Consider the following 125,353-nt stretch of genomic DNA (forward strand, 5'->3'; position numbering starts at 1 on the left):
TCTGGCACTGTTGAGCGATGCAACGATGAGACAGGTTGAAGAAGGCTCCTGACCCAAAACATCACCTCTCATTTTCTCTGCAGATGCTGCCTGATCCGCTGAGTTCCTCCAGCACTTTGTTCTATCTTTGATAAAAACCACCCCTGGGCACACAGAGACCACACCGACCATCGATCACCCACTCACACTAGTTGTCACAGCGAGAGAATCCTACAGCATAGAAACAGGCCCTTCGGCCAACTCGCCCATGCTGACCAAGATGCCCCCATCTACACTAATCCAACCTGCCCACGCCTGGTCCCTATACCTCCAAACCTTTCCCATCCACGTTCTATGTGATCCCACTCTCTCATCTACTCCCTGCACACTCGGGGCAATTTACGGAGGCGAATTAACCTACAAACCCGCACGTCTTTGGAATGTGAGAGTACACCGGTACATCGGAACAACCGGAGATGATCCTCGGACTATCTTTGATCGGACTTTGCTGGCTTTACCGTACACTAAACGTCATGCCCTTATCCTGTATCTATACATTGTAAATGGCTCAATTGTAATCATGTATTGTCTTTCCGCTGACTTGATAGCACGCAACAAAAGCTTTTCACTGTACCTCGGTACACGTGACAATAAACTAAACTAACCTGAACTGAAACCCACAGGGTCATAGGGAGAACGTGCAAACTCCACACGGATAGCACCCAAGATCAGGATCGAACCAGGGTCTCTGGCGCTGAGAGTTAGCGGCTCTACCTGCAGTGCCACGGTGATGGATTTGACGACATTTATGCCTCACGGTGAATAGACATTTCCCATTCATTGTCATTGCATTGACGGTGATGGATTTGTTACCCCGAGCAGAGGTGGTCAACAGGAACTTGCGTTAGTAACTTCACCAATATTAATCATGACTTGTCATCCTTTCAAAGCCAACCTGCAAACTACCTCTGCAAACATTTCATTCAGGGGAAGTCTTGCAGTAATTTACTGCAGTGGCGTGCATAAGGGCCATTGTTACGTGAGGCGGTAAGTGCCACAAACCTTTGTACCAACAACTACAGTGAAGCCTGAGGTAGTATAAGCAGAAGAAGCCGCATCTATAGACAGAATCGAGCTGCTATCAAGATGCTAAAATGGTAAGATTTCAGATTTTTCTTCATTAATCGCAAAGTTTATTAAGGTAACAATACGTCATATTAAAAATATTTCATAACAAATTTACCGATGTATCTGCTACTGAAAGGTATGGTGCTAAATTGGATGAGATAATGTTTCGAGTTGGAAGCCTTCTTCAGATTTAATACCTGCCTTCTTGAATTTGACCACATTTGCTCAGCTAAAACTATGAAATGTATTATTGAATTGCATTAAGGGCCTGTCTCACGATGCGAGTTCGCCCAAGAGCTCTCCCGAGTTTAAAAAAGAATCAAACTCGTGGTACTTCATCACGAGTATTTTTTTACTCTGCGTTTTCCTGCCGTTCGCATTATGAGCCACTACGGGACATCCACGAGCTCCGATGTACCCGCTACATACATTCCACGTACTTACCACAAGGTTGATTTTTTTTTTTTAACTCGGGAGAACTCTTGGGTAAACTGGCATCGTGGGACAGGACCTTTCAGAGTTTCATTCTTATTGCATAAAGTGGCAACTGGCTAAAAATGTTTTTCCTTTTATCCTGTATCTGTGCACTGTGGACGGGTTGATTGTAATCACGTATAGTCTTTCTGCTGGATGGCACGCAACAAAAAAGCTTTTCACTGTTCCTCGGTACATGTGACAATAAACTAAACTAAACTAAAATATGCTGTATGGTAAATCTTGTCTTTACCCGTATGTGTTTACCTATTTAACTAGCACTGCCGGCTAGTTCCTCCTCACACATATACCTGAAAAACGTTCTTCCCCCACCACCTCCACGATGCCCCACCTCGATTTGCACCTATTTCTCCCCTCTCCCCCCCCCCCCCCCCCCCCCCCCCCCCCCCCCCCCCCCCCCCCCCCCCCCCTCCCCCTCCCCTCCCCCCCCCCCCCCCCCCCTCCCCCTCCTCTCCCCCTCTCCCACTCCCCCTGAGATACCCGCTGAGATACTCCAGCACTTTGTGTCATTTTATTTTTACTAAAACTCAGATCTTTTTCCTGTTCGCAGTTGCAGGACTTCGGTGGAGAAGCAGCTGGGCTCCGTGAAAAGTGAGTATGTGTTCGTGTCCACTGGAGTTTGACGTGTCACTAAAACCCACACTGTTCACATGCCAACGTGGGCAAATTCTTCAGCCTTTCAGAAAAGACGGCATGGTGGCACAGTAGTAGAGTTGCTGCCTTACAGCAACAGAGACCCTGGTCTGATCCTAACTACAGGTGCTGTCTGTACGGAGTTTGTACGTTCTCCCCATGACCGGTGTGAGTTTTCTCCGGGATCACCGGTTTCCTCCCGCACTTCAAAGGCGTACAGGCTTGCAGGCTCATTGTCTTGGTATAATTGTGAATTGTTCCTAGTGTGTGTAGGAGCCCCAGAACAGAAGTATCCTGAACTAATTCAGCTGCCACCATCATCTATTGCGACTAGTGATGGCTCCCACTGATTGTTTCCAGATGAAGTGTGTGTAGGATAGTGTTAGTGTGCTGGGATCGCTGGTTGGCAAAGATCATGGATTAATGATTGCAGAGAAAGAAAAAAAATGTACTTTTTAATTTATTTCCGTGATCCCGGTATAAAGAGAGCACTGCAAATAATTTAGAAAGGGGGAGCGAGGAACTGCAGATGCTGCTTTACAAAAAAAGACACAAAGTGCTGGAGTGTTGGGCCTGCTGCTTTACGATCGCGGAGCTGTGGTTTGCGGAGCTTCTAGCCGCGGGCGGCGCTGACTCAAACACCGCGGAGCCCTGGGACCCTTTACGGGGGGTCGCCAATGTTGGAGCTCCATCCAGCGCGGCCTGTGGACTTTGGGAGCCGCGGTCTCCGGTAGGAAGCGGCTCATTCTGAAACTCCAAGCCGCTGAGAGTGTTCTCCGTTCCAGCGTGGGAGTTCCGATCATCCCGGCGAGAGAGCCTGAACATCGGGCCGCCCGTAGCGGGGACTGCGGAGGGCTCAAAGGCCCAGACGGATGACGTTTCGAGTCGGGAACCTTTTTAAGTGAATTGGAATGTTCATTTGACTCTTCTGGGAATTCAGGGAATCATTTCTGACAACTCTTTTGTACGAGGTCAAACTAAGCAAACTGTGTGAAACGAGGAACAACAGGTGCTGGTTCGCAAAAAAAGTCACTTGACTCGCTGGAGTTTAGAAGGTTGAGGGGGAACCTCATTGAAACTTACAGAATAATGAAAGGCATAGATAGAGTGGATATGGAAAGGATGTTTCCACTGGTGGGAGAGTCTAGGACCAGAGGTCATAGCCTCAGAATTAAAGGGCGCTCTTTTACAAAGGAGGTAAGGAGGAACTTTGTTAGTCAGAGGGTGGTGAATCTGTGGAACTCATCGCCACAGAGGCTGTGGAGGTCAAGTCAGTGGATATATTTAAGGTAGAGGTTAGGCAGATTCTTGATTTGAACAAGTGTAAAGGGTTATGGGGAAAAGGCAGGATAATGGGATTAGGAGGAGGGAATCAGCTATGATTGAATGGCGGAGTAGATGCGATGGGCCGAGTGGCCTAATTCTACTCCTATAACTCATGAAGTTGTGACACAAACTTGAAGAAGGGTCCGGACCTGAAACATCACCTATCCATGTTCTCCAGAGATGCCGCCTAACCCGCTGAGTTACACCAACACTCTTAGTCTAGTTTAGTCTAAGTTAGAGGTACAACGCAGATACAGGCCCTATATAGACCACAGAGTCCGCGCTGACCAGACTTCCCCGTACACACTAGCATTATCCCACACACTGGGGACAATTTACAATTTTACGGAAGCCAATTACCCTACAAACCTGTACGTCTTTGGAGTGCGGGAGGAAACCGGAGCACCCGGAGAAAACCCACGTGGTCACGGAGAGAACGTACAAACTCCATACAGACAGCACCCGTAGTCAGGATCGAACCCGGGTCTCTGGCGCTGTAAGGCAGCAACTCTACCGCTGCGCCACCGTGCCGCACCACTCTGTGTGCTAGACTTTATTTTAGATTAGTATACTCCAGCACTTTTGTAACCACACAGAAATGATTGTGTCAGACCTGAGCTCGCACGGTATGCCGTAAAGGTAGGTCGTTGGCCTTTCAGTGTTAAAATCTCCAGGGATCCTGATGGGATATTGTGTGGCTAATCAAGTGGCACTGAAAGGGACAGTTGCACGAGATTGTACACTGCGAGGATATAATGGTGACAAAACCAATAATGTTTGACATTAAACCAAGGAAAATTGTACGTGTACTGAAATGGAAGAAAGATGTCTAAAGAAGTGCCGCCTTCAGGCATGGTTCTGACATGTTCAAATAAACAAAATGCAACAGCAGAGACAGGATGAAGTTTGCCTACTACATTTATGCCGTTTCTACAGCTCTTGAATTAAGTGCAATTTAAACATGAGTCATGTATACAAGGAAGCGATGTTCCTTCACCCCGAACTAATGCGAAACAATGTATGGTTACAGCGAATAGGAAGCATTTCTTAAATCTTATTCAATTGTTAGAACCTTTTGAGTCACAAATTGGCTGTGAAATTGTGGTCACCAAGTTCAGATGCGTGGGTTTGCTTGAGAACTTCCAATTGGATATCTGACGTTTACCTACATATTTATAATGAATGTCATGCAATTTGCAAGGTTAAGCTTTGGAAAAGACACTGGTGGAGTTGGATTCATGGGGAGGTTGGTCTTGGAGGGGAGGATGCTCCACATACTGTGACAATACAGCTCACCCCCCTCCATGACACACTGGTCAACCTGAGGAGCACCATCAGCATGAGACTCGTTTCCATCAAGATACAGCACAGAACGTTACAACTGATCCTTCTTCCCTGTGGCTATCAAACTGTACAACTCATCCCCCTTCTGTTATGGGATCGTAGAGTCATAGAGTGATGCAGTGTGGAAACAGGCCCCTTGGCCCAACTTGCCCACCCCGGCCAACAATGTCCCAGCTACACTAGTCCCACCTGCCTGTGCTTGGTCCACAACCCTCCAAACCTGTCCTACTCATGTACCTGTTTCTTAAACGATGGGATAGTCCCAGCCTCAACTACCTCCTCTGGCAGCTTGTTCCATACATCCACCACCCTTTGTGTGAAAATATCCCTATGGTTAGTTAATGCCAGGACTACCAAATGTAGACTTTAGAGATACAGCATAACAACAGGCCCTTCAGCCTCACTACGGGTTCTGTCTGTAGGGAGTTTGTACGTTTTCTCTGTGACTGCGTGGGTTTTCCCCGGGTGCTCCGGTTTCCTCCCACACTCCAATAACGTGCAGCTTTGTGGTTTGATCGGCTTGGTGTGTGTGTGTGTGTGTGTGTAATTGTCCCTAGTGTGTGTAGGATAGTGTTAATGTGCGGGGATCGCTGGTCGGCGTGGACTCGGTGGGCCGAAGGGCCTGTTTCCCCGCTGTGTCTCCAAAGTCTAAAGTAATTTTATCATAAATGAATGAAGGCAGAGACAGCATGAATAGACAATACATTTACATGTGGACCAGGTGATGTTAGACTTTAAAACAAACTTTAAATATTACGACTTCACGCTGCGATTGTAAAACCCACACCCTTAAGTATCTGCAATGCTGTTGCTAAGCAGACACATCACACAACACTCCTTTCCAATTAGGATCACATTCTGAAGACATAGTTCAACGTATGGGAAAGCTTAAAGGAACACTACAACTAGGTCAGGGCTTAATGCAGTGTCGAGCCAACATAAGTGCTGTGCTTTATTACACTTGTTATTACATTGGCTCGAAGGGCCGAATGGCCTACTCCTGCACCTATTGTCTATAAGGTAAATGTAGGAAATCTCTTGAATTAAATTGAAATAAAACGCAATGTAACGCGCACCTCCAGATTCAGGGACAGTTTCTTCCCAGCTGTTATCAGGCAACTGAACCATCCTACCACAACCAGAAAGCAGTCCTGAACTACTATCCGAGACCCTCGGACTATCATCGAACAGACTTTGCCGGCTTTACCTTGCACTAAACGTTATTCCCTTATCATGCATCTGTACACTTTAAATGGCTCGATTGTAATCATGTTTTGATTTTCCGCTGACTGGTTAGCACGCAACAAAAGCTTTTCACTGTACCTCAGTACACCTGACGATAAACTGAACTAAAGTAAAAGACCAACAGTCCCCCCCCCCCCCAGCGAGTCACCTCACCTGTGTACACCTAATACCTGCCACACTTTGTCCTGTCTCTCCTCTCTCCCAGTTTTCCTTCCTCCCCCACAGCTACAATCAGTCCGAAGAAGTGTCCTACCCGAAACTTCACCTATCCATGTACTCCAGAGAAACTGCCTGACCCGCTGAGTGCAGCAGCATCTATGGAGCTAAGGAAATAGGCAACGTTTCGGGCCAAAATCCTTCTGGAAATAGGCAACGTTTCGGGCCGAAACCCGTAAGGGTTTCGGCCCGAAACGTTGCCTATTTCCTTAGCTCCACAGATGCTGCCTGACCCGCTGAGTTACTCCAGCACTCTGTGAAACGTCACCTATCCATGTTCTCCAGACATGCTGCCTGACCCTCTGAGTTACTCCAGCACTCTGTGAAACGTCACCTATCCATGTTCTCCACAGATGCTGCCTGACCCGCTGAGTTACTCCAGCGCTCTGTGAAACGTCACCTATCCATGTTCTCCTGACATGCTGCCTGACCCTCTGAGTTACTCCAGCACTCTGTGTCCTTTAGTTTAGATTATTGTCGTGTCTACCAAGGTACAGTGAAAACGCTTTTATTTACGTCCTAACCAGTCGGAGAAAACTGTTGTAGGATTTTGGAAAAGTGTCCATAACCCATTATCTTCAGCAGTGGTGTTATCTGTAATTCAGTGTTTTCTGTGTCCGGTTTGCTAGTCAGCAATTGTTAGTCAGAAAATAAAATATTTTAGAAGAACTGGCGATCTTAGTTTACAAGAAGGACTGGAGTAACTCAGCGGGTCAGGCAGCATCTCTGGAGAACACAGATAGGTGATGCTTTATGCGGTTGCCAGAGGTTGCAGGTGGTTGCCAGAGGTTGCAGGTAGTGGAAGCAGGTAGGGAGACTGACAAAAACCTCCGGGAACCGCACGGAAACCTTTTGGTGGGGCGCAAAGTCCCCAGAGGTTTCCGTTCAGGTTTCCTAAGTGGGACAGGGGCATTAGATGTTACCTGAACTGATATTACTGTTGTGTAGGAAGGAACTGTGTAGTTGCTGGTTTAAACCGAAGATAGACCCAAAAAGTTGGAGTACCTCAGCGGGTCAGGCAGCATCTCTGGAGAAAAGGAAAAGGTGGTGTTTCGGGTTGAGACCCTTCTCCAGACAATATTATTGTTACTGTTTTGAAAAACACTTTAAATTTCCATGGGAGAATTTCCATATAGTCATATCTCAGTAAGTCAGATCATTCATAAATGATAAATTCTGTAATTAATTTAATGGAGATAAAAATGTACACAACATTAAAAAACTGTGTGTTCTTGATTATTTGCAGCGTTAAGAAAGTGCACAGAATTAGAGAAATCTGTTGCCACCATAGCGATAGTATTTAGTAATCACACTGCTGCAGATGGCAAACTCAGCAAAGGCCAGGCTAAAGATTTACTTTCAACCCATTTTCAGAGTTTCATAAAGGTAAGAAAATCCTAATGTTAAATGAATTGTTTCATATATAAAATAATGGGAACTAAGGCAGACCCAGCGTGGGGGGAACTGTCGTGAGGAGGGGGGGGGGGAGAGAACAAAAGGGGAACTGGCACGGGGATACTTTGTAACTTTGTCGGTGTCCTTTATGTAGCCACTATTTGCATACCTTGGGCACGCAAGAATTTCACTGCGACTTGTCACACGTGACAATAAAGTGGCCGATTAGGAAAGGGGGAGATGCAGCGAGACCTGGGTGTCATGGTACACCAGTCATTAAAAGTAGGCATGCAGGTGCAGCAGGCAGTGAAGAAGGCGAATGGTATGTTAGCATTCATAGCAAAGGGATTTGAGTATAGGAGCAGGGAGGTTCTACTGCAGTTGTACAGGGTCTTGGTGAGACCACACCTGGAGTATTGCGTACAGTTTTGGTCTCCTAATCTGAGGAAAGACATTCTTGCCATAGAGGGAGTACAGAGCAGGTTCACCAGACTGATTCCTGGGATGTCAGGACTTTCGTATGAAGAAAGACTGGATAGACTCGGCTTGTACTCGCTAGAATTTAGAAGATTGAGGGGGGATCTTATAGAAACTTACAAAATACTTAAGGGGTTGGACAGGCTAGATGCAGGAAGATTGTTCCCGATGTTGGGGAAGTCCAGAACAAGGGGTTACAGTTTAATGATAAGGGGGAAATCTTTTAGGACCGAGATGAGGAAAACATTTTTCACACAGAGAGTGGTGAATCTCTGGAATTCTCCGCCACAGAAGGTAGTTGAGGCCAGTTCATCGGCTATATTTACAAGGGAGTTAGATGCGGCCCTTGTGGCTAAAGGGATCAGGGGGGTATGGAGAGAAGGCAGGTACAGGATACTGAATTGGATGATCATATTGAATGGCGGTGCAGGCTCGAATGGCCGAATGGCCTACTCCTGCACCTATTTTCTATGTTTGACTTGACTTGCTGAGGCCCTTGTGCCTCCATGTTATTGTTTGACTACCTCCAGTGTACAGAGGAAGTCTGCATTCTCGTGACGTCAGAAAGAATGCTAAAACGTACCCCAGTCATTTCTCTCTCCCTATGATACGATATGATACAATCCAGAACCAGGGGCCACAGTTTCAGAATAAGGGGTAGGCCATTTAGGACTGGGATGAAGAAAAACCTTTTCATCCAGAGAGTTGTGAATCTGTGGAATTCTCTGCCACAGAAGGCAGTGGAGGCCAATTCACTGGATGTTTTCAAGAGAGAGTTAGATATAGTTCTTGGGGCTAACAGAATCAAAGGATATTGGTGAAAAGGCGGGAACCTCTGTACTGTACTGATTGTGGATGATCAGCCATGATCATATTGAATGGCGGTGCTGGCTCGATGGGCCGAATGGCCTACTCCTGCATCTTTTTTTCTATGTTTCTATGATGCGATAGAACTTTATTGATCCCAGGAGGGAGGTTGACCTGCCAAGCATGTACTGGGGTTCATTTCTCTTCAATCAAAACTGGTCATCCATTCACAAGTCTCGGAGGTCTCATTTCCTTCCTATGAGATCATTAACTAACTATTTGCATTGCAATCACAAAGTGAATATTGTTTAACTAGAGGAGTAAAATAAAATCTACCATATAAATATTCATCAAACAGTTTTAACGCATGAGAGATGATGCATAGCTAGATCAATCACTACTCACAATTTTGTATGAATTATATATTGTGTAAACATTTCATGGCAGAGACCTGGAGTTAGGGTGGCACGGGTGATGCAGCGGTAGAGTTGCTGCCTTACAGCACCAGAGACCCGGGTTTGATCCTGACTATGGGTGCTGTCTGTACGGAGTTTGCATGTACTCTCCGTGACCACGTGGGTTTCGCTGGTCGCCGGGTCTCTGGCGCTGTAAGCTAGCGGTGCAGCGGGTGGAGCTGCTGCCTCACAGCGCCAGAGACCTGTGTTCGATCCTGACCTCAGGTGCTGTCTGTGTGTGGAGTTTGCACCTTCTCCCTGTGACTGCGTGGGTTTCCTCCAGGTGCTCTGGATTCCCCCCACATCCCAAAGACGTTTGTGTGTAGGTTAATTGGCCCTCTCTAAATCGCCCTTGGTGCATAGGGTTTGGTAGGAGAGCATAGAACTAGTGTAAATGGGTGATCGATGATCAGAAGATAGACACAAAATGCTGGAGTAACTCAACGGGTCAGAGAGTATGGTAGGTACACAAAAAAGCTGGAGAAACTCAGCGGGTGCAGCAGCATCTATGGAGCGAAGGAAATAGGCAACGTTTTGGGCCGAAACCCTTCTTCAGACTGATCGGGGGCGGGGACAAGAAAGGACAAAGGAGGAGGAGCCCGAAGGCTGGGGGATGGGAGGAGACAGCAGGGGGACTGAGGAAGGGGAGGAGACAGCAAGGACTAACAAAATTGGGAGAATTCGATGTTCATGCCCCCAGGATGCAGACTCCCCAAACGGAATATGAGGTGCTGTTCCTCAGAGAGTATCTCTGGAGTAAAGGAACAGGTGACGTTTCGGGTCGAGACAGTTTTTCCATGGACTTGGTGGGCTGAAGGGCCTGTTGCCATGTTATATCTTTCAATCAATCATTTAAAAAATCAATTTGTGTGAGATCACTGTACGCAGCATTACAATGGCGAGGCACTTAATAGAGTCGTTTATATATGGTAATGTACTTAGACAAGGCCCGCTGCTGCCAAAGGCACTACATAAATTAATTATTTTTGATGTCATTTTAAAATAGACCAAGAAAGAACAGTTGAAGGTGAGCAAAAATGCTGGAGAAACTCAGCGGGTGAGGCAGCATTTATGGAGCGAAGGAATAGGTGACGTTTCGGGTCGAGACCCTTCTTCAGACTGATGTGGGGGGGGTGGTGGGGGCGGGAAGAAGAAAGGAAGAGGCGGAGACAGTGGGCTGTGGGAGAGCTGGGAAGGGGAGGGGAAAGAGGGAGAAAGCAAGGACTACCTGAAATTGGAGAAGTCAATGAATGTCACCTATTACTTCGCTCCATAGACGCTGCCCCACCCGCTGAGTTTCTCCAGCATTTTTATCTACCTTCGGTTTTTCCAGCATCTGCAGTTCCTTCTTAAAGAAAGAACAGTCAGTGTTGTTATTTTGTTTGTAATGATGCAAATACAAGATACAAAGAATTTATTAGCCAAGTATGTAAGAACATCCAAGGAATTTGATTTGCATACAGTCATACCATAAAAACAACAGGACACACAACTACTTAAGAATTAACCTGAACATCCACCAGAGTATAATCTTCCCTCCTTTTCTCCCGTGGTTGGGGCAGTCAAACCATCCACAGTCGGGCGATCGAAGATCTCATGATCGGGGGAGTCGAAGCTCCCGCCGTTGGAGCTCCCGAAGTCGGTCCCTGACCAAGAGACCACGAGCTTCACGATGTTACGTCCACAGGCTCCGGCCGTTGAAGCTGCCAGACGATACCCAGCAAGAGGCCGCCAGCTCCTCGATGTTAGGCTGCGGTGCGGACGGAGATACGATACAGAAAGAGATTAAGTTTCTCGCCCCCCCACCTCCCCCCCACCCTCCACATAATACAAAACTAAAGATACACTAATGGAATACACTTAGGAAACCTGAACGGAAACCTCTGGAGACTTTGTGCCCCACCCAAGGTTTCCGTGCGGTTCCCGGAGCTTTTTCTCAGTCTCCCTACCTGCTCCCACTACCTGCAACCTCCGGCAACCACCGCACGGAAACCTTGGGTGGGGCGCAAAGTCTCCAGAGGTTTCCGTTCAGGTTTCCTATGTGGGACACGGGGCATAAAACATACATTTAACAACAGACTAAAAGCAACAAAAGACTAGAAGGACGAGAGACCGTTTTAGCGAGCGTGCCATCTTGCGGCACCTCCCGCTTTTCACAATCGTCTTCACGTAATGAACTTTTCAAAGCAATTACAAGACTGAAAATCGAGAAAGAATCCAATTATAATGTCTCTCAACTATTTTTTGTCCAAAAAACCTCAGCATAAATCAATTATCATCCATCTTTCTAATGGTATCATTAATGAGATTCACCCAAAAGTCACGCAATGGAAAATTGGCAATTCTTACAATGAATTAATGATTAACCCGTATAAAATATGTTTTTTTCATCCTTTCTTTTACCGAGAAGCATCCACTGTTTTACCAAGCAGCCGGCTCAGATTTTGGTTTCAATTTCGTGATGTGAATTTACTTGTTAACAATCTTAGACAACATTTGAGCACAGCTCAAAGCACTGTTCTTAGAGACATACATCCCAGTGGTGCATCGGTAGAGTTGCTGCCTTACAATGCCAGAGACCCGGGTTTGATCCCGACTACGGGTGCTGTCTGCACAGAGTTTGTATGTTCTCCCCGTGACCTGCGTGGTTTTTCTCTGAGATCTTCGGTTTCCTTCCACACTCCTAAGCAGGTTTGTAGGATATTTGGCTTGGTAATGATCCCTGGTGTGTGTAGGTGAGTGTTAATAGACAATAAACAATAGACAATAGGTGCAGGAGTAGGCCATTCGGCCCTTCGAGCCAACACCGCCATTCAATGTGATCATGGCTGATCATCCCCGATCAGTACCCCGTTCCTGCCTTCTCACCATATCCCCTGACTCTGCTATTTTTAAGAGCCCTATCTAGCTCTCTCTTGAAAGTATCCAGAGAACCTGCCTCCACCGCCTTCTGAGGCAGAGAATTTCACAGACTCGCAACTCTCGTGTGAAAAAGTGTGCGGGGGTCGCTGGTCGGTACGGACTCAGTGGGCCGAAGGGCCTGTTTCCGCACTAAATCTCTAAACTAAACTAAACTAAACTAAATAGGCCACAACCTACCTAATCATTTCCAACCATTATACGCAGGCAGGTGGGACTAGTGTAGCTGGGACATTTTTGGCCGGTGTGGGCGTTGGGTCGTAGGGCCTGTTTCCATACTTTATCACTCTATGACCCTATGCTGGGTTACACCAAAGATAGATACTATTATTATTATAGTTATTATCTAAATGGTGGCCGACTAGGAAAAGGGGAGATGCAGCGAGACCTGGGTGTCATGGTACACCAGTCATTGAAAGTAGGCATGCAGGTGCAGCAGGCAGTGAAGAAAGCGAATGGTATGTTAGCTTTCATAGCAAAAGGATTTGAGTATAGGAGCAGGGAGGTTCTACTTCAGTTGTCCAGGGGCGTGGTTAGACGACATCTGGAGTATTGCGTACAGTATTTGTCTCCAAATCTGAGGAAGGAGATTATTGCCCTAGAGGGAGTGCAGAGAAGGTTCACCAGACTGATTCCTGGGATGTCAGGACTGTCTTATGAAGAAAGACTGGATAGACTTGGTTTATACTCTCTAGAATTTAGGAGATTGAGAGGGGATCTTATAGAAACATACAAAATTCTTAAGGGGTTGGACAGGATAGATGCAGGAAGATTGCTCCCGATGTTGGGGAAGTCCATGACAAGGGGTCACAGCTTAAGGATAAGGGGGAAATCCTTTAAAACCGCGATGAGAATAACGTGTTTCACACAGAGAGTGGTGAATCTCTGGAACTCTCTGCCGCAGAGGGTAGTCGAGGCCAGTTCATTGGCTATATTTAAGAGGGAGTTAGATGTGGCCCTTGTGGCTAAAGGGGTCAGAAGGTATGGAGAGAAGGCAGGTACGGGATACTGAGTTGGATGATCAGCCATGATCATATTGAATGGCGGTGCAGGCTCGAAGGGCCGAATGGCCTACTCCTGCACCTAATTTCTATGTTTCTATGTTTCTATGATACAATGCACATTTGGTCTGCGGCCTTTTGCCAACCCAAGCATTTGTTGAGATATTTCTTAAATGATGTGAGAGACTCTGTCTCCTTCCCGCACTCAGGGAGAGTGTTCCAAGGAAAGACACAAAGTGCTGGAGTAACCCAGCAGGTCAGGCAGCATCTCTGGAGAACATGGATCGGCAACGTTTCATGTTCGTCTCAAGAAGGGCCCCCGACCCAAAACGTCACCTATCCCTTTTCTCCAGAGATGATGCCTGAGCCGCTGAGTTGGTCCAGCATTTTGCGTTTGGCCTAAGCATTATCTGGCGGTAGTCATTGTCGATAATACTCTGTGGGTGAGTTGGCTGGTAGTGCAATGTTGATGTGCAGGCAAGGCCTTGGATGAATTATATATGTACAGTGATTACTGGGCCAAATCCAATTTATCTTCATCTGAATGAGAACATCCGAAGGTGATGTTTGTTATATTCAATTTCGTAAGTGCAAACATATTTTTGAATGAACTTTAAAAGACAAATTCCACTCACCCCCATGTTAAATTTTATTTGTCATAATTGATGGCCCAGGTTCGTCTTTAACTCACGACAACAAATGGATCATTGCAGAGGTGAGAGGTCAGGGAATGGCCTGATGAATGCCTGCCGCATGCAGCGTGTATGTGAAGGAATTGTCAGGAGAGCAGGAACATGAACTAGAGACGGATTAAAACATCGGCAAATCAAAATATCATTTAAAAACCGTCTGAAGCATTTGAGATTAATGTTTAAGGTCACAGGGAAAAATGTACAAACTCCGTGGTCAGTCATACCTGGGACAAGATCACACCTGGCTCTGTAATGCCCCCGTCCCACTTAGGAAACCTGAACGGAAACCTCTGGAGACTTTGCGCCCCACCCAAGGTTTCCGTGCGGTTCCCGGAGGTTGCAGGCAGTTGCCGGAGGTTGCAGGCAGTGGAAGCAGGTAGGGAGACTGACAAAAACCTCCGGGAACCGCACGGAAACAATTGGTGGGGCATAAAGTCTCCAGAGGTTTCCGTTCAGGTTTCCTAAGTGGGACAGGGGCATTAGGCAACAACTCTACCACTGCCCTTTAATGGTATTAAGATCTAGAAACATAGAAACATAGAAAATAGGTGCAGGAGGAGGCCATTCGGCCCTTCGAGCCAACGCCGCCAGTCATTGCGATCATGGCTGATCGTCCCCAGTCCTTTTATAATTTTATATGTTTCTATATCTAACATTCAAGATCTAAGATGCAATCTAAGATGCAGAAGAATCTTCTTTTTCTAAAGTGCAGTGAGGCAGGTTTTCAGACTCCTGAGCCTTTTTTTCACTGAGGATAGGAGTGAAATGGGAGCATTGGCAGAGTGGTGTGGGTCCATGCTGAGGCTGGCTGCCTTTCTGAAGCTGCACCTCCTGTAGATTCCTTCGACGGTGGGGAGGTCGGTACCTCTGATGGACGGGGCAATGTCTACCCCTCTCTGTAATATCCTTGTTCCTGGGTGTTTGCGTTACCGAACCAGGCCCTGATGCAAGCAGTCAATATACTCACGGCCATACACCACTAGAAGTTCAATAGAGTATTCGTTGACATTCAGGATCCCCTCAATCTTCTTAGGAAGTAGTTTAGTTTAGTTTAGTTTGTTGTCACGTGTACCGAGGTACAGCCGACAACATTTTTCTCGCGAGCTAACAAGTCAGCGGAGAGATTAAGCACACTAACAAAGATAGCCAAAATTGCAGGAGAAACTCAGCGGGTGCGGCAGCATCTATGGAGCGAAGGAAATAGGCAACGTTTCGGGACGAAACGTTGCCTATTTCCTTCGCTCCATAAATGCTGCCGCACCCGCTGAGTTTCTCCAGCAATTTTAGCTACCTTCGATTTTCCAGCATCTGCAGTTCCTTCTACAACACATTAACAATCCAGCCATTCACTGTGTACAGATACAGGATGAAGGGATTAACATTGGGTGCAAGGTAAAACCCCAGTAGAGTCCAATCAAAGATAGTCCGAGGATCTTCTTTGGGGTAATGTGAGGGGGAAGTTCTTTACTCAGAGAGTGGTAGCGGTGTGGAATGAGCTTCCAGTGGAAGTGGTGAATTCAGATTCAGATTCAGATTCAATTTTAATTGTCATTGTCAGTGTACAGTACAGAGACAACAAAATGCATTTCGTTGGAGGCAGGTTCATTGGTATCATTTAAAAATAAATTGGATAGGCATATGGATGAGAAGGGAATGGAGGGTTATGGTATGAGTGCAGGCAGGTGGGACTAAGGGGAAAAAAAGTTGTTCGGCACGGACTTGTAGGGCCGAGATGGCCTGTTTCCGTGCTGTAATTGTTATATGTTTATATGGTTATATGGTCTTCCTACGAGGTGGATGGACTGCCTGCGAGGTGGCTAGCTGGTGACACGATGGTTCAGTTGCCGGAAGAGGCACCAAGTGTAAATCTGGTCGCCGAGGCTGCTGTAAATGTGCAATACATCCTCAGCAGAGGGTGATAAAGTAGAGATAGGCACAAAATGCTGGAGTAACGCAGCCAGTCAGGCAGCATCTCTGGAGAAAAGGAATAGGTGACTTTTCAGTTTGAGACCCTTCTTCAGACAGTAACAGATAAAATGGAACTGCAAATAGAAATTACAGAAATGTGAAATGCCTGATTCTATTTTTTTTTTTTTCTTTAGGGCCAAGAACTGAAACCAAAATACAAAGAAATTCTGTCTGATCTTGAAGAAGGCAAAGACGCCAGGCTGGGCTTTGAAGATTTCATGATTCTTTTGACAAGTCTAACCATCATGTCAGATCAGATGCATGAGATACGATCTGTAACAGTGAAACAATGACATAACTTTCATTCAAATAGTTTACCTTTAACTCCAGATGATAGTTCAGTTTAGTTTAGTTTAGAGATACAGCGTGGAAACAGGCCCTTCGGCCCACTGAGTCCGCACCAGCCAGCGATCCGTGCACCTTAACACTATCCTACGGACACTAGAGACAATTTACACTTATGCCCCTGTCCCACTTAAGAAACCTGAACGGAAACCCGTGGAGGCTTTGCGCCCCACCCAAGGTTTCCGTGCGGTTCCCGGAGGTTCCCAGAGGTTTTTGTCAGTCTCCCTACCTGCTTCCACTACCTGCAACCTCCAGCAACCACCTGCAACCTCCGGGAACCGCACGGAAACCTTGGGTGGGGCGCAAAGTCTCCAGAGGTTTCCGTTCATGTTTCCTAAGTGGGACAGGGGCATTACACCAAGCCAATTAACTTACAAACTGTACGTCTTTGGAGTGTGGAAGGAAACTGAAGATCTCGGAGGAAACCCACACAGGTCCTGGGGAGAACGTACATACTCCATATAGACAGCACCCGTAGTCAGGATCGAACCCGGGTCTATAAGCTGTAAGCACTGTAAGGCAGCAACTAAACCTCTGCGCCACCGTGCCACACATGTTATGGTTATGTAAAGACCTCATCAGGTTGAATCGATGAGACTGCAGTTTTCAGTAACTATTTTTGTGTCATTTTGTGCCTGACTTTTTTTTCAAAGACACAAGTTTAAAAACTTTGCTTTTTAATAAAATTAGCATTATTTAAGCATGTATTCGAGCACATTGGATTCCAAATATAAAAATAGAATCGAAACACTGTTAAGAATAAATAATCTAGCAGCGCATGCATGAAGATGTAACAGAAAGAACATTTTATTTGAAAGAAAGTTCAATGGATAGATCGCAATCCATTAAACCCTAACTCGAATAGTACCAGAGAGGAGAAGCGCGCACCACCAGACTCCGGAACAGCCTCACCCCCTCTGTTATCAGGCTTCTGAAAGGTTCTTCCATTAGCTGGGGTGCTGTCCAATTCACCTCTATCCCATTGCAGACATTGGTCTTTGTCTCTGGAACTGATGCACCACCAACCATGCTGAGAACTGGATCCTGCATCAGTGTTTAATGTTTTATGCATCATTCCTAACTGTCACTGTATGTCATGTTGCCACTTGCGGGCGGAGCACCAAGGCAAATTCCTTGTATGTGAATACTTGGCCAATAAATTCATTCATTCACTCTGTATCTTCTCCTTTGCTCCATCCATTGTACTTGAGTTTGACTTGATTGAACCAGTGGATGAGATATCTGATCGGTTTGGATAGCATGCAAAGCAAATCCTTTCCCTGTACCTCAGCACACGTGACGATAATAAACCTAAACCACAACCTAACTTTAAACCTTATTGACAAAGACAATCTCAAATGCGCACTGCCTGCTTTCCCCTTTGCTCTATCTATTGTACATTGAGTGTGGCTTGATTGTATAGTATTAACCGATCTGATTGATCCGTACCATGGTACACATGACAATAATAAACCTGATCCTAAACCAAAACCTGAACTAAACGGGTTTGATGTAGCCACAATTTAGTTTAGTTTAGAGATACAGGCCCTTTGGCCCATTGTGCCCGCGCCGACCAGCGATCACCGCATACTAACACTATCCTACACACACTAGGGACAGTTTACATATATACCAAGCCAATTAACCTACAAACCTGTACACCTTTTGAGTGTGGGAGGAAACCGAAGTTCTTGGAGAAAACCCACGCAGGTGACGGGGAGAACGTACAAACTCCGTAGTCAGAATCGAACCCGGGTCTCTGGCGCTGTAAGGCAGCAACTCTACCGCTGCGCCACCGTGCCATCTATTTATTGCAGAACATCACTTTAGGAAAGTATTGCACAGTTTTAGAAGTCTGAACTTTTCGACCATATGCCCGACGTGCGCCTGGGTTAAAGAGTCTTATAATTAGCTGTGAAGATGTTGAAAACCCAGTCTCCGTGTTACAGCAGGATAATGATCACCAGTCCGGCTTGGCGGCTGGAATACTTAAAGTAAAATATAAAATAGTACCAGCAGTCCTGTCCCCCAAACCTTACATTCAATATATTATTCATGAACGTACATATCGCAATAACTGCAAACCGAAAAATCCCCAGAAAATATCCAAAATATAAAAACATAGACACATAGAAAATAGGTGCAGGAGGAGGCCCTTCGAGCCAGCACCGCCATTCAATGTGATCATGGCTGATCATCCACAATCATTACCCCATTCCTGCCTTCTCCCCATATCCCCTTGATTCCGCCAGCCCTGTCCCACTTTCACAACCTAATTCACGACCTCTGCCGAGTTTGCCCTTGACTCATACTCGCAGCATGGTCGTCATCAGGTCGTGGGAGGTTGTAGGAGGTCATGGGGAGGTCGTAGGCAGGTCGTGATGCTAGTCGTAGGTACTCCTGGCATCAAGTCAGTCGGGGCGTTTTTCTAGCCTGATGAAAAATGTCCACGAGTAAAAAAGGTCGTGAATTAGGTCGTGAAAGTGGGACAGGCCCTTTACTCTCTTTTGAAAGCAGCCAGTGAGTTGGCCTCCACTGCGTTGGCCTCCACTGCCCTCTGAGGCAGAGAATTCCACAGACTCACAACTCTCTGAGAGAAAAAGTTTTTCCTCGTCTCAGTTCTAAATGGCCTACCCCTTATTCTTAAACTGTGGCCCCTGGTTCTGTACTCCCCCAACATCGGAACATGTTTCCTGCATCTAGCTTGTCCAATCCCTTCATAATTTGATATGTTTCTATAAGATATCCTCTCATCCTTCTAAATTCCAGTGTATACAAGCCTAGTCGTTCCATTCTATCAACATATGACAGTCCCACCATCCCGGGAATTAACCTGGTGAACCCACGCTGCACTCCCTCAATAGCAAGAATGTCCTTCCTCAAATTAGGAGACCAAAAGCGCCCCACGATACTCCTGGTGTGGTCTCACCAGGGCCCTGTACAACTGCAGAAGGACCTCTTTGCTCCTATACTCAACTCCTCTCATTATGAAGGCCAACATGCCATTAGGTTTCTTCACTGCCTGCTGTACCTGCATGTTTAATGTACAGCGGGTCTGGCAGCATCTGTGGAGAGAGACATGGTTCAGGTTTCACGTCAGTAATCTCTCACTGCCAGATCATTGTTTTCTAATTTGCTTTCTTGCAAGTCCCAAAAATTGTGTTATGTTGGAAACTGCAGGCATTAACTTGGTAGCTGCCGGTTTTGTAACAGAACGATTCCAGTAGCTGGTTAATCTGCTGTTTGATGCCCAAATAACCCAGTAACTGTGAGGAAACTACAGCCACAGGACACCTGTATTACATCTGAAATCTGTAGTCTTAAAGAAAACCTGGTGTGGCAGTGCAGCGGTAGAGTTGCTGCCTTACAGCGCCAGAGACCCAGGTTCAATCCTGACTACGGGTGCTGTCTGTACGGAGTTTGCATGTTATCCCTGGGACCGTGTGGGTTTCTCCGGGTGCTATAGTTTCCTCCCCATCATCCCTCGAGTGCAGGACAGCGCTAGTGTGCAGGGTGACCGTTGGTCAGCGTGGACGCAGTGGGACGAAGATTCTGTTTCCACGTCGTATTGCTAAAACTAAACTCGGTATACGTGGCAAAAAATAAACCAAATACCAAATCCCAACACCAAAGTTGGGCCCAAACTATCTTAAGTTCTGTGTAGACAATAGACAATAGGTGCAGGAGTAGGCCATTTGGCCCTTCGAGCCAGCCCCGCCATTCAATGTGATCATGGCTGATCATCCCCAATCAGTACCCCGTTCCTGCCTTCTTCCCATATCCCCTGACTCCGCTATCTTTAAGAGCCCGATCTAGCTCTCCCATGAAAGTATCCAGACAACCTGCCTCCACCGCCCTCTGAAATGTCCTTAGAAGAAGGGTTTCGGCCCGAAACGTTGCCTATTTCCTTCACTCCGTAGATGGTGCTGCACCTGCTGAGTTTCTCCAGCGCTTTTGTCTACATTCGAGGTGTCCTTAGATCTCCACCGTCCTTTGAGTTCTGTCCACGTGGTTGACTTATTAATACACATGCAAGCCTACCTAGCCTTTCTTCATACAACAAAGCCCGAATGGCATGTGTGTGCGTTACTGTGCAAACTTTCATTGCAGACAGCTGCATTGAACCTCCAGCACAGCATCCACTTCAAGTCTCCTCCAATTATTCTGTCAACAAAAAGAGCATTGCAGCATTAAAACCTTCATTAACGAACACGGCTGCCAAAACAGGAGGTGCCGCCTTTTGTTCAACTACGCACCAGCAAACTATACTACAGGCTTCCAACAGCTCACCATAGTTATTAAGAGAAAACAAATAACATGAATGTACTTCGTTGAAATCTGTTTCCTGGTGATAAATGGCAGTATCCGAACATTGACTTTCAAAATATCATCATTTATATCTGTTGTTTGCTTGAGCCTCGTGATGTAATCAAAAGTATCCAAACGCACACTCATGATCAAATGTTGCAGGAATATTTGCAGTTTGCACACGTTAAACTAATGCCATGGTCAATGACATGCTGTCATGGTTCTTCCTGCTTTGGAAAGTCAAGAGTGACTTGGGGGAGGAGTGAACATTGTTGAGGAACCAAAGGAAATTACGAGAACAGAGCTTCGTCTCTTCTTCTTGCGTACGGCGTGCACAGCCTAAAGTTGGAGGACAACTTGTTCTATTTGATCTTGTTTGATTGTGCACACTTGGTTGATTGCATTCGTCGAAACAGGGTGGACCAGGTGAAGGTAGTGAACAGATCCCAAGGTCATAAGTGATAGGAACCAAGCCAATTAACCTGCAAACCTCCACGTCTTTGGAGTGCGGGAGGAAACCGAAGTTCTCTGAGAAAACCCACGCAGGTCACGGGGAGAACGTACAAACTCCGTACAGACCGACACCCGCAGCCAGGATCGAACCCGGGTCTCTGGCGCTGTAACTGCTGTAAGGCAGCAATTGTGGATCATTGTGGATGATCAGCCATGATCACAGTGCTGGCTCAAAGGGCCAAATGGCCTACTCCTGCACGTATTGTCTATTGTCTAACTTCACCGCTGCACCACCTTGCCGCCTTTAATGGCGTGAACTTGCATTCAGAGCGGAGGGAAGTCTCGCATTCAAAGATTTTCCTTGGAGTGTAGGAGGCTGAGGGGTGATCTTATGGAGGTGTACAAAATCTTGAGGGGAATTGATAGAGTGAGTCTTTTACCTGGGCAATCAAGAATGAGAAGACATAGATTTACAGTGAGAGAGGAAAGATTTAATATTAACCTGAGGGGGAACTTTTTTGACCCAGAGGGTGGAGAGTATATGGAACGATCTGCCAGAGGAGGTAATTGATATAGGTTGGATATATTCAAGAGAGAGATAGATAGAGCTCTTAGGGCTAACAGAATCAAGGGATTATGAGGAGAAAGCAGGAACGGGGTACTGATTGTGGATGATCATCCATGATCACATTGAATGGCGGCACTGGCTCGAAGGGCCGAATGGTCTACTCCTGCACCTATTTTCTATATGTTTCTGTTTCTGAGGCAGGGTTGGGAGGGAGAGATAGATGAGCCATGATTGAATTGCGGTGTAGACTTGATGGGCCGAATGGCCTAATTCTGCTGCTATCACTTATGAAACTATGAATGATCTTCCATCAGAACTAGGGAGATGTTTCAGGCAAGACAATGCAGGAAAACGTTTAGGTGGGAGATAGGAAAGTACAGAGAGAAACGGTGTTCTGGAGTAGAGAGGTTTAAGTGAAAAACAGGCTGTGGTGGATGTGAAAAAGGTGATACATAACTGACAAGAATCTATTAAATGCTGTTATAGTATCTGACTAAATGTTCGTTTCATCCGCTCATTCCATATCCCCACCTCCCTGTGTGAAAATGCAATAGGAACACATTTGATTTCTGTTAAATTCTACAGTGTTGCGTTTATTTTATTTATGTGGCTGTAGGTAACTCAAACTTCACTACACGTGACAATAAACGTAACTTGAACTTGAACTTGAACTTTGGTTCATATTAAATCTTTACCCTCTCATCTTAAACCCATGGCTTCTAGCCCTGTTTTAAAATAGGTATGAACAGCACTGGGTATGACACTATTCATGTATAGACGCAGAGAATGTGCGCAGAGTTTAGGCACACCTTTTGTTTAGGTTCAGTTTAGAATAGAATATAGAATAGTTTCTTTATTGTCATTGTAACATGGGCCATGTACAACGAAATTTAAAATGTCAGCCAGTCAGTGCAGCATTCAAACATTTCTAAAGCTAACGAAACATCCACGGTAAAATAATAAAGATAAGCAAATAAATAAAAATCACAGACAAAGCACGCATACACACCCAACCCTCCATCCTTCTGTCGATTTCACCGTTACCACAGTCCCTTAGTCTGTATCGCCCCTGCATTCCTTGGCGGCCACATTTAGTACTTTTATAGCAGTGGGGTAAAAACTGTTTTTTAGTCTATTTGTCCTTGTCCTTGTGGATCTGTACCGTCTGCCTGACGGCAACAGTTCAAACAGGGAGTGTCCGGGGTGGGAGATGTCCTTTATTATATTCTGGGTTTTTTTATTGCAGCGGGAACTGTGTAGGTCCTCCAAGGTAAGGAGAGGGCAGCCGACAATCCTCTGGGCGTTGTCCAGTTCAGTTCAGAGATACAGCGCGGAGACATTTCCTTTAGCCCACCGAGTCCACGCTGACCAGCGATCACCCCACGCACTAGTCCTATCCCACACACACTAGGGACAATTTACAGAAGCCAATTAACTGACAAACCTGCACGCCTTTGGAATGTGGGAGCAAAAACCGGAGCAGCTGGAGAAAAACCCACACGGTCACATGGGAGAACGTGCAAACTCCGTACAGACAGCACCCATGGGCAGGGTCTCTGTCGCCATAAGGCAGCAACTCTACCGCTGTGCCACCATGTGTTTATGTTTTGTATATTATTTGTATATTCTTAATAAAATTAATATTTGAAATAAATAGGGATCTTAATTAATAGTTTATGGCCAGAAATAAAGTGATTGGATGACCCTCAGTAGATTACAAAGTCTACAATTAATACTGACCTTTCAAACTATTTCTATACACGTTTTGCACCCTGTGAATTTGTGTCACCTAAATAAATACCTTGTTAAATACCAATTAAGCCATTTGCTAAGATTGCCCTGCCTGTGATAATGAGGTTAATTTCAACTGTTCCCTCCAGATTTAAAATTATTTTTGTTTTTTTTTATTAACTGCGACTATTTGCTTCACGCCAGGTGGACGATTTACAATTGACTCCATTATTTTTTTGAGGCAGCCCTTGGCCATAATTACATCCTAATGATTCAACACAGAATGCAAAGCTGCTGAATGATTAAACATCAACGGGAACTATTATTGGAGATAAGATCTGATGAAGTGACTGCAAGCTGCCATTTCCTGCGTGACTTTGTCGTATGTAGTTTAGTTTAGTTTAGAGATACAGCGCGGAAACAGGCCCTTCGGCCCACCGGGTCCGCGCCGCACAGCGATCCCCGCACATTAACACTATCCTACACCCACCAGGGACAATGTTTTCCATTTACCAAGCCCATTAACCTACAAACCTGTACGTGGGAGGAAACCGAAGATCTCGGAGAAAACCCACGCAGGTCACGGGGAGAATGCACAAATTCCGTACAGACAGCACTTGTAGTCGGGATTGAACCCGGGTCTCCGGTGCTGCCTTCGCTGTAAGGCAGTAACTCTACTGCTGTGCCACCGTGACCGCCCCTGTTAAATGTTGTAGTAGAAATAGACAAAAATACTGCAGGTTCACACTCAGTTACGTGGCTTTGATTTGGTGCAACTGTAATCGGCACGGTGGTGCAGCGGTAAACTGCTACCTCACAGCACCAGAGACCCGGTTGGTTCTTAAACAAGGATTTGAGTATAGGAGCAGGGAGGTTCTACTGCAGTTGTACAGGGTCTTGGTGAGACCACACCTGGAGTATTGCGTACAGTTTTGGTCTCCTAATCTGAGGAAAGACATTCTTGCCATAGAGGGAGTGCAGAGAAGGTTTCACCAGACTGATTCCTGGGATGTCAGGACTTTCATATGAAGAAAGACTGGATAGACTCGGTTTGTACTCGCTAGAATTTAGAAGATTGAGGGGGGGACCTTATAGAAACTTACAAAATTCTTAAGGGGTTGGACAGGCTAGATGCAGGAAGATTGTTCCCGATGTTGGGGAAGTCCAGAACAAGGAGTCACAGTTTAAGGATAAGGGGGAAATATTTTAGGACCGAGATGAGGAAAACTTTTTTCACACAGAGAGTGGTGAATCTCTGGAATTCTCTGCTGCAGAAGGTAGTTGAGGCCAGTTCATTGGCTATATTTAAGAGGGAGTTAGATGTGGCCCTTGTGGCTAAAGGGATCAGGGTGTATGGAGAGAAGGCAGGAACAGGATACTGAGTTGGATGATCAGCCATGATCATATTAAATGGCGGTGCAGGCTCGAAGGGCTGAATGGCCTACTACTGCACCTATTTTCTATGTTTCTATGTTTCTTGACCACGGGTGCTGTCTGTACGGAGTTTGTACGTTCTCTTGGTGACCTGCGTGGGTTTTCTTCATGATCTACGGTTTCCTCCCACACTCCGAAGACGTACAGGTTTGTAGGTTAATTGGCTTGGTATAAATGTAAATTGTCCCTAGTGTGGGATGGAAGATTGCAACCTTCACGTGGCCTGCCCTGTTTCAACGAATGCAGTGGACCCGGCGTGTACAATCAATAATGTATGATTTTTTTCTCGGGCAGAGGTCGGAAGAAGGGTTCAGATCCAGTCCCGCTACAGATGTTTGCCCAACCCGTTGAGTTACTACAACATTTTGTGTTTCACCCATTTTTTTCTCTTCGTTTCACTCACTTCAGGAGTTGAGTTCTAACAAGAAGGGGGTTGGAAATCGATGCAGATGTTGGAGTCAGAACTTGACTGACTTATCCCTGAGCTCTCTTGCTTCACTGTTTCAACCCAGGGTATCCTTGGTGTTTCATTAAACAAAATGATGTCAAAGTTTGCACATTTCAATGGTTTGAATTGAATGATTGAAAGATACAAGGTGGAAACAGGCCCTTCAGCCCACAGAGTCCGCGCCAACCATCGATCACCAGTTCACACTAGTTCTATGTTATCCTTCTTTCCATTCACTTCCTACATTTACTTACTTAGACTTAGTTCCTTCCACACTGTTGAGTGCATTGGGCAGCAAGCTTTCGCCATTCAGTTCGGTCATTTCCACCCTCGTTAGGCTTGCGTCCCGGGCTTCCAAATCCTTCTGGAATGTTCGCCTCCATGTGAGTTTTGGTCGGCCTCTTTTCCTTCTTCCGTCAGGTTGCCACGTCATTGCTATCTTCGATGCATGTTCTGGTGACATTCTGAGTACATGTACATGTCCTGCAAATTTTACCCTACGTCCCTCTATGTCCTGGCTGAGAGGCTTTGTTGCAGTTTCGCGGTAGATCTCCTCGTTTGTGGTGTGGTCTCTGCAGCTGGTCTTCAGGATCTTCCTCAAGCGGCGTTGTTGGATTCATCCCATTTATTTTTCATCTTCACATTGATTTTCCATGTCTCATTGGCATGGAGGGCTGTAGGGAGGACTACGGACTGGAAGAGCTTGACTTTTAGCACCTTGGATATCCCACCACTAGACCATATTGGCTGCATTCGTCTGAAGACTGATGCAGCTTTACCAATTCGGGAGTTGTTGTCGACCTCTACATCTCCATCTACTGTGAACATGCTGCTATGATGGGTAAATATGGTGGCGTTTTCCACCGGTTCCCCATTGATTGTCAGTTGGTCTATTGGCTGCTGGTCTCCAGTCTGCATGGTCTTAGTCTTCTGGCAGCTGATCTTTAATCCACCCTTCCTACAAACTAGGGGCAATTTACTGAGGGCCAGTTAACCTATAAACCCGCACGTCTTTGGGATGTAGTTGGGAACAGGAGCACTTGGACTAAACCCACGCGGTCACGGGGAGAACGTACAGCTCCCGAGGTCAGGATGCTACCCGGGTCTCTGGTGCTGTGAGGCAGCAACTCTACCAGCTGGTGCTAAGCCTGGTGCTAAGCTTGCACTCGCCATCATTTGTTGTGGAGTAAAACCAAAGACACTCACACCACGAACAGACTGTAATGGGAATAGCTCCATCTTTTCAGAAACAAGGTTTGAAGCATCGACCAAGGTGGAAAATTACTTTGCAGATGAAGAGTTTACAGTGAAGGACAATGAGGTTTTTACCCTCTAAATAAGGAGATATTAAAACGGCCATTGTTGATCGAAATGGCATCAAGGAATACAAACATGGCTGTGTCAATGCCTGTCTTATTATTTGTCTGTGTCATCATTTATATTTCTGGCAACTAAATCTGAACCTCAGGAGATCTCAATCTATGATTTATAGAATGGTATTTTAACAGGATCTAAGCATCTTATATTTATAGTTCTGCCACATGCCAAGAGGAACTGCAGATGCTGTGATTTTACACAAAGAACACAAAGTGCTGGAGTAACTCAGTGGGTCAGGCAGCATCTCTGGAGAAAATGGATAGGCAACGTTTTGGGTCGGGACTCTTCTTTAGGTAAGTAAATGCATCCAACTCCAGCAAGGATTTAAACCAAATCTGCGTCTTTTACCCAGAGTAGTATATATGGAACAGACTGCCACTGGAGGCAAATGGAACAAACTGCCACAAAACTGCCATTGGCTCAAAGGGCCAAATGGCCTACTCCTGCACCTATTGTCTATTGCCTATTGGAGGTAGCTGAGTCAGGTAGTATAACAACATTTAAAAGACTTGTAGGAAAGAACTGCAGATGCTGGTTTAAATCGAAGAAAGACACACAAAAAAGCTGGAGTAACTCAGCGGGACAGGCAGCATCTCTGGAGCGAAGGAATTGGTGACGTTTCGGGTCGAGACCCTTCTTCAGACTGAACGTCACCCATTCCTCTCTCCAGTGATGCTGCCTATCCTGCCCAGTTACTCCAGCATTTTGTGTCTATCTAACATTTAACAGACATTTGGACAGGTATGTGTATAGAAAAGGTTTAAAGGGATATGGGCCAAACATGGGCAGGTGGTTCTAGCATACATAGATAGAAACATTAAAAATAGGTACAGGAGGAGGCCATTCGGCCCTTCGAGCCAGCACCGCCATTCATTGTGATCATGGCTGATCGTCCCCTATCAATACCCCGTGCCTGCCTTCTCCCTAAATCCCTTGACTCCACTAGCCCCTAGAGCTCTATCTAACTCTCTCTTAATGACATGACTTCAGAATTATGGGACAGAAGTTTAGGGGTAATATGAGGGGGAACTTCTTTACGCAGAGAGTGGTGGCGGTGTGGATTGAGCTCCCAGTGGAAGTGGTGGAGGCAGGTTCATTGGTATCATTTAAAAATAAATTGGATAGGCATATGGATGAGAAGGGAATGGAGGGTTATGGTATGAGTGCAGGCAGGTGGGACTAAGGGGAAAAAAAATTTGTTCGGCATGGACTTGTAGGGCCGAGATGGCCTGTTTCCGTGCTGTAATTGTTATATGGTTATATGGTTATATGGTTAAATCCATCCAGTGACTTGGCCTCCACTGCCCTCTGTGGCAGGGAATTCCACAAATTCACAACTCTCTGGGAGAAAAAGTTTGTTATCACCTCAGTCAAGGAGCATCTTGGTTGGCATGGACAAGTTGGGCCGAAGGGCCTGTTTCCTTGCTGAATGACTCTAAGACGATGACTCTACAGGTTATGACTTGATGGAACGATAGCATGGATTGTATAAATGGCCCACTAATTTGGTTAAATTAAGGAGTGACAAGAAAATTGCTTTATTATTTATTCATTAAAGCTATCATTATCTCCATTGCCCTGTGAAACACTTTAAATATTAAATTTTTGATTAATTGCAAAGCAGCCGTCGACATTACAGCAAAATTGTGGTTTTATAATATATTTAAAGATTGAATGTTAACATTTTATATAATCTCTGTATATTTTGGTTGCATATTAGACACAAATCAGTGATTTTAATCACATTTCAAAATCCAAACATTTTTAATTAAAAAATATAAAATTCTAGCACATTCTGAATGTTTGTTGCCTTTGAAAATTACAGTATTAAATTATGAGAGGAATAGATAAGGTGGACAGTCAGAACCTTTTTCATCAGGATGAAAAAAATCACACCTCCATAGATGCTGCCTCACCCGCTGAGTTCCTCCATCCAGCATTGTTGCCTACCTTCGATTTTTCCAGCATCTGCAGTTCTTTCTGAAACATGCTAGAGGGCGTACCTTTAAGGTGAGAGGAGCAAAGCTTGAAGGAGGTGTGTGGGGCAGGGTGGTGGGTGCCTGGAACGCGCTGCTGGGGGAGGTGGTGGAGGCAGATCCGATAGTGGCGTTTTAGAGGCTTTTGGACGGGCACCTGGATATGCAGGGGATGGAGGGATATGGATTGTGTGTAGGCAGATAAGAAATGATCTCGGCTCAGTCCTGTTCAGCACAGTCATTGTCGGCTGAAGGGCCTGTTCTCATGCTAGGAAGGAACTGCAGTTGCTGGTTTGCACCCAAGATAGACACAAAGTAACTCAGCGGGGCAGGCAACACCTCTGGAAAAAAGGGATAGATGATGTTGCAGGGTGAGTCACCTCTGCAGACTCATTTGTCTGAAGAAGGGTCTCTACCTGAAACGTCACCTATCCCTTTTCTCTGGAGATGCTGCCCGTCCTGCTGAGTTACTCCAGCATGTTGTGCCTGCCTGTGCTGTATTGTTCTATGCTCTACATTCTGATGGCAAATTGTTCACCAAACTCTCAAACAAGCATTCAAATGTTGATTCAGTACAAAGAAACACACTGATTTGTAACGCCCCTTGTCACTCTGTGTAATCATTTCTCTTTACTTTGGCGAAGGGGGTTTTACAGGCTGGACAATCTCCGCCGGTGCTGTGTTGTCTTTTATCGCCTCTGGTCCTTTGTCTTCCTTCCATTTCCTGGCCCCCGTCGCGGTGTTGAACTTGTACAACCTCCCGGTCACTGAAGAAGACAAGCAAAGGTAATCTGGACTAAGCAAAATGCCAAAGTTCATTGCAACACTGGAATAAACATGTGTAAGAGGAACCGCAGATGCTGGTTTACACCGAAGATAGACACAAGATGTTGGAGTAAAGGGCCTGTCCCACTGTACGAGGTAATTCAAGAGCTCTCCCGAGTTAAAAAAATCGAACTCGTGGTAGAATATACGTAGCGGGTACGTCGGAGTTCAGGACGTCTCTTAGCGGCTCGTAACGCTAACGGCAGGTACTCGCGAAACGCGCTAAGCTCGTGAAGCTCGTGAAGATTTTTCAACATGTTGAAAAATGTCCATGACAGCCCCGAGTGGCCATTACCGTAATTCTCCAAGTTCGAATCAGGGGAAACTCGGGAGAACTCTTGAATTCGCTGGTACAGTGGGACAGCCCCATAACTGAGGGTCCCGACCCGAGTCGTCAACTCTTCCTTTTCTCCAGAGATGCTGCCTTTCCCGTTGCGTTTCTCCAGCAGTTTGTGTCTATCCAAGTAAAATACTGTATGGCTGAATATGGCAAGCCTAACTAACAGTGATGGATGTAAACGCAAGGAACTGCAGATGCTGGGATCATGAGCAAAACACACAACATTGTCAGAAGAATTGCCCATTTCTGGGCAGAGAATGGATAGGCGATGTTTCAGCTCCTTGGTTTTTAAAATCTAGCATTACTTTAAACTTTACTTCGGAGATACAGTGCAGAAACAGGCCCTTCGTCACACGACCAGCGACCACCCCCTACTCCAGCACTAGCACTATCCTACACACTAGGGACAATTCTTCAGACAAAATACATTGGGACAGGTACACGGATAGGAAGGCTTCAGAGGGTTATGGGCCAAACGAGGGCAGGTGGGACCAGTGTGCATCTCGGTCAGCATGGTCAAGTTGGGCCGAAGGGCCTGCTTCCATATTGACTGACCCTATGACTATGATTACATTAATAACAAGTATTTTATACGGAATTACCTGGATCAACAGCTTGCCCATCGAAAACAGCGTCGTACTTAGTCACTTCCTGGGAAGAGTGAACATAAGTCAAGTTAATTGCATTTAATCAAATTTAAAAAGCTGATAATATTTACTTTGCTTGTGTGACCTTTTAGTCTGCAGTTCTTTCCAATCTCTATAATAACCTTAAAATAATTGGGAGCTCACATCCTCTGTGCGGGCTGTTGTGATCAGTAGTTAGCAGCCGATGGAGGCATTGCTAATGCTAGAGGAGAGTTGACAAGATAACAATCTCTTCTCCACACTGACACCATAAAGATAGTAGTTTAGAAAGTCATTTATGCGTTTTAGCTCCGTTAGTCCAAGTCTGCCAGGTAACCTTGCTGCCGACTCCCTTTACCAATGGTGCAGGAAGGAACGGCAGGTGCTGGTTTACTCCAAAGATGCTGGGGTAACTCAGCGGGTCAGGCAGCATCTCTGGAGAAATTGATGTTTCAGTTCAATAGACAATAGACAATAGTGTTCAAGAAGGAATTGCAGATGCTGGAAGATCGAAGGTACACAAAAATGCTGGAGAAACTCAGCGGGTGCAGCAGCATCTATGGAGCGAAGGAAATAGGCAACGTTTCGGGCCAAAACCCTTCTTCAGATGGGGGGTGGGGGGAGAAGGAAGGAAAAAGGGAGGAGGAGGAGCCCGAGGGCGGGGGGATGGGAGGAGACAATAGACAATAGGTGCAGGAGTAGGCCATTCGACCCTTCGAGCCATTCAATGTGATCATGGCTGATCATCCCCAATCAGTACCACATCCCTGCCTTCTCCCCAAAGCTCCTTTCTTTTCTTTTCTTTTAAAATCTTTTCATTAATTTTTTTTAAATTAATTTTTTATTAATTTTTTTTCCCTGCACTTCCATGTGTCTATCCAAAAGCCTCTTAAACGCCACCCTCGTGTCTGCCTCCACCACCACCCATGGCAGAGCGATCCAGGCCCACGGCACTCTCTGTGTTAAAAAAAACTTGCCCCGCACATCTCCATTAACCTTTGCCCCTCTCACGATATAGCTACGCCCTCTAGTGTTAGACATTGCTACCCCGGGAAAAACGTTCTGACTGTCTACCCTATCTGTGCCTCTCATAGAAACATAGAAAGATAGAAAAATAAGTGCAGGAGGAGGCCATTCAGCCCTTCGAGCCAGCACCGCCATTCATTGTGATCATGGCTGATTGTCCTCAATCAATAACCCGTGCCTGGCTTCTCCCCATATCCTTTGACTCCACTAGCCCCCTAGAGCTCTATCTAACTCTCTCTGAAATCCATCCAGTGACTTGGCCTCCACTGCCCTCTGTGGCAGGGAATTCCATAAATTCACAACGATCTGGGTGAAAAAGTTTTTTCTCACCTCAGTCTTAAATGACCTCCCCTTTATTCTAAGACTGTGGCTTCTGGTTCTGGAACCAGGGACTACAGGCTTTCATGATTGTATCTACTTCCATCAAGTCTTCCCTCAAAGTGCGACACTCCGGAGACACCAATCCCGCCTCTCCCGAGAGTTGAAACCCTCTAATCGGGGCAGCAATCTGGTCATGTGCTATTTGGTTTCCTACACTCTCTCTACATTTGCTCTATCCTGGATGGGGCAACGAAAATCTTCCATCAGACGAAATACATTTGGACAGGTAGATGGACAGGAAAGATTCAGAGGGTTATGGGCCAAACGAGGGCAGGTGGGACTAGTGTAGATGAGGCATTTTGGTCAGCATGAGCAAGTTGGGTCGAAGGGTCGACATTCTGCGCAGTTGGTAAACTTAACACTTACCGTCACCACTTCCACCTTTCTTTTAGGTTCTAAGGAAATGAAAAAAAAAAGAAAAAACTTGTCAAAACCAAGGTCATTTAAGAAGGAACTGCAGATGCTGGAAAAATTGAAGGTTGACAAAAATGCTGGAGAAACTCAGCGGGTGAGGCAGCATCTATGGAGCGAAGGAATAGGTGACGTTTCGGGTCGAGACCCTTCGGGTCTCAACCCGAAACGTCACCTATTCCTTCGCTCCATAGATGCTGCCTCACCCGCTGAGTTTCTCCAGCACTTTTGTCTATCTTCAGTAAATAGGATTTACCATATAACCATAAATCAATTACAGCACGGAAACAGGCCATCTCGGCCCTACAAGTCCGTGCCGAACAACTTTTTTCCCTTAGTCCCACCTGCCTGCACTCATACCATAACCCTCCATTCCCTTCTCATCCATATGCCTATCCAATTTATTTTTAAATGTTACCAACGAACCTGCCTCCACCACTTCCACTGGAAGCTCATTCCACACCGCTACCACTCTCTGAGTAAAGAAGTTCCCCCTCATGTTACCCCTAAACTTAAGTCCCTTAATTCTGAAGTCATGTCCTCTTGTTTGAATCTTCCCTAGTCTCAAAGGGAAAAGCTTGTCCACGTCAACTCTGTCTATCCCTCTCATCATTTTAAAGACCTCTATCAAGTCCCCCCTTAACCTTCTGTGCTCCAGAGAATAAAGACCTAACTTATTCAACCTTTCTCTGTAACTTAGTTGTTGAAACCCAGGCAACATTCTAGTAAATCTCCTCTGTACTCTCTCTTGCAGGATTACTTGCATAAATAACATCTGGGTTTTATTTATCATAAAAGATACACACCTGGCGCGTAAATCTTCACTCTGTAAAAGTAACAGACAGGAAGGTAATTAAAAGGGATAGTTTCGGTTTTGGTTTACAGTAACAGCATAGAAACAGGCCCTTCAGCCCATCGAGTCTACGCTAACTATCAATCGCCCGTTCCCACTTTCCCATCCACTCCCCGCTCACTAGGGGACAATTTATAGAGGACCATTAACCTGCAAACCCGCAGGTTTTTTCCCCCAGCTGTTATCAGGCAACTGAACCATCCTATCAATTAGCCAACAGTCCTGAGCTATCTATCTTCTACCTCATTGGAGACCATCAGACTATCTTTAAGAAAGAACTGCAGATGCTGGGAAAATCGAAGGTCGACAAAAATTGCTGGAGGAACTCAGCGGATGAGGCCGCATCTATGGAGAGAAGGAATAGGCGAGGTTTCGGGTTAAGGCATCTGAAAATGGGTCTCGGCCAGAAATGTTGCTATTCCTTCCCTCCATAGATGCTGCCTCACCCGCTGAATTCCTCCAGCATTTTTGTCTACCTCAGACTATCTTTAATCAGATTTTACTGGACTTTATCTTGCACTAAACGTTATACCCTTTATCGTGGACAGCTCCACTGTAATTGTGTACATTCTTTCTGCTGACTGGTTAGCACGCAACAAAAGCTTTTCACTGTACCTCGGTACACGTGGCAATAAACTAAACTAGACTAACTAACTATGCTGGATCTAAGATATCCCACTTTCTCATCCACTCCCTACACACTCGGGGCAACTTACAGAGGGCCGATTAACCGACAAATGTTGCGATGCGTGAAGAAGCCAGAGCACCCGGAGGAAACACATGCGGTCACAGGGAGATCATGCAAACTCCGCACAGACAGGTCGGGATCGAACCCGGGCTCTGTGGCATTGTGGGGTCTGTGGCTGCCCGGCATCTGACAATGTTGTTGGAAGACAAATACGAAGAGACAGTGAAAGATGCAGGGACGGGTGTCAGGGGTTACGGGGAGAAGGCAGGGAGAGATAGATCAGCCATGATTGAATGGCGGAGTAGACTTAAAGGGCCGAATGGCCTAATTCTGCTTCTATCACTTATGATCTTATGAACATGATCAGCTTCCATCCCCTCTGCTGTAAGTGGCCACTTTCACCACAGTGTCTGCTGATTAAGATGGTTACACAGTGGAGCGGACACTGGCTAGCGTCCACAAGTTAACCAAAGACAGTTAAAAACTGTCCCTTGATGGCTTCACGAAGCGGAAATGTTAATACATCTATAAGTGAAACACAGTCCTTATATTAACACAACGCACAATGCAACAGCTATGAAATGATTTCAATGGAATGAATTTTAAAGGACTCACCTCTTTGGGGGTGGTGGTGGAGGAGGCTTGGGCTTTTTGGCGCATGCTTTTCGGCAACATTGGATGCACTTAGTGCGGGTCAGGATAAGATAGAGCACCAAGGCCAAGAGGATAGCCAGCATGATCACCAGCAGTGTGATGATGAATGGAACATACCAGTCTGTCCCATTGTAACTATTCACCGCATTCTCAACTATAATCAGTCCTTTTCTTTTCTGTTTAAAGAAGGCGAGACATTCATTATGCAGGAAGGAACTGCAGATGCTGGTTTACACCGAAGATCGACACAAAACAAGTTGGGACCTCCAGCACTTTGTGCTTGGCTGAAGATTCCAGCATCTGGGATTATTTCATAAATTCATAAATCATAGGCGCAGTTAGCCCATTAAGTCTACTCCCCCATTCAATCGTGGCTAATCTATCTTTCCCTCTTAACCACATTCTCCTGCCTTCTCCACATAACCTCTGACACCCGTACAAATCAAGAATCTGTCAATCTCCGCCTTAAAAATATCCACCGACTTGTCTGTGGCAAAGAATTCCACAGATTCACCATCCTCTGACTAAAGAAATTCCTCCTCATCTCCTTTCTAAAGGAAGGTCCCTTTATTCTGAGGCTGTGACCTCTGGTCCTAGACTTTCCCACTAGTGGAAACTATCGGCAATTAGTCACCCTGCACTAGGTTTCTAGAGTCTGACACCAATACCATGGCTTGTTGTAGAGTCATGGAGCTATGCATCATGGAAGCAGACCCTTCAGCCCTACTCATCCAAGCTGACCAAGTTGTCTAGCCGAGCTCCGCCCACTTACCTGTACCCTATCCTTTTAAACATTTCCTACACATGTACCTGCCCAAGTGTCTGTTACATGTTGTAAATGTACGCAGCTCTTGCATGTCCACCAGCAGCTTGTTCCATATACAAGCCACTCTCTTCATGAAAAATATATCCCTCAGATCCCTTTTAAATCTTTTGTTTTAGACCCCCCCCCCCTTAGCCTGGGGAAAAGACTGCATGCTTCACCTCATCATTGCCCTTCTGGGTTTTATAAACCTCGATAAGGTCATCCCTCAGCCTCCTGTACTCCAGGGAAAAAAATCATGGCCTATCCAGCCTCTCCTTATAATTCAATCCCTCCAGATTCTTGTGTTGTGCTGTGTTTGTACACTGTCTAGTTCAATGCCATCCTTCCTACAGTAGCGTGACCAGAACTGTACATGGCACTCGGTACATGGCCTGGCCAATGTACCAGCCATCCCAACTCCTGTACCCAATGCCCTGAGCAACGAAGGCAAATGTGCCAAATGCCCTCTCACAACCCTGCCACCCATTTCATGGAACAATGTACCTGAACCCCTAGATCTCCCTGTTCTACAACACACCCCTAGGCCAATAGACAATAGACAATAGGTGCAGGAGTAGGCCTTTCGGCCCTTCGAGCCAACACCGCCATTCACTGTGATCATCACTGATCATCCTCAATCAGTACTGCCTTCTCCCCATATCCCTTGACTCCGCTATCTTTTAGAGCTCTATCGAACTCACTCTTGAAAGCATCCAGAGAAACGGCCTCCGCTGTCTTCTGAGGCAGAGAATTCCACAGATTCACAACTCTCTGGGTGAAAAGGTTTTTCCTCATCTCTGTTCTAAATGGCCTACCTCTTACTCTTAAACTGTGGCCCCTGGTTCTGGACTCCCCCAACATCGGGGACATGTTTCCTGCATCTAGCATGTCCAAGCCCTTAATAATCTTGTGTGTTTCAATATTATAATTTCCTGTGTAAGTCCTGCCCTGGTTTGACTTAACAAAACACCACACAGACATCCATCTGAATTGAACTAGTAATAACACACATTGCAATGACAAAGCAAAGGGGAACTAATCTGTTTAAGAAGGAACTGCAGATGCTAGAAAATCGAAGGTAGACAAAAATGCTGGAGAAACTCAGCAGGTGAGACAGCATGTATTGAGCTAATCTGGGTTATTTTACAAAATAAGCCACTTACGTAATAGGATGTTGTTGTAGGCGCTGTTGTTCTGGTCTCAACCACAGTAATGTCAATTAGCACTGTTCCTGTCCTTGGTTTGACTTTATTAATATTGTCATCGATAATATTGACGATGAGGTGGTACCGGTGTTGAATGTCTGCTTGTCCCACAAAGTCAAAAGGAGCCGTGACGATCAGTTTAGGGGTGTTAGATCCTCGGACAGGGTCAAAACCAAAATGGTTGTTCACATTTCCTGCACGAAAAATGGTCCGCAATAAAATATCGCGGTTTCAAAACAAAATGACAGATTGAAATGTAGCGAATAGTGAAAGGCCTGGATAGAGTGTTGACGTGGAGAGGATGTTTCCACTAGTGGAGAGTCTAGGACCAGATCCCACAGCCTTAGAATAAAAGGATGTTCCTTTAGGAAGGAGATGAGGAGGAATTTCTTCAGTCAGAGGGTGGTGAATCTGTGGAATTCATTGCCACAGAAGGCTGTGGAGGCCACAAGTCAATGGATATTATCAAGGTAGAGATTGGTAAATTCTTCATTAGCACGGGTGTCAGGGGTTACGGGGAGAAGGCAGTAGAATGGGGTTGAGAGGGAAAGATAGATCAGCCATGATTGAGTGGCGGAGTAGACTTAATGGTTGAATGGCCTAATTCTGATCCTATGACTTATGAAATAACTCCAGATGCTGGCATCTTAAGCAAAACACAAAGTGCTGGAGAAGGGCCCTGACCAAGCTCATCCCACTTGCCTCTACCCTATCCTTCTAAACATTTCCTATCCGTGGACCTGTCCAAGTGTCTGTTCAATGTTGTGATTGTACCCACCTGCCAGAGGAGGTCGTTGAATCAGGTTGAATCATAATGGTTAAAAAACATTTGGACAGGTGTCTAGATAGGATAGTTTTAAAAGGAAATGGGCCAGATGCATGCAAGTGGGACTAGTGTGAATGAGCATGTTGGTTGGCGTGGGCAAGTTGGCCTGTTTCCACGCTGTACGACTATAACATCATCTGTCCAGTTCCTCCACAGATGCTGCCTGACCCGTGGAGTTCCTCCACAACTTTGTGCTTTGTTGAAAATATTCTTTGAGTCTGGTTTAGTTAAGTTTTGAACTACAGCATGGAAACAGGCCCTTTGGCCCATCGAGTCCATGCCGGCCATCGATCATCCGCACACTAGTTCCATGTTGTCCCACCTTCCCATCCACTGCACGAGGGGCAACTTACCAAAGCCAATTAACCTACAAACCTGCACATCTTTGGGATGTGGGAGGAAACCGGAGCACCCAGAGAAAACCCACGTGGTCACAGGGTGAATGTGCAAACTCCACACAAAGACAGCACCCGGGGTCAGGATGGAACTCAGGACTCCCGCGAACTTTTTCTTTTTATGTTTGCTGCTGAATGTTTCATAAGAAAATAATTCTGCACATCAACCTGTTCTGCAAATATTAAGTCATGTGCGGTAATTTTAAGTAATATACATACCGGATATGATCTGAAACCGTGATTCATTGTAGCTGGAATCTCTATCTTGACAGCTCAGTCGGAAGCTATTGATGTTAGTTCCAACGGCAATAGTATCAAGAATTGTTGCTTCGTATGTACGTGGAAGACAAACAGGTTTCTCATCGTTTTCCTCTATTATATTGATGATGACCTAACAAGGGACATTTTTAAAATGGAATAAGAAATACAATGCAATGGTAGTACAATGGTAGGTGCAGAGTCTCTGGCCCAGAGTAGGACCAGAGGACATAGGTTCAAGGTGAAGGGGAAAAGATTTAATAGGAATTTGAGGGGTATCTTTTTCACACAAAGGGTGATGGGTGTATGGAACAAGCTGCCAGAGGAGGTAGTTGAGGCTGGGACCATCCTAACATTTAAGAAGCAGTTAGACGGGTACAAGGATAGGACAGGTTTGGAGGGATATGGACCAAACGCAGGCAGGTGGGACTAGTGTAGGTGGGACATGTTGGACGGTGTGGGCAAGTTGGGCCGAGGGGCCTGTTTCCACATTATATCACTCATGACTATGACTCTTGAGAAGAGATTAATAAGGAAAAAGAATGCAACAAACCTTGTAAAGAGTGATACAGCGTGGAAATAGGTCCAACTTGCCCGCATTGATCAACATGCCCCATCTACACTAGACTCACTGGCCTGCATTTGGCCTATATCCCTCTACACCTATCCTATCCACGTACCTGTCTAAATGTTTCAACACACAAAAAGCTGTGTTTTTTTTCGTGAATATGAATACCTACCCTTCCCTGTAAATGATATAACGAAGAATGCCCGAGGGTTATAATCAGTGTTATATTAATATTTCATTCCAAGGTGGATAGTATTGGGCTATATCTGAAAATACATTTAATTGTCATCCCCCCACCCCCCCCTCCCTTATCCACCTTCACAGGTATCCCAGCTGAAGGTCGCACACCCGGTCGATTGGTGCGGTCAGCTGAGAGTAGCACACCATTCATGCACACAGAGAGCGAGAGACCCGAAAGAAATTTGAGGTATCAGAAGCCAGTCTAAATCTGCTCCTCCAGCTATACCACTAGAGTCCCCGGCTTGAGGCCGCTCCTCGTTGCAGGCCCCAACGATAAAACCCAAGAAAAGGTCGGGATCAGGGAGAGATTTAAAAATCTCCCACACCACCCCCACCCCCCCACACACACACCCCAACAAAAAAATAACAAAAACTACATAGAAACATAGACAGAAAATAATAAAAACGCGGACGGGCTGTAGAGGCCGCTGCTGATGAGAGTCGCGCCGCCTACCGATGCTGGTTTATCCGAAGATTGAGTTTAGAAGGTTGAGGGGAAACCTCATTGAAATTTACAGAATAATGAAAGGCATAAATAGAGTGGATGTGGAAAGGATGTTTCCACTGGTGGGAGAGTCTTTGACCAGGGGCCATAGCCTCAGAATTAAAGGGCACTCATTTGGAAAGGAAGTGAGGAGGTTCTTCTTTAGGTGAATCTGTGGAACTCATTGCCACGGAGGACTGTGGAGGCCAAGTCGGTGGATATTTTTAAGGCAGAGATAGACAAATTCTTGATTAGTATAGATGACAAAGGTTATGGGGAGAAGGCAGGAAAATCGTATTAGGAGGCAGTTGAATTATTTCTGCACTTGAATTCTTTCTGGAAACAATGAAAACTCTTTTAGTGAAAGATATGGGCGGCAAGGTGGCACAGCAGTAGAGTTACTGCCTTACAGCGCCAGAGACCTGGGTTCGATCCTGACTGCGGGTGCTGTCTGTATGGAGTTTGTATATTCTCCCTGTGACCTGCGTGGGTTTTCTCTGAGATCTTCAGTTTCCTCCCACACTCCGAAGACGTACAGGTTTGTAGGTTAATTGACTTGGTATAAATATGTGTAGGGTAGTGTTAGTGTGCGGGGGGCCAAAGGACCTGTTTCCGCACTGTGTCTTAAAACTAAACTAAATTAAGCATTGAATTTATTTGCATTCTGTCAAAAGAATTAAATGCTTGTAAAGAGTTAGATTTTTTAACACAAAGTGCTGGAGTAACTCAGTGGGTCAGGCACCATCTCAGGAGGACATGGATAGGTGATGTTTCAGTTCGGGGCCCTTCCGCAGACCCCAACTCAAACCGTCGCCTAGCCATGTTCTCCAGAGACGCTGCCTGACTCGCTGAGTTACTCAAGCACTTTGTGGCTTTTTTGTTGCAAACCACCATCTGCAGTTCCTTGCGTCTCTTCTCTTGACTTTTTGACCTATCTTACAAAGATGACAACATCACTTCTCACTCTGCGTACAATGAAGTCCGCAAACATTACGTTCATTGAAGTTCCTTTGATGTGATCGAGCCTTTTCAGGACCACTCTGTTCTTCAGAATAGAGAGCACTTACAATGCACAAGGGAAGGAAAATCTATGAAGCAGAACAGATTCATTTATGCGTGATTGTACTTTAGGGTCGAGAGAAATCTTTTCACATTTATTAATAAATAAATGAATAAGTGTTAGTCAATGATACAATGGGGTGGTTTTGAGTGCATTGAGTACAAGCGTGGGGATGCCATGATACAGTTGTACATGACATTGGTTAGACCAGATTTGGAGCACTGCGTTCAGTTCTGGGCTCCACATCAGAGAGGTGATTTAAGGGCCTGTCCCACGAGCATGCGACTGCATGCGGCAAGCGTGACCTAACGTGGTCGCTTGAGCCGTACGGCCTCGCGGGGCCGGTCCCCTTTCGATCTCCGGAGCCATATGGGGTTGTGCGGAGCTGGTCCTGACATCACACGGGGCTCCGAAAAACTGATCCGCAACCGCATTGAGGCCGTATGCGGCCGACAGCGTCTTGACACCGTACGTCACGCGCGATCTTCCCGCGGACTTTGCTCGAGCTTCACGTCAACTCGTACGGCATCACTCGACCTCCGCGCGGCCCCCGGTTCCGGTTTGGTCGCGCGTGCCGCATGCGGTCGCATGCTCGTGGGACAGGCCCTTAAGCAAGAGCCAGTGTCGAAGAATCCACAAGGATGTTGCCTGAACTGGAGGGTTGATTTACAAGATTGGATGGCGGGTTCGACAGTAAGTGGTCTGACCACCAGGTGGCGCCACAATGCCCTCTAATCCAGGCAGCATCCTGGTAAAGGTAGCTCAGCGGGTGCAGCAGCATCTATGGAGCGAAGGAAATAGGCAACGTTTCGGGCCGAAACCCTGGGAAATATCTTCTGCACATCAGATGTTTCAGAAACCAGCTGGGAATGTTCACTGTCACTGCATTCTCTCTACACCAGTTTATATTATATTATATTTTTAGCAAAAGAGACCAGAACCGCACACAATATCCCAGTATTGTGCCCTCAGCAAAATACTGTATGCTGCCATTCTAAAAGCACATCTTATGCCTTCTTCACCACCCTCTCTATCTACATTGCCTAGCAAGGAACTATGTACGTGTACCCTTAGCTGCCCAAAGGCTGACATTCGATTTATTCTTGCAACGGTCAGATCAAGGTCCTTCCTCATGCCTTTTTTTAAACATCATGCAATCAATATTCGGAAATGCATATTTGCATTTTCATTATCCCAGAGGTAAAGTCAGAGCAAACACTTGATTGATTAATTGAAGGATACGGCACAGAAACAGGCCCTTCGTCCCACCGAGTCCACGCTGACCATCGATCACCCGCTTACGCTAGTTCTATGGTATCACACATTCGCATCCACTCCCTACACACTAGGGGCAATTTACGGAGGGCAATTAACCCAACAAATCCGCACGTCTTTGGGACGTGAAAAGGAATCCTGAGCACGGTGGCGCAGCGGTAGAGTTGCTGCCTCACAGCACCAGAGACACGGGTTCGATCCTGACTACGGGTGCTGTCTAAACGGAGTTTGTATGCTCTCCCCGTGACCGTGGCCGTTTTCTCCGGGCGCTGCGGTTTCCTCCCACATTCCAAAGACATGGAGGTTTGTAGGTTAATTGGCTTCAGTAAATTGTCCCTGGCGTGCAGGAGAGAACTCGTGGACGGGTAATCGCTGGTCGGCGTGGACACGGTGGGCCGAAGGACCCGTTTCCACATTGTATCTTCAAACTAAACTAAAACTGACGACCTGGAGGAAACCCACATGGTTAGGGGGAGAACGTGCAAACTCCACACAGACAGCACCCGAAATCAGTATCGAACCTGGGTTTCTGACGCTATGAGGCAGCAACTCTACCACAAGCATAATATGTAAAAGCCCTGCCCCACGGTACGAGTTCATTCCAAGAGCTCTCCCGAGTTTGCCCTGATTCGAACTCGGAGATTTACGGTAACGGCCACTTGTCAGTACTCGGGGCTCTCGTGGACATTTTTCAACACGTTGAAAAATCTTCACGAGTCTTCCTGTGCTTACCTGCCGTTAGCGAGTCTTCCCGAGTACCTGCCGTTAGCACTAAGAGACATCCCTGAGCTCCATCGTACCCGCTACGTTCATTCTCCGTGCTTACCACGAGTTAGATTTTTTTTAAACTCGGGAGAGCTCTTGGAATGAACTCGTACTGTGGGACAGGGCTTTAACATTAATGGAGATACTTAACTAGAAATACATTAACAATACACTGCTTCTAAGTTTAACTATTAAGTCTTTTCCAATGTTCGTATAACGGTAGATGAAAAATAATACTTTCACCTGGGTAACTGCAGTTTTGGGCTGAGTTGGATCGCTATCCACTGCCTCGATGGTGAGGGTGTACTCTTTGGCAGATTCATAGTCTAATTGTGTTATTAGCTCTAGGATTCCTTCTTTCGGGTCAATCCAGAAGCGTCTGATGACCTGCATGTCCCCGGAGATTATTTTGTAAGTCACGGCATTCAGTGGAAAGTCATTATCTGTGGCGACGACTCTCCCAACCTTGTGTTTCGCTGTTCATAAAAAGACAAAGTAAAAACAAACTCAGCATCCAGAATGAACAAGACGTGACAAGATGGAGTCGGTTCACACATGTTCACTGCTGACATAGAGTCATACAGCATGGTAGCAGGCCCTTCAGCCCAACGTGCCCATGCTGGCACAGATGACCCATCTATACTAGTCCCACTTGCCCACGCTTAGCACATATACCTCTAAACCTTTCCTACACATGAAGTGGATGAGAGTGTGTGTGTGTGAGAGTGAGTGCATGAGTGAGTGCATACGAGAGTGAGTGTGTGTGTGCGCATGAGTGTGCGTACAGAATGTATATGTGTTTGTGTGTGTGCATGTGAGAGTGCCCACGTTTGTGTGTGCGTGTGTATGAGAATGTATATGTGTTTGTGTGTGCATGTGAGAGTGTGTGTATGTGCGTGCTTGTGTGCATGCGCATGTGTGTAGGTGGGAGTGTGTGTGCGCACACGTGTGTGTTTACGTGTGTGTGTGCACGTGCATGTTTACTACATGTTTGGTGCCTGGCCAGTGTGTGGAGCACCACAGAGGTTGAGAAGGCTACAGCAGGGAGAGACAGCAGTGTTGGAGTCCTTGCCGTGGGACCTGGGTCTGTCTCTGTCAAGGACCGTGTGGTGCCTGCCCCTGCACCAGTCCCCCCACGTTAGAAGACGTCACACAGGGGGGTCCACCTGGACGGACATAAGGTGACCAGGACCGGGCTCTTCAGCCGTCTCAAGATTCAGATTCAATTTTAATTGTCATTGTCAGTGTACAGTACAGAGACAACGAAATGCATTCAAGGCCCTCAGACGGGGCCCACCAGGAGGATATTAGACAATAGACAATAGGTGCAGGAGTAGGCCATTCGGCCCTTCGAGCCAGCACCGCCATTCAATGTGATCATGGCTGATCATCCCCAATCAGTACCCCGTTCCAACCTTATCTCCATATCCCCTGACTCCGCTATCTTTAAGAGCCCTATCTAGCTCTCTCTTGAAAGCATCCAGAGAACCGGTCCCACCACCCTCTGAGGCAGAGAATTCCACAGACTCACAACTCTCTGTGTTAAAAAGTGTTTCCTCATCTCCGTTCTAAATGGCTTACCCCTTATTCTTAAACTGTGGCCCCTGGTTCTGGACTCCCCCAACATCGGGAACATGTTTCCTGCCTCTAGTGAGTCCAAACCCTTAACAATCATATATGTTTCAATAAGATCCGCTCTCATCCTTCTAAACTCCAGAGTGTACAAGCCCAGCCGCTCCATTCTCTCACCATATGACAGTCCCGCCATCCCGGGAATTTACCTGGTAAACCTACGCTGCACTCCCTCAATAGCAAGAATGTCCTTCCTCAAATTAGGGGACCAAAGTGCACACAATACTCCAGGTGTGGTCTCACTAGGGCTCTCGGCTACCTTACTCCACCTCCACTGATCGCCGGAGATGATGGTGATGATATTTGTTGTGCGTCCCTGTAGATAGGGCAGCGAATACACACATGACGCAGTAGTAGCTAAACCGAGGAAGAATCTCCAACTGAGATCGTAAGATTTAAGAATAAGGAGTAAGCCATTTAGAACGGAGACGAAGAAACACTTTTTCTCACAGAGAGTGGTGACTCTGTGGAATTCTCTACCTCAGAGGGCGATGGAGGCAGGTTCTCTGGATGCTTTCAAGAGAGAGCTAGATAGGGCTCTTAAAAATAGCGGAGTCAGTCGATTTGGGGAGAAGGCAGGAACGGGGTACTGATTTGGGATGATCAGCCATGATCACATTGAATGGCGGTGCTGGCTCGAAGGGCCGAATGGCCTCCTCCTGCACCTATTGTCTATTGTCTAAGATGGTCTATATTGCACAACAGTCGTTACATCTGCCGCGGTGGCAAAGGATAAGAACTCACTTGGTTCCGTTTCAAAGACATCGAAACGATAGGGATTCATCTCAAAGACCGGACTGAAGTCATTTACGGGAGAGATCTCCACAATCACTGTGGCTGTTGCTGAGAAGACAAACATTCACCAAAAGGTTATTCTCCTCCAAATGCCATGTTCTGGTCTCACGTCTAATAAGAAGAAGTGTATAATCCAACTATTCCATCTTCTCACAGACCGCACGGCAGCTAAAGTGAGCAATTTGGGATTACAGAGCTGGTCGATATCTTACATCGATGGCTGGTGATGACTCTGTAGCCAGATAAGAAATAATTATCAGAAACATTTGTCTTCGGGTTTAAATGGTCAATGCATTCACTTCGACAAATGGAACTGTAAATACCAAATGCAAATAAAAGAGATGAAAGAATCACTACTAAAATCCGAGCTGGAATCTGGTGAGATTCAAGCTTTTATTTAAGAAGGAACTGCAGATGCTGGAAAATCGAAGTTAGACAAAAATGCTGGAGAAACTCAGCGGGTGAGGCTGCATCTATGGAGCAAAGGAAATAGGCAACGTTTCGGGGCCGAAATGAAGAAACAGGCCCTTCGGCCCAACTTGCCCACACTGACCAACACGTCCCATCTACACCAGTCCCACCTGCCTCCATTTGGCAGGTATCCCACTCAGCTGTCCTATCCATGTACCTGTCTAATTGCTTCTTAAACATTGCGATAATCCCAGCCTCAACTACCTCCTCCAGCAGCTCGTTTCATACACTCATTGCATGAAAACGATACCCCTCAGATCCCTGTAAAATCTTTTCCCCTTCACCTTCAACCTATGTTCTGGATTCCCCCACTCTGGGCAAGAGACTCTGTGCCTCTACCTGATCTATTCCTCTCATGATGTTATTAACTAATACAATGATAACCCCTTACTCAGTTATAGTGGACAATCGGCAGTAACAGGCACCTTTACACCCCTGTGGTATGTTATAACTCTTAGAATAAAGGGGAGGTCATTTAAGACTGAGGTGAGAAAAAACTTTTTCACCCAGAGAGTTGTGAATTTGTGGAATTTCCTGCCACAGAGGGCAGTGGAGGCCAAGTCACTGGATGGGTTTAAGAGAGAGTTAGATAGAACTCTAGGGGCGAGTGGAGTCAAGGGATATGGGGAGAAGGCAGGCACGGGTTATTGATAGGGGACGATCAGCCATGATCACAATGAATAGTGGTGCTGGCTCGAAGGGCCGAAGGGCCTCCTCCTGCACCTATTTTCTATGTTTCTATGTTTCTATAATGAGGGGTTTACCCTGTTTAAAAAGCCGTGGATGTTTTAAATAGTGGCTTTGAGGAATCGGACTCTGCGTATACAAAAGATAGACATAAAAAGCTGGAGTAACTCAGCGGGACAGGCAGCATCTCTGGAGAGAAGTAATAGCTGTTTTCAGGGGCAATGTCATGGTTTAACAGTAATTATGTCTTAGAAACCTGTTAAGAACGTGGCTTCACATCGTTCAACAAGACCTGTATTTTTGTTGTTTTTTTTAACAGCAGGAATAGTAGCTGAAAGATTGAAGTTTGCATCAATTTTGTAATTGTATGTTGAGTGTAATAGTGAGCCCCACAGGGGGGCAGTGATTCATTGGCATCAGCTTCTCAACTTTCACACTGAACGTACTTTGGTTTGCGTGTTTCTGTTAGAGATACAGCGCGGCAACAGGCCCTTCGGCCCACCGAGTCCATGCCAACATTGATCCACATTGGCCCATGTCACTGGTCAGTGCGGACTCGGTGGGCCGAAGTGTCTGTTTATCTCTCAACTGAAATCAAAATCTGCTTTGTGCTCATCTCAATGGATGTGCAGGAAACTGTTTGGTGTCTGGAAATACAAAACCCATGGATCATGGATCTACAATTTAAATTAATAAAGTCACACAGATACACAGTGTGGAAACAGGCCCTTTGGCCCAACTTGCCCACACCGACCAATTTGTCCCAAAGCCCATACCCAAACTCGTCATTAAAACAACACTAAAGTGGAATTGTCAAGGTATATAACCATATAACCATATAACCATATAACAATTACAGCACGGAAACAGGCCATCTCGACCCTTCTAGTCCGTGCCGAACACATAATCTCCCCTAGTCCTATATACCTGCGCTCAGACCATAACCCTCCATTCCCTTCCCATCCATATAACTATCCAATTTATTTTTAAATGATAAAAACGAACCTGCCTCCATCACCTTCTCTGGAAGCTCATTTCACACAGCTACCACTCTCTGAGTAAAGAAGTTCCCCCTCATGTTACCCCTAAACTTCAGTCCCTTAATTCTCAAGTCATGTCCCCTTGTTTGAATCTTCCCTACTCTCAGTGGGAAAAGCTTTTCCATGTCAACTCTGTCTATCCCTCTCATCATTTTAAAAACCTCTATCAAGTCCCCCCTTAACCTTCTGCGCTCCAAAGAATAAAGCCCTAATATGAATTGTATTTTTCATTCTCTTCAGTCATGTTACATTCATTATTTCGGGAAACATTGTCCATCAACAAAATCTTCCCGATTGCATGATTAAACATTGATTCGCAACGTCAGATGTATATAAAGAAAGGACATCTCTCACTGGTGTGAGTGGAAGTGTTGGAATCGGACACTGCTATCAACATTGTGTATGTGTAACCCACAGCAGCGCTGGCAACATCTTCATAATCCAAGTCTTTGGTCCCAACCTGGAAACCAAGGTATCAGGTCAGAAATTGCTTCATATATAATTATCTGTACAACAAAATACTGCACCATTGCCGATGGAATTTGGGTTAGAATCTCACCAAAGCATTTGCAATGCTTACATCCATGTACTGGATGAATTGCGTAGGAATGAACTGCAGGTGCTGGTTTAAACCGAAGATAGAGACAAAACGCTGGAGTAACTCAGGCAGCATCTCGGGTCAGGCAGGATCTCTGGAGAAAAGGAATAGGTGACGTTGATGGAAAGATACAGCGTGGAGACAGGCTCTTCAGCCCACCGAGTCCACACCGACCATCGACTATTGATCAATCAATCAATCAATCAGTTTTATTCGACCATCGATTATTGATCACATTAGTTGTGCGTTATCCCACTTACGCATCTACTCCCTACGCACCAAAGCCATTTAACCTGTAAATCCACAAGTCAAGATTCTAGATTGAAGAGAGTTTATTGTCATGTGTCCCTGATAGGACAATGAAATTCTTGCTTTGCTTCAGCACACAGAACATAGTAGGCATGAATACAGAACAGATCAGTGTGTCCATCTACCATTATATAAATATATACACACATGAATAAATAAACTGATAAAGTGCAAACAAACAAATAATGGGCTATTAATGTTCAGAGTTTTGTACGAGCCAAGTTTAATAGCCTGATGGCTGTGGGGAAGTAGCTATTCCTGTACTTAGATGGTGGGTTAAAACCGGAGCACCCGGAGGAAACCCACATGGTCACAGGGAGAACGTCGGAACTCCACACAGACAGCACCCAAGGTCAGGATTGAACCTGGGTCTCTGGCGCTGTGAGGTAGTGGGTCTGCCAGCTGCGCCACCGTGCCTCACCAGGTAATGAAATAAACCTAGTTAAAACTAGTCTTGGTAATAACAATAATCAATGCAGAATATCAATAAACTTCAACCTGTTCCAGCGACATTAATGTTCTTCACGAAAGAAAATCAGCAATGTTTGCTTAAGAATAGTTTTTAAATAATTTGAGTTAGGTTTTGGCATTCAATAACAAAGGCCATTATTTAATCTGTTGTAAAATCTGCTGGTATCATATTTATGGAAGGCTAAGGCATAATTAAAACCACTTTAGAAATGAATACATCTTTTCATTGAGCCAAAATTTCATGATTTATGATTCTGGCAGAAAAAGAACAAAAAAAAAAACATGTCCTATGTTCTAAAGTCATTGGCAATAAAACTGTCGAAACACAATGTAATGTTTCGATTAGAACCAAATTAAACTTCATCAAACTCTGATAGATCCAGGGGATAAAGATGATTGTGGAGCTGCACACTCAGAGTCAATGGATAGTCACATGAAATGTAATGCAAAATGAAATGAAATATGTTATATCTCGTTTCCCTCTCCCTTGATTCTCAGTCTGAAGATGACATACAGAGATAAAGAACTATGAATGAAAGATATGCAAAAAAAGTTTCATTCATTGTTCTTTATCTCTCTACACCACCTTCTATATCTCTCGTTTCCGTTTCCCCTGACTCTAAGTCTGAAGAAGGGTCTCCATCCAAAACATCACCCACTCCTTCTCTCCAGAGATGCTGCCTGACCCACTGGGTTACTCCAGCATTTTTGTTTTTTCTTCGGTCCAAACCAGCATCTGCAGTTCCTTCCTATGCGATACGAAATGCATGTTTACAGTGTTTTTCTTTTAATATTTCAGGTCATTTAATTTTCTGCGCGCCTTGGCCATGGGATTTTGAAGTTCCCTAGTTGGAGCTGTAACAGAGTGAGTTTAATAAAATCACCCACTCCAGTAACAAGACACAATGCGAGGTTAGCCACTGCAAACTAATTAAGTGAGGCCTTACCTGTATAACATTAGCAGCCCCGGGTTTTTGCACAAAGGTACTTCCAGGGCCAAGGGGCCCACTAATGGGAACATATGACAACGTGTCTGTTGGAACGTCAGAGTCGGAACAGATTAACGTTGCAACCACCGTCTCCCGAAGGACCGCTTCAGGAAATGAAACTCTAAAAGGAAATTACAGAAAAAAAACAGATATTGGGTAGGCGGAGAGTCAGCATTGTTGGCATTACGCAGTAGACCAAATATATCTTAAAACTCTGCTGGGACATTAACGATACACTAACAATCTTAATGTGAGAGGAGATGGCGTGATTCGAAAGTTTGCAAATGACACGGATACGCAAAAGGGCACAGAGTGCTGGAGTTACTCGGCAGGTCAGGCAGCTTCTCTGGAGGACATGGGCAGGGGACGTTTCGGGTCTGGACCCTTCTTGAGCTGGAGTTGGGTCCCGACCTCTCTACGTACTCCAGGGATGTTGTCTGACCCGCTGAGTTACTCCTGCGCTTTGATCTACTGGTGATTCTTGATTAGTAGGTGGGGCGATGGGTTACGGGGAGAAGGCAGGAGAATGAGAGAGGAGAGGGCAAGATAGAATGGCAGAGTAGACCTGATGGGCCGAATGGCCTAATTCTGCTCCTGCAACTTATGAACTGCTGGTGTAAAGTAATTACCTGTACACAATCGGGTCGCACGATGGAACATTGTCATTAATTGGAAGGATGTTTGTTCTGACTGGAATTTTCGCACACTTCAGGCCTTGATCACAGGCTTCAGCGGAGAATGTCTGAACTGCCTGAAACCCGTTCTGATCCCGATCCACTTGTGTGAAAATAATCACAGTCCCTGTATCTGGAAGATGAAGAAAGATGAGGCTACATCGGCCTTGATAGGCATGCCGGATATGATCACAGACACGTTGCCTGCTGCTGGCCCACAAACCGATGATGCGCGGCACGGAGGTGCAGCGGTAGAGCTGCTGCCTCACAGCGCCAGAGACCCGGGTTTTGATCCTGACTACGGGTGCTGTCAGAACGGAGTTTGCAGGTTCTCCCCGTGAGTTTTCTCTCTGAGATCTTCGGTTTCCTCCCACGCCCCAGGTTTGCAGGTCAATTGGCCTCGGTAAAATTGTAAAATTTGTCCCTAGTGTGTTTGTAGGATAATGCTAGCATACGGGGTGATCGCTGGTCGGTGCGGACTCGGTGGGCCGAAGGGCCTGTTTCTGTGCTGTATCTCTAAACTAAACTAAAGTTATCTAATCCTTTAAGGTCTGCAAGCCCTCTAAAAATAGTTGCTTTGGATAAACTGGTTCCCCGGGGCCATTATTAATTTGACACCTTAAGCTTTGACACCTTAGATACAGCAAGTTGATGGAAGAGAGATACCTCGAGGATGATTTTACAAATATAAACCCTAACCTGACGGCTTCATAGAAATGAAGAACAAAGACTTGTAACAACTAGTTCCCACCATTTATGTGGCTGACATTCGGCTGTGACAGCCTGTGGAGAAGAGCTTCCAGAAGAAGAGCATTCATTGTCAAACGAAAATAGCAAAGGCACGGTGGTGCAGCGGTAGTGTTGCTCCTTAGGCCCCTGTCCCACTTTCACAACCTAATTCACGACCTCTGCCGAGTTTGCCCTTGACTCATACTCGCAGCATGGTCGTCACGAGGTCGTGGGAGGTCGTAGGTAGGTCGTAGCAGGTCATGATGCTAGTCGTGGGTACTCAAGTAGGTCGGGGCGTTTTTTTCAACTTGATGAAAAATGTCCACGAGTAAAAAAGGTCGTGAATTAGGTCGTGAAAGTGGGACAGGCCCTTTACAGAGACCCGGGTTCAATCCTGACTACGGGCGCTGTCTGTACGGAGTTTGTACGTTCTCCCCGTGACCTGCGTGGGCTTTCTCCGGGTGCCCCGGTTTCATCCCACACTCCAAAGACGTACAGGTTTGTAACTGGCTTCGGTAAAATTGTAAATATTTCGCAGTGTGCAGAGTCATGCTAGTGTACGGGGATCGCTAGTCGGCGATGAGTCGAAACAAATAAAAATGTCTATTTTCCACACAGTGTCTCTAAAGTCCAAAGTCTTATGTCTACAAATTGCTGTAATTTGCAGGTGGATATCACAAATAGCTCATCAGTCTGCATCTAACCCATATCCCTCCATTTTCTATTCCACCATTCAATCATGGATGATCTATCTCTCCCTCCTAATCCCATTCTCCTGCCTTCTCCCCATAACCTCTGACACCTGTACTAATCAATAAACCATCTATCTCTGCCTTAAAAATATCCACTGACTTGGCCTCCACGGATTCACCACCCACCCTCTGACTAAAGAAATTTCTCCTCATCTCCTTCCTAAAAGAACGTCCTTTAATTCTGAGGCTGTGACTTCTAGTCCTAGACTCTCCACTGGTGGAAACATCCTCTCCACATCCACGCTATCCAAGCCTTTCACTATTCTGTATGTTTCAATGAGGTCCCCCCTCATTCTTCCAAACTCCAGGGAGTACAGGCCCAGTGCCGACAAACGCTCATCATAGGCTAACCCACTCATTCCTGGGATCATTCTTGTACACCTCCTCTGGACCCTCTCCAGAGCCAGCACATCCTTCCTCAGACATGTTGCCCAAAATTGCACACAATATTCCAAATGCGGCCTTACCAGCGCCTTAAAGAGCCTCAGCATGACATCTCTATTACTTCCTACGCATTAATGTTGAAGACTTTCTTCAAGTGCAGAGAAGCTTACCTCTATCAATGGTGAAATAAGTGTTTGCAGGGTCAAGCTGGAAGGTGATTTTGCTCTTCACATCAGCGTCTGTAGCTGTGCAGGTGGCAATAGTTGTCCCTACTGCAAGCTCTTCATCCAAGTCTATAATCGCTGTCGTCCCTGAGTTGGAATCTTCTTTCAGTTCAGTTTCTTTGCCATTAGTTAGACTCTTGAAACTGTGCAAAATGATCTTAGTTGAGCCGAAGTAGTGCAAAACATGCAGATTTTTCAACAAAATTCCATAAAATTATTCTTAAACCAGATTCAAAATGCACAATGATTGTGCCAGTCATCAACAAAACGGCACGGTGGTGCAGCGCCAGAGACCTAGGTTCGATCCTGACCACGGGCGCTGTCTGTATGGAGTTTGTACGTTCTCCCTGTGACCGCGTGGGTTTTCCCCGAGAGCTACGGTTTCCTCCCACATTCCTACGGAAGGTTTGTAAATTGTCTCTAGTGTGTGTTGGATAGTGTTAATGTGTGGGGATCGCTGGTCGGCGCGGACTTAGTTGGTCAAAGGGCTGTTTCTGCGCTGTATCTCTAAACTAAACTAAACTAAAACATCTGGTAGCCCTATTTATGCATTAAATATTTTCAGAAATAAACTGTGCAAAGGCCATTTGTTCGATGTTGAAGATGACTAACAGTTTGGAAATTTATTGGAAATTAGGCAAACTATTCTTGTCTGCATGTTATCAGTAAATTAAACTAACATGAAGTTAAATTAATCGGTAAAACAACATTCAACAATGAATTCTGCATAAAATCTTTGAAAGGTTAGTGATGTAATAAAACTTGTCAATGATATAAAAACTAATCACTACATTTCATTTGTGGAATAACAGTAACAACTTAATGTGGTGTTAAAGTTAATGGGGCCCTATTTAGACTGTCTTTAAAACATAACAAACTGGGAATTCTGAAGATTTAGGCTTTACAGCATAATGTTTAGTGGCAGAGATTTAAATATTGAAGTACATCCACTTGTGAAATAGCTGAGCCAATCATTTTTAACTGAAGCCACTCCAGCTAAAAGCCCTGTCCCATTCATGGTAATGGCCACTCGTTGGTGCTCGGGGCTCGTGGATGAGTCTTCCCGTGCTTACCTGCCGTTAGCGAGTCTTCCCAAGCACCTGCCGTTAGCGCTAAGAGACGTACGCGAGCTCTGACGTGCCCGCCACGTTCATTCTCCGTGCTTACCACAAGTTTGATTTTTTCTTTTAACTCGGGAGAGCTCTTGGAATGAACTCGTACCGTGGGACAGGGCTTTAAGGAAGCAATCGGAAATTCAACATGGGATTCATTCCATCACAGGTTCTTTCTGTACCAACTCAGAAATGGTACTCAAGCTGGAAACCACTCCATGCTTTCCAATTTGGTTTTGGCTTCAGTTTTGGAGAGGCCCTTCGGCCCATCGAGCCCACACCAACCAGTGATCCTCGCACATTAACACTACCCTAAACACACTGGGGACAATTTACAATTATACCAAGGCAATTAACCTACAAACATGCTCGTCTTTGGAGTGTGGGAGGAAACTGAAGATCTCGGAGAGAACCTACGTGGTCACAGGGAGAACGTACAAATTCCATACAAACAACCCGTCGTCAGGATCGAACCCGGTTCTCCGGTGCTGTAAATGCTACTCTACAGCTGCGCCACCGTGCCACCCTCGATTATTAATTTCATGGGTGAGAACGTTGTAATACTTGGATGTATGAAGGTATGCGCAGTGGGACCACCACAAACTACCCTTAATATATATTACAGGTCAAATAAGTATTGACACTTACGTGCAAGAGAGTACTGGACTGTTGTCATTGACGTCAGTGACAAATATCTTCACCGTTCCAATAATGAAGAGACCACTCGAATCGTTCACCTTCACCTCCACTGAATAGCTTCAAATTGCAAAGACTGGTGTTAGTTTAAAATAAATGCCGCTAATAAACTGTGCGTGATAATTAGTATCACAGAAGAATATCAAGGTAGGTGTGAATATATAGAACATACAACAGTACAGAAGATACTCCAGAGTCACTGACCCATTGAGTAACTCCAGCACTTTGTGTCTACCTTCAGTATAAACCAGCATCTGCAGTTCCTTATTTGTTTGCTGTTTGTTTTTTGTGTGTACAGTATGTGCGTGGGTGTGTGTGTGCATGCATGTGTGTGTGTGTGTGTGTGTGTGTGTGTGTGTGTGTGTGTGCGTGTGTGTGTGTGTGTGTGTGTGTGTGTGCGTGCGTGGGTGTGTGTGTGTGTGTGTGGGTGTGTGTGTGTGCATGCGTGTATATATAATTTAAATTCTCATAATTAAATATTTATATACATCTATATAATTAATATTCTCATCTTGACCACTTCCTGTTTGCGTTGTATATTATTTTTAGAAAAACCGCTACCATAGATTGCTATGATTTTTGGCCATCTTACTCACAGTCCCACTCTGCTGAGGCAGCCCCGAGGATTTTTCCGATAGATGAAAAATAGAAAAGTTATGAATGTTTAAAAAATCTTGAGATCCACTCGCCTGTCAATCACAGCAATGAAGGTAACGCCCCTTCCCTGGGGAGGGGGGCAGGACTATAAAACCCCAGATGCCTGGGCGTGACTGCAAGATGGCGAGGGAAAGACCACGACTCTCATTCTAAGCTGTGAATCAAATGAACTTTGAGTCTGAAGAAGGGTCTTGACCCGAAACATCGCCCATTCCTTCTCTCCAGAGATGCTGCCTGTCCCACCGAGTTACTCCAGCATTTTGTGTTTATCTTCAGTCTGACTCAGTCAGGTTTTTAGTGAATGTGAGAATATTTATTCCCTCCTTATTCTTGCATTTAGTGAATTTCCTCACAGATTTTCCTTTATTTTGCGCACCCATTTCTTCCACAATCCCGTCCCCTTTCTCCTTCCCCCTGTTCCCTTCCACCTCTATCCTTTCATCCAGCTTCACATTTCACACTCACACCATTTTATCCTTTCATCTCTGGCCTTTGTCCAACCATCTGCCAATCAAACACCCTCAATTTTACTGTAGACTTTCGACTTTAGAAATACAGCGTAGTAAAAGGCCCTTCAACCCGCCGAGTCCGCGCCGACCAGCGATCACCCGTACACTAGAAATATGCCACACACTAGGGACATTTTACAATTTGTGGAAGCCAATTTACCGACAAACCTGTACGTCTTTGGAGTGTGGGAGCAAACCGGAGCACCCACAGAAAACCCACGTGGTCACAGGGAGAACGTACTAACTCGGTACAGACTAACTCGGTTCGTGGTCAGGATCGAACTGGAGTCTCTGGTGCTGTAAGTGATGTTAGGCAGCAACTGTGCCACTGTGCCACCCTTTATCCACCCATCACTTGCCAAACTTTGTCCCACCTCCACCCGTCTTCTGATTTTCCGCCCCCCCCCCCCCCCCCGCCCCCCCAGAAACGTTCCCTATCCATGATCTCCAGAGATGCTGCCTGAACCTTCTTCACAGTTATTGAAGCATAAAACCATCATGCGATCTACTTGCAACCAAAGGAGACAACTTGTTTCTGAACCATTATTGCCCCTCAGTGACCATAAAGTTAAAAGATGCATTAGAGTTAATGAATTTTGCTTCTTACAATTGCCTGATATTTTCTCCTAACTGCTCTTTCACTGTTAATAACAGACTATGAAGCACTCCAATGAGGTTATAAAAAAATATGATAAGATGCTCTGTGAACATTTATTCTATTTTATTATTTTATTCTCTTTAGCCTCTTTTATTGTTTATGAATCATGTAAACAGGCCCTTCGGCCCAACTTGCCCACACTGGCCAACGTGTCCCATTAACACTAGTCCAACCTGCCTGCATTTGGCCCATATCCCAACAAACCTGTCTCATCCATGTAACTGTCCAATTGTTACTTAATCATTGCAATAGTCCATGCCTCAACCACCTCCGTCCGGGCAGCTCGTTCCAGGCACATTTTTAATAGTTTTTTTTTTTTTCTCTTTCATTTACACAAAGGGGATGGAAGCAAATGGTGGTGCGTGTATGAGGAATGTAAATATAAGCAAATACGCTGGCATGTGTTTGATTTACCTCTTCGATGCACTTTCGTAATCTAGTGTCTTCCCTACAGATATTGAGCCTGTGACATCTATCTGGAAGTCATTGCTGCCTGTGAGTGAATACTGTTGAAAATAATAACACCAGTTAAAATGTTTGAAAATAAAATTGAAAAACATACACTTAATTTCTTTAGTAAAGATACATCATAGTGCGTTACATGTGTTGAACATATTGTGAACAGAGCAATGGTTTAGAGGGATTGGAGTCAAACGTGGGCAGGTGGGACTCGTGTGGAAGGGGCATCTTGGTTGGCATGTTGCCCTATCTGCACTAGTAGATGGATGTTTGGTCAACCATCTTCCAATTCCAAAAACCCCCACCTCACCTGTATCTACCTGCCAGGCTTTGTCCAGCCCCTACTCCTCCAGCTTTCTCTCCACCACATAGCTCGCTGGGGCACGCCTGAAGACTCGTCAGTCAATGGGACCTCACCTGAAGGCTTGTTGGTCGGCGTAACCGGGAGTGAACTGGAACGTCGGACATGAGGAGTAAGGAGGGTGAACTGGGGCAATGTCTCCAGCGCCATAAAGGTCGGCTGCTGGTCACCCCAGGGCCCCAGGGACACGAAGATGGCCGGGAGAGTGGAGAGGAGAGGAGAGGAGAGGAGAGGAGAGGAGAGGAGAGGAGAGGAGAGGGAGAGGAGGAGAGGGAGGAGAGGAGAGGAGAAGAGGAGAGGGACGTCGGTTTGCAACAAACTTCTCCAGTACATCGAGCACGAGGGTCGACCGGACATTGGACTTTGGAGAACGGTGCAACGAAATGGCAGCGCCCGCACGTGTTACAAAAGCAAAAAAACTCTTACAGTGCAGTTGTATGTGTGACAAATAAAATTCCATGAATCCAATCAGCCTGAAGAAGGGTCCAGACCTGAAACATCGCCTATCCATGTGCTCCAGAGGTGTTGTCTGATCCGTTGAGTTACTCCAGCACTTTGCATCTTTTTTGGGGGGGATTAGCACCAAGACTGTCGGCTGGCGGGAAATTCCTCCTCCGTGGCCCGAAAGACGTGGGGTTGCATGAGTGGATGCGTGTTTATAGCGTGTTAATAACATGGCTCTAAATTAACAAGCTCACTCCAACACACCCCAGGAGTTTAAAGACAACATGGAAATGACACATCAGTGCGGTGAGAACTTGTTCCTGCAGTTACTATAGAAGCATGTTGCCAATGCACAACAAGGCAATGATCGATGTAATGTTGATGCAAGGAGCTGTAGGTGCTGGTTCACACAAAAGGACACCAAGATATGATGAGCGTCTGACATCACTGGGCCTCCACCCGCTGGAGTTTAGAAGGATGAGAGGGCTCCTCATTGAAACTTGCCGAATAGTGAAAGGCCTGGATAGAGTGGATGGGGAGAGGATGTTTCCACCAGTGGGAGAGTCTAGGACCAGAGTACAAAGCTTCAGGATAAAAGTATGTTCCTTTAGAAAGGAGATGAGGAGGAATTTCTTCAGTCAGAGGGTGGTGAATACGTGGAATTCATTGCCTGTGGAGGCCAAGTCAATGGATATTTTATACGTGGAGATTGATAGATTCTTGATTAGCTCAGGTGTCAGAGGTTATGGGGAGAGTGGGGTTGAGAGGGAAAGATAGATCAGCCATGATTGAATGGCGGAGTGGACTTGATGGGCCAAATTGAATAATTCTGCTTCAGCAACTTATGAACCTGTGAAGTGCTGAGATAACTCAGCGGGTCAGGCAGCATCTCTGGAGCAGATGGAGAGGTGAGGTCTCGGGGCGGGCCCTTTCATCACTTGTGGTCGATGAAATGGTGTTGCATCACAGACTGCAAGTATTCTTCAACAATAAGAACCCTTTTAAATAAATAAACCACAGACATACCTGCAAAGCATCATGTTGGTCTGGATCTTTTGCCGAAACTTTGTAGATTATCGTGTTGACAGGTGTATCTTCCGAAACATAAACTTCAGCAACTGCAAAATTGATTAGGTTTCAAAATTCAGAATCGCAGTGTTTAATAACAAAATTCTAAACTTTATTCTTGGATCTAGAGGGCGAATAATTAAAGTTTCAGTTTCAGTTTCAGTTTAGTTTATTGTCACGTGTACCGAGGTACAGTGAAAAGCTTTTGTTGCGTGCTAACCAGTCAGCGGAAAGACAATACATGATTACAATCGAGCCGTTTACATTGTTTGGATACATGATAAGGGACTAATGTTTAGTGCAAGTGGATTGAAGGGCCGAATGGCCTCTTCCTGCACCTATTTTCTATGTTTGTATGTTTCTGAACCCAGCAAAATCCAATCAAGGATAATCTCAGGGGCACCAAAGAGGTAGATAGTAGTTCAGCACTGCTCTCTGGTTGTGGTAGGATGATTCAGTTGCCTGATAACAGCTGGGAAGAAACTGGCCCTGAATCTGGAGGTGTGCGTTTTCACACTTCCGTACCTTTTGCCCGATGGGAGAGGGGGGAAGAGGGAGTGGCCGGGGTGCAGCAGTCTGATAGGCAGGTATTTTCACACAGAGGCTGGTAGGTATTTGCAAAAAACTGCCAGAGAAAATGGTAGAGACACAATGTTTAAAAAAATATTGTTAAGCTCTAAAATTCGAAATCCAAGTTCTTTACAATGAAATGTTTATGATATGTGTGAAATTATAGTAGCCCAAAAGAACAATGCACTTTAACGATCGGTTAAAAATTATAATCAGACCTTGAAAATGGGGAGAATTTACACATATTCTTTTACACAAAGGGTGGTGGGTGTATGGAACGAGCTGCCGGAGGAGGTAGTTGAGACAGGGACTATCATACTATAGTTAATGACCCATATCCTTTCAATTATTAATTTTAAATATGTTTTCTGTCAATTGAATAATGTTAATAACTGGACTTACTTTTTTCCATCATATTGTAATTTATTTATAAGTAAATTATTTATCATTATTCCCGATTTGGTAATATAAAATATATCTGTCCAAATGCTCAAATATACTTCAGAAATCATTATTTATAAGTATATGATGAAAAAACAAGTTCAGTTATTAAGTATTAAAGTATTTAAGTTTATTTATATTTAGTATATAGTATATTTGGACATTTGTACCGGTACATGGATAGGACAGGTTTAGAGGGATACGGGCCAAACGCGGGCAGATGGGACTAGTGCAGCTGGGACATGTTGGTCGGTGTGGGCAAGTTGGGCTGAGGAGCCTGTTTCCACACTGTATCACTCTATGACTATTAATAGGCAAATGTTTCATCTGCTTGAATCTGGTGCTTGTACCATGTAGGGTGTCAGCCCATGCATGTAACACTGTTTCATGCCTCTAGTAACAGAATTTGACGTTTGTGCGGGAGTGATTGACATGGATGGGCTGATCTGGGCTGCGATTGTGCGCCATCTATCATAATGATAACCCTTCCATTATTTTGATCCCCAAGAGATATTTTTGATTTCAACTAGAGTTACATAGCATTCATTTAGCTGGTTCACGAGGAAGCAGTGTTGGTATTTTCAAGCCAGTCTCATTCTCTGGTGAAGCTAATGGACAAATGAATGCTCCGAGTCGCAATCTGAAGCGATCTGCAAAGTGTTGCTAGGAAACGCCACAGATATCTCTTGCAGTAATCACTCGCTCCTGTGCTAAACATGGCTCGCACTAAATAACTGGCTAATAATCTGTTCAAGAAGCATTTTTGCATCTTCATGCCTATCTGATAAATATTTTTCACGAATGTCTGGTTATTGCTTGTAGCTTTGAAAGGCAGAATTATTATTTTTTTCAATTAATAGCACAACCAAATGCCACGGTGGCGCAGCGGTAGAGTTGCTGCCTCACAGTGCCAGAGACCCGGGTTCGATCCTGACAGTGGGCGCTGTCTGTATGGAGTTTGCACGTTCTCACCGTGACCACGTGGGTTTTCTCCGGGATCTACGGTTTCCTCCCACACTCCAAAGACGTACAGGTTTGCAGGTTAATTCCAGTCAGCGGAAAGACTAGACATGATTACAGTCAAGCTGTCCACAGTGAGGCAAGGTTAGTGGATCTTTAACTCTTATTTATTGGGAGATTTGGAGTTGATATCTGTTGGTGAATATAGGATTAATGAAGTTTAATTACTTTTGTTTAGTTTATTGTCACGTGTACCGAGGTACAGTGAAAAGCATTTGTCGTGTGCTAACCAGTCAGTGGAAAAACAATACATGATTACAAGTGAGCCATTCACAACGTGCAGATACATGACAAAGGGAATAACGTTGAATGAAAGATAAGGTCCAGTAAAGTCAGATTAAAGGTAGTCAAAGGGTCTCCAATGAAGTAGATGGGAGGTCAGGATCGCTCTCTAATTGGTGAGAGGACGGTTCAGTTGCCTGATAACAGCTGGGAAGAAACTGGAGGTGTGTGCGTTTTCACACTTCCGTACCTTTTTGCCCGAGGGGAGAGGGGAGAAGAGGGAGTGACCGGGGGTGAGACCGGTCCTTTGATTCTGTTGCTGGTCTTGCCGAGGCAGCGTGAGTTGTGTAACGCAAGACCTGCTTGAAATACCAACGTACCTTGAGTGGCCAACGTTCCCAGAAATACGGGCGGCTCGTTTACATCGAGAACCTTCACTATGATGGTCTGAGAGGCTGAGCTACCCTTCTGGTCCCTCACCAGCAGCTGAAGAGTGAATCGACTTGTACTTTCAAAGTCTAGTTTTGGATTGTTTGTTGTCACCAGCTGTTACAAAGATTAAAAGCATCGTAATCAATAGAAGTAAGTAAATGTATGAGGACCCCCCCCCGGATCCTGACCAACTTTTACCGCTGTACCATAGAGAGTATCCTGACCACCTGCTTCACGGTATGGTACAGCAGCTGCACTGCTGCGGACAGGAAGGCACTACAACGGGTGGTGAAAACCGCGCAGCACATCATCGGTGCCCCGCTCCCTGCCATGGATGCCCTCCACCGAAAACGGTGTCTGAGACGGGCTGGGAAGATCATCAAAGACCCCTCACACCCCAACCATGGACTGTTTGCCCTCCTCCCATCAGGGAGGCGGTACAGGAGCCTCAGGTCACGTACTAGTAGGATGAGGAACAGCTTCTACAATAATACAATTACACTGCTGAACTCGGAGTCCCGCCGATAGATTTCTCTGGTCCCTCCGTCCCCATTGTTTAATTATTCTGTATTTTTTGATTATTCTGTATCTTCTCTCTTTCTATTTTTTTTTATTTCTTTATGTACAACTACTACGGACTGACGCAAAACTGCATTTCGTTGTACTCATACTTGTATTTGTGCGATGACATTAAAGTTGAATTGAATTGAATTGAATTGAATGAAAACTGCCTTCAGAAACCTACTTTCTTCAGCCTTCAGAACCAAAGCATCACCTATACTGACTGACTCTCTGGGTTACTCCAGCACGTTGTGTCTTTCTTTCTAAACCAGCATCTGCAGTTCCGCCTTTCTACAATTTGGAAATATTTTGAACAAATATAAATTCATTGCTATGTTACTGAAAGGCAACACAAACAGGTGAAGGCATTCTAACAAAAAAGGCACAAGGTGCTGGAGTAATAACATCCTTGGAAAACATGGGCAGTTGATGTTTCGAGTTGGGACCCTCCTTCAGACATTAGTCATAGAGTGATACAGCGTGGAAACAGGCCCTTCAGCCCAGCATGCACACACTGACCAACAATGTCCCAGCTATGCTAGTCCCATCTACATCTACACTAGCAGTACCTTCTTGTTACTTAAAGCATGAAATTGTACATATCTGTGGAGGGTTCTGGCATTGATTAATAGCCCTGTCCCACGGTACGAGTTCATTCCAAGAGCTCTCCCGAGTTTAAATAAAATCAAACTCGGAGAATGAACGTAGCGGGTACGTCGGAGCTCGGGGACGTCTCTTAGCGCTTACAGGAGGTACTCGGGAAGACTCGCTAACGGCAGGTAAGCACGGGAAGACTCGTGAAGATTTTTCAACATGTTGAAAAATGTCCACGGGAGCCCCGAGTACCGACGAGTGGCCATCACGGTAAATCTCCGAGTTCGAATCAGGGCAAACTCGGGAGAGCTCTTGGAATGAACTCGTACCGTGGGACAAAGCTAAGAGGGCGGCACGGTGGCGCAGCAGTAGAGTTGTTCCCTCACAGCACCAGTGACCCGCGGTTCGATCCCCACTACGGTTACTTGTCCGTACGGAGTTTGTACGTTCTCCCCGTGACCACGTGGGTTTTCTCCAGGTGCTCTGGTTTCCTCCAACACTCCAAAGACGTACAGGTTTGTAGGTTAATTGGCTTGATATGAAAGTAAATTGTCCTTAGAGTGTACAGTAGGGTAATGTTAGTGTGCGGGGATTGCTGGTCGGTGTGGACTCGGTGGGCCTGTTCCCGCGCTGTATCTCCAAACTAAACAAAAACATTTGGTATACAAACAAGTTTACAGAAGACTTTCTCTAAAACTTACGTCCCATGTATTTGTTGCATTTGGAATGATTTCAAATGGATATTCCGCGGGATCAGCGTTAATGATGATTGGGCCACCGACTAAATGATCCCCTGGTGACACCGAAGTGGTGATGGTGGTGATCAGGTGATGCGCTGCCGTATCCTCCCTGATCTCAAGGTTCAGTGGGTTCACACCTGAGATAGTTGGTGTGCCCAGTGTACCTGGATGAATGAAAGAGAGGTACAAGTCAAGATTCAAAGCAGCTACAGTATATGGACAAGTATATAGACAGGCGGCAGGGTCGTGCAGCGGTAGAGATACTGCCTTACAGCACCAGAGTCCCGGGTTCGATCCGGACTTTGTACGGGTACGGAGTTTGTACGTTCTCCCCATCACCCGCGTGGATTTTCACAGAGATCTTCGGTTTCCTTGCCCCACTCCAAAGCCCAGGGTTGTAGGTTTATCTTCAAACTAAACTGAACTAAATATCTTTGTTTAGTTTTCAGTTTAGTTTAGAGATACTGCGCAGAAACAGGCTGTTCTCCCACCGAGTTCATGCCGACCAGCGAATCCCGCACACTAACACCGTTCTACACACACTAGGGATAATTTACAATTATACCAAGCCAATTAACCTACAAACCTGTACAATTTTGTAGTGTGGGAGGAAACCGAAGAACCCAGAGAAAACCCACGCAGGTCATGGGGAGAAGGTAAAAAATCCATACAGGCGGCACCCGCAGTCAGGATCGAACCCGGATCTCTGGCGCTATAACGCAACAACGCTACCGCTGCGCCACCCTGCCGCATAAACTATGACCATATAGCAATTACAGCACGGAAACAGGCCATCTCGGCCCTTCTAGTCCGTGCCGAACACTTACTCACCTGGTCCCATCTACCTGCACTCAGACCATAACCCTCCATCCTTTTCTGAGGAATCTGAGGAAGGACATTCTTGCCATAGAGGGAGTACAGAGCAGGTTCACCAGACTGATTCTGGGATGTCAGGACTTTCATATGAAGAAAGACTGGATAGACTCGGCTTGTACTCGCTAGAATTTAGAAGATTAAGGGGGGATCTTATAGAAACCTTACAACATTCTTAAGGGGTTGGACAGGCTAGATGCAGGAAGATTGTTCCCGATGTTGGGGAAGTCCAGAACAAGGGGCCACAGTTTAAGGATAAGGGGGAAATCTTTTAGGACCGAGATGAGGAAAACATTTTTCACGCAGAGAGTGGTGAATCTGTGGAATTCTCTGCCACAGGAGGTAGTTGAGGCCACAGTTCATTGGCTATATTTAAGAGGTGGCCCTTGTGGCTAAAGGGATCAGGGGGTATGGAGAGAAGGCAGGTACAGGATACTGAGTTGGATGATCAGCCATGATCATATTGAATGGCGGTACAGGCTCGAAGGGCCGAATGGCCTACTCCTGCACCTGTTTTCTATGTTTCTATGTTTCTCTTCCCGTCCATATACCTATCCAATTTATTTTTAAATGATAAAATCGAACCTGCCTCCACCACTTCCACTGGATGCTCATTCCACACAGCTACCACTCTCTGAATAAAAAAGTTCCCCCTCATGTAACTTAAACTATAAACTAAAGATGTCCAGTCTGAAGAAGGGTCTCGACCCGAAACGTCACCCATTCCTTCTCTCCAGAGATGCTGCCTGTCCTGCTGATTTACTCCAGTTTTTTGTGTCTATCTTCGGTTTAAACCAGCAGTTCCTTCCAACACTAAAATATTAACTATCTTTTTCTGCTGTAAGTATATTATTCAGATGATTCGCCATTACACTCAAACATTGTACACTCCATTGGTAATATAGCCATTGGTAATATAACTATGACTAACATTTGCAAACTGAGAACAGGAGGCAATATTTAATAAACGGTAAATGCTGACCTTTGAATAAAAAGAAGACAAACAAATCTCTCCACATTTTCTTCAAAATCAGTGTGTAGGAAGTTTGATCAGTTTAGCTACTGTCTTGAAGGCTGTTTGAATTGTTTGGAATTTAAAGGTTGCGTGGTTTCCTGGCATCGAGCACAAACAATAGATGGTTACACCCTCTGAACGCGTGAATGATTTAGCTGTCGGAGGCAGGCTCTGTCTATGAGTTGCCTTTCACTCACAGTTCTAGCTTACCCTCAGAGTGGTGTGTTCAGGGTGTTGAGAAATATGACCCTCTCACCTGTATCAATGCCTTCAACTGCAGCCCCTGCCTAAATAATTATAACGACACATTTGACACTGGATAGACTTAGTTTATACTCTCTAGAATTTAGGAGATTGAGAGGGGATCTTATAGAAACTTACAAAATTCTTAAGGGGTTGGACAGGCTAGATGCAGGAAGATTGTTCCCGATATTGGGGAAGTCCAGGACAAGGGGTCACAGCTTAAGGATAAGGGGGAAATCCTTTAAAACCAAGATGAGGAGAACTTTTTTCACACAGAGAGTGGTGAATCTCTGGAACTCTCTGCCACAGAGGGTAGTTGAGGCCAGTTCATTGGCTATATTTAAGAGGGAGTTAGGTGTGGCCCTTGTGGCCAAGGGGATCAGAGGGTATGGAGAGAAGGCAGGTATGGGATACTGAGTTGGATGATCAGCCATGATCATATTGAATGGCGGTGCAGGCTCGAAGGGCCGAATGGCCTACTCCTGCACCTAATTTCTATGTTTCTATGTTTCTATGGCACAGCTTCTTCCAATGTATTTCAAGACATTTTTAGGTGAAGGGGAAGAAAATTTAATAGGAACCTGAACAACATCTACTCAACAGCCAAATATCTGTAGCCTCCATTTGATCTGGTATTTTGTTGGTTCACATGCTTGATCAATGGTGTTTTATCATTAACGTTCTATTATTATTAATGTTTAGTGTTTCGAATGTTTAGGGTTCGATCCCGACTCTGGGTGCTGTCTGTAAGGAGTTTGTTCGTTCTCCCCGTGACCTGCGTGGGTTTTCCCCGAGATCTTCGGTTTCCTCCCGCACTCCAAAGACGTGCAGGTTTGCAGGTTAATTGGCTTGGTGTAAATGTAAAAATTGCCCCTAGTGTGTGTAGGATGGTGTTAATGTGCGGGGATCGCTGGTCGGCGCGGACCCGGTGGGCCGAAGGGCCTGTTTCCGCACTGTATCTCTAAACTAAACTAAAGATGGATAAAATGCAGACCATAAATTATATCTAGTGTAATCTTTCTGTGAATTATGATCATTAGTACCGCATGATATTGCTGTAATGGTATTTTATCTTACTGCCAGGGTCAAGGAAAGAGCGGCCTTGTTTTCACCAATCATTCCACCACCCCTTACAAGAAGCAGCAAGACAGACTCCATTGTATGCAGATGTCGAGATGTGTGTTCAACTCTGGCTGAGCAACTTGTAACCTTGTGTGTGGACTAGATTAGAAGACTTACTGTCAGTCTCTACTGCCATCTGCTGGACAAGAAATTAATCTCGGATAATATCAAATTTCCACAGTTGCCCACACCGACCAACATGTCCCATCTACGCTCGTCCCACCTGCCCGCGTTTGCCCCCTATCCCTCTCAAGGCTAGAGGCAGGAAACATGTTCCCGATGTTGGGGGAGTCCAGAACCAGGGGCCACCGTTTAAGAATAAGGAGTAAGCCATTTAGAACGGAGAAGAGGAAACACTTTTTCTCACAGAGAGTGGTGAGTCTGTGGAATTTTACGTCGGAGTCACGTGAGTGGCTACGTGAAGAAGCCCGCCAGGACGCATGCGTGTCATATCGCTACACGCATTGCGAAATGTCAGACGCGGTGGAACGACGTTCCCCCGCGGCGGCAGTTTAAAAGCCGCAACTTGCAGGTAAGAGTTTACTCTGCGGTCTTTTTTGTTTCCATTTCCAACTACAGGTGGGAACATGGACAAAACAAAGAAGACAAGGTCTGCAACAAAGCTGGTGAGGGAGGACCGCGGAGCAGCGGGCAGTCAGCAGCGGCCAGCGGCACTCGGATCACCGATAGTGGGATCAGCTGTGCCCGATGTCGCCTCCACACCGGCCAGATCCACGCGGCCGGGCGGTAAGGCTAGACACAAAACAAACAAGGTCCTGGACTCAGAGGAGTCCGACTTTGAACAACCGCGGGCGGCCAGCGCCCGAGAGCGCTGGAGCCGGATGGAGCGGTGTGTGGAGCATTTGCTCTAACGTGACAGACTCCGGGAAATGGAGTCGGGTCACTGTGGGCCCTATGATAAACCCACAGCAGTACCTCTTGAAGGGCTGCACAGTGCTTCTATCTCATCAGAGGGGAGCACTGCGGGTCCGTTCTGGGCTGACCTGGAAGAGGGGTCCGCAGAAGGAAAGACAAGTGTGCAAGGGATGCAGGAACGAGAGAACCTACTGGACATGTGGCCAATTTCATACAGCCAGACCAGACTGGTCAAAATCTGGAGCCAAAGCTTGCTGCCAGTATAGACTATATGTCTCTAAACCAGTTACAAGAGCAGGCTGTACTGGACACCACATCAAGACACCTGGCACCGGGCAACTGTATATCCCTGAATGTTCCAATAGTAAACAACTGTATATGGAAACACATTGGAACAGGAGTCAGAAGTATGGAAGTCAAATTACAAAAAGTACTGAAACTCCTAACGGGATAACAGTGTTTAAGAAGGAACTGCAGATGCTGGAGAATCGAAGGTATACAAAAAAGCTGGAGAAACTCAGCGGGTGCAGCAGCATCTATCGAGCGAAGGAAATAGGCAACGTTTCGGGCCGAAACCCTTCTTCAGACCGGGATAATAGCATTTGCCCACACAGTGGATGACAAGGACATGTCCCAGGACCAACAAGATGCACTGGCACTACTCTGCAATACTCAACATGAGATAAACAACATCAGGAAGAGTGCCATTCAACCCACACCAAACCCAAAATTCACGGGACTGTGCAAACCTGGGACCACAAAACCACCAATACTATTGTTTGGAGGCAACCTATCGAAGCAAGTCAAGGAGCTCGATGAGGAAGCAAAAACCCTGGGACTAATAAAAGGGACTCCAACAAAAACCCACTACAGCCAAAGACAGCACCCCTACGCACCCACCTGCAGAACTGGTGAAAGCTCGAAGGCCCGGTACTCAAAACATGAGTCTTTTTTAGGCCATGGCCCAGGCCGGCCTTCTTGGAAGATGCGGGGACCTCCAACGCCAACCAAACCGAAAATCCAGACACCAGCGCAACAACAGCAGCGAAGAACCTACAAAAAGAAGTAAACCTGCCACTGGTAACTATGGAGGTAGGTGGGTCTGGTTCCCTACAAAATACAGGGAGCATGGAGGTTGGGGGGAGATTACACTCTTTTCTGAATGCATGGAGCATGTTAACAACCGATACTTACATCTTAAGCAGTATCCAGGGATATACAATAGAGTTTATACACAAATACAGCCCTCCAGTTCAACATATACCGAACCGAATGTTCGTGCTTTCTGATAAAAGAAAAATCAAAAGCGCAAGCTGAACTGGAGCGGCTTTACGTAAAAGGTGTAATTGAAAAAACTCAACACGAACCATTAGAATTCGTGTCCAATATATTTACCAAAAACAAAAAAGATGATGGTTGTCGCATCATCATAGATCTGACAAAATTGAATACATTTGTACGATATATTCACTTCAAAATGGAAACCTTTGTTACTGCTAAACAATTAATTTCCAAAGGTTACTTCATGGCCAGCATCGATTTAAAAGATGCTTACTATTCAGTGCCTATACGAGGTGACCACAGATGTTACTTAAAATTCAACTGGATGGGACAACGCTGGCAGTATAAAGCACTGCCAAATGGGTTATCATCAGCCCCCAGGCTGTTCACAAAAATTTTGAAACCAGCCCTAGCGTTTCTACGGAAACGTAAACACATGGTCATGGCATATTTAGATGACATACTCATTGTGGGCAAAACTTTGGAATTGGCCAAACAAACTGTAACAGCCACAAAACAGTTATTTGAAAAACTGGGATTTATTATCCATCCAGTTAAATCTAAACTAACGCCTTCCACTACTATGGACTATTTGGGGTTCACCATTGACTCAGTTCACATGTCGGTGACTCTGCCTAAGGGAAAGGCTAGAGATTTAATAGAGGCTTGCAATAACCTCATTGACATCAGCAAACCATCCATCAGATTGGTAGCAAAAGTAATTGGCAAAATGGTGGCTGCCTTTCCAGCCACACAATTTGGACCTCTACATTACCAAAACTTACAGTGAGCAAAAATACAAGCACTCAAAATTAATGCAGGTCACTTTGACAGACCAATGAAACTACCAATCAAAGCCAAAATGGAACTAAAATGGTGGATAGATAACATCTGGCTTTGTTCCAATCCAATCATTGTCAGTAACCCTTCCATGGTACTACAAACTGATGCCAGTGCACTTGGGTGGGGAGCCACCAATACCATCACCAGCTGTGGAGGTAGATGGACTGCTCAGGAGGCATCATTATTACTCACACTGGGCATAAACTACCTGGAAATGTAGGGAGCATTCCATGGCCTAAAGTCATATTGTACTGGGTCATATCACCAGCATGTTAGACTACAGATATACAATACCACTGTGGTAGCATACATTAACCACATGGGTGGAAACAAATCGACATCATGTGACAATCTGGCTAATACAATTTGGCAATGGTGTATCCAGAGAGATATTTGGATATCAGCCACTTACCTACCAGGAAGACTAAATTTAGTGGCAGACACCAGGTCACGCAAATTTAATGAAAACACCGAATGGATGTTGAATAAAAAAGTATTTGCTGATATTACAGCAAAATATGGAACACCAGATATCGATCTATTCGCATCCAGACTTAACCACCAGTTATCTAATTATGTTTCATGGGAACCAGACCCTGGGGCAGCGGCGACAGATGCATTTTCGCTGCATTGGGGGAAATTGTTTATTTACACATTCCCTCCTTTCTGCCTCATCAGTCGGGTATTAAGGAAAATACAACAAGACTCTGCGTCTGGTATTTTGGTAGTACCCGATTGGCCTACTCAACCATGGTTCCCAGTGGTATTAAACATGGTATTAGAACCATGTATCACCATCAATCAATCAATCAATCAACCTTTATTGTCATCTTGCAAGCAACAGTTGTACAGTGCAAAATGAAAAGACGTTTCCCAGGGAATAGCGGAGCATCGCACATGAAATTTAAAACATTTCACACATAATAACACTAAAAACAATCCAGTCCCTGATGGAACAGTATAAATAGTTAAAAGCAGGTAAAACATGAAGTTAAAATACAATAAACCAATCATAAAAATGTCCGGGGCAGCTGATTTGAGTGGCCAGTGCCAGTTAATAAAGTGTCCATGCCAGCCGCAGAATCAAGTGACTGTGAGTACAGAGTGACTGTTTAGCAGCCTCACAGCCTGTGGTAGGAAGCTGTTTAGCAGTCTTGTAGTCCGGGCTTTGATGCTTCGATATCTCTTGCCTGATGGCAGGAGATCCAGGTGTATGTGGAGGGGGTGCAGTTTGTCCTTAGCAATTCTCTGAGCTTTTTTCAGACAGCGGCTCTGGAACAGTTCTTGTACCGAGGGTAGGGAGACGCCAATGATCCTCTCTGCTCCCCTCACTACCCTCTGCAGAGCCTTCCTGTCCGAGCAGTTGCAGGTGGAGTACCACGTATTTATGCAGTACGTGAGTACAGACTCCACCGTACCCCTGTAGAAAGTCCTGAGGATGTTGGTGGGGAGTGAGACCTGTTTTAGTTTCCTCAGGAAGTGCAGTCGCTGATGGGCCCGTTTGACGGTCCCAGTGGTGTTCCTGTAATTTGCTATCCCACATAGACCAGATTTATTGCTACATCCCGTAGCAAGGGATAGCCACCCATGCCATAAACATTTGAACTTATTAATTTGTAGAGTTTAACTCAGAGAGTTTACTCAGAGAGTGGTAGCGGTGTGGAATGAGCTTCCAGTGGAAGTGGTGGAGGCAGGTTCATTGGCATCATTTAAAAATAAATTGGATAGGCATATGGATGAGAAGGGAATGGAGGGTTATGGTATGAGTGCAGGCAGGTGGGACTAAGGGGAAAAAAAGTTGTTCGGCACGGACTTGTAGGGCCGAGATGGCCTGTTTCCGTGCTGTAATTGTTATATGGTTATATGGTTATATGGTTTAAAAACACCTCTACTACAACTGGGACTGACGGACCGAACAGTGAACATGATCTCGGCGGCCCAAAGACAGTCAACCAAAAAACAGTATCTGGTCTATATCAGGAAGTGGGAGATGTACTGTCATAAAAACAACATCACCTACAGAAACATGAACATCCCGTCTGTTCTGGAATATCTGGCAGGCCTCCACTATGATGAGGGGCTCAGTTACAGTGCCATCAACTGCGCCAGAAGTGCCCTATCGACTTACCTATGGCAGGGGACGTTACACTGTTGGGACTCACCCACTGGTAACAAAACTTATGAGGGGAATTTTTAATACTAATTCCCCAAGAACCAGGTACTCCCGAATATGGGATGTAAATATTGTCCTGAAGATGCTCAGGAATTGGTCTCCAGCAACAGCTCTGTCCCTACACAGACTGACATTAAAAACAGTCATGCTAATGGCATTGGTCATGGCACAGAGGGTACAGTCACTGCATAAACTAAGACTGGACAACATGACTTCCTCAACAGAAAATATTACGTTTCATATCTATGAGTTAGTTAAGCAGAACAGACAGGGATCAGCGGGCCTCAATATACAATTTAGGTCATACCCAACAGATGACCGTCTCTGTATAGTAAGACATCTGTCGTTATACATGGAGAAAACGAAAATCCTAAGAGGCAATGAGAAGGCACTTTTGGTCAGCCACAAGCAACCACACAAAAGAGTGATGGTCCAGACCATCTCAAGATGGCTGAAACAGGTGCTAACACAGGCTGGGGTGGATACTAATATTTTAAAATCTCATTCCACCAGGGCTGCAGCTACATCGGCAGCGATACAGTTGGATGTACCAATGGGCCAAATCCTCAAGGCAGCAGGATGGTCTGGGGAAAAAACATTCCAATTATTTTACAACAAACCAGTAATGAAACCTGGAACGTTTGCAGAAACAATTTTAAGTTCTGTAAATTAATTTAAACCCATAAAAAGGGGTTATAATTTTGTGTTAATAAATTTTATGATTTCAATGTCGAATTCATGTCCAAATTATGTTAACACAATTCCTCCTAGTCATCAAGGCAGACGTGATGCATGGACTTGTTTCCACGGCATGAAATCACAGAGCTTTAAAATCATCACGTGACTCCGAAGTAAAATAGTAAGATTAAACGTGAACTTACCAGTTTGAAGTTTGATCTGTATTTTATGATCAGACTCCACCGTACCCCTGTAGAAAGTCCTGAGGATGTTGGTGGGGAGTGAGGCCTCTCAGGTTCCTATTAAATCTTTCCCTCCTCACCTTAAACCTATGTCTGCTTCTCGATTCCCCTACTCTGGGCAATAGGTTGTGCATTTGCCCGGTCAGTCAGTGCCAGACTTGATGCCAAGTTAAACCATGGAGTAATTAAATCCAAATTAAAGCCAAATCACAAGCAAATGGGACTAGCTTAGTCGACATCTTGGTCGGCATTGCCGGGATGGGCCAAATGCTGTGACTATATATTTTTATCATTCAAATGTGATTTAATTAATATCTCAATAGCAACCAATTTTGTAAAAAGTGATATCTAGTGAGTGCAAAGTGTTTTGTGGTAACTCACGTGGCAGCTTAATGCTCCTCGACTCTGTATCTGCTCGGAGACGAAAGTTAACAAGAGAAACCAAGTTACCCAAATCTACATTCGACGTATTGGGAGGTTGCAAGCAGTCGAGGTCACGACCCGTGACCCGTAATGTTCCCACTGGAGTACACGCGGTGAACTGTAGATAAGCATTTACTATGGCTGGCGACACAGCCGGCCCTTCTTCTGGCCCAGCGTCCGGACTGGTTGCACGCACGGGGACCCCGGGCCGTCTATCACCGCGGCCAGGGGTGGGGAGGAGGAGGAGGTGAGGAGGGGGGAGGAGGAGGAGGAGGAGGAGGAGGTGGAGGGGGGGGGGGCGGGTGGGGAGGGGGGGGAGGAAGAGGTCAGGGGGTGTCGGTGTAGCACACGGTCAGGTAACTCTGGGAGGGGTGGAGGGAGCGTCAGTGAGCACCGTCCCCAACTCTGCTGCAGCTGACGTTGCCCGGAGCCGTGGCCGCACACCACCCCGCCCCGCTCCACCCGGCCCCGTGTGCGGGCGCTGCCGACCCACAGCCCCGTGACAGTGCGGCCCACAGATGGACACAGGGCAGTGGGTGGTCGTGGCCGGACAGCGCTGACCCCGGCGGGAGAGTGGGGGCTGTCCCGAGGGATGCGCTCCTTCGGCCGCTTACACCTTGGTGCTCGGGTTCAGAGCAAAGATACTGATACCTTCCCACTTTCAATGACAGCACACACAAATATTTATAGGGCAAAAAATGACAATTTCGGCGGATTTTAACAGGTTAGAAGGTACGCGTTCCGTGTGTTAACTGTGTGTGTGCCAGAAGCTGCCATGTCCTCCACATGGATTGAGCTGCTCCGTGCGTCACGCCCTTTGACCCGATGGCCTTACGTGCAACCCCCCTATATGTCTGCGTATATATTTGCAATGTGAGATTTGGAGATTTCACACAGCAAATTCTAGTGCATTGTTTTTGCCTACGCTCTTCTGAGAAGATAAAATGTGTTTATCTTGCTCACTCTGCCTTCCGTATCAGTTGCCTTCCTTGCAGTTCCTTGGGGAATTTCACAAGGATGTGTTGGGTTTGTCATCCGCCTGGTCATCTGCCTGGTCTTCCTGCCGTGCGTCTGTGATGCACTTCACGAATACAAGTGAATCAATCTGGCCTATTCCATAAATGACTGCGGAGACCGTCGCCACTGTACGAAGACGATGTGGGCTGTGCTGAGCTATTTATCCGTTTTCCCATAGAGTTGAGCATCAAACGCAGGGACTGCGTCTGAGACCACCATTGCTAGTTGTTTCGACCCGAAACGTCGCCCGTTCCTTCTCTCCAGAGACGCCGCCTGTCCCGCTGAGTTACTCCAGCATTTTGTGTCTGGCTTGGGTTTAAACCAGCGTCTGCAGTTCCTTCCTGTGCATTGCTTGTTTACAGTTATACTGCATTGGCCTCGTCACGATCATGCCGAGGAACCTCAGGGGCCGCTTTCCCTCTCAACGAGTTTGTCACCGAGATCCAGGCTGCGACCGATTAGTCCAAGAAGAAACAGAACAACTTCAATACAGAGATAAAGGAATAGTCAGGTGAGTCTCCAGACCCCAACCGCGAAAGGCGTGGAGACGGGTGGATGCAGAGAGGATGTTTCCACTAGTGGGAGAGTCTAGGACCAGAGGCCATAGTCTCAGAATAAAAGGACGTTCCTTTAGGGAGGAGATGAGGATGAATTTCGTCAGTGAGAGGGTGGTGAATCTGTGGAATTTTTTGCCACAGACGGCTATGGAGGCCACGCCAGTGGGTATTTTTAAGGCAGAGACAGGTAGATTCTTGATTAGTACGGGTGTCAGAGGTTATGGGGAGAACACAGGAGAAGGGGGTTAGAAGGGAGAGATACTGTAGATCAGCCATGATTGAATGGGGGAGTAGACTTGATGGGCCGAATGGCCTAAGTATGCTCCTATCACTTATTAATTTATGAATGTCACCTATTCCTTTTCTCCAGAGATGCTGCCTGACCCGCTGAGTTACTCCAGCTTTGTGTGGCAGCGTTATGGATCAGGTCCAGGCAAATTAGATTAGTTTATTCAGGCATCATGTTCAACATGGACATTGTGGGCCGAAGGGCCTTCACCCATGCTATACTGTTCTATACCATGAAGAAGGGTTTTGGCCCGAAACGTTGCCTATTTCCTTCGCTCCATAGATGCTGCTGCACCCGCTGAGTTTCTCCAGCTTTTTTGTGTACCTTATACTGTTCTATGTTGTGTGTGCTAATAATTGTGTGTGCGTGTGTTTGTGTGTATGTTACGTGTGTTAAAAATGTATCTCTCTAATTAACTTTGAGATTAATAGAAATAGTTGATTGAAACTAATGTCAATTTTTTATTAGTTCCGTTTATTCTCGTTACTTGTACCGAGGTACATTGACAAGCTTTGTTTTGCATCCTACACTATCAAGAGAGAGATAGATAGGGCTATTAAAGATAACAGAGTCTGGGGTTATGGGGAGTAGCACCCGTAGCTGGGATCGAACCCGGGTCTCTGGCGCATTAAGGCAGCAACTCTACCGCTGCGCCACTATGCTGCCCCCGTACGTGTATCGAAGTTCAGTGAAAAGCTTTTCTTTGTTGCGTGCTATCCAGTCAGCGGAATGACTACACATGATTACTGTCAAGCCGTCACAGTGAGGCAAGGTTACATAGAAACATAGAAAATAGGCGCAGGATGGAGGCCATTCGGCCCTTCGAGGCTGCACCACCATTCATTGTGATCATGGGTGGTCAACATCCCTTATCAGTAACCCGTGCCTGCCTTCTCCCCGTACCCCTTGATTCCGCTAGTCCCTAGAGCTCTATCTAACTCTCTTTTAAATTCATCCAGTGAATTGGCCTCCACTGCCTTCTGTGGCAGGGAATTCCACAAATTCACAACTCTCTGGGTGAAAAAGCTTTTTCTCATCACAGTTTTAAATGGTCTCCCCTTTATTCTAAGACTGTGGCTCCTGGTTCTGGACTCGCCCAACACTGGGAACATTTTTCCTGCACTAGCTTGTCCAGTCTTTTTTATAATTTTGTACGTTTCTATAAGATATCCTCTCATCCTTCTGAACTCCAGTGAATACAAGCCCAGTCTTTCCAATCTTTCCTCATATGACAGTCCTGCCATCCCGGGAATTAACCTTGTGAACCTATGCTGCACTGCCTCAATAGCAAGGATGTCCTTCCTCAAATTAGGAGACCAAAACTGCACACAATACTCCAGGTGTGGTCTCACCAGGGCCCTGTACAACTGCAGAACTACTCCTGTACTCTAAACAGTTATAATCAAAGATCCAATGGCGGAGCAAGATAGATCACTCCTGGTAAATGCAATGGGCTGACGTGTAGTACGCAACGGAGCGGAACATGGGCATATTTTTCGTCCATTTCAGTAACCCGACCCGACCCGACTCGCAGTGTAATCAACGTTGCGGGAGAACAGTTTGTGTTAATAAATTATAATTCTGAAAACGAGGAGAAGATATTTACCAAATAACTTTTATTTTTACCGGCCTCCGTCTCCGCACTAGTATCCTGTGGGATCTTTGGTGCAGAGACGGAAGCCGGTGACGGAAATGGGGCTGAAAATTACCCATGAATCTGCCCATGACCGTACTACATTTTGTTCGTCGAGTGATCTATCTTGCTCGCTGTAGGATCGTTGGTTATAATTTTTAGTGCAAGATAAAGTCTAGTAAAGTCCGATCAAAGATGGCCAGAGAGGTCGGAAGTTTGGGAGGAGTAACATGACTCTGAATCACTTCTGTTTACTGCCTGGTGTAGGTGGCTGAAGGATGCCTCTGCCAACCTAGTCAAGCCTACAGTTTACACACCCGAGGGCGAATTTACCACAGAGAGTGGCTCGGAATTCAGTGAAGGCAAGAAGAAAGGTTTCATCAGTAAAGTGCGAAAAACAATAGGAAGATTTGCCGCCCATCGCTGCCAGCAGAAACAGTGCAAGACTTTTAACAAGAAGATGGAAAGGAGTTGCGGAGGTGGTGCTTTAAGGAACAGAAAGGTCTTGCGATTTCCGGTGAAATGTGATGGTTTTCTGAGGACGAGCAAGATGACTGACTCTCCGCAGGAGTTCCTGGCGGAGGAAACACCAAACTGCCTCCAGAATAATCGCTCGTACTCATTCAGAACCAGAGGCAACAGCCCGCCCACCACCCAGGTCAAACAGCTGGCAAATATCGATGAAAATAAGATATTTGCAACGTTCAAGGCGAAACTACAAAAAACAGGTTTGTATTCAGGCAATTAAAATAGGAACTGAATTAGTTCCATGGTCAGATAACGTAAATATGATATTTCAAGCTGCCGCATGTTGGATATTCTGCAAAGAGGTTTAAATTCTGTGTTTTAGTTCACTTTTGTTTGAGTTTAGTTTAGAGAAACACCGCCGAAACAGGCCCATCAGCCCACCGAGTCCGCACCGACCAGCGATCCCCGCACACTAACACTGTCCTACACTAGAGAGAATTTATAATTTTATACCAATCCAATTAACCTACAAACCTGTACGTCTTTGTAGTGTGGGAGGAAATCGAAGGTCTCAGACAACGCCCACGCAGGTCACGGGGGGAACGAACAAACTCCGTACAGACGGCGCCCGTGGTCGGGATCGAACCCGTGTCACCGGCGCTGCAAACACTGCTAGGCGGCAACTCTACCGCTGCGCCACCGTGCCGCCCAGTACAGCACAGGAACAGGCTCTTTGGCCCAAAATGTTTGTGCCAAACATGATGCCGAGAAAAACTAATCTCATCTGCCTGCACGTGATCCATATCCCACCATCCATTATGTTCCCGATGTTGGGGGAGTCCAGAATCAGGGGGCCACCGTTTAAGAATAAGGGGTCGGCCATTTAGAACGGAGATGAGGAAAAACTTTTTTACCCAGAGAGTTGTGAATCTGTGGAACTGTCTGCCTCGGAAGGCAGTGGAGGCCAATTCTCTGGATGCTTTCAAGAGAGAGTTAGATAGAGCTCTAAAAGATAGCAGAGTGAGGGGATATGGAGAGAAGGCAGGAATGGGGTACTGAATGTGGATGATCAGCCATGATCACAGTGAATGGCTCAAAGGGCCAAATGGCCTACTCCTACACCTTTTGTCTATTGTCTTTCCATGTGCCTGTCTAAAAGCCTCTGACACACCACCATTGTACCTGCCTCCACCACCCCCTGTGGCAGCGTGGTCTAGGCATTCAGCACCCTCTGCTGAAAGAAACTAGCTTACACACCTTCTTTGAACTTTGCCCCTCTCCTTAAAGCAATGCTATCATGTCTTTGACATTTTCACCCTGGGGAAAATGTTCTGACTGTCTGCTCCATCTCTCATGACTTTATATCACATCCATCAGGTCTCAACCTCCAGACAAAACGTTCCAAGTCTGTCCAAACTCTCCTTGGTGCTAATATTCCTGAATCCAGGCGGCATTCTGGTAAAACCTCTTCTTTCTGCACCCTCTCCACAGCCACGGCAAGCTTCCTGTAATGTGGGCAACCAGATATACACGCGATGTCAAGCTTTAAAGAAACATATACAATTATAAAAGGACTGGACTAGCTAGATGCAGGAAAAATGTTCCCAATGTTGGGCGAGTCCAGAACCAGGGGCCACAGTCTTAGAATTAAAGGGAGGCCATTTAAGACTGAGGTGAGAAAAAACTTTTTCACCCAGAGTGTTGTGAATTTGTGGAATTCCCTGCCACAGAGGGCAGTGGAGGCCAAGTCACTGGATGGATTTAAGAGAGAGGTAAGATAGAGCTCTAGGGGCTAGTGAGGTCAAGGGATATGGGGAGAAGGCAGGCACGGGTTATTGATAGGGGACGATCAGCCATGATCACAATGAATGGTGGTGCTGGCTCGAAGGACCGAATGGCCTCCTTCTGCACCTATTTTCTATGTTTCTATGTTTTTCGTCCCTTATGGCAAAGTGAAGAAGTTATTTTTAAAGATCTAGGTAAAACTGTTCAAATTTCTGTTTACATTTAAAAGGTATTCTGAAATTCTACTAGCATGGCGGCACAGTGGTGCAATGGAGCTTGCTGCCTTACAACTCCACAGACGGGGGTTCGATCCTGACTGCGGATGCTGTCTGTACCGAGTTTCTCCCTGTGACCGTGTGGGTTTTCTCCAGATGCTCCGGTTTGTGTAGGATGGAACAAATGTACGGGTGATTGGTGGTCGATGCGGACTCGATGGGCCAAATGAGCCATCCTTCCACACTGTCATAGATTCATAGATTAATACAGTGTGGAAACAGGCCCTTCGGCCCAACTTGCCCACACCGGCCAACAATGTCCCATTTACACTAGTCCCACTTGCCTGTGTTTGGTCCATATCCCTCGAAACCTATCCTATCCATGTGCCTGTCCAACTTTTACAATGGGATAGTCCCAGCCTCAACAACTACCTCATCTGGCAGCCCGTTCCATGCACCTACCACCCTTTTTTCCCCTTCACCTTGAACCTTTGTCCTCTGGTCCTCGATTCCCCTACTCTGGGTAAAAGACACTGTGTTTCTACCCGATCTAAACAAAACTAGACTGATGGCAGAGCATTGTCATGTTCATCTATGGTTTTCAAATACAATTGAAGCATCAAGTCTAGCTCAAATGTGTAAGAAAGGACTGCAGATGCTGGAATCCGGAGCAAAAATGGCAATCTTTTCCTCTTGGGAACTGAACTGCAAGTAGTACAAATTCTCAGGGTGATTCACCACTCTCTGTGTGAAGAAGGGTCTCGACTCGAAACGTCACCCATTCCTTCTCTTCAGAGATGCTGCCTGCCCCGCTGAGTTGCTCCAGCATTTTGTGTCCATCTTCAGTTTAAACCAGCATGTGTGGTTCCTTCCTGCACAAATTGTCAGGGCTGTTTGTGATCTGCAGTTCTGATCCAAAGCCACCAGGTGGCAGGTTTACACCGAAGAAAGACACAAAATGCCGGAGTAACTCAGCGGGACAGGCAGCATCTCTGGATAGAAGGAATGGGTGACGTTTCGGGTCGAGACCCTTCTTCAGACTCAAGAAGGGTCTCGACCCGAAACGTCATAGAAAATAGAAAATAGGTGCAGGAGTAGGCCATTCAGCCCTTCGAGCCTGCACTGCCACCGTCATCCATTCCTTTTCTCCAGAGATGTTACCGGTCCCACTGAGTGACACCGGCATTTTGGGTCCATCTCCTTTAGTTTTCAGTTTTATAGATACAGTGCGGAAACAGGCCCTTCGGCCCACCGAGTCCGCACCGACCAGCAATCCCCACATATTAACACCACTAGGGATAATTCTTACATTTGCACCAAGCCAATTATCCTGCAAACCTGTACGTCTTTGGAGTGTGGGAGGAAACCGAAGATCTCAGAGGAAACCCATGCAGGTCACGGGGAGAAGGTACAAACTCTGTACAGGCAGCGCCCGTTGTCAGGGTGGAACCCGGTTTTCTGGCGCTGTAAGGCGGCAACTCTACCGCTGCGCCACCGTGCCGCCCTCTGGCAACTTATTCCATACACCTGTGTGAAATCGGTGTGAAGTTTATGCAATATTTTGCTTAAAATCAGCTTAAAAGAAATACGTACACTGGTCAATGGACCACAGATTATTTACCAGAAATGTATAAATCTGAGGCAACTTTCTTTGCAGCAAGAATCCAAGTTGATGTGGATGTTGTGGAGGATGAAACAGCGAGTATCATCGGCAACAGCCTGATTGTGAGATCTCGGCGCATGTCCCGTCGAGTCTCTGTGACAAGCCTCTCCGCTGATCAGCAAAAGGTTTGAACAGTTTGCAATAAGCGAGTTCGGTATTCCGAAAAACGCAAGGAATCATGGGATTTGTCAAAGGTCACTTGCGATAAACATTCTCGGCCCGGAACTATGGCGGCCCAGGCTTACAGCCGGCGCGGAGAAGAAGCGCTGACTCTACTGGGCTGTCGGATAACCCTCCGGGCCGGTGTCGGTGTACCGTCAGTCCTGGGTCACCCCGGACATCTCCGGCCGACCCCAGACAGGGATGGGACACTCAGGAGGGGATGGGGAACGTCCAGTATAGTTCAACAGCGCTTGCAGCGCCAGAGTCCCAGGTTCGATCCCGACTACGGATGAAACGCAGGTCTGTATACATGCAGCAGCACAGCTGACAAGAATAGTTATCGCGAGTGACCTATGACCTGGGCATGCGCAGTCGGAATACCGAACTCGCTTATTTACATGGAATCCAGGCCTTAAAAATATATATCCTTTTAACAAATACCCCTCAGAACAACAAATTAACACTCATTTCCTTTCAGGTAGTCGACGCAAGCAAAAGACAGCACCTAAAAATATTCAAGAAGAAAAAGAAAAATGATGCGGTTCAAAAGAGACGACATTCTTTTTTAACGGTAGAAAAGCTTCAAGCCCAAGTAAGCAAATGCATTAATTAGTCATTTTCACAGAGCCTTAAGCTGAGGACCAAGAGCTTCTGCGGCCATTGGTTTTGCCTGCCACCTGTGTCAAGACTACAACCTGTCACTGACATTTATTCCAGAGCATTCGTCTAGGATATCTGACTTTAGACTTTAGATAGAGTAACAGGCCCCGTGGCCCCGCGCCGACCAGCGATCACCCTGTACACTAGCATTCTCCCGTACACTAGAGACAATTTACAATTCTTTACCAAGGCCAAATAACCTTCAAACCTGCACGTCTTTGGAGTGTGGGGGGAAACCGGAGCACCCGGGGAAAACCCACGCAGGTCAAGGGGAGCACGTGCAAACTCCGTACAGACAGCAAACCTAGTCGGGATCGAACCCTGATCTCTGGTGCAGTACCACTAATATGCAAACTGATATTGGACCCTCAGGCCATTTCATGCATTCACATATCATAGAAACATATCATTCAAGTTCATAGAAACATAGAAAATAGGTGCAGGAGTAGGCCATTTGGCCCTTCGAGCCAGCAGCATCATTCAATATGATCATGTCTGACCATTCAAAATCAGTACCCCGTTCCTGCTTTCTCCCCATATCCCTCGATTCCATTAGCCTAAGAGCTAAATCTAACTCTCTCTTGAAAACATCCACAGAAATGACCTCCACTGCCTTCAGTGGCAGAGAATTCCACAGATTCACAACTCTGGCTGAAAAGGTTTTTCCTCGTCTCAGTCTTAAATGGCCTACCCCTTATTCTTAAACCGTGACGCCTGGTTCTGGACTCCCTCAAGATGGGGACCATTTTTTCCTGCATCTAGCCTGTCCAATCCCTTAAGTATTTTATATGTTTCTATAAGATCTCCTCTCATCCTTCTAAATTCCAGTGAATATACGCCCAGTAGATCCATGCTATCATAGATAGCGTAAGATAATTATTCTTCTTGTCAAAGAATATCTTTAAAACTTATTTTTTTCCCCCAATCAGGTAAACGACTTAATAGAAACGGCCTCCGAAAAGTCAATGAAATTGTTGGCTCAAAGGCACGCAGAACTCCAGCAGTGCGAATATCTAGGAGATGAAATCCTACAATCGTCCAAACAGTTTCAGCGGGTTTCCAGGAAGAGTGCCCGGAAGTACAAATGGAAGAAGTGTTTGATGTGTGGATGTTGCTGCTAAATCAGCATCTTCATTCTTGTAACATGTTTGTGGATGTAAATTTCTCTACAGTTCCACCCGCCAGGTTTTCCGGCATCTGGTGGTCTGGGATCCCCTTTAATCCGGACAAAATTAAGAGAAAGCGCTTAAAAACCCCCCCACCCCCCCCCCCCCCCTCCCAGATGTACACCCGAAAATGTCGCGCCTATGCCGGGTGAGGCGGCCAATCTCGACCTCATCGGGACTTCCGCGGCCGATCGGCGGGTGGAATCTGCCCCCTGCGGCCGAGGATTTGGAAATCCGGCCCGGCCGGAGCTGGCAGATCGTTCCTGTTGCCGACTTTGCGGGCCAGTGCCTCGACACCCCCGGCGGCCTAGGCAGAACGTTCCGGTACCTCCTCTCGGAGTGCCGTCAAGCGCTCAACGTCAAATGAGACTTATGCCACCATAATTACTGGAGAAGTTGGCTTGGATAGAGGTGGTTGTGGAGAAGATTTTTCCACTAGTAGGCGAGTCTAGGACTAGAGGTCATAGCCTCAGAATTAAAGAACATTCTTTTAGGAAGGTGATGGGGAGGAATTTATTTAGTCAGAAGTTGGTGAATCTGTGGGATTCTTTGCCAGAGGAGGCTGTGGAGGCCAAGTCAGTGGAGATATATTTAAAGCAGAGATAGATAAGATACTTGATTTGTGCGGGTGTCAGAGGTTATGGGGAGAAGGCAGGAGAATGGGGTTAGGAGGGAGAGATAGATCATCCATGTTTGAATGGCGGAGTAGACTTGATGGACCGAATGGCCTAATTCTGCTCATATAACACTTATGATCTTATGAACCCTGAGATCAACACATTTTTGCCTGACATTTAATTTTTTGATTTATCATGAAACGTGCTTTATTTTGTCATTTAAGCAAAACAAAATTGGCAATGATTGCATTGTTGAATCAAGCCTTACAGCGCTAGAGACCCGGGTTCGATCCCAACTACGAGTGCTGCCTGTACGGAGTCTGTACGTTTGCCTCTTACCGCATGGGTTTTCCCCGGGTGATCCGGTTTCCTCCCACACTCCAATGATGTACAGGTTTGTACGTTAATTGGCTTGGTATAATTGTAAATTGTCACTGGTGCACAGGATAGTGCTAGATTAGTTTAGAGATACAGTGCAGTAACAGGCCCTTCGGCCCACCAAGTCCGTGCCAACCAGTGGTCCCCGCACACTAACACCATCCTACACACTAGGGACAATTTGAAATTATAACAAGCCAATTAACCTACAAACCTGTACATCTTTGGAGTGTGGGAGGAAACCAGAGATCCAGAGATCGGATGATTATAGAAGTTGGGAGGCCGTGTTTAGAATATTGTGTTCAGTTTTCGGCTTCATATTATAGGAAAGATATTGTCAAACTGGAAAGGGTACAGTGAAGATTTAGGAGGATGTTGCCAGGACTAGAGGGTCTGAGCTAAAGGGAGAGGTTGAGTAGGCTGGGACTATTCCTTGGAGCACAGGAGGGTTAGGGGTGATCTTATAGAGGTGTATAAAATCATGAGAGGCAGATGCACAGAGTCTCTTGCCCAGAGTAGGTGAATCGAGGACCAGAGGACATAGGTTTAAGGTGAAGGGAAAAAGATTTATTAGGAATCTGAGGAGTAACATTTTCACACGTGGTGGTGGGTGTATGGAATAAGCTGCCAAAGGAGGTAGTTGAGGCTGGGACTAACCCAATGTTTAAGAGACAGTTAGACAGGTGCATGGATAGGACAGGTTTGGAGGGATATGGCCAAATGCAGACAGGTGGGACCTGTGTAGCTGGGATATGTTAGCCGGTGTGGGCAGGTTGAGCCAAAGGGCCTGTTTCCAACCTATCACTCTATGATCCCGGAGAAAACCCACACAGGTCACTGGGAGAACGTACAAACTCCATACAGACAGCACCCATAGTCAGGATCGAACCCGGGTTTCTATCGCTGTAAAGCAGCAATTCTACTGCTGTGCCAACTGGTGTACAGGGATCGCTGGCCAGCACGGACTCGGTGGGTCGAAGGGCCCGTTTCCGCACTGTATCCCTAAACTAAACTAATAGCTGAATAGCCATATTAAAAAAAACTTAATGCTATGTTCCACTTTATCTTGTTCATCTACATAAAACGACGCAAACCTGTTTTACCAATGCTTACAAAATGACTTGCATTGCTCTGACAATGACTGCATTATAAATACAGAGAGGCAACACAGTAAGTTATAGGCAGGCCGCCAGTTCTGCCCATTACCTTTCTTGAATACTAATGCCCTTAATGAATAGAGAAACAAAGGACAATGCAAAGTGTATTTTTTTTCTTAAAAAAACATAAGACCTTTATTATCGAACGTTATCACAGCACAAAATACTTGAAGCAGGCCACTCTATAGACAACACAGTAAAAAAGATGCAGTTCCTACCGGGCGAACCACACTATCGTCTCCGCAGCACCTGCGAACTTCTGCAAATAAACGCTAGCTGGTTCAACTTTCAGTTCACGCAGGTTTACTAAGAAACCTGGTAAAACGAACACAGTCAGATATACAGAAAATAGAAAAGTGTCTTTCTCATTTGGAAAAATTCTGATTTTCTTCTGAATAATAATTTCATTTCCCATTTACACCGACTATCTTTTTACTTTCAACGAACGTCACAAAAATAATGGACAGAGTGTAAAATTTCTACTGTAAGTTAATGTGCTACGTTTGTGATATTTATTTCCCACATTTAGTTCCAAAAATCATTTTATTCGTGAACAAAGTCAGTGCGATTTCTTTACCTATTTGGATGTTGAAAGCTTCGGGGATTTTAGGGTAGGGTATGAAATGTTTCCCCCCCATAATAAAATAACATGTCGTTATAATACTGAACCCCACAGCTTCACTATTGTCCATTTTGAATCTCCATCCGTGTTTCCGGAGAATCCTCACCGTCTGACATTTTTTCATCACCTAGATGAGAATACAAAGCCGTATTACAAATAGTGTTACACTGTCACGATAAACAAAGAGTGCTTAATAGTCGTATGTACTGACAACGGAACAATCACATTTTGTTTTAGTGATCGGAGCAGAATTACGCCATTCCGCCCATCAAGTCAGTCTACTCCGCCATTCAATCATTGGCTGATCCATCTCTCCCTCCTAACCCCATTCTCCTGCCTTCTCCCCATAACTCCTGGCACCCCGACAAATCTAACTTACAGCAGCATAACCAGCCTGTAAACACAATACACAGATAATACATAACAAAAAAAATCAATAAATTAATAAGCACAATACTGGTAAAAAAACTGTAGTCTTTAGTACAACCAGGATTTGAGTATCGGAGCAGGGAGGTTCTACTGCAGTTGTACAAGGTATTGGTGAGACCACACCTGGAGTATTGTGTACCGTTTTGGTCTCCAAATCTGAGGATAGACATTCTTGCCACAGAGGGAATAGAGAGAAGGTTCACCAGACTGATTCCTGGGATGTCAGGACTTTCATATGAAGAAAGACTGGATAGACTCGGCTTGTACTCGCTAGAATTTAGAAGATTGAGGGGGGATCTTATAGAAACTTACAAAATTCTTAGGGGGTTGGACAGGCTAGATGCAGGAAGATTGTTCCCGATGTTGGGGAAGTCCAGGAAAAGGGGTCACAGTTTAATGATAAAGGGGAAATCCTTTAGGACCGAGATGAGAAAAACATTCTTCACGCAGAGAGTGGTGAGTCTCTGGAAACTCTCTGCCACAGAGGGTAGTTGAGGTTCATTGGCTATATTTAAGAGGGAGTTAGTGTCATTGGCTATATTTAGAGAGGGAGTTAGGATGTGGCCCTTGTGGCTAAGGGGGAATGATCAGGGGGTATGGAGAGAAGGCATGTTTCAAAGACGGGATACTGAGTTGGATGTTCATCAGCCATGATCATATCTATTGAATGGCGGTGCAGGCTCGAAGGGCTTTAGAACAACAACAGAGGCACTACTCCTGCATTCCAAATCCTAATTTCAGATGCTGGTTAAAATTAAAGGTTTCTATGAGATCTCTGGAGAGAAGGAATGGGTGACGTTTCGGGTCTGAAGAAGGGTCTCGATCTGAAACGTCACCCATTCCTTCTCTTCAGAGATGCTGCCTCACCCGCTGAGTTACTCCAGCATTTTGTGTCAACCTCCAAATCACAGTTGTTTAGTTTAGTTTATGTTAGAGAGCGCGGAAACAGGCTCTTCGGCCCACTGAGTCGCCACGACCAGCGATCCCCGCACATTAACACTACCCTACACACACTAGGGACAATTTACAATTATATGCCAAGCCAATTAACCTACAAACCTGTACGTCTTTGGAGTGTGGGAGGAAAGCGAAGATCTCAGAGAAAGCCCACAGGTCACGGGGAGAACGTACAAACTCCACACAGAGAGCACTGTAGCCAGGATGGAACCCGGGTTTCAGCAGCAACTATACCGCTGCGCCACCTATTCTGCACCCGCTATTCTGTACTCTTTGGTCTTGTCTACAAAAGCTCATTCCAGCGAGACAGATTTAAAAAATCAAAAGGCATATCTCCAGTTCAGGTGTTAAGGGAGTGTTATTCCCTTCAATGCCCCATATCAGCGATTAAATATGGGTTGTGCTGCCTGGACTCGGGCGGGCGGGCGTGGAGAGGGATGTCAGTCGGTGGGTCGAACCGTTCGAGGGTGACGGAGGAGGCCCTGCAGCAACCTGGGCCTTCGGCTGTTGCAGGAGCTGCTCCAGTACATCCAGGGAGTGGACCGCACTTTGGACTTTTGCAAACGCCGCTCAAATATAGCATCCTGGGCACGTGTGAGCAATGCAAAAAGTATTTCACTGCAGTGTACACGTGACAATGAAGCGCCGTTAAACACTTCATAAATACTTGAAATAACTTGCGTAGACATTTTCGTTATATGGAGAAGAAGTCAACAAGGTTTGGTCCACTCCCTTCATTATCTGAATGGACGCTATTTAGGTGCTAAGACTTTTCACAGTACCTCGGTACATGTGACAATAAACTAAACTGAACTATTATGGGTGGATTTTTTAAATGTATCGAATTTCATGTTTATTATGCTATCTACTGAGTGCTACATTTATATATTCAATGTGCTGCTACAAATATGAATGTCATTGCTTTGATTTGGAACATATGACAATCTGCGTGTATTGCGTTCAGTTGACAATAAAACACATGATTATGGGACAAAGACGTCACAAAATCTCCCCCTCCGCTCTGCTTCTTACAGCTACACAATTCTCAAATTTCTATCCCTGAGCTTAACAGTCCACACTACGTTTTACCACACTATGTACAAAGGGTACGCAGTCAGTCTGAATACTACAGTAAACCCTTGTTATAACAGACCATTGGGGGGAAGGGGGGGGGGGGGGAATGGTGTCCGTTACTGCCGATTGTCCACTATAACTCGCTCCACTCACCTGGTGGTCATTCCGTGAAACACAAGGTTGTTTCCAAATGCATTTTGTTTTAAACAGCTAAAAATCTACTTTTTGTTACTGCAAACTAAAAATACTAAGGGCTCTTTGTTACATTGTTCAACAGTTAAGTGTCGATCAAAGCGATTGTTGGTGATTTCAGTGCTGTTTCGATTTCAACGCCTCGTCAATGTCAATGCCTTGCAAATGTCAATGCCTTGTCAATCTCAATGCCTTGTCAATGTCAATGCCTTGTCAATGTCAATGCCTTGCCGATGTCAATGCCTTGCCAATGTCAATGCCTTGTCAATGTCAATGCCTTGCCAATGTCAATGCCTTGTCAATGTCAATGCCTTGTCAATCTCAATGCCTTGTCGATCTCAATGCCTTGTCGATCTCAATGCCTTGTCGATCTCAATGCCTTGTCAATCTCAATGCCTTGTCAATCTCAATGCCTTGCCGATTTCAATGCTTTGCCAATCTCAATGCCTTGCCGATCTCAATGCCTTGCCAATGTCAATGCCTTGCCAATGTCAATGCCTTGCCAATGTCAATGCCTTGCCAATGTCAATGCCTTGCCAATGTCAATGCCTTGCCAATGTCAATGCCTTGCCGATCTCAATGCCTTGCCGATTTTATTGCTGTGTCAATGTCAATAGCCTCGGCGGTGTTCTTAAAGAGACAGTCCGTAATAACCAAATTCCGTTAGGAAGATGTCTGTATAAACAAGGGTTTACTGTACAGACCATTTGCAACCAAACTGAACACATGTTTCTGGCTACGAGATATTGACTATCACATGACGGATTCCACCTGCATTGAACAAATTCATTTGTGTACACACAGGCGATAACTTACTTTCCAGTGTTTGCTGTAGTTCGTGAATCGTGCTGAGTAGAACGTGGAACTGTTTTCTTCTCAATTCAAGCTAGTATTAACAGAATTGTAGTTAGAAATGCTAATTCGAGGGATTTTTTTTTTTAAAGCATAAAAGTCGTGCTCAGAGCATAACATTACCTTATCTTCAACATTTTCTTTAATATGAGAAAGATGTTCGAGTTCCTTACCCAGGGCATCCAATTGCCTAGGAATTAATCATAATACTTAGCAAGGAACAACATTTTCTTAAGACTTTTTAACATGTTCCGAGATTAACAGTGAAATGTTTAAAATGTTTTTTGTCAACATTGCTCTTTCACCCTGGTCGTGGCTTGTCCTCCCATCTTTGATTGTCCTCGATTAAGTTCTTGGCATGATGGTCCGTGCAATTGTCAGCTCCATAACAGCACAACTGTTCCCTGGTGGTCTCACCAGTAGACTTTAGAGATACAGTGTGGAACAGGCCCTTCGGCCCATTGAGCCTGCGCCGATCAACAATCACACTAGCATACATTCGGGGCAATTTTACCACAGTCAATTAACCTACAAAACTGTAGGTCTTTGGAGCGTGGGAGGAAACCGGAGCACCCAGAGAAAACCCACGCATGACACAGCACAGTATAAACAGTACCCGTAGTCAGAATTGAACCCGGGTCTCTGGCACTGTAAGGCAGCAACTCTACCTCTGTGCCACTGTGCCCCCATTTAGCCACTGATTATTGGACTACTCATTGTTAAGTCAAGTCAAGTCAAATGTCTACATGGCCAATTGCTGCCTGCCCATTCATATTCCATTTACCAAAATTTCAGAACTAGTGATTACTTTTGTTACTCTGCTTTACATTTGAAAACACAATTGAAAAGCACTTACTGTAAAGTTTCATGTCTATCAGGATGCTGTTGGATCACTTTTGCTAATGCATCATATTCTGTAAAAGCACAATGCAAAAATATTTGAAAAGGGATGTTTAAGTAAACAAAATGAAAACCCTGGTCTCTAACGCTGTAAGGTAGCAACTCTACCGCTGTGCCACCGTGCCGCCCCACATCAATACCAGTCTGCCATGTTTTTCATCAGCATGATCCAAGCCATTCTAAAAAGTTTCTATTAAACTGACACCCCATTATGTTATTCATGTGCACGCTCTCATTTGATAACACCAGGCCATTTTGTTTCGATTCCACCAATTTATTTTGAATATTTAAGAAATATTACCTTGACGATTTTTCCGAATTCGCTTTGCTTGTTGAATCTGTTTTTTACATTCTGTTATCTTGTCGTGAGCAGCTGAGATGTTACTTTCTGAAAGTGACACAGTTTCCTCGGTAAGCATCAAAATAAATTTCATGTACATAAATTATTTTGCTCACAAAAAAAAATAGCTTCTGTGGCAGTCAATGTTATAATAAAATAAGAGCAGTTACTCTTTAACCATGAAGTATTAGGACACAGTGTACTTGTTGGCAGGATATTTTCTTTAGAAATTCTTGGCACTTCCTTTGAGCTTCCACTAACTATACAATCCCTCATGCATGCCAGATAAAAATTTATAGGTGAAAGTTCTAATGTAGTGATGAATAATGCTAATTATCATAAGGAAAGATTCACACTCTGAAATTCTATAGATAGATAGATAGATAGATAGATAGATAGATAGATAGATAGATACATAGATAGACAAAAACATAAAATTGTGGTTCTATCTATCTATCTATCTATCTATCTATCTATCTATCTATCTATCTATCTCTAAAACTCTCATCTTATTTGTTTGTCTGACTGTGTCTGTCTGTCTGTCTGTTTGGCTGTGATGTCCTGAAATTATGCCAAAACGGTACACAATAGCGCTACAGATTTTGGACCACCTTACTCACCATTGTCCTGTGGTGTGTTGTATCAAGTTTCGTTCAGATTGATGGTATATTTTACAAGTCATTCACATTTTAAACTTTACAAACACCCCAGTTTGACAAATATTTCTTCCATCTGCACTGGCAGTTAGCAGCTTATGACGTCACAATAGACAATAGACAATAGGTGCAGGAGTAGGCCATTCGGCCCTTCGAGCCAGCACCGTCAATCAATGTAATCATGACTGGTCATCACCAATCAGTACCCCGTTCCTGCCTTCTCCCCATATCCCTTGACTCCGCTATTTTTAAGAGCCCTATCTAGCTCTCTCTTGAAACCATCCAGAGAACCTGCCTCCACCGCCCTCTGAGGCAAAGAATTCCACAGACTCACCACTCTCTGTGAGAAAAAGTGTTTAATCTTCTCAGTTTTAAATGGCTTACCCCTTATTCTTAAGCTGTGGCCCCTGGTTCTGGACTCCCCCAACATCGGGAACATGTTTCCTGCCTCTAACGTGTCCAAGCCCTTAACAGTCTTATATGTTTCAATCAGATCACCTCTCATCCTTCTAAACTCCAGAGTGTACAAGCGCAGCTGCTCCATTCTCTCAGCATATGACAGTCCCGCCATCCCGGGAATTAACCTTGTAAACCTACGCTGCACTCCCTCAATAGCAAGATTGTCCTTCCTCAAATTAGGGGACCTAGACCGCATACAATACTCCAGGTGTGGTCTCACTAGGGCTCTGTACAACTGCAGAAGGACCTCTTTGCTCCTATATTCGATTCCTCTTGTTATAAATGTCACGTGACATTTATATAAAGGTACACGTGACAATAAACTAAACTGAACTGAATGATACAGTTTAATTCAGCACCAACCCATATATCCAAGCAGTAACTAAATGTTGATCAGCATGTTTATGTTACCATTTTAATGGTCTTTTTTTTCTTACCTATGTCTTTAGATATTTTCTCATAGTTGAGCATTTCCCTCAGGTTCATATCATACACGAGTAATGTTTTTCCCATCGAAAACTCGCACTGGCCCAAGGTGCCAAGCATCCGCTGGTGCTGACTATACCTGAACAACAGAAGTAAAGATTGTAAAGCAACCATCCATTTTCATCAGGGTCAGATGCAGGAACATAAGCTTCATAAAATAAGCTTTTAGGGGGCACCACAGTGAGGCAGTGGTAGAGCTGCAGCCTCACAGCGGCAGAGACCCAGGTTCAATCCTGGCTACGGGCGCTGTCTGTACAGAGCTTATACGTTCTGCCTGTGACCACGTTGGTTTTCTCCAGGCGCTCCGGTTTCCGCCCACACTCCAAAGGCATGCAGGTTTGTAGGTTAATAGGCGTGTGTAAATTGGCTTTGGTACAAAGTCCAAATTGTCCCTAATATGTGGATTATGCTAGTACATGGGGTGATTGCAGGTCGACGTGGACAAAGTGGGCTGAAGGGCCTACTAGCACGCTGTAGCTCTAATGTCTAAAGTAAAACTCGAGGATAGCCCGCTGTGGCTCAGTAGGTTTTGTTAGTGAACAGCTGAGATAATAGATGGAGGCTCAACTTAGGGACTGCAGATGCAGGAATCTTGAGCAAAACACAAATTGCTGGAGGAACGCAGTGGGTCGGGCTGCATCTGGGGAGGGAATGGACAGGTGACGTTTCTGGTTGGGATCCTTCTTCAGACTGTTTGGAATAGGGAGAGAGAAAGCTGAAGAAGAGACAGGAAAAAGAGCCTGGCCAGTGATAGGTGGAATTCAGTGAAGGGGATGATTGTCAGGTGACGGGAGTACTGACCTCGGGTGCTGCCTGTGTGGAGTTTGCACGTTCTCCCTGTAATTGGATGGGTTTCCTCCGTTTCCTCTCACATCCCAAAGATGTGTGGGTTTGTTGGTTAATTGGCCACTGTAAATTGTCCCCAGCATGTAGGGAGTGCATGCGAAATTGGGATAGCATAGAACAGGTTTGAACAGGTTGCGTGGGAAGGAACTGCAGATGCTGGTTTAAACTGAAGATAGACACAAAATGCTGGAGTAACTCAGTGGGACGGACAGCATCTCTGGAGAGAAGGAATGGGTGACGTTTCGGGTCGAGACCCTTCCTCAGATTAAAGTCTGTTTTGTATAAATTAATTAAAACTACTGATCCATATGAAAAAAATATATGCACCAAATGTCACAATTATAGCCATCTATAACCTCCTTATGAAATATTGTCTGAAGAGAGGTCTCACCCTGAAACGTCACCCATTCCTTCTCTCCAGAGATGCTGCCTGTCCCATTGAGTTACTCCAGCTTTTTGTGTCTATCTTTGGTGTGACGGGGTGATCGGTGGTCAGCAGGACTCGGTATGTCGAAGGGCCTCTTCTCATGCTTGTATCTCTAAAGGTGAAACACTTAGACTGGTTGGAATGAATATCCTGCAATTCTATGTAATCCCATGCAGTGATTTCCAATGTAGTTCCAATGGCCCTAGTCACAACATTGGTATGTAGAAGTGTTGGTGTGACGTTGTCACTTCAGTTATGCCATCGCCACCAATACAAAGAAATAGCCTTAACTGGCATTATGTTAAATTTCCGATGCCTAATCTTAATGATCAGCTCTGAATTACAGAATTAAAATACTCAATAACACTAGGTCTGAGTACAATAATTTTTGCATTGGAATCAGATACAAAAATCATTGCAACCCCCCCTTTCAAGGGCTTAAGTAGTTTAGAGATACAGCACCGAAACAGGCCTTTCGGCCCACCGAGTCCGTGCCAGCCAGCCATCCCCAAACATTAACACCATCCTACACACTAGGGACAATTTACAATTTTAACAAAGCCAATTAACGTGCAAACCTGTACGTCTTTAGAGTGTGGGAGGAAACCGGAGAAAACCCACGCGTGTCACGGGGAGAATGTACAAACTCCGTACAGACAGCACCCATAGTCAGGATTGAACCCTGGTCTCTGGCGCTGCGCCACCTTGCCGCTCTTAAGTAGTTTAAATAAAACTTAATATCAAGTGAACAAATGTTGGAATCTGTTGTAAAACAAGTGATTGCAAAGGATTTAATGAATAAAAGAAAAGAAATCCAAACCAAACATATATACTTACTTAAAAAAAAAATCATATTTCACTACTGTCTTCGAAATTCAGTCAAATTGTAAGATGGAATTTGATGGTGTACATAATGCAACTTTTGAAAGTCATGTAAATGAACCAACTTGGGTACAGGACTTGAAAGAACTCATGTTCAATAATGGCTTGATATTCAATGGCGACTGGTATTGGGTCCATAGGGAGTCCATGGCTATCTGCAAAGCCTACAGCAGTCCCAATGAACTTCAGTGCCTCTACACAGTAGTGTGGAAGTCACAAACATGCTATAGACTTTACTTTAGTCTTTAAAGATACAGCGTGGGAACAGGCCCTTCGGCCCACCGAGTCTGTGCGGACCAGCGATCACCCCATACACTAGCACTATCCTACACAGCAGGGACAATTTTACCAAAGCCAATTAACCTAAAACCTGTACGTCTTTGGAATGTGAGAGGAAACCAGAAAAAGCCCTTGCAGTCACGGGGAGAACGTATAAAAAAAACTCCGTACAGACCTCACCAGCAGTCAGGATCGAACCCGGGTCTCTGGTGCTGGAAGGCAGCAACTCTATCGTTGTGCCACCGTGCCGCTCCTGACTTTTCACTTTGCCCCCAAGACTCACCTTTGAATCAAGGGGCTAGTTATAACCCATGAAATGTGACTGCCTCTTCAACTTTACAGTAGCTTAGGAGCATATTTGAGCAAAGCTTCATTCGTCGCAGCCTGCCCACCCCGACCGACATGCCCCAACTATATAAACCCCGCCTGCCTGCATTTGACCCAAATCCCTCTAAACCTGTCCTATCCATGTACCTGTGCAAATGCCCAAATGTACTTGTAATATAAAATATACCAGTCCAAATGCTCCAGAAATGATAATTATTATATAACTACACGATGAAAAAAAAGGTCTAATTATTAACCTTATTTAATCGACCTAAAACACATTTAAAATTAGTTAATGGAAGGATACAGATCATTATATATGATAAATATGATTACAGCAAAAAATTATACAAATTGTTTCTAACACATTACAATATAACCTCTTCCTTTGTGATCCTCCCACTAATGGCAGATAAGGATGTGCAACGTAATTAAAACTAATGTCGTACCCCTCCTCTTGAGATCCAGAATTACACCATTTAATGAAGCTTTTCAGAAGCAGGTTAATTCGCCGGTCATCTCCAGCACCATCTCCATCTATCAGAAGCCGCTTACGTATCACTTCATCTGAAAGAGAATTATTTTACGCAGGGTGATAACACTCACTTGTTTTCTAATCACATTGGTTCCATTTTAGATTGAGTTTAATGCATTACCCAATTTAATAGGATTAAATGCACTCAAATGTGCTTGCACTTCCCAGCTGTTATTAGGCAACGTTATCATCCTGGTAATTGCTCGTTTCTGAGCTTCCTCCCAGTCTAGTTTCAGTAAAAACACTGAATCAAGCACTTGAAATAACTAACGTTTGTTTCACCAAAAGCGCGCCACAGATCAAACACCGCGGGTTCGATCCCTGCGTCTGTCTGTTCAAGCCCTCTAGGCTTCACGCAGACAGAGACACTCCAGAAGATCGATCTTGAGCCTCGTGATCACGGCCTTTTATATGCCCCATGAACCCGAGGACCGAACCACACAGGGGGTTGTCTTACAATTATCCAATTACAGATATCGATTAACCCCATACATAACAGACGGTTCCCTAACCAATAATACAACAGCTCAATACATTGTATTCATAACGGACTTCGAGATGAAGTCAACTATTGAAACATTTACCCTGATTTACAGGGCTCTCGGACAAGGCTTAACACCAAAGATCCTATAGGGGGGTTGCACAAAAGGTCACTGGGTCATAGGGCTCGACGCACGGAGCCGCTAAATCCAACTGGAAGACATCCGTCACTTCCAGTATATGTTATTAATACTAGAAACGCATACTTTCCTACCTAAAAACCGCCAAAATGTTGAATTTTTGTGCTGAAAAAAATTGTGGGAGTTGGGGTAAGTGTGAGAGACATGTACCCAACTTCAGAATTCCAAACGTGAAGCGAAATGAAGGTATAGAGAAGCGAGAACTGAAGGGACTACAGCAGCTAAAGTGCTTGGTAAACATTGAAAATATTGGAAATTATCGCGATTGTTCACTGCATTTCATCAAGTAAGGCATTATTCGTGTTTTTTCTTGATTCATTTGGTATCTAAAAATTCTCAGAAGTGATAAATCTGGCTGTAAATTTTTCTTCAGATGCGTTTTCATTTTGTATGTAAAAACCCACGAGAACCATGGGCGATTTAAAAAAAATTACAGCCAGATTTATCACTTCTGAAATTTTTTAGATGCCAAAGGAATCAAGAAAAAACACAAATAATGCCTTACTTGATGAAATGCAGTGAGCAAACGGCCAATGTTCGCCAAGCACTCTGTCTGTTGTTGTCCCTTCAGCTCTCGTTTTTATCTACCGTCATTTCTCCTCACTTTTGGAATTCTGAAGTATGCTAAATGTCTATCACGCTTATCCCGATTTCCATAATTATTTACAGCGCAAAAATTGACAATTTCAGCGGGTTTTAACGGGCCCGCTACGCTGGAAACAATGGTAAGTGCCTACCTGCAGTTCATCGCGTGTAATCCATTTGGAGTAGCCTAGCAACAGTACGGGTCATGGGTCGTGACCCGTCTGCCGTGAAACCTCTCTATAGCAAGATAGATCGCTCGACGAAAAATACGTAGTACGGCCATGGGCAGATTCATGGGTAGTTTAAGGACCCATTTCCGTAACCGGCTTCCGTCTCCGCACCAAAGATCCCATAGAATACTAGTGCGGAGACGGAAGCCGGTTATGGAAACATCCTCGTAAAAATAAAAGTTCTTTGGTAAAAATCTTCTCATTTTCAGAATTATAATTTATTAATACAAACTGTTCCCCTGCAACGTTGATTACACTGCGAGTCGGGTCAGGTTACTAAAATGGATGGAAAAAGGCCCACGTTCCCATTGCATTTAGCAGGAGTGATCTATCTTGCTCCGCTATAGGATCTTTGCTAAACACCCCATCCAATAAACATAGAAAATAGGTGCAGGAGTAGGCCATTTGGCCCTTCGAGCCTGCACCGCCATTCAATATGATCATGGCTGATCATCCAACTCAGTATCCTGTACCTTGCCTTCCCTCCATACCCCCTGATCCCATTAGCCACAAGGGCCACATCTAACTCCCTCTTAAATATAGCCAATGAACTGGCCTCAACTACCTTCTGTGGCAGAGAATTCCACAGATTTACCACTCTCTGTGTGAAAAATGTTTTTCTCATCTCGGTCCTAAAAGATTTCCCGCTTATCCTTAAACTGTGTGTGTGACCCCTTGTTCTGGACTTCCCCAACATCGGGAACAATCTTCCTGCATCTAGCCTGTCCAGCCCCTTAAGAATTTTGTAAGTTTCTATAACATCCAGCAGAGTCAGATTCTGCAACAATATATACAACCTATTTACAAAATGTATATCTAGTTTGCAACCACACAATCCATTCTATGCATTTGGTATCAGATTGACAAGGCTTGGAGGTTCCCTGCCTTTTTGCACATGAATTGTATTTAAGCTCCAGACTCTCTGGCACCTCTCGCAGCTTGCCCCAGCTCTGCAGAGAGCATTCCCAATTTGACCAAATCTCCCAGCAAGCCCTGAAACTGAAGCCCTTTTTAAAGTCCTGACTGGTCCAATTTAGCCAGGATTAATAATCCTAGCACAAGCAGAGATCGGTCATGAACTACTATCTACCTCTTTGGTGACCCTCGGATTATCCTTGGTCGGACTTTGCTGGCTTTACCTTGCACTAAACGTCATTCCCTCATTTTGTATCTATACACTGTAAATGGCTCGATTACAATCACGTATTGTCTTTCCGCTGACTGGTTAGCACGCAACAAAAGCTTTTCACTGAACCTTGGTATGCATGACAATAAACTAAACTGAAACAATGCATTTATAATCATTTGCACCTTACCTTTATTTAAAGTAATTGCTCATTAATACATATACATCATTATAAATATGACATTGATCATTCAAGCACACAATGTTATTTTCAAAACAATTATTTTATTCTTGGCATAATTAGTTTAAAACGCAGCGCTAACATGATGACATTGATTATTACTGGTGTCAGAGGTTATGGGAAGAAAGCAGGAGAATGGGGTTAGGAGCAAAGATCTTAGAGCTCTGCTCTGCTCCAAGATCTTTGGTTAGGAGGGAGATAGATCAGCCATGATTGAATGGCGGAGTAGGCTTGATGGGCCGAATGGCCTAATTCTTCTCCTATCACTTATGATCTTATGATTGAAAGGTTCGGTCAACTCACGATATCTTTCTTACAAAAAATAAATATTTTTTATATTTCTTTTCCGTATGAAAGATATTTTTTTAATTGACCAAATTTCTATTTTAAATCCATTCTTATTTATTTAGTTTAGTTTAGAGATACAGCGTGGAAACAGGGCCTTTGGCCAACCAGTGATTCCCATACACTAGAGCTATCCTACACACTAGGGACAATTTAACTGAAGCCAATGAACCTACAATCTGTACGTGTTTGGAGTGTGGGAGGAAACCGGAGAACCCGGAGAAAACCCACTCGGTCACAGGGAGAACATACAAACTACGTACAGACAGCACCTGAGGCCAGGATCGAACCCGGGTCTCTGGCGCTGTAAGGCAGCAACTCTACTGCTGCGCCACTTTGCTGCCCCAGCAGATGGATATATCTACTTAAAAAATAAATTAAATCTTTTTTGGGAAGGTGGTTAAATAAAACAGCTTATGCGAAGACAATTTTTATAAATGTCGAAAACTTAAAAGGCCAGTAAAAATTACAAATAGGATGAACTTTGGAAGATGTCGCATATCCATTTTTTCTTAAATCAAGGGAGACACAATTTTACAGTTCAATTGTATTATACAAGCGCTGGAATAAAAACACCTTTGCTCAGAAGCAAGGATTGTGTCTGAAGTTGACACCATTGGGAATCTAAAGGGCCTGTCCCACTTATTTCAAAACCTCCACCGAGTTTAAAGGGCCTAACAAAAAATCAAGATTGTGGTAATCTACGAACTCCGACGACCTTCCACGACTATGTTCACAAACTCATGCCTACCTCCCCTCACTCACTCCTATCCCACACTCACTTTACCTCACTACCTCATCCACCCCCTCACTGCCCCTATCCCCCACTCCTCCCACCTCCACCCCTCGTTCCCTCCTATCCTTTCACTCCTTCCTATCCCTCATCCTCTCCACTCACCTCCTCCGCACTCCTATACATCACTCACCTCCCTTCACCCTCCTATCCTATCCATCACTGACCTCCCTTCACCCTCCTATCCCTTCACTCCTTCCTATCCCTCATCCTCTCCACTCACCTCCTCCTCACTCCTATCCATCACTGACCTCCCTTCACCCTCCTATCCCTTCACTCCTTCCTATCCCTCATCCTCTCCACTCACCTCCTCCTCACTCCTATCCATCACTCACCTCCCTTCACCCTCCTATCCTTTACTCCACTCACTAACACACACACCTCCACCCCTCACTCACTCCCTCACTCACTCCCTCCTATCCCTTATTCCTTCCTCCTCCCCCTCATCTCCTCCACCCTCCCTCCCTCATTGCCCCCACTCACTCCACCCCTCCCTCCCCACTCACTCCCTCCCTTCACCCTCCTATCCCTTCACTCCTTCCTATCCCTCATCCTCTCCACTCACCTCCTGCTCACTCCTATCCATCACTCACCTCCCTCCACCCTCCTAGCCCTTACTCCACTCACTCACACACACCTCCTCCCCCTCATCTCCTCCCTCCTCCACCCTCCCTCATTGACCCCCCTGTCTCCCACTCACTCCTACCTCCACCCCTCACTCCCTCCCTCTGTCCCGTGTCTACAGGGCGGCCGCTTGGACCCAGGGCAGCGACAGCTCCAGCTCCCGGACACCCCGACCCCGGCCCCGAACACAAATCGAGGCCGAGGCTGCGGCCGGGGCCTGGTCGGAGCGGCGGGGAGAGTAGAGAGGAGAAATCCTTACCGTCTGTCCCCGACCTCAGAGGAGAACGCGTGGTGGTCCAGAGCGAGATGGGTTATAGTGAATAGAGAGAGAGGGAGTGGAGGGAAGGGGGGAAAGAGGGCGGAGGAGAGAGGAGGAGAACTGACGATAGAGGGAACGAGCAGATCACCTAGGAACAAGAGGGGAGGGATTTATAGAAAACGTACACACCTTAAAGGTGTGGACAGGCTAGAGGCAGGAAGGGCATTCCCGATGTTCGGGAAGTCCACAACGAGATGCAAATCTTTTAGTTCAAGATGCGGAAAACCTTTTCTACAGAGAGAGTGGAAATCGGTGGGTCTCTGCAATCAGAAGGTAGTTAAGACCAGAGAGTTGGCTATATCATAGTGAGTTAGATGTGGACATGGGCTAAAGGGGTCAGTGGGTTGCTGTAGAGAAGGCAGGCAGATACTGAGTGGATGCGCAGGGATGATCATTATTGAATGGCGGGGTGGAGGATCGAAAGAGCCGTATGGGTCTACTTTTGTTGCTAATATTGTCTATGTTGATATGAGGGCGGAAGTGGGAGAGAGAGGAGGAGTGTGCTAGAGAGAAAGAGAGATGCAGGGAGTGAGAGCGGGAGGAGGGACAGAGAGAGAGAAAGTTGGGAGTCATAGGTAGAGGGGAGTGGCAGAGTAGAAGTAGAGGTAGAGCGAGGTTTGTGAGGGAGGCCGGGGTTAGATAGTGAAGCGGAGAGCCAAGGCGAGACCGGCGGGAGGGGAGGGGGTAGAGGGGGGAGGCGCAGGCGAGATAGGAATCCCCGGTGAGAGAGGGGGGTAATAGGGATACACAAGATGACGACAGTGGGGGGAGAAAGAGAGAGGGAGAGAGAGGAGAGGAGAGAGGAACAGGGAGAGAGAGAGACCGAAGGAGAGAGAAGGAGGAGGGAGAGGGGCAGAGAAGGGGGATAGGAGAGAGGAGTACAGGGGAGAAAGAGAGAGAAAGAGGGCGAGAGAGAGGATCGGAAAGAGGGAGTGGGTACGCCACGAGAGAGAGATGCAAGAGAAAGCGAGGGAAAGAAAGAGTGAGGAGAGAGAAGAACGGAGAGAACAATAGATTGAGAGGGAGTGGAGGGGAGAGAGTAGGGGGGAGAGAGAGAGAGAGAACAGAGAGAAGGGGAGGAGGGGGGGGAGGGGAGTGAGGGGAGAGGGGAGTGAGGAGGGAGGAGGAGAGGAGGGGGAGAGAGAGGGGGAGGGGAGAGGAGAGGGAGTGAGGGAGAGAGGGGGAGGAGGGGGGAGGGGAGTGAGGGGGGGAGGGGGGAGGGAGAGGGAGGAGGGAGGGGAGGAGGGAGTGAGGGGGGAGGGAGAGGGGGGGAGGAGGGAGAGGGAGGGGGGGGAGAGAGGGGGGGGAGGGGAGGAGGAGGGAGGGAGGGAGTGAGGGAGGGGAGAGAGGGGGAGGGGAGGGAGGGAGAGGGAGGAGGAGGGGGAGAGGAGAGGAGGGGGAGAGGAGGGGAGGAGGGAGGAGAGAGGGGGGGGAGAGGGGAGGGGGGGGGGAGAGGGGAGGGCGGGAGGGGGGAGGAGAGGGGATGGAGGGAGGGAAGGGAGGGGAGGGGAGGAGGGGGAGGAGGGGGTGAAGGGAGGAGGGAGGGAGAGGGAGAGAGGGGAGGAGAGGGAGGAGAGGGGAGGGGGAGGGGGGAGGGGGGGGAGGGGGGAGGAGGGGAGAAGGGAGGAGGGGGAGGGGGGGAGAGGGGGGGAGGGAGAGAGGGAGGGGGGGGGGGGGGGGGGGGAGAGGGGGGGGGGTGGGTAGAGAGAGAGAGGGGCAGAGAGAGAGAGAGGCAGGGAGAGGGGAGGGGGAGAGGGAGGGGGAGAGGGGAGGAGTGGGGGGGGGAGAGAGAGGGAGGGAGGGAGAGGGTGGAGGGGGAGAGAGGGGAGGGGGGGGGAGGGAGAGGGAGAGGGAGTGAGGGGGAGAGGGGAGGGGGAGGAGGAGGAGAGGGGAGGAGGGGGGGAGGGGAGGGGGAGTGAGGGGAGGGAGGGAGTGAGGGGGGGGAGGGTGAGGGGGAAGAGAGGGAGTGAGGGGGGAGAGGGAGGGAGTGAGGGGGGAGGGGAGGGGGAGAGGAGGGGAGGGGAGGGGGGGAGAGGAGAGGGGAGGAGGAGGGAGGGGGGAGAGGAGAGGGAGGGAGGGAAGGGAGGGAGGGGGAGGGGAGGGGGGGGGGGAGGGGAGGGGGGGAGGGAGGGAGAGGGGGAGGGAGGGGGGGGGGGAGGGAGGGAGGGAGAGGGGGAGGTGGAAGAGGGAGGGGGGAGAGGGAGAGGGGGGGGGGGAGAGAGGGAGGGAGGGAGAGGGGGGGGAGGGGGAGAGGGAGGGGAGGGAGAGGGGGGAGGGGAGGGGAGGGGGAGGGGAGGGAGGGAGAGGGGGGAGGGGAGGGAGAGGGGGAGGGGAGGAGGGGGGAGGGGAGGAGGGGGAGGGGGAGGGAGGAGGGGAGGGGGAGAGGGAGGGGGGAGGAGGAGGAGGGGGGAGGGGGAGGAGGGGAGGGGGGGGAGGAGGGAGGGGGGGGAGGGAGGGGGAGAAAGAGGGAGGGGGGGGGGGGAGTGAAGGGGGGGAGGGAGGAGGTGGGAGGGAGGGGGCAGAGGGGGGGGGGGGGGGGGGGGGGGGAGAGGGAGAGGGAGGGGGGAGGGGGGGGAGAGGGGGGGGGAGGGGGGGAGGGGGGGGGGGGGGGGGGGGGGGGAGGGGGGGGTGGAGGGAGGGGGAGGGGGGGGGGGGAGGAGGGGAGAGGGAGGGGAGGGGAGGGGGGGAGAGGGGGGGAGGGGGTGGGGAGGGAGGGGGGGAGGGGAGGGGAGGAGAAGGGGGGAGGGGGGGGAGGAGGGGAGGAGGGAGGAGGGGGGGAGGGGGAGGAGGGAGGAGGGGGAGAGGGGAGGGGGGGGGAGAAGGGAGTGGAGGGGGAGGAGAGGGGAGGAGGGAGGGGGGAGAAGGAGGGAGGCAGAGGGAGGAGGAGGGAGGAGGGGATGAGGAGGGGGGGGAGGGGGAGAGGGGGGGGGGAGAGGGGGGGAGGGAGGGGAGGGGGGGGGAGAGGGGGAGGGGGGGGGAGGGGGGGAGAGAGGGAGGGAGGGGGGGAGAGGGGGGGAGAGGGGGGGAGGGGGAGGGAGGGAGGGAGAGGGGGAGAGGGGGCAGAGGGGGAGAGGGGGGGAGGGGGAGGAGAGGGGGGGGGGGAGGGAGAGGGGGAGGAGGAGGGGGGAGGGGGGGGGGGGAGGGAGGGGGAGAGGGGGGGGGGGGAGAGGAGGGGAGGGGGAGGGGAGGGGAGGAGGGGAGGGAGGGGAGGAGGGGGAGGGGGAGGGGGGAGAGGGGGAGGGGAGGGAGAGAGGAGGGAGGGGGGGGGGGGGAGAGGGGGAGGGGGGGGGGGGGGGAGGGGGGGGAGGGAGGGGAGGAGGAGGGGGGGAGGGGGGGAGAGAGGGGGAGAGGGAGGGAGGGAGGGGGGGAGGGAGGGGGGGAGGGGGGGAGAGGAGGGAGAGAAGGAGAGGGAGAGGAGAGAGAGAGAGGGGAGAGGGAGAGAGAGTAGGAGTGAGATAAGGAGGGAGGGGAGGGAGGGGGAGGGAGGGAGGAGAGGGGAGTGGGGAGGGGGAGAGGGGGGGAGAGAGGAGAGGAGGGGGAGAGGGAGAGGGAGGGGAGGGAGGGAGAGGGGGGGGAGGAGGGGAGAGAGGGAGAGAGAGGGGGAAGGGAGGGAAGGGGGAGGGGAGGGGGGGAGGAGAGGAGGGAGGAGGGGAGAGAGGAGAGAGGGGGGAGGGAGGGAGGGGGGAGGAGGGAGGGGAAGAGAGGGGAGGAGGGAGGGGGGGGGGAGGAGGGGGGAGAGGGGAGGGGGGGGGGAGAGGAGGGGGGAGGGGGAGAGAGGGGGAGGAAGGGTGCGAGAGGAGGAGGGAGGGAGCGAGGAGGAGGGAGGGAGAGAGGGGGAGGGAGAGAGGAGGAGAGGAGAGGGTGAGAGGGGGGGAGAGGGAGGGAGGGGGAGAGAGAGGGTGAGGAGAGAGGGTGGAGGGAAGGGGAGGGGGAGAGAGGGGGGAGGGAGAGGGAGGGGAGGAGAAGAGGGGAGGGAGGGGAGGGGAGGAGGGGGAGGGAGAGGGGGGGAGAGGGGGGGAGGGAGGGAAGAGGGAGGGGAGGGAGGGGGAGGGAGAGAGAGGGAGGGAAGGAGAGGAGGGAGAGGGGGGAGGAGGGGAGAGGAGAGAGGGAGCGATGGAGGGAGAGAGAGATGGAGGGGGGAAGGGATGGAGAGGGAGGGGGGGGGAGGGGGGGGGGGGAGACGGGGGGGGGGGGGGGGGGGGGGGGGGGGGGGGGGGGGGGGGGGGGGGAGGGGGGGGGGGGGGGGGGGGGGAGGGGAGAGAGGGAGGGGGGAGGGAGGGAGGGGACAGAGAGGGAGGAGACAGAGGGGGAGGGGACAGAGAGTGAGAAGCAGAGAGGGGGATCAGAGAGGGAGAGACAGAGAGGGAGGCGGGAGAGAGGGAGGGGAAGAGGTAGGGGGGAGAGAGGGGGCGGAGGTGTGGGGGGGGGGAGAGAGGAGGGGGGGGGAGGGAGGGGGAGGGAGAGGGGGAGGGAGGAGGGGGGGAGGAGGGGAGAGGGAGAGGGAGGGAGGGAGGGAGTAGAGGGAAGGAGGGAGAGGGGAGGGGAGAGGGGGAGGAGGGGGGGGAGGGGAGGAGGGAGGGGGAGGTGAGAGGAGAGGGGAAGAGGAGAGGGAGGAGAGGGGGAGGGGAGGGGGAGGGGAGAGAGAGGAGGGGAGGAGGAGGAGGAGAGGGGGAGAAGAAGGGGGAGGGGGGGAGGAGGGGGAGGAGAGGGGAGGGAGGGGAGAGAGGGGAGAGGGGGAGAGGGGAGGAGGGGGGAGGAGGAGGGGGGGGGAGAGGGAGGGAGGGGGAGGGGGGGGGAGGGAGAGGGGAGAGGGGGAGGAGGAGGAGGAGAGGAGGAGGAGAGGGAGGGGGAGGGGAGAGAGGGGGAGAGGGGAGGGAGAGGAGGGGGGAGAGGGGGGAGAGGGGGGAGGAGGAGGGGAGGGGAGGGGGAGAGAGAGGGGGAGAGGGGGGGAGAGGGGGGGAGGAGGAGGGAGGGAGGGGAGGGGAGAGGGGGAGGGGGGGGAGGGGAGAGAGGAGGGAGAGGAGGGGGGAAGGAGGGAGAGGGGAGTGGGGGGGGAGGGGAGGAGAGGGGAGAAGGAGGGAGGGGGAGGGGAGAGAGGGGGAGGGCGGGTTGAGGAGAGGAGAGGGGAGAGGGGGGAGAGGGGAGAGAGGGGGGGGAGGGAGGAGGGGAGAGAGGGGAGAGAGAGGGGGAGAAGGAGGGAGGGGGAGAGAGGGGAGGGGGGAGGAGGGGAGGAGAGGGGAGGAGGGGAAGAGGAGAGGGGAGGGAGAGGGGAGGGGAGGAGAGAGGGGAGAGAGGGGAATATAGAGAGGGGGGGAGAGAGGAGGGAGAGGAGGGGAGGGGAGGAGAAGGGAGGGGGGGGGGAGGGGGGGGGAGAGGGGAGGAGGGAAGGGGAGAGAGGGGGGGGGGGGAGGAGGAGGGGAGAGAGAGGGGAGAGGGGGAGGAGGGGGAGAGAGGGAGGGCGGAGAGGGGGGAGGGGGGGAGGGGAGAAGGGGGAGAGGAGGGGAGGAGAGGGGAGGGAGGGAGCGGGGGAGAGGGGAGGGAGGGGGAAGGAGAGGAGGGGGAGGGGAAGGGAGGAGGGGGAGAGAGGGGAGTGAGGGGGAGGAAAGAGGGAGGGGGAGAGGGAGGGAGAAGGAATAGAGCGAGATCAGACACATTCTCTCTCTCTCCCACAAGTGCTGTAGTCTCTGAGCCTGCGTACTCGGCGCCACGATTGCCTGTAGTTCTGAAGCCGAGTACTAGCCAAGGGCCTGTAGTATCTGCAGGCCTGAGGTATAGGCTCATAAGTGCCGGAGGATCTGACGACTGAGGTCTAGGCCCAAGTGGCCGTCGTATCGTGCAGCCTGAGTTCTAGGACCCAAGTGCAGTGCAGTATCTGGGAGGGAGGGAGGCACACAGTAGTGAGTGGATGGAGGTGAGAGGGTGGCTGTGTTACAGGGTGGGGGTTGAGGATAGGGGTCTAGAGGGTGGGGGATGAGAGCATGGGTTAGAGGAGGTAATGACGGATTGGAAGGGATTGTATGGGAATGATAAGGGAAGGGAAGAGGGGTGGTGTGGAGAGGGGGAGCGGTGGGTTTGGAAGGAAGCAGTGAAAGTGGGGGAGAGGTGGGGCGTTGGTGAGGTCAAGGGGTTATAGACAATAGGTGCAGGAGTAGGCCATTCGGCCCTTCGAGCCAGCACCGCCATTTACTGTGATCATGGCTGATCATCCACAATCAGTACCCCGTTCCTGCCTTCTCCCCATATCACCTGACTCCGCTATCTTTAAGAGCTCTATCTAACGTTCTCTTTGAAGCATCCAGAGAATTGGCCTCCACTGCCCTTGAGGCAGAGAATTCCACAGATTCACAACCCTCTGTGTGAAAAAGTTTTTCCTCATCTCTGTTCTAAATGGCTTAGCCCTTATACTTAAACAGTGGCCCCTGGTTCTGGACTCCCCCAACATCGGAAACATGTTTCCTCTAGCGTGTTCAAACTCTTAATAATCTTGTATGGTTCAATAAGATTGCCTCTCATCCTACCAAATTCCAGAGTATACATGCCCAGCCGCTCCATTCTATCAACATATGACATTCCCACCCTCCCGGGAATTGGGGAGAAGAGGTGGGGAAGGGAGAGAGGGAAGATTTGGATAGGTGATGCCTGAAGAAGAGTCCCGACCCGAAACATCACCTATCCATGTTCTCCAGAGATGCTGCCTGAGCCGCTGAATTACTCCAACACTTTGTGTCCTTTAATGATGTGTGATAGGCGATCAAAAAGAGGGACTTGCAAAAATAACGCTATTAGTCATGCCGGAGCCCAGCGTGTGAATGTCATGAAACATGGCAAGTTCAAGTCTTATTTACACAGAGGGTGGTGGTGAATTGCTGGAATGCGCTGCCAGGGTTGGTAGTGGAGGCAGATACAAGAGTGGGATTTAAGAGACTTTTCTGTGGGTACATTGATGTGCAGGGAATTGGGGGCGGTGCATTCGGTGCAGGCAGATAAGAGTTGGTCTTGGCATCATGTTCTGCACAGACATTCCTTCTGCAGTTGTACAGAGCCGCAGTGAGACCACGCCTGGAGTATTGTGTACAGTTTTGGTCCCCTAATTTGAGGAAGGACATTCTTGCTATTGAGGGAGTGCAGCGTAGGTTTACAAGGTTAATTCCCGGGATGGCGGGACTGTCATATGCTGAGAGAATGGAGCAGCTAGGCTCTGGAGTTTAGAAGGATGAGAGGAGACCTCATTGAAACATTTAAGATTGTGAAGGGGGATAGAGCGGAGAGGCAGGAGCGACAGTTCTTCCCGAGGTTGGGGGAGGGAGCAGAAACGGGGTGGAGACAGGGGGAGAAAAGGAGGAGAGAGAGGCAGGAGAGCGGGAGGGGAGAAGGGAACACTTTTTCTACAGAGGAGGAGAGGGAGGGGGAATTCTCTGAGAGAGGAGAGGGGGGGGTTCTACTGGATGGAGAGAAGGAGTAGAGCGAGAGGGGGAGGAGAGGGGGAATAGCGGAGAGTCCAGGGAACAGAGGAGAGGAGAAAGGAAAGAGGGGGGAGGGGAGGAGCGGAGAGGAGAGAAGAGAGGAGGAGGAGAGGAGGACTGAGGACGAGGGGAACGAGGGGAGAAGGAGGGAGAGAGGGGGAGATGGGAGAGGAGAGGGGGAGGGGAAGAGGAGGGAGAGGGGGGGGAGAGGAGAGGGAGGAGAGGAGCAGGAGAGGAGAGGAGAGGAGTGAGGAGAGGGGTGTGGAGGAGAGGGGGGAGAGAGAGAGAGGAGAGGAGGGGAGAGGAGGAGGGAGGAGAGAGAGGGGAGAGGAGAGGAGGAGGGGAGGAGCCTGAGGAGAGGAGCAGGATTTCCCCAGGAAAAGAGAGGAGGAATCCGAGAGAGGAGGGATCAGAGGAGAGTGAGAGAGGAGAGGGGATTGGCGGCAGGGGAGGAGAGGATCGGAGGAGGAGAGTCGACGGAGAGGAGGCGGGAGTGAGAGAGGGGGAGGCGAGGAGAGGGAGAGGGGGGAGGAACGAAAGGAGGGGAGAGAGAAAAAGCGGGGAGAGAAGTGAGACGGGAGAGGGATGGGGAGGAAGTAGGGAGAGGAGAAGTGCGGATAGCGGGATGGGGGATGAGGGACGTCCCCACTGTGGAGAGAAGAAAGGGGGGGCTGACAAGAGGCGATGGGTTTGGCGGAAGAGGAGAGGAGCCTGGAGAGAGGAGGAGGAGAGGAGAGGAGAGAGAGAGGAGAGGAGAGGAGAGGAGGGAGAGGGACAGGAGCGAGAGGAGGAGATGGGAGAGGGAGAGAGGAGAGAGGGGGGGGGCTAGGGAGAGGGGGGGGGAGAAAGAGGAAAGGGGGCGAGGGGAGGATAGAGGTGGAGGAGAGAGTCAGGAGGGAGATGGGAGGAGGGAGGAGAGGGAGAGGAGGAGGGAAGGGGAGGGGAGGAAGGGAGTAGAGGAGGAGAGGAGAGGGAGGGGAGAGAGAGGAGAGGAGAAGGAGAGGGAGGGGGAGGAGGGGGAGAGAGGGGGGAGAGAGGAGAGGGAGGAGGAGGAGAGGAGGAGGAGAAGGGGAGGGAGGGAGAGGAAGGAGGTGAGAGAGAGAGAGGGAGGGAGAGGAGAGAGAGAGGAAGAGAGGGGGAGGGAGAGGGGGAGGAGGGGGGAGAGAGGAGGGGGAAGAGAGAGGGGAGAGGAGGAGGAGAGAAGGGGGGGAGAGGAAGAGGGAGGGGGGAGACGGGGATGGGAGAGAGAGGGAGAAGAGAGAGGGAGACTAGAAAGAGGGAGAGAGAGGGAGGAGAGGAAGGAGAGGAGGGGAGGAAGAGAAGGAGAAGAGAGAAGAGAGAGAGAGGGAGGAGAGGGAGACAGGGAGAAAATGAGGGAGAGCGAGAGAGAGACGGGGAGAGGGGGAGAGAGGGAGAGAGGAGAGAGGTAGAGAGAGAGTGGGGGAGAGAGAGAAAAAGAGAAAAAGAGAGAGAGAGAGTGAGAGTGGGTGAGAGAGAAAGGGAAGAGAGAGACAAGAGAGAGAGGCAGGGAGAGAGAGGGAGAGAGAAAGGAGAAGAGAGAGAGAGGAAGGAGGAGAGAAGAGAGAGGAGGGAGAGAGAGAGAGAGAGAGAGGAGAGGAGAGGAGAGGAGAGAGAGAGAGAGAGGAAGGAGGGGGAGGAGGAGAGAGAGAGGAGAGGAGAGAGAGAGGGAGGGAGAGGAGAGGAGAGAACGGACGAAAGGAGAGGGGAGGAGAGAGAAGGAGGGAGAGGAGAGAAGGAGGGGAGGAGAAAAGAGAGGGGGAGAGGAAGGAGAGGGAGGAGGAGGAGAGAGAGAGAGGGAGAGAGGAGGAGAGGAGAGGAGAGGAGAGGAGAGAAGGGAGGGAGGAACTGAGAGAGGAGGAGAGAGAAGGGGAGGAAGGGAGAGAGAGGGGAGGGAGAGGGAGGGAGAGAGGGAGGGAGGGAGAGGGGGGAGGAGAAGGAGAGGGAGGGGGGGAGAGAAAGGGAGAGAGAGAGAGAGAGAGGAGAGAGAGGAGGAGAGGAGAAGGAGAGGAAAGAGAGAAGAGGAGGGAGAAAGGGGGGAGGAGGGGGATAGAGGGAGAGGCGGGAGAGAGAGAGAGAGGGGATCAGGAGAGAGGGAGAGGAGAAAGGGGAGGGAGGGGGAGTGGAGGGGAAGAGAGAGAGAGGGAAGAGAAGGGAGGAGAGGAGAGGAGAAAGGAGGAGAGAAGGGGGGAGGAGGAGAGAGAGCGAGAAGGCGAGAGAGGATGGAAAAAGAGGAAAGGGGAGGAAAAAGAAATCAGAAAGGGAGGGTCAAGAAGGTGTAAGGAGGACGAACGGGGTCGAACGGAGAGAAGGGAGAGAGGACAAGGAAGTGAGGACTCCCGCATGGCTGAAAAAAGGGAAATGGAGCGAAAGGATGGGGGGGAAGGGGGAGGGAAGCAGGGGGGAAGGAGGGGGACAAGGTGGTAGGATTGAAGGAAGGAAGGTGGAGAGGAAGGAGGTTTTTAGGCAGGAAGGGATGAGGTGCAAAGGGATGAAAGGTAAGGAAGGGGAATCAAGAACATCCTTGACTCACAAGGGAAGGGGACGCATGTGTGGAATTATGCAGATGGGGGGGGAGGAGGAAGGGGGGACCCAACGAGGAAGGAAGGGGGGACTCAGGGGTAAAGGAGGGGGGTGGGTAAGGGAAGTGGGAGAGAAGGACATTGACCCCGGGATGTTGGGGAAAGGACCAAAAGGAGGGGAAAGGGAGGAACAGGGGGGGAAAGGAAGGGTGAAAATCCTTTAAAACCGAGATGAGGATGAACTTTTTTCACACAGAGAGTGGTGAATCTCTGGGAACTCTATCTGCCACAGACAGAGGTAGCCGAGGGCAGTTTCAGTGGCAGGAGTTAAAATAAGGGGGCGAGTTAGATGTGGCCATTGGGCTAAGGGAATCAGAGGGGTTATGGAGAGAAGGCAGGTACGGGATACTGAGTTGGATGATCAGCCATGATCATATTGAATGGCGGTGCAGGCTCGAGGGCTGAATGGCTACGGCTGCACCTAATTATTTTTTTCTATGGTTTACGTTTCTAGGGCGGCAACACAGTCAGCAGAAAGACAATACACAATTACAATCAAGTGCTTTACAGTGTATAGATACATGATAAGGGAACAACATTTAGTGCAAGGTAAAGCTAGCAAAGTCCGATCAAGGATAGTCCGAGGGTCACCAAAGAGGTGGATAGTAGTTCAGCACTGCGCTCTGGTTGTGGTAGGATGGTTTCAGTTGCCTGATAACAGCCGGGAAGAAACTGTCCCTGAATCTGGATGTGTGCGTTTACACACTTCTGTACCTTTTGCCTGATGGGAGAGGGGAGAAGAGGGAGTGGCCGGGGTGAGACTCATCCTTCCATTGCCCCCTCTCCACCATCATCACAATCAGTCTGAAGAAGGGTCTCGACCCAAAACGTCACCCATTCCATCTCTCCAGAGATGCTGCCTGTCCCGCTGGGTTACTCCAGCATTTTGTGTCTATCTTAGATTTAAACCAGCATCTGCAGTTCCTTCCTGCGCTGAGGGTTAGTATTGTTCATATTCAGCTCTGGTTCTTTATTTTTGCTCCAAATTATTGCCTCATTTTATTTGTTATAATTTATAGATACACTGTATATATTCGCCAATTAATTGTTTACTGATCCTTTTTGAAATATTACAACTGAAGGAAATGTTATCTAATTAAATTGCTCATATTTACTCGTATTTACTCATAAATTCAAGGTATAGTTATGAATGTTTAATGACTTGGAAATTTAAATATCCTCCATTCTATTTGGGGTGGCACAGTGCCACAGCGCTGAGAATTGCTGCCTTACAGCGCCAGGGACCCGGGTTCGATCCTGACTACGGATGCTGTCTGTACGGATGCTGTTTGTACGTTCTCCCCGTGACCCGCGTGGGTTTTCTCCGGTTGCTCCGGTTTCCTCCCGCACACCAAAGACGTACAGGTTTGTAGGTTAATTGGTTTGGTAAAATTGTAAATTGTCTCTAACGTGTGTGGGGTAGTGGTAGTGTACGGGGTATCTCTAAACTAAACTAAATTAGTGTACAGCTGATCTCTGGTCTGCGCAGACGCGGTGGGCTGAAGAGCCTGTTTACACACCGTATCTCTAAACAACACGAAACCAAATGTGTAGGAAGGAACTGCAGATGCTGGTTTACACCAAAGACAGACATAAAATGCTGGAGTAACTCAGAGGAACAGGCAGCATCTCTGGAGAGAAGGAATGGGTGATGTTTCGGGTTCGAGATCTTTCGTCAGTCAGACTAATGGGTGACACTTTGGGTCAAGACCCTTCTTCAGACAAAACTAAACAAAACTCCGTCTAAACTAAACTAACCTAAACATTCCTTTAATAGATGATGCCTAACCAGCTGAGTTACTCCAGCATTTTGTGATTTGGATTAAGGTAGCTCAGGCAGTTTAACACTAGGGTGGTCACGGTGGCGCAGCGGTAGAGTTGCTGCCTTACAGCAAAATACAGCGCCAGAGACCAGGGTTCGATCCCGACTACAGGTGCTGTCTGCATGGAGTTTGTACGTTCTCCCTGTGACCTGCGTGGGTTTTCTCCGAGATCTTCGGTTTCCTCCGACACGGACGGGGGACCGCACAGTGGCACAGCAGTAGAGTTGCTGCCTTACAGCGCCGGAGTGCCGGGTTTGATCCTGATTGCTGTCTGTACGGAGTTTGTACGTTTGTACGGAGTCTTTGTACAAAGATGGGTCTCGGCCTGACACTCCAAAGACGTACAGGTTTGTAGGTTAATTGGCTTGATAAAAATGTAAAATTGTCCAAGTTGGCGATATGCAGAGTACTGCCCTGCCGACTACAAAATTCAGAAGGTGGGTGGAGCGACAAGTGCAGCCTTCCTCTGCTCAAGGTTTGATGAATGAACACTGCCTTCATGTGGAGAGAATGTGTCGTGCACGTTGCTACGTTTATTTCCCCGTGCAGTCTGACACGCTCTCCACTCCTTCCCCTGTGGCCAATCTGAATGAGAAGGGAGAATGTGAAACTACTTCAGTGTTGAATGGCATATTGCCAGGCTCTTCAGGAAACCACTTTATATGAAAGCTGGTCAGGCAGCTTGTAGTCCTTCATCTAGTGATGTATGTTACACAGCAACGTGCATCCAAAGGTTGATTATGCTTAAGATGAAAGCACTAGGTATGATCATTTTTACTTGTGCCCATAAAACCAGTCAGAGCAGCGTGAAATAAATGAATCTCCACAATTTTAATTACTCTTACATTAATTTAATCACATGAAATTTCACCTTTTTTTTAAACCGGTCTTAAATGTAAAATTCCTTCTGATTGGACGGGGTCCACACCGTGGCACAGCGGTAGAGTTGCTGCCTTACAGCGCCGGAGACCCGGGTTCGATCATGACTACGGTTGCTGTCTGTACGGAGTTTGTATGTTTGTACGGAGTCTGTCTACAAAGATGGGTCTCGACCCGAAACGTTGCCCATTCCTTCTCTCCAGACATGCTGCCTGTCCCGCTGAGTTACTCCAGCTTTTTGTGTCTATCTTGAGTTTGTACGTTCTCCCTGTGACCACATGGGTTTTCTCTGGGTGCTCCGGTTTCTTCCTACACCCCAAAGACGTACAGGTTTGTAGGTGCATTGGCTTTGGTAAAAAAAAAATAATTGTCCTTAGTGTGCAGAATAGTGTTAATGTACGGGGTGATCACTTGTTGCTGGTTGGCGCGGACTCGGTGGGCCGATGGGCCTGTTTCCACTCCGTAACTCTAAACTAAACTAAACACTAACTCGTATCCATCTGTGATATGTCACACGATGACAACACTGTTGTGGGACGTATCACTGATGGGGACGAGTCAGAGTATAGAAGTGAGATCGACCGACTGACCAAATGGTGCCAGCACAATAACCTGGCTCTCAACACCAGCAAAACCAAGGAACTGATTGTGGACTTTGGAAGGGGTAGGATGGGGACCCACAGTCCCGTTTATATCAACGGGTCGATGGTGGAAAGGTTCAAGAGCTTCAAATTCCTGGGCGTGCATATTTCCGAAGATCTCTTCTGGCCCCAGAACACTGATGCAATTGTAAAGAAAGCACACCAGCGCCTCTACTTCCTGAGAAGATTACGGAGAGTCGGTACGCCAAGGAGGACTCTCTCGAACTTCGACAGGTGCACAGTAGAGAGCATGCTGACCGGTTGCATCGTGGCTTGGTTCGGCAACTTGTGCGCCCAGGAGCGGAAAAGACTACAAAAAGTTGTAAACACTGCCCAGTCCATCATCGGCTCTGATCTCCCTACCATCGAGGGGATCTATCGCAGTCACTGCCTCAAAAAGGCTGGCAGTATCATCAAGGACCCACACCATCCTGGCCACACGCTCATCTCTCCGCTGCCTTCAGGTAGAAGGTACAGGAGCCTGAAATCTGCTACATCCAGATTCAAGAACAGCTTCTTCCCCACAGCCAACAGACTATTAAACTAAACTCAAACAAAAATCTGAACTTTAATAACCTATTGCCATTTATATGCTTATTTATGTGTGTTATATATATATATATTCAACGGTATATGGACACACTGATCTGTTCTGTATTTATTTAAGCCTACAATATTCTGTTGTGCTGAAGCAAAGCAAGAATTTAATTGTCCTATCTGGGACACATGACAATAAACTCACTTGAATCTTGAACATATCAGGCATGATTATTTTTATATCATAGATAAGCTGGACATAGTGAATAGAACTTTGAAATCCATATTTTCGTCATGGTACAATCTTTTACCACTTTAATTAAAATGTGAATTTGGGTAACCAATGTATTATAGCAATAAGAATCAAATCAGCGTTCCTTTTCCCAGAGTAGGGGAATCAAGAGGTAGAGGGACAGAAAGTGCTAGAGTAACTCACTGGGTCAGGGAACATCTCTGGAGAACGCAGATAGGTGATATTTTGTTTCAAGACCATTCTACATACTCAAGGGTCCTGACCCAAAACGTCGCCTGCCCATGTTCTCTGGAGACCCGCTGAGTTACTCCAGCACATTGTGACCTTTTGTGTAAACAAGTATCTGCAGTTCCTTGTTTCTACAAGTAGATTTCATGAAAGGAATAAATGATTTAATGAGAGGAGTAGACGCACAAAGTCTCTTACCCAGAGTAGAGGAATCGAGGACCAGAGGACATGGGTTCAAGATGAAGGGGAAAAGATTTAATAGGATTCTGAGGGTTAACTTTTTCTTACAAAGGGTGGTGGGTGTATGGAACGGGCTGCCAGAGGAGGTAGTTGAGGCTGGGACTATCCCATCGTTTAAGAAACACTTAGACAGGTACATGGATAGGACAGGTTTGGAGGGATATGGACCAAGTGCAGGTGGTGCAATGACTCAGGCCCAAAGAATACAGACACATAATTGGAAAAGAGAACGTTTCCTGAATTTACATTAAACAATGAATTAATTTATTGTTGCTAATTGGTTATTGAAAGCTGTGTCTTTGTTGATATATATATTTGTACCTTTAATGCTATTTTCAAAATAACAGATGATTAAAAAAAATCTGTTGTCCAGTGCCTGCAAAATATTTTATAGATTATAGATTTCTGGATATAAATTTAACATATTTAAAGTTGTAATATAGTGATTTGGTTTTATACCATATTTTACAGTGCACTGGCATTTGAAGAATGAGCACTATTTTGCATTTTAGTCATCCATTTCTAGATTTTGTTGATTCCTAAAGCACAGTCCATTAACAGCCAACATCAAAGATAAGAGCTAACTGAGACGATTTCAAAATTGGCATGAATTCGGGCCAATTCATGAAAATGAATTGAATGATTTTGGTCATAATTAAAATAATTTTATGGATTTATTTGACTTTTAATCCATTTTGCTGGCAAACTTTAGACTTCAGAGATACAGAGTCATCACATCACTCCAGTCCTCAAACAACTTCACTGGCTTCCCATCTCCCACCGGATCACCTACAAAATCCTTATCCTCACCTACAAAGCCCTCAACCATCTGCCCCCCCCCCCCATATCTCACTGACCTCCTCTCCCCCTACCAACCCTCACGGTCCCTCAGATCCACATCAGCCGGTCTCCTCTCCATCCACAAGTCCAACCTCCGCAGTTTTGGGGACAGAGCCTTCTCCAGGGCAGCTCCCAGGCTCTGGAACTCCCTCCCCCAACTGATCCGCAATTCCGTGTCCCTCACCATCTTCCAGTCCCACCTCAAGACCCATCTCTTCACCTCTGCCTATCCTTAGCCCCACGTCCCCCTCCCTTTTCATCTGTGCATTAATTGCCTCATATTGTGTTTTGAATTGAATTCTGTCTTTACTTTGTGTACTAGTCATGTCTCTACTATTTATTTAATTCCCCTTACATGTTTTTCCTCTACCTGCTAAATTTTTGTAAGGTGTCCTTGAGACTCTTGAAAGGCGCCCATAAATAAAATTTATTATTATTATTATTGTATTATTATTATTATTATTATTATTAGAGTGGAAACAGGCCCTTCGTCCCACCAAGTCTGTGCTGGCCAGCGATCACCCGATACACTAGCACCATGCTACACACGGGGCAATGTACATTATTTTTACCAAAGCTAATTAGCCTACAAACCTGCACGTCTTTGGAGAGTGGGAGGAAACCGGAGCCCCCAGAGAAAACTCACACGGTCACAGGGAGAACGTAAAAACTCTACAGACAGCACCAGTTGTCTGGATCGAACCCAGGTCTCTGGCGCTGCAAGGCAGCAAACTCCACTACTATGCCACTCCCACACAGTAATCCATTCCTAGATTATTTTTATTCATAAGACACAAGGTTCATTAAGGGCCAACATCAAAGCTATGAGCAAAATTGACATGAAATTGGGTTAATTCCTGAAAATGAATTGAATGATTTTGGTAATAATCAAAATCATTATGGATTTATTTGACTTTGAATCCATTTTGCGGGTAAACTTTAGACTTCAGGGATACTGTGTGTAAACAGGCCCACATTTTCCCTGTGACCTGTGTGGGTTTGCTGCGGGTGTTCCATTTTCCTCCCACGCTCCCACAAATACCTACAGGTTCGTAGGCTAATTGGTTTGGTAACGTTGTATATTTAAGAGGGAGTTAGATGTGGTTCTTGTGGCTAAAGGGATCAGGGGGTATGGAAAGAAGGCAGGTACAGGATACTGAGTTGGATGACCAGCCATGATCATATTGAATGGCGGTGCAGGCTCGAAGGGCCGAATGGCCTACTCCTGCACCTATGTTCTATGTTTCTATGTATATGGTCCCTAGTGTGTATGATAATGTTAGTGTGCAGAGATCGCTGGTCAGCGCGAACTCAGTGGGCCGCAGGGCCGGTTTCCACTCTGTATCTCTAAAGCATAGTTTAGTTTAGAGATACAGCGCGGAAACAGGCCCTTCCGCCCACCAAGTCCACACCGTCCAGCAATCCCCGCACACTAACACTATCCTACACACCAGGGACAATTTACAATAACACCAAGCCAATTGACCTGCAAACCTGTACGTCTTTGAAGAGTGGGAGGACACCCGGGGGAAATCAATGCAGGTTACGGGGTGAACGTACAAACTCCGTGCAGACAGCAACTAAACTAAAAACAAAACTTTGCCCTCTCACTGTTGAAAATACTAATTCATGAATTGATTCTTCAAATGGAAGAAGAGAACTTTTGAAGAAGACCCTGGGGTTACTTTCATCGGTTTATTGGTTCCAACCAACAGGATCATGTCAAGATGACCCAAAAGGAATATATCTCTTCACAGACCTTCAGAGATTTATCCCAAAAAGACCTCTAACATTGCATGCTTGACATAGACTTTACTTGTATTTTTAATTTGATTTGATCGGATCATCTGCTTTTATAAAAATTGAACCATTCGAGAGATTAAGGATAAGAGATTTTATTCCAAAATCAGACAGAATAAATAATAATAAAAAGGAACTGCAGATGCTGGTTTATACCAAAGGTAGACACAAAATGCTGGAGTAACTCAGCGGGTCTCGACCCAAAATGTCACCCGTTCAAAGTGATAGGAACGGGACTCTTCTTCGGACCAAATCTTCTTCTTCTTCTTTCGTGTGGCGTGCACAGCCTAAAGTTGTTGGACAACTTGTTCTATTTGATCTTCCGTTTGTGCACGTCGAGTAGATTGCATTAGTCAAACCATGTTCAATCTTCCACCCCTTCAGACCAAATAAATAATGTTGAATAAACAGCATAATTTACTCATTTGATTCAGGTAATTATACACATGGAATTATAGATTTTAGATTTTATTTCCTGTTGGACTAATTTCATATAAATTCCATCATCTGCTTTTCTAACCTTCCACTTGACATTTAAAACAAAAACAATGTATCTGATATGTACTGGAGGCAGAATTACCTTGCACTACTCTGGTACAGTACTAATATATTCAATGCCTAGGACACACAAACAAATTGCAGGCAAATTGAGAAAGCTACGATTTATCATTCTTTGACCCACTTTGGAAATTATATTTCATGATACCCAAGGGATGCAGAGATTGAAACGATATTCTTTCAATTTTAAATGTCTGGGTTTAAAACTATCTTAAATCCAGACACCAGCTTAAAATAATGAAATATGATCGTACTGTTGGTTAGCCACTCGTGGTGCGAACCCTCGGATCTGGGGGTTGGGTCATGTGACTTGGTTTGGCGGGAAGAGAGGATCAGGGGTCTCCCGCGGGATATATATACTGCCGGTAACACCCTTGCCCCTTGTTGTGGCTCTGAGAGCTGTACTACCTAATAAAGATCACTTTGTTTGACAACACCTGTCTTGCTATAGTACTTTGTATTACCAGAATACATCTTTCATTTACATTGTTATGTAGGAATACTTGGTTGGTGGCCCTATAGCAGAAGGGTCGACGTCACGGGCTGGAGACTGGAAGTATACTGACCTAATTCTGCTATCACCATCATCTATTGCAACAAGTGATGGCTCCCACTGATTGTCGCCGGAAGCTTGCGATCTTGTCAGGACGGGCGATGATAGCGATGTCAACATTTGAAACATGGAAGATGGACACGAAAGTAGAAGACTTGGTTGATGGACGGCATTAGAGGCATCATAGGGATTTGCAGGATTCCACACGGATTTTGTTCTCTTGATATTGCTGTGAGGTCTTTGTGGAATGCACGCCAATTTAGACTGACACAAACTCCTTTGAGAACTTCTGAAGTTTTAAACGTTGAGTAAAGATGTACCGTTTATTCTCCTTTCACCTCAAACCAGTCAATAACTTGTTATTTTAAGTGACGTCTTTGTTGCACTGCCATGAAAATCCAACAGTATTTTGCAAGTTCCGAGAAAGAGCAATAAAACAAATAGCTGCTTCGGACGGAGGGATGAATGTTGCAGGAGTGTTATAGGAGTAGAATCAGGCCATTCGGCCCATCATGGCATTCAATCATGGCTGATCTCTGCCACCTCGTCCCATTTTCCTGCCTTCTCCCCAAAACCCTTGACACCCGTTCTAATCAAGAATCTGTCTATCACTGCATTAAAATTATCCACTGATTTGGCCTCCACAGCCCTCTGTGACAATGAGTTCCACAGATCAACTATCCTCTGACTTAAGAAGTTCCTCCTTTCTAAAATAACAGCCATTAATTCTGAAGGTTCTTTAATGGTGGGGTAACATCTTTCTCTTTTTCAAGCATGGATCCTTTACACAAAACACAAAGTGCTGGAGTTACTCAAACAGTCAGGCAGCATCTCTGGAGGGCATGGACAGGTGACGTATTGGGTCGGGTCCCTTCATCAAATTTTAAGAAGTTCTAACCCAAACCGTTGTCTGCCCATTGGTCTGAAGATGGGTCCCGACCTTTTATCCTGAGGCAGTGCCCTCTGGTCATAGTGGTAACATCCTCTCCACGTCCCTTCCCTCACTCTCTCTACAGCTTTCCAGTTCTGATAAAGGTCTTCGACCTGAAACATTTATTCTTAGTTTAGTTACGTTTCGAGGTATAGCGAGGAAACTGGCCTTTCTGCACTAACCAACATTAGTTGTATGTTATCCCAGTTTTGTGTCCGACACACTGGGAGCAATTTATAGAAGCCAATTAACCTACAAACCTGCACGTCTTTGGAGTGTGGGAGGAAACCGGAGCACCCGGAGAAAACCCACGCGATCACGGGGAGAACGTACAAACTCCGTACAGACAGCGCCCGTAGTCAGGATCGAACCCGGATCTCTGTCGCTGTAAGGCAGTAATTCTACCGCCGTGTAACAGTTTTACCTTTTGACAGACAAAGTCTAATTTGGTAGGTATTTTCAGTATTTCTGTTTTATTTTAGATTTCTGGCGTCGGCAATTTAAAAAAAAAACCATTTAAATTGAAATGAAATCCATTTACTCGTCCTGTGAGAAGATTTTGCTTTTCCATTACTGGATCTCTGCAGGCATCTTGGAATGAGACCTGCCCATAATCGGCCGAGATATAATCACTGCTGGCGATCAGGTTTAATTTAAATAAGTGGTAACGAAATTCACACAGCCATTGCCTAATTTGCAATGTCTCTGATCAATTTAGAAAGGACAAAATCACAATTGTGTTAAAAAATGAACTGATCATAGAGTCATAGGGTGATAAAGTGTTGAAACAGGCCCTTCGGCCCAACTTGCCCAAACCGTCAATCATGTCCCAGCTGCCTGCGTTTGGCCCATATCCCTCCACACCTGTCCAAACCATGTACCTGTCTAACTGATTCTTAAATGTTAGGATAGTCCCTGACTCGTCTACTGTAGAGGATAGACACAAAATCCTGGAGTAACTCAGCGGGACACGCAGGGATGTGTCAGGTGGCGAACCTTCTTCAGACCTGACCCGAAACATCACCCATTCCTTCTCTCCAGAGATGCTGCCTGTCCCGCTGAGCTACTCCAGCATTTTGTAAATATCTTCGGTGTAAACCAGCATCTGCAGTTCCCTCTTACACAGAGATATAACGGGTTTAATTTGAATAATATGAAAACCAAATTCACACAGCATATCCTAATTTGCAACGTTTTCTGATCAATTTGAAAATGGCAAAATCATATGTTTATATGAAATACTGTAGTGTTGATAGACAAAAATGCTGGAGAAACTCAGCGGGTGAGGCAGCATCTATGGAGCGAAGGAAATAGGCAACGTTTCGGCCCGAAACATTGCCTATTTCCTTCGTTCCATAGATGCTGCCTCACCCGCTGAGTTTCTCCAGCATTTTTGTCTACCTTCGATTTTCCAGCATCTGCAGTTCCTTCTTAAACAAACTGGAGAGTGTTGTTCAGGATTCAAGTTCCATCATTACATAATGCTAAGTGGTACACCTTCGGCTCTAAGATGTGATATGATGTAACACTGGTAAGACCACCTGCCAGTGCAATTTATTGGGAATTCTGAGACCACACAAGATCTATAGTACATGAAGTAGCTATACACAAAATATATGTAGGTATTAATGGACTATGTCCTTAAGTACAGTGGTGCAGCTGGTGGAGCTGCTGCCTCACAGTGGCCAGAGACCCGGGTTTGATCCTGACCTCCAGTGCCGTATGTGTAAAAGCTGTCTGGTTTTATGAATAGGAGAGCAATTAGAGAGCGAGAGGGGGCGTTGTCTCTGAATGTTCCGAGCTGAAAATGTGCAAATAAAGGCTTTTCGGCTTCTTGAAGAATTCTCCGTGTCTGTGTCATCTTATCCAAAGTCTTTAAACCACGACATTAGCAGCTTCTCTTTAGTTTAGTTTAGAGATACAGCGGGGAAACGGGCCCTTCGACCCACCGGGTCCGCGTTGACCAGCGATCCCCGCATATTAACACTATCCTACACACACTAGGGACAATTCTTTGCATCTACCCCAAGCCAATTAACCTACAATCCTGTACGTCTTTGGAGAGTGGGAGGAAACCGAAGATGTCGGAGAAAATCCCACGCAGGTCACGAGGAGAACGACGTAAATCTCCGTACAGACTGTGCCTGTAGTCGGGATCGAACCTGGGTGTCCGGCGCTGCATTCGCTGTAAGGCAGCAACTCTACCGCTGCGCCACCGTGCTAATGTCATTCGTTCTCTGGATTCCTCCCACATCCCCAAGACATGCGGGTTTGTAACTTAATCGGCCTCTGTAAAAATTGCCGCTAGTGTGCAAGGAGTGGGGGTGAAAATGGGATAACATAGAACTAGCGTGAGTGGGTGATCAATGGTCGGCGTGGGCCGAAGGGCCTGTTTCCATGCTGTATCTTTCAATAAAAAAAGACCATTTTAACAATGGCCTTTGAATAAACGTGTTCAATATTTGGACGTTGGTTGCTATTTTTAGAAACATAGAAAAAGCATAGAAAAATAGGTGCAGGAGTAGGCCATTCAGCCCTTTGAGCCAGCAGCACCATTCAATATGATCAAGGCTGATCATCTAAATTCAGCACCCACTTTTTGCCCACTAAAAGCATAATTTATTCACAAATTGTGTATTTCCACATCTGTATTTCCCGATAAATAAATGAGGAACAAAGAACCTCATTTCATAATGACATGAAGCAAGGAACCCATTTAATGGCAAGGAAAAGACGGAACAATTGATGGTTTTATTTTTAGAAATATAAGAGTGGAAATGGGCCTAATGGCCCACCGAGTCCGCACCAATCAGCATTCACCCATACATGAGTTTAGTGTAGTTTAGATTAGAAATGCAGCGCGGAAACAGGCCCTTCGGCCCACCGAGTCCACGCCGACCAGCGATCCCCGCACACTAACACTATCCTACACACACTAGGGACAATTTTTACAATTAACCTACATACCTGTACATCTTTGGAGTGTGGGAGGAAACCGAAGATCTCGGAGAAAACCCACGTTGGTCACGGCGAGAACGTACAAAGTCCATACACGCAGCACCCGTAATCAGGATCGAACCCGGGTCTCCGGCGCTGCATTCGCTGTAAGGCAGCAACTCTACCACTGGCCACCCGTTCGTTCCGGGTTTCAGTGTGAAGAAGGGTCCCAATTCAAAACATCACCTATCCATGTTCTTCAGAGATGACCCATTGAGCTGCTCCAGCACTTTGTGTATTTTGTTCCTCCCAGAATTGACTGGTTAACTATTACTCACGTGGTTGCCGAAACTCATCAGACTTGGCCGAGCATCAATACTTTTTGCCCACAATCTCTTTGAATCACTTCCCTCTGGAAGGCGACTCCGGACTGTCAAAGCTGCCACAGCCAGACATAAAAACAGTTTTTATCCACGAGTAGTTGCTCTACTCAACACCCAAAAATCTGTAGCCTCCCTTTGATCTGGTATTTTGTTGGTTCACATGCTTGATCAATGGTGTTTTATCATTAATGTTTTATTATTATTAATGTTTAGTGTTTTCTGAGTCATTCGTAACTGTCACTGTATGTCATGTTGTTACTTATGGGCGGAGCACCAAGGCAAATTCCTTGTATGTGAATGTAGACAAAAGTGCTGGAGAAACTCAGCGGGTGCAGCAGCATCTATGGAGCGAAGGAAATAGGCAACGTTTCGGGCCAAAACCCTTGTACTGTATGTGAATACTTGGCCAATAAACCTACTTACTTTGAATCCAAAGATTGGGTGTTAAGGTTCCCAGTCCATACACTTGAGTTCAGAATATGCTTCAATACTAAAGACGTCTTGTGTTCTTTTGATGAAGTAGGTCAAAAAGATTATTGTGTCTTCAATTTAAACATACTTTATTAGCTGTAAAACATTTTGGAATATACTGAGGGTAAGAATTTTGAGAAATATATATCTCGTGGCAAAAGGAGTGGTTTTGTGGCAGAATTATTTAAATAGTACCATCGTGTGATTTGAAGGAATCGCAGCATCAAATTTCAAAAGTCACAGATGCTACACAGATGTAGTTTGAATGAGGCAGAAGAAAGGAGTGGTGGTGGACACAGAGCAGGCTCAAAGGATGAATGAGCTGTTTAAGGAATAAGCTGGTAGACCCACTGTCTCACCGCGCCAGTGACCCAGGTTCAATCCCCACCTCGGGTTATCTGTGGAGTTTGTATGTTTCCCCGTGACCGCGTGGATTTCCTATTATTCAATTCAATTCAATTCAATTCAACTTTAATGTCATTGCACAAATACAAGTATGAGTACAACGAAATGCAGTTTTGCGTCAGTCTGTAGTAGTTGTGCATAAAGAAAGAAATAAATAATAGAAAGAGAGAAGATACAGAATCATCAAAAAATACAGAATAATTAAACAATGGGGACGGAGGGACCGGAGAAATCTATCGGCGGGACTCCGAGTTCAGCAATGTGATTGTATTGTTGTAGAAGCTGTTCCTCATCCTACTAGTACGTGACCTGAGGCTCCTGTACCGTCTCCCCGATGGGAGGAGGGCAAACAGTCCATGGTTGGGGTGTGAGGGGTCTTTGATGATCTTCCCAGCCTGTCTCGGACACCGTTTTCGGTGGAGGGCATCCATGGCAGGGAGCGGGGCACCGATGATGTATGAATCCTAAAAGCCGCAAGATTTGTGGGTTAATTGGCCCTCTGTAAATTGCTCCTGATGTGTGGGCAGGAAGTGAAAGTGGGATAACTAGTGTGAACGGGCGATCGACGGTCGGCATTGACTTGATGGGCTGAAGGGCCTGTTTCTGTGCTGTATCCCTTAAAACTAAAAACTAGTTAATAATCCTCCCATCCTACCAACAACTAGAGAAAAGTCTTGAGCTACTATCTACCTCATTGGAGACCCTCTTACTATCTTTGTTTACTGCCTTTATCTTGCACTAAACGTTATTCGTGTTATTCCCTAAGGCAGCGGTAGAGTTGCTGCCTTACTGCGCTTGCTGCGCTGGAGACCCATGGTTCGATCCTGACTACGGGTGCTGTCTGTGCGGAGTTTATACGTTCTCCTCGTGACCGCGTGGATTTTCTCCAAGATCTTTGGTTTCCTCCCACACTCCAAAGGTGTACAGGTTTGTAGGCTAAATGGCTTGGTGTATGTGTAAATTGTCCCCAGTGTGTGTAGGGTTGTGTTAATGTGCAGGGATCGCTGGTCGGTGTGGACTCGGTGGGCTAAAGGGCCTGTTTCCGCACTGTATCTCTAAACTAAACTGATCATGTGTTGTCTTTCCACTGACCGGTTAGGACGCAACAAAAGCTCTTCACTGTAACTCACTACACGTGACAATAAACTAAACTCATACAGTAGAAAAATTGGCTACTAAGCAAATAATGGAAACTAGAGTTCTAAATATCCCTTTTCTAACTTCTCTAACTTCAAGCATTCCCTCTCTCCCCCACCAAAGTCACACCAGGTTCCCCCATTCTCACCCAACAAACAGCCAACAATGGCCTATTTCCTTTATCATCGCCACCTTTTTGCATATCTTTCATTCATTTGTTCTTTATCCCCCATTTCCCTTTTCCCTGACTAGTCTGAAGAAGGGACTCGACCCGAAACGTCACCCATTTCTCCTCCCCAGAGATGTCGCCTGTCCCGCTAAGTTACGCCAGCATTTTGTGTCTACCCCTTTTCTACATAATCTTTATATCCCCAAGAAAGTATCAGCAGATTTTTAGCTTTGGCTGTTGAGTTCCCTTCCTTTTACAGCTACAATTATTTCTAAGCTGAACTATCTCTAATCTAAACTAAAAGGTGAAAAAACGACATCAAATAACATGGGCATTGGGTGGAATCAGGGAGTGAAGCTGTGAGCACGGGGAAGAGATTGCTGGGGAATTAACTGCACCAGGGCTGAGCAGGAAGTCTATTAAGTGAGTCTTAAACAAAGCAAGATGCGATTTACTCTCTTCACCACAAGTGGAAACATTCTCACTTAATCCACTCCATCAAAACCTTTCCCCTTTCAAAGACTTCTGCTAGGTCAATTGTATTTTCTCAAGAGAAAAATATATCTTCAAAGGTTCAATGGCACTTTCTTGTCACATGCTCCGAACTAAAGTGAAATTCTCTTTTACAGTTCACTAAAGGTATTATGGTACAAAAGCGCATTGTAGATGAAGTACAAGTGTATAGGAATAGTACACAAAGACCGTATAGAAGTGCCATGTTCATGTTCAGTTTGTTACAGGTGCAGACTTCTTAACCTGGCCATGAAGGCCCATTGTCCTGAAAGATCATCAATGCCTCTACCAAAGATCCTATAGCAAGCAAGATAGACCACTCCTTCTAAATGCAATGGGCTGACGTGTAGTACGCAATGGAGCGGAACATGGGCCTTTTTTTCATCCATTTCAGTAACCCGACCCGACCCGACTTGCAGTGTAATCAACGTTGCGGGGGAACAGTTTGTGTTAATAAATTATAATTCTGAAAATGAGGAGAAGATTTTTCCCAAATAACTTTTATTTTTACGAGGATGTTTCCGTAACCGGCTTCCGTCTCCGCAC

General features: G+C 46.7%; 4 protein-coding genes across 4 annotated transcripts; 2 read left to right on the plus strand and 2 right to left on the minus strand.

Annotated features, from left to right (window-relative positions):
* The first annotated feature begins 952 nt into the window (after positions 1-952).
* Positions 953-20,241, plus strand: LOC129704488 (sentan-like). Its single transcript, XM_055647598.1, has 4 exons — positions 953-1,136; positions 2,153-2,193; positions 7,613-7,752; positions 16,215-20,241. The coding sequence occupies exons 1-4, from the start codon at positions 1,126-1,128 to the stop codon at positions 16,371-16,373; spliced, it is 351 nt and encodes a 116-aa protein (XP_055503573.1). The 5' UTR covers positions 953-1,125; the 3' UTR covers positions 16,374-20,241.
* Positions 20,242-27,731: 7,490 nt separating this feature from the next.
* On the minus strand, positions 27,732-63,088 carry LOC129704489 (cadherin-related family member 3-like). Its single transcript, XM_055647599.1, has 18 exons — positions 62,666-63,088; positions 60,758-60,923; positions 58,083-58,174; positions 56,207-56,298; positions 53,921-54,028; positions 52,107-52,303; positions 50,027-50,204; positions 49,356-49,518; positions 47,385-47,490; positions 44,782-44,880; positions 42,649-42,881; positions 37,975-38,146; positions 36,493-36,728; positions 34,486-34,700; positions 33,136-33,155; positions 32,285-32,313; positions 30,488-30,536; positions 27,732-29,487 (listed from the first exon to the last, which is right to left on the minus strand). Exons 1-18 carry the CDS (start codon positions 63,038-63,040, stop codon positions 29,351-29,353), a joined length of 2,667 nt encoding a protein of 888 aa, XP_055503574.1. The 5' UTR covers positions 63,041-63,088; the 3' UTR covers positions 27,732-29,350.
* A 10,559-nt stretch (positions 63,089-73,647) lies between these two features.
* LOC129704491 (putative uncharacterized protein C3orf49) lies at positions 73,648-82,172 on the plus strand. Its single transcript, XM_055647602.1, has 5 exons — positions 73,648-74,001; positions 76,237-76,697; positions 80,095-80,225; positions 80,741-80,854; positions 81,852-82,172. Exons 1-5 carry the CDS (start codon positions 73,880-73,882, stop codon positions 82,041-82,043), a joined length of 1,020 nt encoding a protein of 339 aa, XP_055503577.1. The 5' UTR covers positions 73,648-73,879; the 3' UTR covers positions 82,044-82,172.
* A 2,175-nt stretch (positions 82,173-84,347) lies between these two features.
* On the minus strand, positions 84,348-94,562 carry thoc7 (THO complex 7). The gene is made up of 7 exons (XM_055647601.1): positions 94,418-94,562; positions 91,159-91,286; positions 89,568-89,654; positions 89,223-89,280; positions 88,490-88,556; positions 88,331-88,400; positions 84,348-84,989 (listed from the first exon to the last, which is right to left on the minus strand). The coding sequence occupies exons 2-7, from the start codon at positions 91,265-91,267 to the stop codon at positions 84,922-84,924; spliced, it is 459 nt and encodes a 152-aa protein (XP_055503576.1). The 5' UTR covers positions 91,268-91,286; positions 94,418-94,562; the 3' UTR covers positions 84,348-84,921.
* Positions 94,563-125,353: the final 30,791 nt, after the last annotated feature.

Source organism: Leucoraja erinacea, chromosome 16, assembly GCF_028641065.1.
Source record: "Leucoraja erinacea ecotype New England chromosome 16, Leri_hhj_1, whole genome shotgun sequence".
NCBI lineage: Eukaryota > Metazoa > Chordata > Chondrichthyes > Rajiformes > Rajidae > Leucoraja > Leucoraja erinaceus.

Coding starts and splice junctions, on each gene's coding strand:
- LOC129704491 (XM_055647602.1), top strand. CDS start 73,880: ATGCCGAGGAACCTCAGGGGCCGCTTTCCCTCTCAACGAGTTTGTCAC. Junction 74,002..76,236: donor AGAGATAAAGGAATAGTCAG/GTGAGTCTCCAG, acceptor TGCCTGGTGTAG/GTGGCTGAAGGATGCCTCTG. Junction 76,698..80,094: donor GGCGAAACTACAAAAAACAG/GTTTGTATTCAG, acceptor CTTTCTTTGCAG/CAAGAATCCAAGTTGATGTG.
- thoc7 (XM_055647601.1), bottom strand. CDS start 91,267: ATGCTTGGCACCTTGGGCCAGTGCGAGTTTTCGATGGGAAAAACATTA. Junction 89,281..89,567: donor AATTCGGAAAAATCGTCAAG/GTAATATTTCTT, acceptor GTGCTTTTACAG/AATATGATGCATTAGCAAAA. Junction 88,557..89,222: donor GATAGACATGAAACTTTACA/GTAAGTGCTTTT, acceptor ATTAATTCCTAG/GCAATTGGATGCCCTGGGTA.
- LOC129704488 (XM_055647598.1), top strand. Junction 2,194..7,612: donor GCAGCTGGGCTCCGTGAAAA/GTGAGTATGTGT, acceptor GATTATTTGCAG/CGTTAAGAAAGTGCACAGAA. Junction 7,753..16,214: donor ATTTTCAGAGTTTCATAAAG/GTAAGAAAATCC, acceptor TTTTTTCTTTAG/GGCCAAGAACTGAAACCAAA.
- LOC129704489 (XM_055647599.1), bottom strand. CDS start 63,040: ATGGGGAGAACGTACAAACTCCGTACCCGTACAAAGTCCGGATCGAAC. Junction 56,299..58,082: donor ACCAACATGATGCTTTGCAG/GTATGTCTGTGG, acceptor TATTTTCAACAG/TATTCACTCACAGGCAGCAA. Junction 30,537..32,284: donor GAAAGGTGGAAGTGGTGACG/GTAAGTGTTAAG, acceptor CACTCTTCCCAG/GAAGTGACTAAGTACGACGC.